Consider the following 140491-nt stretch of genomic DNA (forward strand, 5'->3'; position numbering starts at 1 on the left):
GCCTCACCCAACAGAGGAAGGGAAGGTCCACATGTTGGTGTGCGCAGGAAAAGGGGGGCTGCCTTGGCCTCCCCTTCCCCTTGAGAGCAAGCGCCTCTGGGGCGCAAGAGGGGGGTGCTGGGTCTGCGAATGCCGCTCTGCTACCCCTCTCCAACTTCAGCAGGAGCTGTGTATCCAGAGGGGGAAAGAATCCTGGGAGGTGACATTCTACTTATTTACAGTGGTACCTCAGGTTAAGAACTTAATTCGTTCTGGAGGTCCATTCTTAACCTGAAACTGTTCTTAACCTGAGGTACCACTTTAGCTAATGGGGCTGCCAGAGCACAATTTCTGTTCTCATCCTGAATCAAAGTTCTTAACCCAAGGTACTATTTCTGGGTTAGCGGAGTCTGTAACCGGAAGTGTCTTTAACCTGAAGTGTCTGTAACACGAGGTACCACTGTATTAAATTTATATACCACCCCATGCCCACAGGCTTTCAGGGCAATTCACAAAATAAAACCAGAATATAAAACCACAGAATAATCAAAATAAAAACAACAACCACCCGGTAAACCCTCCCCCCAAACACATTTTATTTTATTTTTTTTTTTTTATAAATAATTTTTATTGCATTTTTCACAAAAAAGAACAAAAAAGCAAATTTTCACAAACATTACAAAAAGAAAAATTTTCACAAACATTACAAAAGAAAAGAAAACATAGACAAAAAAAAGAAGAGAAAAAAGGAGATTTTAACATAAAAAAACAAAAAAAAAATCCCTCACTTTCCAATTATAACCTTCAAAACCTTATTTTCCTTACTTCCACCCGCCTCCCGATCTTGTATTCTATGTAATAATTAGTTCAGCAAGCTCAATCTTTGTTCATTTTGATTCTTGATCCCTCCCTTTGTGCTCTTATTTAACTCAGTCACTAGAACCCCTTCTTTCCTTTTCAATGTCCTCAACATTCAAAGATTTTACAGTGTTTTTGTAGATAGACTTTAAACTTCTTCCAGTCCTCTTCCACCTGCTCTTCTCCTTGATCTCGAATTCTGCCAGTCATTTCAGCCAGTTCCATATAGTCTATTACTTGCATCTGCCATTCTTCCAGAGTGGGTAGGTCTTGTGTCTTCCAATACTTTGCGATGAGTATTCTTGCTGCTGCTGTAGCGTACATAAAGAAAGTTCTATCCTTCTTTGGCACCAATTGGCCGACCATGCCCAGAAGAAAGGCCTCTGGTTTCTTCAAGAAGGTATACTTAAATACCTTTTTCAGTTCATTATATATCATCTCCCAGAAAGCCTTGATCCTTGGGCACGTCCACCAAAGGTGAAAGAATGTCCCTTCAGTTTCTTTGCATTTCCAACATTTATTATCGGGCAAATGGTAGATTTTTGCAAGTTTGACTGGGGTCATGTACCACCTATATATCATTTTCATAATATTCTCTCTTAAGGCATTACATGCCGTGAATTTCATACCGGTGGTCCACAACTGTTCCCAGTCAACAAACATAATGTTATGACCAACGTCTTGTGCCCATTTTATCATAGCAGATTTTACCGTTTCATCCTCAGTATTCCACTTCAACAGCAAGTTATACATTCTCGACAATATCTTAGCATTGGGTTCTAACAATTCTGTTTCCAACTTTGATTTTTCCACCTGGAAGCCAATTTTCCTGTCCAAATGATAGGCCTCTCTTATTTGAAAATAATGTAACCAGTCTCGCACCTTATCCTTAAGTTTCTCATAGCTTTGCAATTTCATTTTATCTCCCTCCTGCTCCAGAATTTCCCAATATTTTGGCCAGTTAGCTTCCATATTAAGCTTTTTTAAGGCCTTTGCTTCCATAGGTGAGAGCCACCTAGGGGTTTTATTTTCCAATAAATCTTTGTATTTCATCCAGACATTAAACAATGCTTTCCTGACAATATGGTTTTTAAATGTCTTGTACACTTTAGCCTTACCGTACCACAAGTATGCATGCCACCCAAAAACGTTATCATATCCTTCCAAATCCAAAATATCCGTGTTTTCAAGAAGTAGCCAATCCTTCAGCCAGCAAAAAGCTGCTGCTTCATAATATAACTTGAAGTCCGGCAGGGCAAACCCCCCTCTTTCCTTTGCGTCAGTAAGAATTTTGTATTTTATTCTGGGCTTTTTGCCCTGCCAGACAAATCTAGAAATTTCTTTTTGCCACTTCTCAAAACAGTCCATTTTGTCAATGATTTGTAGCGTCTGAAACAAAAACAACATTCTTGGCAATACATTCATTTTGATAACAGCAATTCTACCCAGTAAGGAAAGTTTCAAGTTTGTCCAAATTTCAAGATCTTTTTTCACTTCTGACCAACACTTCTCATAATTATCTTTAAATAAATTTACATTCTTCGAAGTCAAGTTCACCCCTAGATATTTCACTTTTTTCACCAATATTAAACCTGTTTCTTCCTGAAACCTTTCCTTCTCTACTGCTGTCAAATTTTTCTCTAAAACCATAGTTTTTGATTTATTCAATTTAAAACCTGCCACCCGACCAAATTCTTGTATTATTTCCAGTGCTCTTTTAGAACTAGGGATTGGCTCCTGTAGCGTCAGTACTAGGTCATCTGCATAGGCTTTAAGTTTATAGTGTTTAACTCCGACCTGTATACCCTGAATCTGTTGGTCCCTTCTAATCATATTCAGCAAGACCTCCAGGACTGAAATAAAAAGCAAAGGGGAAATTGGGCAGCCTTGTCGTGTCCCTTTCTCTATCTTAACTTCTTCCGTTACTGCATTATTCACTATTAATTTCGCCTTCTGTTCTGAGTAAATCGCGCCTATACCGTTTCCAAACCTTTCTCCAACCCCCATCCCTTGCAAATTTTTCCTCATAAAGCTCCACGAAATATTGTCAAAGGCTTTCTCCGCATCAATAAATATTAAAACAGCTTTTGTATTTATATTAACTTGTAGCTTTTCTAAAATGTCAATTAAGTTTCTCGTGTTATTTGACAATTGTCTGCCTGGGAGAAAGCCAGCTTGGTCTTTATGAATCATTGTTGCTAAAACTTTTTTCAATCTTCTAGCTAAAATATCAGCAAAAATTTTATAATCCACATTAAGTAGGGATATGGGGCGGTAGTTCTTTAGTTGTGTCTTTTCTATCTCATTTTTCGGTATAAGCGTGATGTAAGCTTCTTTCCACGACTCCGGCGCTCTTTTCCCTTCCATAATTTCATTGCCAACCTCCATTAGAGGTTGAATTAAGTAATCTTTCATGTCTTTGTAGTATTTGGAGGTTAGCCCATCCGGGCCTGGAGACTTGCCTAGTTGCAGGTTCTTAATGGCACCTTCAACCTCCTGTTCAGAAATTTTGTCGTTCAGTATTAATTTATTCTCTTGAGAAATTTTTTGTAATCCATTTGTTTCCAAAAATTTCTCGATTTTGATCTCATTCTGTGGCCCTTGTGAATACAGTTGTTTAAAGTATCTCTGGAAGCAGTCTTGAATCTCCCGTGGGTTTTGTATATTTCGTCCATTTACTTCAAGATTGGTAACAGTATTTAATTTCTGTCTTTTCTTCAGCTGCCAAGCTAGCAGCTTTCCACACTTATTGGCCGATTCAAAGGTTTTTTGTCTCATTTGTTTAATTTTCCATTCTATATCCTGGTTAACCATTTTCAAATATTGTGCCTGATGTAATTTAATTTCTCGTAGAATGTCCTGTGACTTAGGTTTAGTCCTTAATCTCTTCTCGCCTTCTCTAATTTTCTCTAAAATCTTTTCTTTCTTCTCCTCTTGAAGTTTCCTCTTTATAGCATTTTGCTGGATCAAAAACCCTCTCATTACGGCTTTACTTGCATCCCAGATTACTCTTTTCTCCACGGTAGTCTTCAAATTTATCTCAAAGTAATCTTTTAGTGTTTTTTGGGCCTTTTTCACAATTTCAGAGTCTCTAAACAAGGTGTCATTCATTCTCCATCTAAAGGAACCAGTGGGTGTTAGTTTCATATCCATCTTCACTGGGTTATGGTCGGAGCAGATTTTCCCCCCAAACACATTTTAAAAGGCCATAGGATGTCAATCAAATCAACCAAAGGCCTGGTTAAAAAGGAACGTTTTTGCCCAGTGCCTAAAGGTGTGTATCAAAGGCGCTTGGGGGAACTTCCTTGGGGAGAGCATACTTAACATGGGGAGCCACTGCAGAGAAGGCCCCGTTCCTGTGCTGCCACCCTCCGGACCTCTCAAGGAGGAGGGACACGAAGAAGGGCCTCAGAAGATGATCTCAGGGTCCGGGGAGGTTCATATGGAGAGAGGCCGTCTTGAGGAATTGCGGTCCTGAGCTGTTTAAGGCTTTATAGGTCAAACCAGCACACTGAATTGGCACCCAGTGCAGTCGGACCAGGATTGGTGCAATATGTTCAATCCGCCTTGCTCCGGTGAGCAACCTGGCTGCTGAATTCTGAACCAGCTGCAGTTTCCGAACCGTCTTCAGAGGCAGCCCAACGTGTAACGCATTGCAGTAATCTAACCTTGAGGTTGCCAGAGCATAGACAACAGTAGCTAGCTGATCCCTGTCCAGACAGAGGTGTAGTTGGGCCACAAGCCGAAGCTGATGGAAGGCACTCTGGGCCACGGAGGCCACCTGAGCCTGGAGCGACAGGAAAGGATCCAGGAGGACCCCAAGCTATGAAGCTGCTCCTTCAGAGGAAGTGTAACCCCATCAAGAGCAGGCCATCTCCCTAGAATGGTATACTAAAAATGATGAAGTTAAATCAGTGATGGGCAGTGATGGTTATAATATACAATTTTTTGTGAAGAGAATCAGAACTTACAGGGCTAAACAGTTCTGAGTGACGTCTCACATTCTGAGGCATGGCATGTTCGCAGAGGGGAGTGATTTCTCTGTGTCTTTTTTTTCCTTTCGCTTTTGCGGCGAGGCAGCAAGATGTGCGCTCTCTCGCCGGGCTGATTTATAATGTTTTTCTACACGATTAAAGGCTGAGATAAGCAAGAACGCTTGCGTGCAGTCTGATTTATTACACACACACTGCAACAGTTTTCTACCGCTGCGACGACTCTGCTACAGGAAGCTGACTGGGAGCTATCCACGGGAGTCCAGTGGGGCACAGGGAAGAGTGCCGGGCTCCATCCAAAAGCCACATTTTTATCATTGGAAAAGTCATGGAATGAGGATTTGAAGTTTACAGCTTGCTGTTCCGTTGAAAGAAACCTATATGAAAATGATGTATTGTTGGTATCTAAAACTGAGTAAAATTGCAAAAATGTACAGAACTAGCTCAAATTTCTGCTGGAAATGTAAAAGGAAAGAAGGTACCTGTCAGAGCTGCCCCTAGGTCCCAGCTCACAGAGGACCAACGCGAGGCTGTCGTTATGTACAAAAGTCTTTATTGAGGTTCAGTTTCCATTTCAAAGCCGCAGCGCGCAGCTCTACGTCTTAAAGCCTAGACCGGCGAAATACCGTCTGAGTCTCCTCCCCTATGACACCAGTTTAAGATCCTAGCCCTGCTCCACCTTTTACGCTGCTCTCTCCTCTTCTGGGTCCTCCTGCCCGCTGGGGCATTGCCCTTTCTGGACTCTTCCGACGCTGAGTCGCTTAGCTCCTCCCCCTCCCTCCGGCGGGCTTTAGGACCCGGTTCCCAATCCTCATTCTCTGCTGTCCCACACTCCTGTACATTTGAACTTGCCTCTCGCGCCAACCCAGTGACCTTCCTCCTGACCGTTACACTACTTCTGTCACTGCTTCCCTCTTCCGGGATACTGGCCGGATCTGACCTCCCCTCCGTTGTCTGACTCTCCGATGGAGGTGTGGTCAGCCCTGCCTTATCTTCTCTCCCTGGTGGGGAATGCACTGGCCGCGATCCTTGGGACTCTTCCCCCCCACTCTGCTCTGGTCGGGAAGCTGGTCCTGATTTCCAACTGCTGCTCTGGGAGTCCCTGCTGCCCCCTTGCTCCTGGGGCGTTCCCCTTGGGAACCCCCTACCCCTGGCCACTGGCGCCCCCTTCTGTGAATCTTCCGATTCGCTGGAGAGGCTCATGGAATCCCTCGGTCCACTGTCCTCTTCTCCTACGCTCCCCTCGGATTCTTCCCCTTCGCTCTCCATCTCCTCTCTTCCCTGTGCCTCTGCTCCTGAACCCCTGACAGTACCTTTTATCATATGTGGTGGTCCTGTGGAGTGGTAAAAGCGTTCTGGGGAGTGATATATACTGAATTAAAGAAACTGCTTAAGAAAACTTTTGTCATCATCAACATCATCAATTTTAATTTGTATACCGCCTTTCTATCTTACAATACTCAAGGCGGTTTACAAGCTGAAGAAACAGAGAAACAAGAAGTGGCAGAGAGATATTTCTAGATTTGTCTGGCAGGGCAAGAAGCCTCGAATAAAATTTAAGATTTTAACTGATGCTAAAGAAAGAGGGGGATTTGCCCTGCCAGACCTTAAACTTTATTATGAATCAGCCGCATTTTGCTGGCTGAAAGAATGGCTGCTTCTGGAAAACACAGATATTTTGGACTTGGAAGGTTTCAACAATGTATTTGGGTGGCATGCATATCTGTGGTATGACAAGGTCAAAGCAGATAAAGCGCTTAAAAACCATATTGTCAGGAAAGCACTATTTAATGTTTGGATAAGATATAAGGACTTGCTGGAAAACAAAACGCCAAGGTGGTTGTCACCAATGGAAGCTAAGGCTCTGAAAAAACTCAATATGGAGGCAAATTGGCCGAAATATTGGGAAATTTTGGAACAAGAAGGAGATAGATTAAAACTGCAGAGTTTTGACAAACTAAAAAATAAGAGATTGGTTTCATTATTATCAAATAAGGGAGGTTTATAACCTGGATAAGAAAATTGGCTTTCAGGTGGAAAATTCAAAATTGGAAACAGAATTGTTAGATTCTAAAACTAAGAACTTGTCAAGAATGTATAACTTGCTGTTGAAATGGAATACACAGGATGAAATGGTTAAATCTGTTATGATCAAATGGGCACAAGATGTTGGACATAATATTATGTTGGCTGACTGGGAAAAGTTATGGACCACAGGTATGAAGTTTACGGCATGTAATGCCTTAAGAGAGAATATAATGAAAATGATTTACAGGTGGTACATGACACCAGTCAAGCTTGCAAAAATTTATCATTTGCCCAATAATAAATGTTGGAAATGCAAAGAGGTTGAAGGTACATTCTTTCACCTTTGGTGGACATGCCCAAAGATTAAGACCTTTTGGGAGATGATATATAATGAAATATGGGACGCAGGTGGCGCTGTGGGTTAAAGCCTCAGCGCCTAGGACTTGCCGATTGAAAGGTCGGCGGTTCGAATCCCTGCGGCGGGGTGCGCTCCCGCTGCTCGGTCCCAGCGCCTGCCAACCTAGCAGTTCGAAAGCACCTCCGGGTGCAAGTAGATAAATAGGGACCGCTTACCAGCGGGAAGGTAAACGGCGTTTCCGTGTGCGGCTCTGGCTCGCCAGAGCAGCGATGTCACGCTGGCCACGTGACCCGGAAGTGTCTCCGGACAGCGCTGGCCCCTGGCCTCTTAAGTGAGATGGGCGCACAACCCCAGAGTCTGTCAAGACTGGCCCGTACGGGCAGGGGTACCTTTACTCTTATATAATGAAATGAAAAAGGTATTTAAATATACCTTCCAGAAGAAACCAGAGGCCTTTCTCTTGGGCATGGTCGGCCAATTGGTGGGAAAGGAGGATAGAACTTTTTTTATGTATGCTAGAACAGCAGCAAGAATACTCATCGCAAAGTATTGGAAAATACAAGATTTACCCACCCGGGAAGAATGGCAGATGAAGCTGATGGACTATATGGAACGGGCTGAGATGACTGGCAGAATCCGAGACCATGGAGAAGTGTTGGTGGAAGAAGAGTGGAAGAAATTTAAAGTTTATCTTCAGAAATATTGTAAAATTAAGGAATGTTAGAAAGATGTTGGGGAAAAAACTATGTGGTTTTAGCAGAAAGGATATAAAGGATTAGGTAAAAATGAATTGGTGAAAGAGAGAAGGTAAAATTATAATATGTTAAGATAAATTACTAGGATAAAAACAAAGTTGGAAGGATTTGCTGGATTATTTAACTGAATTAGAATACAAAAATGGGAGGCGTGAGGAAGTCATGGAAATAAGTGAATGTAAGTAAGCGAGTTAAAGGTTTGACTTGTTTTTTATTTCTTTTTTCTTTTTTCTGTTTTTTGATGCATTGTTTTTTTTTCTTCTTTTTTCTCCTGTAACCTTTAAAATCTTAATAAAAATTTATTTTTTTAAAAAAAATACAAGCTGAAGAAACAGAAAATGTACATCTTCTAACAATCTAATGCAATGCAAAACATAACTTTAAAATAGGCAGTCTACATCAAAACAGCAACATTCAACCATTAATTAGAATATTATAATAATAACATATAAAAGTTAAACAGAAATCCACTCAACAGTTACAATAATATCTAAACTATAATGGCAAGCCACAGTACACAAAACAATACAATACACATTGAGAAGGAGAGGGTTGGGCAAGGCAGGTGGAAAGAGGCCTTGTCGGGTGGAGTCTCTCCCCTCACCCTTTCTCAGAAAACCAGAGGCTTTTCTGTTATAATATAATATATGTGATGAATTACCAAAGAAAATAAGAGACTGTTTATGTATGCAACGACGGCAGTGAGAATGTTTTTGGCCCAGAGATGGAAAGAAGGTGAAGTACCGACTAAAGAAGAGCAGCAGACCAAACTGATGGAATGCACAGAAATGGCGAGACTAAGGGGAAAGATCAGAAACCAGGAAGAACAAGTATTTTTAAAAAACTAGAATACTTTTATTGTATACTTGAAAGACCACTGTAGACAGTTAAAATCACGGGCAGGGATACAAGGACACTTGCAATGTGAACTGAACTTTGGTTACTATGGTTACATAATAGATGGATAATGGTAAAAGATGCAGGAAAAAGGGAAAAGATAACATCTTTAGAACTGGAACCCATGGGGGGGGGGTCTGAAGGTGTGAAAGAACCTTGTTACTGTTTATGTTTTGGAAAGGTTACAGTTATCATGTATAACTTTATGTAAACCAATTTTTTTATTTTTATTTTTAAGAGCAGGCGATCTCCCACCCATCTGGTCTAGGGCACCACCCACTAACTGTTACAATATAGAAGCAATGCAGCTGCAAACTGCTAGCTTGAAAGCAAAACATGATGGGAATGTTGGGACTGTCCGTGGGAAACAGAGGAACAGTCAATTCACAGTGCAAAGCACCGGAATTAGCTCAGAGTGTAATATGAGCTCTTCCGTTTGTTCCTGTCCGGGAAGTGTTTGCTTCTAGACTGCTGGAGTTTGAAGAGAGCAGTCATGTTTTTTGTAATGCTGCAAAGACAGAAATAAAGGCATGTAAATACGTTTCTGTCTATCTCTTTCCCCTGCCCGGGGGGGGGGGCAGGAAAGAGGGGTGTGTTCTTCTCACACTGAGAAGGATCGCCTATTGCGACCTAGCCTGGATCTTGCTGGGGAATGCAGCCAGGGAGGTCAACAGGGAATCATGCCGGGTGTCTGGGAGAGTTGCCAGTTTCTCCTGATAAAGGCTTGATTTCTGACATCTGGTAGCACGGAGCCAGTGGCATCGATCCATGAAAGCAGCTAAAGAGGTTGATGGATCGTATTCATCCTCTGCAAGGAGATAAAGGTGTTTGTGGTAGCGTACGGATGGAGACTACAATGAACGGCTGAACACTGAAGCAGACGTTTTTGCTGATAAGCAAGGAGAAACGGAACCCCAAGGTATGCTGATTTATGGGCTAAAAGAGTGAACACAGATAGATTCTTCTCTGGTTCACAAAAGCTGCTTTTTGGATAGAAAAACAGCACTGAGAGAGGCACATTCTTCGCATTCTTGGGACTGATAACGGTTTGCTGCTCAAACCGGGAATGTCCAGTTGCTAAGCAACGAGACTTCAGTCTTTTCAGCTACTTCGGAGATAGTTAGCTTGAAAAGAAAGTGGAAAGTTACTAGCCAACACGAAAGTGAGGCTGGGACTGTCAGAGGCTAGAAAAACAACGTTTGTTTTGTCTGCTATCTCACTGCTCTTGGAGGGACTTCCAAAGCAGCCTGCGTTTAGCTGCCAGGTGCAAGGCAGTAAACAACCCAATAGACTCTTGGATTTTAGAGGCTCGAGAGTGACAGCTGAGGCTTGAATTCAAAATGGATACCAAGAAGGGGGGGGAGGCTTACCTTACCCACCTCCACTGACTAATGACAATTATCCCTCATGGTCTGTAAAGATGAAAGCCCTGCTTCAGAATCAGAGGATTTTTGGGGTGATTGATAACCCCATCCCTCCTGCACCAACGGCAAGTTGGAATTCACAGAATGTGAGAGCCAGGACGGCCATAATTCTGTGTGTCTCAGATGATCAACTTGTGCATATTCAGGATTTGGAATATGCGCGTGAGATTTGGCAAACGCTGCGTAGAATACATCAAAGAGATGCAGGTTCTTCAGCGTTGCTGCATTTTGAAAAGCTGACCAATCTAAGGCTAGCGCCTGATGGGGATGTACAAGCGCACCTGACAGAGATGAAATTCTTATGCCAGCAGATGGCGCAATGCAATTTTCCTCTACAGGAAGAGATATTCTGCTTCATGATTATTAACAGCCTTAATTCGACTTATAAAACGGTTGCAAGTCAGCTGGGTTCTCTACCTGCTAGAGATCTTACGGCGGAGAGAATTTGTGCCGTGATTTTCAATGAGAGAGACCGCCTTGCTGCAATAGATGTCAAAGACAGGGGGAGAGAAGCTTGGAGTTCTGACACCCCCACTGCTTCTGCAAGTGAAGAACAGGCTGTTGCTTTGAGCGTTGTCCGTTGTTTAAATTGTGGACAGACTGGGCATCTTCAGCGGAATTGTAAGAAGCCACGTCAGCAGAAAGGAGCTAAGGGGAGCTCTGCAAAGCCTGAGGCGTCAGGCAAAAGTCGTACCAAGTCCCAGATGAAACCTGCAAAGGCATTGCTGTCAACAAAAGCCGCATTTTCAACGGAAAACGCTTTTGTTTTGGACACTGGAGCGACGCAACACATGACGTCGCGCCAAGGACTGTTTTCAACGTTTAAGAAGCAAAGCTTCACTGTGAAACAGGCCAATGGCCAGGAGCTTGAAGCGATCGGGTTTGGAACTGTATATCTTGAAAGTCTGAACTTGACTATTAACAATGTGTATTTGGTTCCTGATTTAAAGTTCAATCTGCTGAGTGTTTCGCAGATCACAAAGAAAGGACTGACTTTGTCCTATGATAGAGAAAGCTGCAAAATCTTCAAAGATGGAGAGCTGTATCTTTCTGCCAGAGAGAAAGATGGACTGTATTTGTTGACTTTTGATCAAAGCGATTGCATAAATTGTAATGCATCTGAATCTAACATGATTTCTCTTGCAGGTATGACGAAGGACGTCCAGAAGGCGACCAAAGTTAACAGTGCATTTCAGCGAGTGTATGCTGATGTGATTGGTCCTCTAGCACCATCTAGAGGCAATGCAAGATCTTATCTTGTGTGTGTGGATTATTTCACTCATTATGTGTGGATATACATATTGCAGAAACCACAAGAAGCCTTAGAAAGGTTTAAAGAGTTTTGTGACAAGGTTAAAACTGTTCAGGATGCTAACATTGATTGTCTTTTCACAGATGAAAAGCCAGTTTTTCTTTTACAGGATTTTCAGGATTTCCTGGATAAGAAAGGGATAAGGCACAAGACTGCTGTTTCTGCAGGAGCATGGAACAAAAGTGTCTGTGTGCAAGTGAACAAAGAATTGCAAAATGGGATGAAGGCACAATTGCTGAGTTCACATTTGCCACATGAGTATTGGGCGGAATCGTTATTGTGTTTTTGTTACTCTTGGTTGAGAAAGGTTTCAAAAGGTTTGGGATGTTCTCCTTTTGAAAAGCTATTTTACAGAAAACCTTCTGTAGCCCATTTTAAGGTTTTTGGATCTCATGTCTTGACTGAAGCTCCAGGTGGAGTAAAGAATGCCAGAGGCATTTTTGTGGGTTATGAAAAGGGTCTCTACAGAGTAATTTTGTCTGAATCTGATCAGGTGATTCTCACGAGATTTCTGGAGAGTGCTCCTGAACAGGAGAGAGTAATTGTTCACACATTTCCCACTGAGGACAATTCAGATGATGACGATGATTTTACTGATTACAGTGGTACTGAGAATGACAGTGATAGCTCAAAGAGCTCAGTTGACACAGTCATTGAGAGGAAATCTCACACAATGGCTCGACCTTCACAGGTGGAGGATGAACCACTGTTTACTATTGGAACTGGTTCTCCAAAGAGTCCTGAGACTGAACCAGTGAGCAGAGAGGATCAGCACCTCATACGCAGGTCCGAGAGAGTTACAAAGAGCGTACTACCCAAGAGGTATTCAGAAGAGTTTGCTAACTCAGCTGTTGCATGTGTTACTATTGTTGACAACTCAAGACAGGCTGAAGCTGTGTCTAAGTCAGAGACAAAGACACAACAGGGAGTTGCTAAGCATAACACTACATTCCGTAGCCAAGGTAATGCAGATGCACTCATTCCTTGGAAGTCAGACAACCAGAGAGGTACACTGGGGAAACCAGTGGCGGGTAGTTCCAAGGGTGGAACTGAAACAACAGGGGATTGTTATATGTATAACAACTGTTTGTTTTCTTCTCTGGATCAAGCTATGTTCGCAGCGCACATTGATTCATATGGGGGAGTATGTTACGATATAGAAGCAATGCAGCTGCAAACTGCTAGCTTGAAAGCAAAACATGATGGGAATGTTGGGACTGTCCGTGGGAAACAGAGGAACAGTCGATTCACAGTGCGAAGCACCGGAATTAGCTCAGAGTGTAATATGAGCTCTTCCGTTTGTTCCTGTCCGGGAAGTGTTTGCTTCTAGACTGCTGGAGTTTGAAGAGAGCAGTCATGTTTTTTGTAATGCTGCAAAGACAGAAATAAAGGCATGTAAATACGTTTCTGTCTATCTCTTTCCCCTGCCCGGGGGGGGGGGCAGGAAAGAGGGGTGTGTTCTTCTCACACTGAGAAGGATCGCCTATTGCGACCTAGCCTGGATCTTGCTGGGGAATGCAGCCAGGGAGGTCAACAGGGAATCATGCCGGGTGTCTGGGAGAGTTGCCAGTTTCTCCTGATAAAGTCTTGATTTCCGACACTAACTGCCTCAGTCTTATCTGGATTGATTTTCAGTTTGACACTGAGTTTCAGACATCCACTCCAACTTCTTCCCAGGGAATGCAAAAAGAGCAGAGACTGCTTGTTGTTTAGTTGTTTAGTCGTGTCTGCCTCTTCGTGACCCCCTGGACCAGAGCAGGCCAGGCCCTCCTGTCTTCCACTGCCTCCCGCAGTGGAACCCTAACCCTAAAAATGCTAAAAAACGGAGGTACACCTTCCATGCTGGATGCCATCAGACGGTTGACTCATGTTCAGCTTGTGGTCCACAAAGACCATTAGACCTCTACAATTCTATGATTCTATGGGAAACACCACGCTTGCCAGTAGCATATGTGAAAAGGATCTAAGGGTCTTAGGACACCAAAAGCTTAACATGAGTCAACAAGGTGAGTCAGTAGCAAAATAAGCTAATGCTATTTCAGGCTATCTCAACAGGCGTCTAATGTCCAGGTCATGGGAAGTAATACTATGTTCCTTTCTGCCTTGGCCAGACCACACCTGGAGTCCTGTGCTCAATTCTGGATGTCACAATCAAAGGAGGATATTGAGAAGTGGGAATCTGTGCCAAGAAGGGTGGCCACAGGGTTCTGTCTTGGGCCCGGTCTTATTTAACATCTCTATCAACGACTTGGATGATGGACTCAAGGGCATCCTGATCAAATTTGCAGATGACACCAAACTGGGAGGGGTGGCTAACACCCCAGAGGACAGGATCACACTTCAAAACGACCTTGACAGATTAGAGAACTGGGCCAAAACAAACAAGATGAATTTTAACAGGGAGAAATGTAAAGTATTGCACTTGGGCAAAAAAAATGAGAGGCACAAATACAAGATGGGTGACACCTGGCTTGAGAGCAGTACATGTGAAAAGGATCTAGGAGTCTTGGTTGACATGACATGAGCCAACAGTGTGACGCGGCAGCTAAAAAAGCCAATGCAATTCTGGGCTGCATCAATAGGAGTATAGCATCTAGATCAAGGGAAGTAATAGTGCCACTGTATTCTGCTCTGGTCAGACCTCACCTGGAGTACTGTGTCCAGTTCTGGGCACCACAGTTCAAGAAGGACACTGACAAACTGGAACGTGTCCAGAGGAGGGCAACCAAAATGGTCAAAGGCCTGGAAACGATCCCTTATGAGGAACGGCTAAGGGAGCTGGGCATGTTTAGCCTGGAGAAGAGGAGGTTAAGGGGTGATCTGATAGCCATGTTCAAATATATAAAAGGATGTCACATAGAGGAGGGAGAAAGGTTGTTTTCTGCTGCTCCAGAGTAGCGGACACGGAGCAATGGATCCAAACTACAAGAAAGAAGATTCCACCTGTTTACATTAGGAAGAACTTCCTGACAGTAAGAGCTGTTCGACAGTGGAATTTGCTGCCAAGGAGTGTGGTGGAGTCACCTTCTTTGGAGGTCTTTAAGCAGAGGCTTGACAACCATATGTCAGGAGTGCTCTGATGGTGTTTCCTGCTTGGCAGGGGGTTGGACTCGATGGCCCTTGGGGTCTCTTCCAACTCTATGATTCTATGAATATAATCAAGCATTTGGAAACCTAGCCTTTTAAGGAATGGTAGAATGAGCTGGGTAGGCTTAGGGTGCCAAAGAGGAGATTGAGAAGAGATAGGAGACCCATCTTCAAATACCATGATTCTCCCTGCTGTGAGTTCCTTGATGGTAAGTGAGACTTTTCTTCCATTTGAAGCTCTTTCCACATTCCAAGCATTGATATGGTTTCTCCCCTGTATGACTTCTTTGATGGGAAGTGAGACTATTCTGTCGACTAAAGCTCTTCCCGCATTCTAAGCACTGATATGGTTTCTCCCCTGTATGAATTCTTTCATGTGAAGTAAGGGTATCCTTCCGACTAAAATTCTTTCCACATTCCAAGCACTTGTATGGTTTCTCCCCTGTATGAATTCTTTGATGATCTGTGAGCTTAGCTTTCTGCCGGAAGCTCTTTCCACATTCCAAGCACTTATAGGGTTTCTCTCCTGTATGTATTCTTTGATGGGAAGTGAGACTATTTTTGTGATTAAAGCTTTTCCCACATTCTAAGCACTGATGGGGTTTCTCCCCTGTATGACTTCTTTGATGGGCTGTAAGCAAAGCCTTCTGATTGAAGCTCTTCCCACATTCCAAGCACTGATATGGTTTCTCCCCTGTATGAATTCTTTGATGATCTGTGAGCTTAGGTTTCTGCCTGAAGCTCTTTCCACATTCCAAGCACTTATAGGGTTTCCCCCCTGTATGAATACTTTGATGGGATATGAGATGGTCCTTCCGACGGAAGCTCTTCTCACATTCTAAGCACTGATATGGTTTCTCCTCTATATGAATTCTTTGATGGGAAATGAGTCTATCCTTCCGACTGAAGCTCTTCCCGCATTCCAAGCACTGATATGGTTTCTCCCCTGTATGAATACTTTGATGGGATATGAGATGGTCCTTCCGATTGAAGCTCTTTCCACACTCCAAGCATTTATAGGGTTCATACCTTGTATGCCTTCTTTGATGGCAAGTCAGACTTCTCTTCCTACTGAAGCTCTTCCCACATTCCAAGCACTGATATTGTTTCTCCCCTGTATGAATTATTTGATGATCTGTGAGCTTAGCTTTCTGCCTGAAGCTCTTTCCACATTCCAAGCACTGATACGGTTTCTCCCCTGTATGAATTATTTGATGGGAAGTGAGACCCTGCCTGTGACTGAAGCTCTTTCCACATTCCAAGCACTGATACGGTTTCTCCCCTGTATGAATTATTTGATGGGATGTGAAACTTTTTTTCCAGGTGAACTTCTTTCCACATTCCAAGCACTGATACGGTTTCTCCCCTGTATGAATTCTTTGATGGGAAGTGAAACTATTCTTGCTAGTGAAGCTCTTCCTACATTCTAAGCACTGATGGGGTATCTCCCCAGTATGAATTGTTTGATGGGAAGTGAGCTGGCAGCCCTTAATGAAGCCCCTTCCACATTCAAAGCATTTATATGGTTTCTCTCCTCTGTGAATTCTTTCATGTGAAGTAAGGGTATCCTTCCGACTAAAATTCTTTCCACATTCCAAGCACTGATATGGTTTCTCCCCTGTATGAATTCTTTGATGATCTGTGAGCTTAGCTTTCTGCCGGAAGCTCTTTCCACATTCCAAGCACTTATAGGGTTTCTCCCCTGTATGAATACTTTGATGGGAAGTGAGATGACCCCTCTGATTGAAGCTCTTCCCACACTCCAAGCACTGATATGGTCTCTCCCGACTGTGAATTGTTTGATGATAATTGAGATGTCTCTTCAGTTTGAAGCTCTTTTCACATTCCAAGCACTTGTATGGTTTCTCCCCTGTATGAATTCTTTGATGGGCCTTGAGCACAGCCCTGTGAATGAACCTCTTCCCACATTCCAAGCACTGATATGGTCTCTCCCCGCTGTGAACTGTTTGATGATAAGTGAGATGTCTCTTCAGTTTGAAGCTCTTTCCACATTCCAAGCACTTGTATGGTTTCTCCCCTGTATGATGTCTTTGATGGGCCTTGAGCACAGCCCTGTGAGTGAAGCTCTTCCCACATTCCAAACACTGATGGGGTCTCTCCCTGCTATGAGTTCTTTTAGGGAAAGTGAGAAATGTCTTCTGACGAACTGTCTTACCATCTTCCAAGTACCGATAATGATATTTCCCAGTAGGATATATTTTATGGGAAGTAGAATGGGAGCTCAGACTATAACTCTCTCCACACTCCAAATATTTATACACCTTCCCCACTGTGTGAATGTTGTCACGGTTCCCCTTGTTCATAATTTCCAATCCATCAGCACCTGCATCAAAGAGAGAAACCGATTAGAGCCTCAGGAAGAAATGGAGCCCCAAATTATTCAAATTATGGAGCACTGCTAATGAATGTTCATGATCAATGAAGAGTTCAAGGGAGTTAGATCTGAGGTCCTACTACAGGGTTCACTGCCTTTGTTGACTCTCCTTGACACACAGATTGATGGGAACCAGAGATTCAAACAGCCTGGCATCTTCCAGGATGGATCTTGTTTGGCCTAATCATGGAATCTCCTCCATCTGCAAAGCCAGTTGTCTCTTTGGTCCACCAGAAAGTGACAGAAGCAAAAACAGAAAACCTCACAGAAGCCGCTACTTCTTCTGCCACCACACAGAAAGTTACATTCAAAAAGTCTGGGCAGCTTAGTCCAGCCTGGTCATGGTTTAAAAAGGCATCTGTGGGGCAAGAACATTTGCAGACAAAACAGTAGATTCAAGGTGAGCTGCGGGGAATGAGAATCCCAAATGCTGTCAAGCGCCATCAAAATATTGCAGGATTCTCACAGGGGTGTATTTCAAAACATATATTATAGTCCAGCAGGAAGCCTTACTGAGAGAGTCCACAATCCTACGATTGTCCTCCATAACTTCCTTATGCAGAGCTCTCTGGTCAGGATCCAGCAACGCCCACTCCTCCTCTGTGAAATACACAGCGACATCTTCAAAGCACAGAGGACCCTGAAGGAAAAGGGAAAAGGTCCTCTTCTGAGACAGCATAAAGGTTATCCACTATACATTGCTCAGTTGTTTTTTGCCCATTCCTTGTTGTGTTCTTTTAATGGGATTATTTTGTGGCACCTTTTAGGTCTGGATGCCTATTTTAGCATTTCAATGGAATTATTTTACTGTGGGGGGGCCACTAGGGGCGCATTGGAAGATGGCCGACAATACCATCTCTCCGGACCACACGGGGTAATTCAGAGGCTGTTATGGGAGTAGGCAGCCTCCCTTGTTGCCCCAAGGGAATGGGGAACACTGCTCTTGCCTGCTGTGCCCATAAATCACCCCCAAATTCGAAAGAAGGGGGTGAGGGCACTAGGCAAAATGCCCCCGTGTGGACTTCGGCTCTCCTGGACGCTGTCTCCGATAGCGCACTAGCTGCAGCAATTTGGAATAATTAATTACAAAAGAAGCAAATGCACATATTTCAAGTGAAGAAGGGGAGTGAAGACTGCTAATTGAAGTGACCTCTGCGAAAGAAGACGACGGGTTGGAGCAACAGGAATATTTTACAATGAAGATACATCAAAGGCTGGGTATGTCGGCAATGGGACTGAAGGGGAGGGGGAACCTTTTTTACTTTTCTTCTATGTGATTAACCAAGAACCCCTCCTCATTAGAACCGTCGGTTTAACTGACCCAAGCAGGATGATTAAGGTCTGTGTGGAAATAAACTTTAACCAAAAGTATGCTTTATGGAGATCGAGAAGGAATTAGAGCTTTTGGAATGGCGCAATTAATTCAGAGACGCCATCTTGCCAAAGGATTTATAGCCGGGAGGAGGAACGGATTTGTTTTCAGACTGCATTCCTGGTGAATCTCCTCAGAGGTTTGAGAAAGGAGGCAGATTTGTGAAGATTAATGACGCTAAGACTGTTTTGATTTATGGAAGTGATGTTATATGGAAAACGTCTGGATATGGCTGCTGGATAAAAAAAATCCACGCAGGATTACAGACTGTTTTAACCAGCTTGTGGAGACTATCAGAGGTCACAAAGAGAAAGGAAAAATATATGAAAATAACAACAAGAGATGTGGAAAAACAATAAGGACGGACTGGATAGTACTGTGAACATCATATGGTCAGATTTGTGGACATTAAAACAGCAGCAAGAAGCAAGAAATTGACTGGATCCCCTTTGGAATTTGAAATATGGGTACCCCCAACAAAAATTAAAAATTCGGCTGTGTAATTTGGAATTTATGTAATTTGGTTTGATTTGATGTGATTGGTCAGTTAATAAAAATTATTCTTAAAAAAAAAAAGAATAATTTTACTGTGCACTCTAATGATGGGTATTAATCTTTGTGTGAATGGGTGGAACTCCGCATGGTGTTCTTCAAATTATTCTCTCTGTGGAAGTATTCCTGTTTGGCAGACAGAACACTCCCTTCTCTATTCCCGCTGTGCGATGCTTGGGGGGCGATGGGACCCTCCCTCTGCCCTACAGCCAACTTCAAGGGGCTCATGGGGGCACAGAGAGGGGGAGGAGGGGGATTCCCTTTGTGCAGCTGATGGGGCTGCTGAGGTGAATCCCGGCCACGGTTTGTTATGGCTTCTCAACTTCTTGGAAGCTTCTCAACTGCTTAGAAGCCTGATTAGATCAATATAGAAATATAGCTGCAGCTACTGATAAATCATAATAATAAAAGTGACATTCCGAAGCCCAGTTAAGGAGAGATGGCTGTTCATTCCTGTCAGCACATAAACCTTCTTGAATGGCATTGTCCATCTTTGTTCAGGACAGAGGCTTTGACAGAAATTCTTTCCGGCCCAGAGGCTCCCTGGCTGCCCCACTCCTCTGACTCTTTCCCCACACAGCTCTTTCCCCATACCAGATCGGTTTCCACAGCTGCTGCTTCTCCTCCGTTCTCATGAAAAGATGGATGAGGAGGTCTGGGGGGCATCCTTCGGTCACCTGAGAGAGACAAAAGTCAAAGGGAAGCCATCAGCTCCTGCGTCCCTCACTTCTTCAGATACACTGAAACAGAAGTCTCTTTCAGCAGCCTGTTTCAGTGTATCTGAAGAAGTGTGCATGCACATGAAAGCTCATACCAATAACAAACTTAATTAGTCTATGAGGTGCTACTAGAATGAATTTTTTTATATTGTTTCAACTACGGCAGACCCACACGGCTACCTACCTGTAACTAGAGGCTCAGCACTTAGAGATAAGTGCCATAGATGTGCCATGGAAAAGGTCTTGCTTGTTGAGTGCATTTTGACATTGTACCCATTTCAAATTTTTGTTCTTCAAAATACATCTTCCCCCCCCCTTTGGGCTCTTGGCCCCAAGTGCCTCCCCCCCCCCTAAAGATGCACAGAACCCAAAGATTAGTTTCAAGATCCACAGAATGAGAAGAAAGACGAGTTCCTCCTTACCCAGTGGCCTCCCTCTGGCGTCCAACAGAGTCTTTTCTGCCTCACAGGACTCCAGGCCCAATTCCGCAAAGAGATCCTTTCCCTGAAAGAGTAGCAAGGATTTAAAACAGAGAATGGGGAGAAGGATTAGAAAAGGAATGATCAGAGCAAACACTTTAGGGGAGCAGATCTCATCCCTTGCTTCTCCAAAGAGGGCCAGCCGTTAGGAGAGCATCTTGGAAGTCTTGCTTGGAGCCCCTTGGGAGTTTCCAGAGGAAAGTCTCTCTCACCTGCTGCTCTGCCTGCTTCCTCTCCTCTGCCTGACTCAGGAGGAAACCTTCGGCCAGGGCTACAGCCTGGGAACTGGTCTCTGCTCCGCATTCCCTCACCCAGCTCTCCATCTCCAGCGGAAGGACAGCCAGGAACTGCTCCAAGATCACCAGGTCCAGCATCTCAGCTTTGGTATGACTTTCTGGCTTCAGCCACCGACAGTCGAGGTGGTGGAGTCGGCCGCAAGCCTCTCGGGGTCCTTTGGCCTCCTGGGAGCAGAACTGTCTCAACTGCTGGCTCTGCACCTTTGAGCAAAGGGTGTCCTCCTCACCTGGGATCTTCTGAACTGAGTTTTCCCATAATCCCCCACTGCTCCCAGTTTGGAGGGCAGGGCCTCCTCCTGCTTCAGGACCAGCTGAGTCTTGCTCATCCATCTGGGCTCTCATGAAGCCTCCAAGAGATCGGAAGGAATCCTTTCGTTTTCTGCCAAGTTCTGATGATCCAGTTTAGAAGTGCTAGCAAATCCTACAAAGGAAACATATTGGTCTGTTATCAGAGTGATACTTGGTCAGGAGAAGAGAAATGTTTCCTGAGCAAGCGTGGATGAGTCCTGCTAGGAGCCAGGGCTGGACTGCACCACAGCCCCGACTCTGAACCTTCATTAACAGGGAAAAAAGGAAGAAGAAAGAGAAGTATGTCTCTAGCCCTGGTCTAAGGAAAGTGACCATGCAGAATTGCCTCACTGACAATTTCATGACCCAGAAGGTGGAAGAAACAAGAAGGGGATCATCTATCTTGGACCTAGTCCTCAACAACAGATGGGAACTGATCAACCAAGTGGAAGTACTGGGAAACGTGGGAGAAAGTGATCATGTCCTCCCCTGAGACAGAGGGAAACGCAAGCTGAGTGTAGTCAGGAATTCACTTTAAGGCGGCCAATTTTAAAAGACTTAAGGAGATACTGGGTGAGATCCTATGTTCTGAAATACTAAAGGAAATGGGAGCTTCTTAAAGGTGAAATATTGAAGGCCCAAATGCAGGCAGTCCCAACAGGAAAGAAAAGTGAGAGGCATCTAAGGAAAACAGTGTGGCTGCATAAGGAAAGTGATGCCCAACCTAGTAATCAAAGAATAAATGATGTAAGGAGGGAGCTGAAGTCCAGGATCAGAAAAGAGGGAGTAACTGGACACCTGGCTTCTTCAAGTGAATTCAGATCTCCAGGACCTGCTGAGCTGCATCCAAGGTACTGAAGGAGTAATAATAATTAATAATAATAATTTATTATTTATACCCCGCCCATCTGGCTGGGCCTCCCCAGCCACTTTGGGCGGCTTCCATAAAAACCAAAAATACAGGAGCTTGGGGATGTAAGCTCAGAGCCTTCATCTAGAGCTCTGAGGATTCTTGGAGAACAGGAGAGGTTCCTGCAGACTGGAGGGGGGCAGATGTTGTCCCCATCTTCAAAAACAGGAAAAACTACCGACCGGTGAGCTTGAGACTGATACCAGGCAACCAGGGAAGGTCCTAGAACAGATAATTAAACCGTCAGTCTGTGAGGACTGAGAAAAGGAGGCTGTGATTACGAAGACCCAGCACAGGTTTCTCGAAAACAAGTCATGCCAGACCCATCTGGCAGCACCCAGATGATGGGCTGGGCTGCCTTTCTTTATTAATGGCATTTCTATCCCACTTTTTTCTGCAAGGATCTCCGGGGGCATCCATGCGTCTACCCCTCCTCACTGAGTCCCCACAACAATGGGGCTCCGTTCAAGGTGCTGACATGAGGGGTTCACTTGGACCCCAATCTCTGAGGAGCCTCTGGAGCAGAGCCCACCGCTAAGCACCAACTCATATGTCGCAGACTCACTCATTATCGGTGACCCACCAAATTTCTACCGTTTGCCACAGGCTGTCGGGGGAGGGGCGTCATTTCTGAGGGAAAACCTAGTGATTTGCAGCCTGAGGCTGAAAGCAAGTTGGGTCAGGAGAGGCATTCTTTCAGGCAGAAGTTAAGTTATTATTAAACTAAACGGAAAGATGCCACAGGTCTAGACAGAGTAGTACAGGGGCAGCGTCTCTCCAGATCGGTTCTTCCACTGGAGGGAGACGCTGAGGGGGGCCAAAGAGGGGGCCAAATGCTTCCCGGCCTTGCTGCTCCTTTCCCTAGTAATGGCAGACGTTTCCGTGAAAAGCTTTGGGCGCAGCCTCATGCTTTGCCTCCAGAGAAGGGAGCTTTTCGTCCTGGACCCGAAACTCTTAGGTCTTTCCAAATAAGATCACCGACCTCGGGGTCCCCTTCTCCCCCGGTCAGACCATAGCTGTCCACCTCCCCTTTTTTGCGGGAAATTCCCTTATTCCAGCGCTCTCCCGGATTGTTCGATATCCCGCCGACTGTCCCCGGGACAGGGGAGGCTGCTGGTCCAATCTGAAAGTGGGCAGCTCTGGTTCAGAGGGTCTTCCCCCGGCTTCTCCCTCTCTGCCCCCGACTCAGCCCCCCAGGGGACGCCTGTCTGTCCATCCGTCTGCCTGCCTGCCTGCCTTCCCCAGAGGCTCCACCGGCTCTTCCTCTGGCCAGAGACCAGCTTCTCCTCAGAGAGGCTCCATCCAGAGCCCCTTCTCCTCCCTCAGTCGACTCCTGGGTCCAGATCCCTCTTTCTGCTTCTATCTCTCCAAAGGAGCCCTGGCTCACTTGAAGGCCTCCTTGGGGAAGCTTCTCTTTTCAGGGTTGACATTTTACTATGGCTTTATATGTGCTGGAAGCCGCCCAGAGTGGCTGAGGGAGGGATATAAATGATAAAATAATCATAATCATAATGATCAATAATTTGCTCTTTTCCCTTTTCTGCCCCTGACTAAAAACTCCCTCAGAAAAGGCTCCTTTTCTTTTCCCGCCCAAAGTGCTGGCTCCGCCCCTTTGACTGGTTGCTGGGCAGCCAATCAGAGAGAGAGGGGGCTCCGGCCCCTGGTGGCCTTTTGGGGGAACTGCACCCCGACTCTGGCCTGGCTCGGCTGTCAATCACAGGCTCCTCCCGCCTTCACCCAGAGACTTCAGATGGCAGAGGAGGAAAATGACTCTCGAGGAGGCTGAATCTCAGCCCAGCCAGAGGCGCTCCTGACCTGGCGCCTGGGGGGCCACGGGGACTGATCTCACTCACTTCTGTCCTCTTTCCCCTTTGTTCCTGCTTTGGTTTAACCAATTCACGAACCAAGAGCCCATATGCTGACCCCGGGCTGCGGACATCTCTGCCCCTTTTGTGATGCACAAATGAAACAAGAAGACAGCCTATTTATTTGGGGCTATTATTCCTAAGATCCTTGTTTCTAAAGGCAGCCCTGTTTTGGGAAGTTTTTCCTCACTAATGTTTTAATGTATTTTTAATCTTTTGTTGGAAGCCGCCCAGAGTGGCTGGGTGTCAATAATAGTTTACTATTATTATTAAGCCCAAGAAGAAGACCCCGGACCCCGTGGTGCATCTGCCAAGCAGGACCAGAGCCCTTTAAATTATTATTATTATATTATAAAGCATAAGAAGAAGACCCCGGACCCCCAGCCAGGCTCCACCTGTGGTGCATCGGCCAAGCAGGACCAGAGCCCTTTAAATTATTATTATTATATTATAAAGCCCAAGAAGAAGACCCCGGACCCCCAGCCAGGCTCCACCTGTGGAGCATCTGCCAAGCAGGACCAGAGCCCTTTCCAGAGCTACGGCTTCCTCCCCAGAATCCTGGGAACCGTAGTTTGTTCAGGATGCTGTGAGCGGACAGGAGAGCGCCCTCTCCCGCAATTCCTAGAGTGGTGTAACAACCCAGCCTCCTTGCCAGGGGACGTGGGGAACCGTAGCTGGAGCAGAGGGGGCTGTGGAGAGAGGGTCTCCCGATTGCTCTCAGCCCTCGGAGGGGGCTGCCTCTTTCACCCCACCTGCACCCTGGGGTTGATTTATCACACGTACAGACCCCTTTCATCTTCCCAGGATCTCAAGGCGGAATACGTGATTCATCCGCACAACAACCCTGTGAGGAAGGCGAGGCGAAGAGATGGGGACTGACTCAAGCTCACCCAGGGAGCTTCATGGCTGAGTGGCATGTTCCAGTCCGGGCACTCTAACCATTAGACCATGCTGCTTCTCCTTCCCGCCATGGCCTCTTTCATCTTCCCAGGATCTCAAGGTGGAATACGTCCGCACAACAACCCTGTGAGGAAGGCGAGGCGAAGAGATGGGGACTGACTCAAGCTCACCCAGGGAGCTTCATGGCTGAGTGGAGATTTGAACCCTGTCTCAGTCCGGCACTCTAACCATTAGGCCGCACTGCCCCTCCTTCCCGCCATGGCCTCTCCTCTTGGATGGCAAGACCTCCTGAGCCCCCCTCCTGCAGAGCATTTGGAGAAACCGAAGAGCTGCTGGGCCCTGTCACCCCCAGGAGAGATGGCGGCCTCTCCTTCCTTGGAGGTTTCGGAGCAGAAGGTGGAGGGCAAATAGAGCTGAGATTCCTGCAGTGCAGGGGCTGGACTAGATGTCCTTTGGGTCCCTTCCAAGTCCCCAAGGCTTCCTCTTCCGTCTGGGGGTGAAGATCTGAGCATTTGGGGAAGCCCCTGCCATTTAGGTCTGGGCTGCAGTTTTGATTTCATTGCGGAGTGTGCACTGGAAGGACGGATCCTGAAGCTGAGGCTCCAAGACTTTGGCCACCTCATGAGAAGAGAAGACTCCCTGGAAAAGACCCTGATGCTGGGAAAGATGGAGGGCGCAAGGAGAAGGGGACGACAGAGGACCAGGTGGTGGGACAGTGTTCTCGAAGCTGCAAACATGAGTCTGACCAAACTGGGGGAGGCAGTGGAAGACAGGAGTGCCTGGTGTGCTCTGGTCCAGGGGGTCACAATGACGCGGACACAACTAAACAAGAGGACTAGATGCCCTTTGGGTCCCTTCCAAGTCCCCAAGGCTTCCTCTTCAGTCTGGGGGGGCAGATCTGAGCATTGGGGGAGGCCCCTGCCATTTAGGGGACCCGCGGGGTCCTCAGTCCGGCATCTGGAGCAGCCCTTCTCCAGCTGGACTACAACTCCCATCCGCCCCAGCTAGCCAGGCCCGGGCTCAGGGATGAGGGGAGTTGTAGTCCAGCACCAGCTGGGGAAACCCCCTCGCCCCCCCCCGGCCCAGCCCTGCCTGCCCCTCCCCACAATGGGACCCCCAGGGGGGAGAGGAGACTCACCGGAGGAGAGCAGAGGGGACAGGGAGGGGCTCCGGAAGACCCGCCCCCGCCTCCGCCATTTCCCGTCCTCTCTAGGAGTGCGGCTCAGCTGCTCTTAACCCTTGCCTAGCCTTCGGCGCCCAGCTGGTCTCCTCTGGAGGGAGCCTGGGGGCCGGAGGAGGAGGAGAAGGAGCCGAGAAGGGCCAGAGGAGCCCCGGGATGGGCAGGAAAAAGGCCGGGCGGGGGGGGGGGGCGGGAGGGGTTGCAATTTCTGGCCTCTTAGGCCAGGGCTAAAGAGCAGGCAGGGCCAGAGCTGGCAAGGGATCAGCTGCCAAGGGGGCGCGGGAATAAGGGAATTTCCCCCCAAAAGGGAAGGTCGTGGGGCGCAGGGGGTGCTGTGGTCTATAAGCCACTGAGACTTGGGCTGCCCAGCGGAAGGTCTGTGCTTCCAGTCCCCATGACTGAGCTCCCCTTGCTCTGTCCCAGCTCCTGCCAACCTAGCACTTCAAAAGCACACCAGCGCAAGTAGAGAAATAGGTACCACTGTGGTGTTTCTGTGCGCTCTGGCCAGAAGCGGTTTAGTCCTGCTGCCTAAATCACCCGGAAGGCTGTCTGCGGACCAGCACTGCCGGCTCCCTCGGCCTGAAGCAAGATGAGCTCTGCGCCCCAGTCGCCTTTGCCGGGACCTGACCGTCCAGGGGTCCTTGCCTCACCCAACAGAGGAAGGGAAGGTCCACATGTTGGTGTGCGCAGGAAAAGGGGGGCTGCCTTGGCCTCCCCTTCCCCTTGAGAGCAAGCGCCTCTGGGGCGCAAGAGGGGGGTGCTGGGTCTGCGAATGCCGCTCTGCTACCCCTCTCCAACTTCAGCAGGAGCTGTGTATCCAGAGGGGGAAAGAATCCTGGGAGGTGACATTCTACTTATTTACTCACCGATGGAGGCCAAGGAGGTAAAGAAACTTAATATGAGAACTAATTGGCCGAAATATTCTGAAATTTTAGAACAAGAAGGTGGTGAATTTAAATTACAAAGTTATGAGAAAATAAAGTCCAAGGTGCGGGATTGGCTCCATTATTTTCAAATAATGGAGGCCTACAAACAAGACAGGAAAATTGGTTTCCAGGTGGAGAAATCGAAATTAGAAACAGAACTGTTAGAACCCAATACTAAGAATTTATCAAGAATGTATAACTTGCTGTTGAAGTGGAATACATTAGATGAGACAGTGAAGTCTGCTATGGTTAAATGGGCACAGGACATAGGTCATGACATTATGTTTGCTGACTGGGAGCAGTTATGGACCACAGGTATTAAATTTACGGCATGCAATGCCTTACGAGAAAACATTATGAAAATGATTTACAGGTGGTACATGACCCCAGTCAAGCTTGCGAAGATTTATCATTTGCCCAATAACAAATGTTGGAAATGTAAAGAGACTGAAGGTACCTTTTTCCACCTTTGGTGGACCTGCCCAAAGATTAAGGCCTTCTGGGAAATGATTTATAATGAAATTAAGAAAGTGCTTATGTGCACCTTTAACAAAAAACCAGAGGCATTTCTCTTGGGTATGGTTGGCCAGCTGGTGTTGAAGAAGGATAAGAATTTCTTTTTGTATGCTACTACGGCAGCAAGGATTCTTCTAGCAAAGTATTGGAAGACACAAGAGCTACCCACGCTGGAGGAATGGCAGGCGAAAGTGATTGACTTTATGGGATTGGCAGAAATGACCGGCAGAATCTGCGACCAAGAGAAAGAGACTGTGGAAGAAAATTGGAAGAAATTTAAGATGTATCTTAAGAACTACTATAAAATTGAGGAATGCTAAAATGCCGAGGGAAAAGAAGACGTAGAATTGCAGCGGAAAATTGTGTTTAATTTTTTAGGGTGGAATTGAAAAAGAGAATCAATTTTCATTTAAATTGGTTAAGAAGGGTTGCTGAATAATGGTTTAAAATCAAGGATGCAAAAAGGGAAAGGTATGGGGAAGTCCGGGAAAAGAGGGTTATGGAAATAAGGTTAAGAAAAATGGTTTGTTTTTTTTTGTATTTGTTTTAATGTTGCTTTTGTTTATGTTAAAAATTTGGAAATTAATAAAAATTTTATTAAAAAAAAAAAAGACATTCTACTTATTTACAGTGGTACCTCAGGTTAAGAACTTAATTCGTTCTGGAGGTCCGTTCTTAACCTGAAACTGTTCTTAACCTGAGGTACCACTTTAGCTAATGGGGCCTCCTGCTGCTGCCGCACCACCAGAACACGATTTCTGTTCTCATCCTGAAGCAAAGCTCTTAACCCAAGGTACTATTTCTGGGTTAGCGGAGTCTGTAACCTGAAGCATATGTAACCCGAGGTACCACTGAGTTAAATTTATATACCACCCTATGCTCACAGGCTTTCAGGGCAATTCACAAAATAAAACCAGAATATAAAACCGCAGAATCATCAAAATAAAAACAACCACTACCTGATAAACCCTCCCCCCAACTACATTTTAAAAGGGCATAGGATGTCAATCAAATCAAAGGCCTGGTTAAAAAGGAACATTTTTGCCCGGTGCATAACGGTGTATAACAAAGGCGCTTGGGGGAACTTCCTTGGGGAGAGCATACTTAACATGGGGAGCCACTGCAGAGAAGGCCCCGTTCCTGTGCTGCCACCCTCCGGACCTCTCAAGGAGGAGGGACACGAAGAAGGGCCTCAGAAGATGATCTCAGGGTCCAGGTAGGTTCATATGGAGAGAGGCCGTCTTGAGGAATTGCGGTCCTGAACTGTTTAAGGCTTTATAGGTCAAACCAGCACACTGAATGGGCAGCCAGTGCAGTCGGACCAGGATTGGTGCAATATGCTCAAACTGCCTTGCTCCGGTGAGCAACCTGGCCGCTGAATTCTGCACCAGCTGCAGTTTCCGAACCGTCTTCAGAGGCAGCCCAACGTGTAACGCATTGCAGTAATCTAACCTTGAGGTTGCCAGACCATAGACAACAGTAGCTAGGTGATCCCTGTCCAGACCGGGGCGTAGTTGGGCCACCAGCCGAAGCTGATGGAAGGCACTCTGGGCCACGGAGGCCACCTGAGCCTGGAGCGACAGGAAAGGATCCAGGAGGACCCCAAGCTATGCAGCTGCTCCTTCAGAGGAAGTGTAACCCCATCAAGAGCAGGCCATCTCCCTAGAATGGTAAACTGAAAATGATGAGGTTAGATCAGTGATGGGCAGTGATGGTTATAATATACAATTTTTATCATGGGAAAAGTCATGGAATGAGGATTTGAAGCTTACGGCTTGCTGTTCCATTGAAAGAAAACTATATGAAAATGATGTACTGTTGGTACCGAACACTGAGTAAAATTGCAAAACTGTATAGAACCAGCTCAAATTTGTGCTGGAAAAGTAAAAGGAAAGAAGGTACCTTTTATCATATGTGGTGGTCCTGTGGGGTGGTAAAAGCGTTCTGGGGAATGATATATACTGAATTTAAGAAAGCGCTTAAGGAAACTTTTGTCATCATCAACATCATCAATTTTAATTTGTATACCGCCTTTCTATCTTACAATACTCAAGGCGGTTTACAAGCTGAAGAAACAGAAAATGTACATCTTCTAACAATCTAATGCAATACAAAACATAACTTTAAAATTGGCAGCCTACATCAAAATAGCAACATTCAACCATTACTTAGAATAGTATAACATAATAATAACATATAAAAGTTAAACAGAAATCCAATCAACAGTTATAATAATATCTAAACTATAATCAGTAAAACAACGGCAAGCCATAGTAAGACTATGTTCCTTTCTGCCTTGGTCAGACCAGACCTGGAGTCCTGTGCTCAATTCTGGATGTCACAATCGAAGGAGGATATTGAGAAGTTGGAATCTGTGCAGAGAAGAGTGACCAATATAATCAAGCATTTGGAAACCAAGCCTTTTAAGGAACGATAGAAGGAGCTGGGTAGGCTTAGGGTGCCAAAGAGGAGATTGAGAGGAGACAGGAGACCCATCTTCAAATACCATGATTCTCCCTGCTGTGAGTTCCTTGATGGAAAGTGAGACCTTTCTTCCATTTGAAGCTCTTTCCACATTCCAAGCACTGATATGGTCTCTCCCCTGTATGAATTCTTTGATGAGCTTTGAAACTTCTTTTCTGGGTAAAGCTCTTCCCACATTCCAAGCACTGATATGGTTTCTCCCCTGTATGAATTGTTTGGTGGGAAGTGAGACTTTCCTTCCAGGTGAAACTCTTTCCACATTCCAAGCACTGATATGGTTTCTCCCCTGTATGAATACTTTGATGGGATATGAGCTGAACTTTCTGCCTGAAGCTCTTCCCACATTCCAAGCACTGATAGGGTTTCTCCCCTGTATGAATTCTTTGATGGGGCTTGAGTGCAGCCCTGTGACTGAAGCTCTTCCCACATTCCAAGCACTTGTGGGGTTTCTCCCCTGTATGAATTCTTTGATGGAAAGTGAGACTATTCTTGCGAGTGAAGCTCTTCCCACATTCTAAGCACTGATATGGTTTCTCCCCAGTGTGAATTCTTTGATGGGAAGTGAGCTGGCAGCCCTTATTGAACCCCCTTCCACATTCCAAGCATTTATATGGTTTCTCCCCTCTGTGAATTCTTTCATGTGAAGTAAGGATATCCTTCCGACTAAAATTCTTTCCACATTCCAAGCACTTGTATGGTTTCTCCCCTGTATGAATTCTTTGATGATCTGTGAGCTTAGCTTTCTGCCTGAAGCTCTTTCCACATTCCAAGCACTGATATGGTTTCTCCCCTGTATGAATATATTGATGGGATATGAGATGGTCCTTTCTACTGAAGCTCTTCCCACACTCCAAGCACTGATATGGTCTCTCCCGACTGTGAATTGCTTGATGATAAGTGAGATGCCTCTTCAGTTTGAAGCTCTTTCCACATTCTAAGCAATTGTATGGTTTCTCCCCTGTATGACTTCTTTGATGGGCCTTGAGCACAGCCCTGTGACTGAAGCTCTTCCCACATTCCAAACACTGATGGGGTTTCTCCCTGCTGTGAGTTCTTTTAGGGAAAGTGAGAAATGTCTTCTGATGAAATGTCTTACCATCTTCCAAGTACCGATAACGATTTTTCCCAATAGGATATATTTCATGGGAAGTAGAATGGGAGCTCAGACTATAACTCTCTCCACACTCCAAATATTTATACAACTTCCCCACTGTGTGAATGTTGTCACGGTTTCCCTTCTTTATAAATTCCAATCCATCAGCACCTGCATCAAAGAGAGAAACCGATTAGAGCCTCAGGAAGAAATGGAGCCCCCAATTATGGAAGACTACTAATGAATGTTTGTGATTGATGAAGAACGGAAGGGACTTAGATCTGAGGTCTTACTACAGATCTGTTGACTCTCCTTGACACACAGATTGATGGGAACCTGAGATTCAAACAGCCTGGCATCTTCCGGCAAGGATCTTGTTTGGCCTAATCATGGAATCTCCTCCATATGCAAGGCCAGTTGTCTCTTTGGTCCACCAGAAAGTGACAGAAGCAAAAACAGAAAACCTCACAGAAGCCGCTACTTCTTCTGCCACCACACAGAAAGTTACATTCCAGAAGGTCTGGGCAGCTCAGACCAGCCTGGTCATGGTTTAAAAAGGAAAATGTGGGGCAAGAATATTTGCAGATAGAACAGTAGATTCAAGGTGAGCTGTGGGGAAGGAGAATCCCAGATGCTGTCAAGCGCCATCAAAATATTGCAGGATTCTCACAGGTGGAGGTAGGGGTCTGTGGGTTTGGGTGGGTGGGTGTATTTCAAAACATATATTATAGTGCAGCAGGAATCCTTACTGAGAGAGTCCACAGTCGCACGATTCTCCTCCATGACTTCCTTATGTAGAGCTCTCTGGTCAGGATCCAGCAACGCCCACTCCTCCTCGGTGAAATACACAGCGACATCTTCAAAGCAGAGAGGACCCTGAAGGAAAAGGAAAAAGGTCCTCTTCTGAGACAGCATAAAGATTACATTGGTCAACAACAAATTTGTTGTCTGCGTTTTTTCAGCTGATTTAGAACGAATCTGATGCGCTGAATCCAAAAATCACATTGGTTTTGCTCAATCAGGTCAAGTTTTTGAGTTATGGCCACATGTCTTTTTTTACGTTTTTGTTCCCATGTACGCTTGTGTGGAGCATTTTAGAAGAAGTTGGTGGGGGTAAAATGCCATGTCGAATAATTGTTTTGCTTGGAAATGATTATTTTAATGACAAGAAGTATTCAGGTTTGATAGTTCTGGGTGATTATGTCGATAAAGGCATCAGTTTGAAGTCATAAAACCTCGAAATCTTCCATCAATTCTTGCGGCAAAGCATAAAGTTGGGGGATCAAAACCCCTGGCTCACTCGAGTACGCTGAAGGAGAACTATGTTCTGGAGAAAATTGGTTATGATCAGCATAAGTGGTTTATCTGTGTTGACCTGAAGATGGTGAACTTTTTGTTGGGACAACAGTCTGGCTTCACCGAGTACCCATGTTTTCTGTGCATGTGGGATAGTAGGGACTGTGCTCAGCATTACACGAAGAAGAACTGGCCTGAATTGGTGCCTTGCAGAAAAAGGAACGTCATCAACAACCCTCTGGTGGACAGAGACAGAATACTCTTCCCACCGCTGCACATCAAGCTCGGCTTAATCAAGCAGTTCACCAAGGCTCTGGACAAGGATGGTGACTGCTTCACTTACTTGTGCCAGGCTTTTCCAGGATTGACCATGGAGAAGTTGAAAGCTGGCATCTTTGACGGTCCTCAGATCCATCAGCTCATCAGAGATCCAGAGATCGGAAACTCAGTGAACGAAGTGGAACTGGAAGCATGGAAGGCATTTGTTCTGGTAGTGAAGAACCTTCTTGGCAACAATAAGGCCAGAAACTACGCAGAACTTGTCAACAACATGCTGACTGCTTTCAGAAACCTGGGCTGCAACATGAGCGTCAAGATGCACTACCTATTTCCACATATGGACCGGTTTCCTGAGAACCTGGGTTCAATGAGTGACGAGCAGGGGGAGAGATTCCATCAGGACATGAAAGAGATGGAGACCAGCTATCAGGGTCGCTGGGATGATGGCTGACTACTGTTGGACTCTGAAGAGAGACCTCCCTGCCGCTGAGCATTCCAGGAGTTCCAAGAAACAGAATTCAAGCCCTGCAGTTTGAAAAATGGTGAAGCAACATGCAATTTACGTGTACTTACCTTTATCAATGTCCACCATTCAGTTTACAGTAATCGATGTTTCTATCAGGTAATCAATATATGTTGTTGGAAAAACATTTTTTTCTCTTAAAAACATATTTAGGATGATATGTGTTGACAAAAATCAGCTGATAATGCCACAAAGATGTAATTGATTTTGTCACAAGATCTGATTTTTTTCAAATCAACATAGCACAAAAACCTGACCTGATGGAGAGAAACGGATGCCATTTCCTGATTCAGCAGTGCAAAAATACCCTAAATTAGTTGTAGATATGTAGACAACATTCAAAAAGTAAAAAATTGTTGGCCAGTGTTATCCACTATACATTGCTCAGTTGGTTTCTTCCCATTCATTGTTGTGTTCTTTTAATGGGATTATTTTGCTGCACATTTTAGGTCTGGATGCCTAGTTTAGCATTTCAATTGAATTATTTTACTGTGCATTCTAATGATGGGTATTAATCTTTGTGTGAATGGGTGGACCTCCGCCTGGTGTTCTTCAAATTATTCTCTCTGTGGAAGTATTCCTGTTTGGCAGACAGAACACTCCCTTCTCTATTCCCGCTGTGCGATGCTTGGGGGGCGATGGGACCCTCCCTCTGCCCTACAGCCAACTTCAAGGGGCTCATGGGGGCACAGAGAGGGGGAGGAGGGGGATTCCCTTTGTGCAGCTGATGGGGCTGCTGAGGTGAATCCCGGCCACGGTTTGTTATGGCTTCTCAACTTCTTGGAAGCTTCTCAACTGCTTAGAAGCCTGATTAGATCAATATAGAAATATAGCTGCAGCTACTGATAAATCATAATAATAAAAGTGACATTCCGAAGCCCAGTTAAGGAGAGATGGCTGTTCATTCCTGTCAGCACATAAACCTTCTTGAATGGCATTGTCCATCTTTGTTCAGGACAGAGGCTTTGACAGAAGCCAAGAGGAGGAGAAATTCTTTCCGGCCCAGAGGCTCCCTGGCTGCCCCACTCCTCTGACTCTTTCCCCACACAGCTCTTTCCCCATACCAGATCTGTTTCCACAGCTGCTGCTTCTCCTCCGTTCTCATGAAAAGATGGATGAGGAGGTCTGGGGGGCATCCTTCGGTCACCTGCCAGAGACAAAAGTCAAAGGGAAGCCATCAGCTCCTGCGTCCCTCAGAGGTTCAGCATAAAAAAATTCCTTCTAGTAGCACCTTAGAGACCAACTAAGTTTGTTATTGGTATGAGCTTTCGTGTGCATGCACACTTCTTCAGATACACTGAAACAGAAGTCTCTTTCAGAAGTCCCCTCCTCACTGAGTCCCCACAACAATGGGGCTCCGTTCAAGGTGCTGACATGAGGGGTTCACTTGGACCCCAATCTCTGAGGAGCCTCTGGAGCAGAGCCCACCGCTAAGCACCAACTCATATGTCGCAGACTCACTCATTATCCTTGCCTGCAATGGGCAAATAGAGCTGAGATTCCTGCAGTGCAGGGGCTGGACTAGATGTCCTTTGGGTCCCTTCCAAGTCCCCAAGGCTTCCTCTTCCGTCTGGGGGTGAAGATCTGAGCATTTGGGGAAGCCCCTGCCATTTAGGTCTGGGCTGCAGTTTTGATTTCATTGCGGAGTGCTCACTGGAAGGACGGATCCTGAAGCAGAGGCTCCAAGACTTTGGCCACCTCATGAGAAGAGAAGACTCCCTGGAAAAGACCCTGATGCTGGGAAAGATGGAGGGCGCAAGGAGAAGGGGGCGACAGAGGACGAGATGGTGGGACAGTGTTCTGGAAGCTACCAGCATGAGTTTGCCCAAACTGGGGGAGGCAGTGGGAGACAGGAGGGCCTGGCGTGCTCTGGTCCAGGGGGCCACGGAGAGGCGGACACCACTGAACAACAGGACTAGATGCCCTTTGGGTCCCTTCCAAGTCCCCAAGGCTTCCTCTTCCGTCTGGGGGGGCAGATCTGAGCATTGGGGGAGGCCCCTGCCATTTAGGGGACCCGCGGGGTCCTCAGTCCGGCATCTGGAGCAGCCCTTCTCCAGCTGGACTACAACTCCCATCCGCCCCAGCTAGCCAGGCCCGGGCTCAGGGATGAGGGGAGTTGTAGTCCAGCACCAGCTGGGGAAACCCCCTCGCCCCCCCCCGGCCCAGCCCTGCCTGCCCCTCCCCACAATGGGACCCCCAGGGGGGAGAGGAGACTCACCGGAGGAGAGCAGAGGGGACAGGGAGGGGCTCCGGAAGACCCGCCCCCGCCTCCGCCTTTTCCTCCTCAGTCTGAGCGATGTCGGTCTGGGCTGCAGTTCCCCGTTTCCCGGCGGAGCTGGCAGGGGGGTCCCGCCGGGTCCTCAGTCCCTCATCTCCACCCCCCGCCCCGCTCGCCAGGCCGGGGCTCAGGGAAGGGGGGAGTTGCAGTCCCCCCTCCAGGCCCCCCCTTGGCCAAGCCCGGCCCCCCCGAAGACCCCGAGGGGAGAGAGGAGACTCACCGGAGGAGGAGGAGGAGGCCAGAGGAAGACCCGCCCCTCCCTTCCGGTCCCCTCTAGGAGGCCGGCTCAGCTGCTCTTCACCCTTGCCTAGCCAGCTGGGAGGTCTCCTTGGGGGGGGGGCCGGAGAAGGAGGCAGAGGAGCCGAGGGGGGGGGGGGAGGCAGGGCGGGGGGGCCTGGAGGGCCTCTGGGGCCAGGGCTCAAGTCAGGCAGGGCCAGAGCTGGCCAGGGAGCAGCAGCCTCACCGCTCCTCTAAGGTAGACTGGCTCTGGCCCTGGAGGCTCCAGGCAGGACTCCTCAGAAACTAGGAAGAGCCCTGGGGCAGCTGCATCGCGCCAAAGGGGACCCATCCGGCCCAGGATCCTGCGCCCACAGTGGCTCCCAGGCGCCCCAAGCAGGAGGAGAGCGCCTTTGGCCCGCTAAGGTAGACTGGCTCTGGCCCTGGAGGCTCCGTGCAGGAAGAGCCCCAAGGCAGCTGCATGGAGCCAAAGGGGACCCATCCGGCCCAGGATCCTGTGCCCACAGTGACACCCAGGCGCCCCAAGCAGGAGGAGAGCGCCTTCTCCCCCAACTTGTGCAGCTGCTGCTCTAAGGTAGACTGGCTCTGGCCCTGGAGGCTCCAGGCAGGAAGAGCCCCAAGGCAGCTGCATGGAGCCAAAGGGGACCCATCCGGCCCAGGATCCTGTGCCCACAGTGACACCCAGGCGCCCCCAAGCAGGAGGAGAGCGCCTTCTCCCCCAACTTGTGCAGCTGCTGCTCTAAGGTAGACTGGCTCTGGCCCTGGAGGCTCCATGCAGGAAGAGCCCTGGGGCAGGTGCCTCGCACCAAAGGGGACCCATCCGGCCCAGAATCCTGCCATAGCTGTCCACTTTCAGATTTGAAAAGAAGGGATCAGCAGCCTCCCCTGTCCCGGGGACAGTCTATGGGATATCCATACAGGATAGCAGCCGGAAACGGGGCTGAAATAAGGGAATTTCCCGCAAAAAACGGGAAGGTTGACAACTATGGACAGGTCGTGGGGCGCAGGGGGTTCTGTGGTCTATAAGCCACTGAGACTTGGGCTGCTGGGTCTGCGACTGCCGCTCCCGCTACCCCTCTCCAACTTCAGCAGGAGCTGTTTATCCAGAGGGGGATACAATCCTGGGAGGAGGCGTTTCATTTCTTTATTAAATTTATATACCACCCTATGCACACAGGCTTTCAGGGCAATTCAAAAAATAAAACCAGAATATAAAACCGGAGAATCATCAAAATAAAAACAACCACCCAATAAACCCTCCCCCCAACTACATTTTAAAAGGGCATAGGATGTCAATCAAATCAAAGGCCTGGTTAAAAAGGAACATTTTTGCCCGGTGCATAACGGTGTATAACAAAGGCGCTTGGGGGAACTTCCCTGGGGAGAGCATACTTAACATGGGGAGCCACTGCAGAGAAGGCCCCGTTCCTGTGCTGCCACCCTCCGGACCTCTCAAGGAGGAGGGACACGAAGAAGGGCCTCAGAAGATGATCTCAGGGTCCAGGTAGGTTCATATGGAGAGAGGCTGTCTTGAGGAATTGCGGTCCTGAACTGTTTAAGGCTTTATAGGTCAAACCAGCACACTGAATGGGCAGCCAGTGCAGTCGGACCAGGATTGGTGCAATATGCTCAAACCGCCTTGCTCCGGTGAGCAACCTGGCCGCTGAATTCTGCACCAGCTGCAGTTTCCGAACCGTCTTCAGAGGCAGCCCAACGTGTAACGCATTGCAGTAATCTAACCTTGAGGTTGCCAGAGCATAGACAACAGTAGCTAGCTGATCCCTGTCCAGACAGAGGTGTAGTTGGGCCACCAGCCGAAGCTGATGGAAGGCACTCTGGGCCACGGAGGCCACCTGAGCCTGGAGCGACAGGAAAGGATCCAGGAGGACCCCAAGCTATGCAGCTGCTCCTTCAGAGGAAGTGTAACCCCATCAAGAGCAGGCCATCTCCCTAGAATGGTAAACTGAAAATGATGAGGTTAGATCAGTGATGGGCAGTGATGGTTATAATATACAATTTTTATCATGGGAAAAGTCATGGAATGAGGATTTGAAGTTTACGGCTTGCTGTTCCATTGAAAGAAACCTATACGAAAATAATGTACTGTTGCCAAATTTCTAATTTTAGTGTCCCGTCTATCTCTCAGTCTTACTCACGGGTGTTGTAGTCAATTTTCAGTTACAGGAAGGAATCGGCGCTCTCCGTTCATGGCGACGCGGCTTCACTCTGCTAGCTGGGTGACGACTCTCAGCACTCTCAGCATTCTTTCACCTTTGGTGGACGTGCCCAAGGATTAAGGCTTTCTGGGAAATGATATATAATGAACTGAAAAAGGTACTTAAGTACACTTTCCCTAAGAAACCAGAGGCCTTTCTCCTGGGCATAGTCGGCCAATTGGTGTTAAAGAAAGATAGAACATTTTTTATGTATGCTACAACAGCAGCAAGAATACTCATCGCGAAGTATTGGAAGACACAAGAGCTACCCACCGTGGAAGAATGGCAGATGAAGGTGATGGAGTACATGGAACTGGCAGAAATGACTGGCAGAATCCGGGACCAGGGAAGAGAGACGGCGGAAGAGGATTGGAAAAAATTTAAGGACTATCTAAAGAAATATGCAAAAATTAGTGAATGTTAGTTTGATGCTGGATGAGAAAAATAGGGGTTAACAGCGGTAATGGACAAGTTAAAAGAAAATGAGTGTTATTAAAATTAAGTTGAAATAAGGGAGGGATTTGTTAAATAATTATAGACATGAGAATGCAGGAAGGGGAGGTATGAGGAAGTCGGGAAAGTAAGGTATAAGAAATTAAGACTCGAAATTATATGTGTTTTATGTTTTTATCGTTATGTATTTATGTTTTGTTTGTGTTGATAAAAATTTTGTGGAAACTTTAATAAAAATTAATTAAAAAAAAAAAAAAGAAGGCACCTGTCAGAGCTGCCTCCAGGTCCCAGCTCACAGAGGACCAACGCTAGGCTGTAGTTATGTACAAAAGTCTTTATTGAGGTTCAGTTTCCATTTTAAAGCCGCAGCGCGCAGCTCTACGTCTCGACCTTAGACCGGCGAAGTCCCGTCTGAGTCTCCGCCCCTTCCACACCAGTTTAAGACTCTCGCCTTGCTCCACCTCTTCCTAAGTTCCTTTCTCCTCTGGGCCCTCCTGCCCGCTAGGGTTTCATCCTTTCTGGACTCCTCTGACGCTGACCCTGATGATTCTTCCCCCTCCCTCCGGCGGGCTTTAGGACCTGGTTCCCTATCCGGGCTACCTTCTGTGCCGCTCGCCTGTACATTTGAACTTGGCGCGCGCGCCCAGCCGGCAACCTTCCTCTTGACCGTTCCCTCGCTCTCCGATGGAGGCGTGGCCAACCCTGACTCATCTTCTCTCGCTGGTGGTGCATATGTGGGCTCTGATACCTGGGACTCCTCCCCCCCACTACGCTCTGGTGGGGAAGCTGGTCCTGATTTCCAACTGCTGCTCTGGGAGTCCCCGCTGGCCCCTTGCTTCTGGGGTGTCCCCCTTGGGTCCCCCCTTGCCCTGCCCATCGGCGCCCCCTTCTGTGAATCTTCCGATTCGCTGGAGAGGCTCATGGAATCTATCGGGCTGCTGTCATCTTCTCCTACGCTGCCCTCGGATTGCTCCCCCTCGCTCTCCATCTCCTCTCCTCCCTGTGCTCCCGCTGAGTCCCTGACAGTACCTTTTATCATATGTGGTGGTCCTGTGGAGTAGTAAAAGCGTTCTGGGGAATGATATATACTGAGTTAAGAAAAATGCTTAAGAAAATTTTTGTCAGAAAACCAGAGGCTTTTCTGTTATAATATAATATGTGATGCATTACCAAAGAAAATAAGAGACTATTTACGTATGCAATGATGGCAGCAAGAATGTTTTTGGCCCAGAGATGGAAAGAAGGTGAAGTACTGACTAAAGAAGAGCGGCAGACCAAACTGATGGAATGCGCAGAAATGGCGAGACTAAGGGGAAAGATCAGAAACCAGGAAGAACAAGTATTTTTAAAAGACTGGAATCATTTTATTGTATACTTGAAAGACCACTGTAGACAGTTAAAATCACGGGCAGGGATACAAGGACACTTGTAATGTGAACTGAACTTTGGTTACTATGGTTACATAAGAGATGGATAATGGGAAAAGATGCAGGAAAAAGGGAAAAGATAACATCTTTAGAACTGGAACCCATGTGGGGGAAGGTCTGAAGGTTTGAAAGAACCTTGATTTTTTTTATGTTTTGGAAAGGTTACAGTTATCGTGTATAACTTTATGTAAAACCAATTTAATTTTTTTTAAGAGCAGGCCATCTCCCAGCCATCTGGTCTAGGGCACCACTGACTAACTGCCTCAGTCTTATCTGGATTGGTTGCCATAAATTTGATTTTAATTAATTTTTATAATGAAATGTTTTTAAAATCGTTGGATTATTTTGTTGTTAGCCGCCCTGAGCCCGGCTTCGGCTGGGGAGGGCGGGATATAAATAAAATTTATTATTTTTATTATTATTGGATTGAGTTTCAGTTTGACATTGAGTTTCAGACATCCACTCCACCTTCCTCCCAGGGAAGGCAATAATAATAATAATAATAATAATAATAATAATAATAAATTTTATTTATATCCCGCCTTCCCCAGCCAAAGCCGGGCTCAGGGCGGCTAACAACACTAAAACAGTACAACATTATAAAACATTATAAAAATTATTTAAAATCAAAAATTGATGGCAACCATAACCTAAAGTTTTGTAAAGATTGCCAAAGGAGGGAGTCAGGCTGCGCCCTGACCAAAGGCCAGGCGGAACAGCTCCGTCTTGCAGGCTCTGCGGAAAGATGTCAAGTCCCGCAGGGCCCTAGTCTCTTGGGACAGAGCGTTCCACCAGGTTGGAGCCGCAGCCGAAAAAGCCCTGGCTCTAGTTGAGGCCAGCCTAACCTCTCTGTGGCCTGGGACCTTCAAGATGTTTTTATTTGAAGACCGTAAGTTTCTCTGTGGGACATACCAGGAGAGGCGGTCCCGTAGGTACGAGGTTCCTAGGCCGTATAGGGCTTTGAAGGTTAAAACCAGCACCTTAAACCTGATCCTGTACTCCACCGGGAGCCAGAGCAGAGACTGCTTGTTGTTTAGTCGTTTAGTGGTGTCCGCCTCTTCGTGACCCCCTGGACCAGAGCACGCCAGGCCCTCCTGTCTTCCACTGCCTCCCGCAGTTTGGTCAGACTCATGCTGGTAGCTTCAAGAACACTGTCCCCACCATCTTGTCCTCTCTCGTCCCCTTCTCCTTGAGCCCTCCATCTTTCCCAACATTGTGGGAAAATGGCTGTTTGCACATAAGAGCATGGGCGAAAGTTTATTATTGCAAGGTGATTTCATAGCAAAAGGCATTGCTTGGAGCATGATCAACGCGTGGACCAATCATGGGGCAGCATGAGCTGTCCACGTGTTGATCATGCTCCAAGCAATGCCTTTAGATATAATCCTTGCCTCCAAAGGTGGAATTTGTGCCTTAATTCATTCTCATTGCTGTATGTATATATCTGATCAATCGACCAATATCTCCGCTACTATTGATCATATGGAACAAATGATAGCCCATAATCCTTTGAACCCACCTGAAGGTTTTGATCCATGGGAATGGCTGTCTTCTTGGTTGCCTAATAGAACATGGTTAAGAAAAATTTTGCTAATTGTAATTTTGCTTGTTGTAGGATTCATTGTGTTGTGCTGTTGTATTCAATGTTTGCCCTCGTTGTTTGCCCAATGTACTGCATGGTGGTATCGACCCAGACCCACCACAGGGGTTACAAGAGGAATTTATGTTGCAAAATATAAACGCTTAGGTAATGAGATATATGATTCTGATTAAAGGTTCCCTCTTATAATATAAACAAGAAAAGAGGGCATGTGGGAAAATGGTTGTTTGCACATAAGAACATGTTATAAAATGTGCCACTGGCTAATTGCTTTATGGCCCCAATTAGCCCCAGTTTATTGCGGTCCGGCACACTTCTTAGCCAAGCTGCGCCGACCTTCTTCTCTCCGGTTTCGCCTTGCAGAGTAAAAAACACAGCGGAAAAAACTGTTGCTGCTTGCTTAGATCCAAACACACCAAGCACCTGTGTGTCCAAATTAATCAGTTCTTTATTGCAGCAAAATATTTACAGCTCAGCATTTCTCAGATTCTCCTGGACTGCTAGCATTCATGGCTGCCTCCTCTTTCAGAGACAAAGAGAGAACAGAAAGTAAAGCTCCTCCCTCCTTCCAAACCTTGGAAACCTGACGTCAAAATGTGAGGCATTACTCAGAACAACTTAACCCTGTACGTTCTGAATCCCAACACCCCCTCTTGCCTTGCATTCTGACGAGACCTGTGGATGTACCTTTGCAGACCTCTGTGAGATCAATCCCTTCCCCAATGCCTTGCGCCCTCTCCTGGCGTTCCTGTCAGGCATCTGTGGAACATCCTCACAACTCTCAGATTCGCACTGTGCGAAACTTACCCACGCACCTGTGGCCTGATACCTCTCAGGTGGAATACCCTTCGTTGTGCGACTGGACCGCCTGGGCACAAACTCAGGCACTTCCTCTGACTCACTGTGGTCAGCAGGTGTGTCCTCTGCATCCCGGGATTCCCCCTCTGACTTAAAGCGTCTTCGAATCCTTTGCATTACCCTCACAGGAGAACTAGGCTCACTCTTGGGCTCTCTTTTTACAACTTGTGGAGATGCCCCATCCTGCTCCTGACTTTGGTCAGTGAGCTGATCGTCATCAGCAGACTCAGCTTCTCCTTCCTCCTCATCAGAACCTTCCTGCTCTGAATCAGAAAGACATTCTGAAAGAACATCACGCCTGGCAGGAGTCTTTGACCTTTCATCCTGCTTATAGAACTCAGCGTGTTTACTGATCAGCAGCTTACTCTGATCACCTGACGGGTACGCAAACCTCCATGCACGAGCCGCTGGCTCATACCCACAGAAGATCATTTTCTGGAACTTGGGTTCACCTGGCCCTCGCAAAGCTTCAGGCACCGGCACCGAGGCCATTGATCCAAACGCACGGAGGAAGTGAACCTGAGGTTTCCTCCCGTGAAGCATGAAAAACGGGGTGTCTCCTACCACTGAATTGTAGGACCGATTCCAGGTGAAGCTCACATATTTAATTGACTCCATCCAAAACCTTGGAGGTAACCCAGAATCTGACAGCATCACCTGTGCAGCCTTAACCAGAGCCTCACTTCTGAGCTCTGCCACCCCCCTCTGTTGAGGAGAAGTAACTGTGTGACTTATCCCTTTCTTGTGAAATAACTTCTGCAAAGCAGACCCAGTAAACCGTGCACCTCTGTCACAAGTGACTGCTCGCACTCTCGTGGAGAACCTTAGTTCCACCTCCTCAATCCAACTTCTAATCAGCTGTGCTGCATCTTCCTTGGATTTGAGACCATGTGTCCAGGTGTTCTGCAAAAAATCATCCTGCAGCGTCAGCAGAAACCTGGCCCCTCCCAAACTTGGTTCCTTCATGGGACCCAACAGATCTATGTGAACAAGATCAAAAGGTTTTGTGGTTACCCTCTCCACCCTGGGGTAACTGCACCCTTTTACCTTCGCCTGTCTGCAAGCCTGACAATCTAGGACTCTTGCACATTCCTCAATTCTACAGCCTTTGCTAGCCTCAGGTAGCACCTGTAGTTCTTCAAGAGAACAATGAGCTGTCTTCTTATGCCAAGCACAAGCACATGAAACATGAGTGGGAACTGTAGCACGCAGGGCTTGTGCTTTCTCAACCTTCCCCTCACCCTCCAGAGACGTTTTAAGAATGAAGAGATCATTCTGCCCCTTTGCAACTCTGACCAGTTGCTTCCCTCCTTTGGAGATTGTACAAAAATCGTGTTCAAAGCAAACCTTAAACCCCTTTTTCAACAAATAAGGCACAGATAAAATACAGTGTTGCATTCCTGGCACAATGCAAACTTCCATCTGCTCCTGCAAAACAGAAAGAAAAACATTTGCAACGTTAGTCACATTTTTCTTTTCTCCACTAGCGAACTGAACAGTTTTTCCAGCCGGAACTGCCTTGCAATTCCACATCTCGACTGCAGGGGTCTCTGGAATCAGATTTCGGTTAGCTCCTGAGTCGATGACAAAGCATAGGTCATTGTCTCTCTCAGAGCTGTTCTCAAACAATGCCATAGCAACAAACGTCTCGCTGCCCCCTCTCTTTGGGCTTCTGCAGCTGTTCTCTCTGGTTGTCTCGGCAACCAACTCCCCCTTGCTCAGGACCTTGGCAGCTTCCGTAGAAGCAACCTCCTCCGTTGCCTTGGAGACCGGACTGGCCTCTGCGTTCCCACGCAACTCTTTAGGCCTTATCTTCACTTTGTCCAGGTGGCCGGCCTTGAAGCGTCTAGCTCTCCGCAGCTTTCCAGACTTTGGCTGACGACGATCCCCAGTGGAAAAACACTGCCCAGGGCTCCTTTCAGCTCCTGGCCCCCCTTCTTCCGGAAGAGCACTCTGTGCCAGCCCTGCCCTCGCTGAAACTGCGTTTCACTTCAGCACTCACAGTGGAAAACTTTTGAAACTTGCCTTTGGAACTCTCAGCCCCCCCCCCGACTTGCACCTCAGGGACTGGGGCTACAGCCATTTCCAGGCTCTTCATGACTTCTCCAGGGCCCTGGCCTCCTGCTGAAGTTTCACACAAACTTCTCAGCACCTCCCAGGCAGCCCTTGCTGACTTTACGCCTTCCAAACTAGGCAAGAGTGATGCGTGTACGCATGCTTTCAGCATAGCAAGCTCTCTTTGCATTCTCTGCTGGCCATCTTTAGGCAACGCAGCCTCAAAGCCTGCAACGTCTGTCCCTTCAGGACCTGGATTTAGGGGTAGTGGCTCTTTCTGGCTTACATCCCAAAGCCCAGTAACCAGAAACCAACCCCTTACTCTTCTGGACCAGGTTGCCCAACTTCTTAAAGTGAGCTTTTCAAGCGGAACGTCCTCAAAGACCTGGCTGTCTGCCATTCTCTCCTCTTCCCCGGGGCCCCAGCTGCTACTCACGTAAAACCAGTCAGCTCTCCGGCACCCGATTTTTCAGCTGCTTTCTCAGCTCTCAGCTCTCAGCAACAGGCAAAAATCAGCGTCCCAGCCAGCTGCTTTGCTTCAGAACGCAGACCTCCGCTTTCGGTAGCGTCTTCCCAGCTGACCAAGCTGACTTCAAAGCACACCGGCAGACTTTTAGCAACAGTTTTACAAGCAGTAATTAGTCCCCATAACCTGTTATAAAATCTTAATTGGTTTACGACCCCAATTAGCCCCAGTTTATAGCGGTCCGGCACACTTCTTAGCCAAGCTGCGCCGACCTTCTTCTCTCCGGTTTCGCCTTGCAGAGTAAAAAACACAGCGGAAAAAACTGTTGCTGCTTGTTTAGATCCAAACACAGCAAGCACTTGTGAGTCCAAATTATCAGTTCTTTATTGCAGCAAAATATTTACAGCTCAGCATTTCTCAGATTCTCCTGGACTGCTAGCATTCATGGCTGCCTCCTCTTTCAGAGACAAAGAGAGAACAGAGAGTAAAGCTCCTTCCTCCTTCCAAACCTTGGAAACCTGACGTCAGAATGTGAGGCATTACTCAGAAGAACTTAACCCTGTACGTTCTGAATCCCAACAGAGCATGGGCAAAAGTTTATTATTGCAAGGTGATTTCATAGCAAAAGGCATTGCTTGGAGCATGATCAACACGTGGACAGCTCATGCTGCCCCATGATTGGTCCACGTAGCATAGCCTGATTGACTACGTGGGCCTGGTGTGATGGCATGAGACCCATGTATTGTATTGTCTTTTATCTGCTGGCTGAGGCAAAGTTTTCTCCTTGAATTTGTATCTTTTCTACTGCACACAATAAATGTTTGGCTGCAGCAGCTCCTGGGCAGTCAGATTTCTTCAACCCATCTTTGCGTGAGACTGATTTATTACTGATGGCGAGCAGGTTCTCGTCACAACATCAGGGTCTTTTCCAGGGAGTCTTCTCTTCTCCTGAGGTGGCCAAAGTCTTGGAGCCTCAGCTTCACGATCTGTCCTTCCAGTGAGCACTCAGGGCTGATTTCCTTCAGAATGGATCATTTGATCTTCTTGCAGTCCACGGGACTCTCAAGAATCTCCTCCAGCACCAGAATTCAAAAGCATCCATTCTTCAGCGATCAGCCTTCTTTATGGTCCAGCTCTCGCTTCCATATATCACTACTGGGAAAACCATGGCTTTAACTATACGGACCTTTGTTGGTAAGGTCATGTCTCTGCTTTTTAAGATGTTGTCTAGGCTTGTCATTGCTTTTCTCCCAAGAAGCAGGCGTCTCTTAATTTCGTGGCTGCTGTCACCATCTGCAGGGATCATGGAGCCCAAGAAAGTAAAATCTCTTACTGCCTCCATTTCTTCCCCTTCTATTTGCCAGGAGGTGATGGGACCAGTGGCCATGATCTTCATTTTTTTGATGTTGAGCTTCAGACCATATTTTGCGCTCTCCTCTTTCACCCTCATTAAAAGGTTCTTTAATTCCTCCTCACTTTCTGCCATCAAGGTTGTGTCATCTAGCATTCAGCATTTTTAGACAACTAAAAATGCTAAAAAACGGAGGCACACATTCCGTACTAGATGCCATCAGGCGATTGAATCATGTTCAGCTTGTGGTCCACTAAGACCATTAGACCTCTACAATTCTATGATTCTATGGGAAACACCACGCTTGCCAGTAGCATATGTGAAAAGGATATAAGGGTCTTAGGACACCAAAAGCTTAACGTGAGTCAACAAGTTACAGGTAGGTAGCCGTGTTGGTCTGCCATAGTCAAAACAAAATAAAAAAATTCCTTCCAGTAGCACCTTAAAGACCAACTAAGTTATACCAAGAACTAACTTAGTTGGTCTTTAAGGTGCTACTGGAAGGAATTTTTTTATTTTGTTGTGAGTCAACAAGGTGAGTCAGTAGCAAAATAAGCTACTGCTATTTCAGACTATCTCAACAGGTGTCTAATGTCCAGGTCATGGGAAGTAATACTATGTTCCTTTCTGCCTTAGTCAGACCACACCTGGAGTCCTGTGCTCAATTCTGGATGTCACAATCATAGAATCATAGAATCATAGAGTTGGAAGAGACCACAAGGGCCATCGAGTTGAACCCCCTGCCAAGCAGGAAACACCATCAGAGCACTCCTGATATATGGTTATCAAGCCTCTGCTTAAAGACCTCCAAAGAAGGAGACTCCACCACACTCCTTGGCAGCAAATTCCACTGTCAAACAGCTCTTACTGTCATGAAGTTCTTCCTAATGTTTAGGAGGAATCTTCTTTCTTGTAGTTTGGAACCATTGCTCCGTGTCCGCTTCTCTGGAGCAGCAGAAAACAACTTTTCTCCCTCCTCCATGTGACATCCTTTTATATATTTGAACATGGCTATCAGATCACCCCTTAACCTCCTCTTCTCCAGGCTAAACATGCCCAGCTCCCTTAGCCGTTCCTCATAAGGCATCGTTTCCAGGCCTTTGACCATTTTGGTTGCCCTCCTCTGGACACGTTCCAGTTTGTCAGTGTCCTTCTTGAATTGTGGTGCCCAGAACTGGACACAGTACTCCAGGTGAGGTCTGACCAGAGCAGAATACAGTGGCACTATTACTTCCCTTGATCTAGATGCTATACTCCTATTGATGCAGCCCAGAATTGCATTGGCTTTTTTAGCTGCCGCGTCACACTGTTGGCTCATGTCAAGTTTGTGGTCAACCAAGACTCCTAGATCCTTTTCACATGTACTGCTCTCAAGCCAGGTGTCACCCATCTTGTATTTGTGCCTCTCATTTTTTTTGCCCAAGTGCAATACTTTACATTTCTCCCTGTTAAAATTCATCTTGTTTGTTTTGGCCCAGTTCTCTAATCTGTCAAGGTCGTTTTGAAGTGTGATCCTGTCCTCTGGGGTGTTAGCCACCCCTCCCAGTTTGGTGTCATCTGCAAATTTGATCAGGATGCCCTTGAGTCCATCATCCAAGTCGTTGATAGAGATGTTGAATAAGACCGGGCCCAAGACAGAACCCTGTGGCACCCCACTAGTCACTCTTCTCCAGGATGAAGAGGAACCATTGATGAGCACCCTTTGGGTTCGGTCAGTCAGCCAGTTACAAATCCACTGAGTGGTAGCATAGTCAAGTCCACATTTTACCAGCTTCTTTACAAGAATATCATGGGGCACCTTGTCAAATGCCTTGCTGAAATCAAGGTAGGCTACATCCACTGCGTTCCCTTCATCTATCAGGCTTGTAATTCTATCAAAAAACGAGATCAGGTTAGTCTGACATGACTTATTTTTCTGAAATTCATGCTGACTATTGGTGATCACAGTATTCATTTCTAGGTGCTTACAGACTGTTTGCTTAATGATCTGCTCCAGAATCTTCCCTGGTATTGATGTCAGACTGACTGGGCGGTACTTATTTGGGTCCTCTCTTTTCCCCTTTTTGAAAATAGGGACAACATTTGCCCTCCTCCAGTCTGCCGGGACTTCGCCTGTTCTCCAGGAATTCTCAAAGATGACTGCCAGTGGTTCTGAGATCACATCTGCCAGTTCTTTTAATACTCTTGGATGCAGTTCATCTGGCCCTGGAGACTTGAATACATCTAAACTAGCCAAGTATTCTTGTACTATCTCCTTAGTTATTCTGGGCTGTGTTTCCTCTGCTGAATCATTTGCTCCAAATTCTTCAGGTTGGGCATTGTTTTCTTTATCGGAGAAGACTGAGGCAAAGAAGGCATTGAGGAGTTCAGCCCTTTCTGTGTCCCCTGTTTGCATTTCACCATCTTCTCCTCTGAGTGACCCCACTGTTTCTTTGTTCTTCCTTTAGCTACGAACATACCCATAAAAGCCTTTTTTGTTGCTTTTAACCTCTCTAGCAAGCCTGAGTTCATTCTGTGCTTTAGCTTTTCTGACTTTCTGTCTACACGTGCTGGCTATTTGTTTGAATTCCTCTTTGGTGGTTTCCCCCCTTTTCCATTTTTTGTACACATCCTTTTTTAATCTTAACTCAGTTAAAAGTTCTTTAGATAGCCACCCTGGCTTCTTTAGGCACCTTCCATGTTTCCGTCTCATTGGTATTGCCTGAAGTTGTGCTTTTACTATCTCCCTCTTAACAAACTCCCAGCCATCATGAACTCCCTTTCCTTTTAGTATTACTGTCCATGGGATCTCGAAGGAGGATATTGAGAAGTTGGAATCTGTGCAGAGAATGGTGACCAATATAATCAAGCATTTGGAAACCAAGCCTTTTAAGGAATGGTAGAAGGAGCTGGGTAGGCTTAGTCTGCAAAAGAGGAGATTGAGAGGAGATAGGAGACCCATCTTCAAATAACATGATTCTCCCTGCTGTGAGTTCCTTGATGGAAAGTGAGACTTTTCTTCCATTTGAAGCTCGTTCCACATTCCAAGTATTGGTATAGTCTCTCCTCACGGTGAACTGTTTGATGGGAAGTAAGATGTCCCTTCCGACTGAAGTTCTTTCCACATTCCAAGCACTGATATGGCTTCTCCCCTGTATGAATTCTTTGATGGGAAGTGAGACCCTGCCTGTGACTGAAGCTCTTTCCACATTCCAAGCATTGATAGAGTTTCTCCCCTGTATGAATTATTTGATGGGAAGTGAGACCCTGCCTGTGACTGAAGCTCTTTCCACATTCCAAGCATTGATATAGTTTCTCCCCTGTATGAATTCTTTGATGGCAAGTGAGACTATTCTTGCGAGTGAAGCTCTTCCCACATTCTGTGCACTGATATGGTTTCTCCCCTGTATGAATTCTCTGATGGGAAATGAGACTATTCTTGCGAGTGAAGCTCTTCCCACATTCTGTGCACTGATATGGTTTCTCCCCTGTATGAATTCTCTGATGGGAAATGAGAAAGGACCTCCGACTGAAGCTCTTTCCACATTCCAAGCATTGATATAGTTTCTCCCCTATATGAATTCTTTGATGGCAAGTGAGACATCTCTTCCTACTGAAGCTCTTTCCACATTCCAAGCACTGATATTGTTTCTCTCCTGTATGAATTCTTTGATGATCTGTGAGCTTAGCTTTCTGCCTGAAGCTCTTTCCACATTCCAAGCACTGATATGGTTTCTCCCCTGTATGAATTCTTTGATGGGAAGTGAGACTATTTTTGCGACTAAAGCTCTTCCCACATTCTAAGCACTTGTGTGGTTTCTCCCCTGTATGAATTCTTTGATGGAAAGTGAGACTATGCTTGCGAGTGAAGCTCTTCCCACATTCTAAGCACTGATGGGGTTTCTCCCCAGTGTGAATTGTTTGATGGGAAGTGAGCTGGCAGCCCTTAATGAAGCCCCTTCCACATTCCAAGCATTTATATGGTTTCTCCCCTCTGTGAATTCTTTCATGTGAAGTAAGGGTATCCTTCCGACTAAAATTCTTTCCACATTCCAAGCACTGATATGGTTTCTCCTCTGTATGAATACTTTGATGGGATATGAGATGGTCCTTCCGACTGAAGCTCTTTCCACATTCCAAACACTGATATGGTTTCTCCTCTGTATGACTTCTTTGATGGGCCTTGAGCACAGCCCTGTGAGTGAAGCTCTTCCCACATTCCAAACACTGATGGGGTTTCTCCCTGCTGTGAGTTCTTTTAGGGAAAGTGAGAAATGTCTTCTGATGAAATGTCTTACCATCTTCCAAGTACCGATAACGATTTTTCCCAGTAGGATATATTTCATGGGAAGTAGAATGGGAGCTCATACTATAACTCTCTCCACACTCCAAATATTTATACAACTTCCCCACTGTGTGAATGTTGTCATGGTTCCCCTTGTTCATAAATTCCAATCCATCAGCACCTGCATCAAAGAGAGAAACCGATTAGAGCCTTAGGATGAAATAGAGCCCCCAATTATGGAAGACTACTAATGAATGTTTGTGATAGATGAAGAACGGAAGGGACTTAGATCTGAGGTCTTACTACAGATCTGTTGACTCTCCTTGACACACAGATTGATGGGAACCTGAGATTCAAACAGCCTGGCATCTTCCGGCAAGGATCTTGTTTGGCCTAATCATGGAATCTCCTCCATATGCAAGGCCAGTTGTCTCTTTGTTCCACCAGAAAGTGACAGAAGCAAAAACAGAAAACCTCACAGAAGCCGCTACTTCTTCTGCCACCACACAGAAAGTTACATTCCAGAAGGTCTGGGCAGCTCAGACCAGCCTGGTCATGATTTAAAAAGGCAAATGTGGGGCAAGAATATTTGCAGACAGAACAGTAGATTCAAGGTGAGCTGTGGGGAAGGAGAACCCCAGATGCTGTCAAGCGCCATCAAAATATTGCAGGATTCTCACAGGTGGAGGTAGGGGTCTGTGGGTTTGGGTGGGTGGGTGTATTTCAAAACATATATTATAGTCCAGCAGGAATCCTTACTGAGAGAGTCCACAGTCGCACGATTCTCCTCCATGACTTCCTTATGCAGAGCTCTCTGGTCAGGATCCAGCAACGCCCACTCCTCCTCTGTGAAATACACAGCGACATCTTCAAAGCACAGAGGACCCTGAAGGAAAAGGAAAAAGGTCCTCTTCTGAGACAGCATAAAGATTATCCACTATACATTGCTCAGTTACAGATAGGTAGCCGTGTTGGTCTGCCATAGTCAAAACAAAAAATTCCTTCCAGTAGCACCTTAAAGACCAACTAAGTTAGTTCTAGGTATGAGCTTTCGTGTGCATGCACACTTCTTCAGATACCTGAACTTCTCACCCCTTGCTTTTTCCTGTAAGACCTATTGCAGTCGTTAAGAGTTGTCAACAGGCTCATCACAGCTATCTGCCAATCACCCAATCCCACCACTCTTCTGAGTAATACCCCTCCCCACCTTCTCACTATATAGAAGGGTCTGGAAAGTTCTGTTTCAGTGTATCTGAAGAAGTGTGCATGCACACGAAAGCTCATACCTAGAACTAACTTAGTTGGTCTTTAAGGTGCTACTGGAAGGAATTTTTTGTTTTATACATTGCTCAGTTGTTTTTTCTGCCCGTTCCTTGTTGTGTTATTTTAATGGGATTATTTTGCTGCACCTTTTAGGTCTGGATGCCTATTTTAGCATTTCAATTGAATTATTTTACTGTGCATTCTAATGATGGGTATTAATCTTTGTGTGAATGGGTGGACCTCCGCCTGGTGTTCTTCAAATCGTTCTGTCTGTGGAAGTATTCCTGTCTGCCAGACAGAACCCTCCCTTCTCTACTCCTGCTGTGTGCTGCTTGGGGGGCGATGGGACCCTCCCTCTGCCCTACAGCCAACTTCAAGGGGCTCCTGGGGGCACAGAGAGGGGGAGGAGGGGGATTCCCTTTGTGCAGCTGATGGGGCTGCTGAGGTGAATCCCGGCCACGGTTTGTTATGGCTTCTCAACTTCTTGGAAGCTTCTCAACTGCTTAGAAGCCTGATTAGATCAATACAGTGGTGCCTCGCAAGACGAAATTAATCCGTTCCGTGAGGCTCTTCGTCTAGCGGTTTTTTCGTCTTGCGAAGCAAGCCCATTGACAGCTTAGCGGATTAGCGCTATTAGTGGTTTAGCGGCTTTTAGCGGATCAGCTGATAAGCGGCTTAGCGGCTTAGGAAAAGGGGGGGAAAAGGGGAAAAACCCGCAGGAACTCGCAAGACATTTCGTCTTGCGAAGCAAGCCCATAAGGAAATTCGTTTTGCGAAGCGCCTCCAAAACGGAAAACCCTTTCGTCTAGCGGGTTTTCCGTCTTGCGAGACGTTCGTCTTGCGGGGCACCGCTGTATAGAAATATAGCTGCAGCTACTGATAAATCATAAAAATAGTGACATTCCGAAGCCCAGGTAAGGAGAGATGGCTGTTCATTCCTGTCAGCACATAAACCTTCTTGAATGGCATTGTCCATCTTTGTTCAGGACAGAGGCCTTGACAGAAGCCAAGAGGAGGAGAAATTCTTTCTGGCCCAGAGGCTCCCTGGCTGCCCCCCTCCTCTGACTCTTTCCCCACACAGCTCTTTCCCCATACCAGATCTGTTTCCACAGCTGCTGCTTCTCCTCCGTTCTCATGAAAAGATGGATGAGGAGGTCTGGGGGGCATCCTTCGGTCACCTGCGAGAGACAAGAGTCAAAGGGAAGCCATCAGCTCCTGCGTCCCTCACTTCTTCAGATACACTGAAACAGAAGTCTCTTTCAGCAGTCTAAGGTGCTACTGGAAGGAATTTTTTTTTCTTTTTCCAACCACGGCAGACCAAAACGGCTACCTACCTGTAACCAGAGGTTCAGCACTTAGAGATAAGTGCCATAGATGTGCCATGGAAAAGGTCTTGCTTGTTGAGTGCATTTTGACATTGTACCCATTTCAAATTTATGTTCTGTCAAAATACATCTCCCCTCCTTTGGGCTCTTGGCCCCAAGTGCCTCCCCCCCCCCCTAAAGATGCACAGAACCCAAAGATTAGTTTCAAGATCCACAGAATGAGAAGAAAGACTATTTCCTCCTTACCCAGTGGCCTCCCTCTGGCATCCAACGGAGTCTTTTCTGCCTCACAGGACTCCAGGCCCAATTCCGCAAAGAGATCCTTTCCCTGAAAGAGTAGCAAGGATTTAAAACAGAGAATGGGGAGAAGGATTAGAAAAGGAATGATCAGAGCAAACACTTTAGGGGAGCAGATCTCCTCCCTTGCTTCTCCAAAGAGGGCCAGCCGTTAGGAGAGCATCTTGGAAGTCTTGCTTGGAGCCCCTTGGGAGTTTCCAGAGGAAAGTCTCTCTCACCTGCTGCTCTGCCTGCTTCCTCTCCTCTGCCTGACTCAGGAGGAAACCTTCGGCCAGGGCTACAGCCTGGGAACTGGTCTCTGCTCCGCATTCCCTCACCCAGATCTGCATCTCCAGCGGAAGGACAGCCAGGAACTGCTCCAAGAGCACTAGGTCCAGCATCTGAGCTTTGGTATGACTTTCTGGCTTCAGCCACCGACAGTCGAGGTGGTGGAGTCGGCCGCAAGCCTCTCGGGGTCCTTTGGCCTCCTGGGAGCAGGACTGCGTCAACTGCTGGCTCTGCACCTCTGAGCAAAGGGTGTCCTCCTCACCTGGGATCTTCTGCTCTGAATTTCCCCCAAATCCCCCACTGCTCCCAGTTTGGAGGGCAGGGCCTCCTCCTGCTTCAGGGCCAGCCGAGTCTTGCTCATCCATCTGGGCTCTCATGAAGCCTCCAAGAGATCGGAAGGAATCCTTTCGTTTTCTGCCAAGTTCTTATGATCCAGTTTAGAAGTGCTAGCAAATCCTACAAAGGAAACATATTGGTCTGTTATCGGACTGATACTTGGTCAGGAGAAGAGAAATGTTTCCTGAGCAAGCGTGGCTGAGTCTTGCTAGGAGCCAGGGCTGGACTGCACCACAGCCCCGACTCTGAACCTTCATTAACAGGAAAAAAGGAAGAAGAAAGAGAAGTATGTCTCTAGCCCTGGTCTAAGGAAAGTGACCATGCAGAATTGCCTCACTGACAATTTCATGACCCAGACGGTGGAAGAAACAAGAAGGGGATCATCTATCTTGGACCTTGTCCTCAACAACAGATGGGAACTGATCAACCAAGTGGAAGTACTGGGAAACGTGGGAGAAAGTGATCATGTCCTCCCCTGAGACAGAGGGAAACGCAAGCTGAGTGTAGTCAGGAATTCACTTTAAGGCTGCCAATTTTAAAAGGCTTAAGGAGATACTGGGTGAGATCCTATGTTCTGAAATACTGAAATAAATGGGAGCTTCTTCAAGGTGAAATATTGAAGGCCCAAATGCAGGCAGTCCCAACCGTAAAGAAAAGTGAGAGGCATCTAAGGAAAACAGTGTGGCTGCATAAGGAAAGTGATGCCCAACCTAGTGATAAAAGAATAAATGGTGTAAGGAGGGAGCTGAAGTCCAGGATCGGAAAAGAAGGAGTAACTTGACACCTTCTTCTTCAAGTGAATTCAGATCTCCAGGACCTGCTGAGCTGCATCCAAGGTACTGAAGGAGCTTGGGGATGTAAGCTCAGAGCCTTCATCTAGAGCTCTGAGGATTCTTGGAGAACAGGAGAGGTTCCTGCAGACTGGAGGGGGGCAGATGTTGTCCCAATCTTCAAAAACAGGAAAAACTACCGACCCGTGAGCTTGAGACTGATACCAGGCAACCAGGGAAGGTCCTAGAACAGATAATTAAACCGTCAGTCTGTGAGGACTGAGAAAAGGATGCTGTGATTACTAAGACCCAGCACAGGTTTCTTGAAAACAAGTCATGCCAGACCCATCTGGCAGCACCCAGATGATGGGCTGGGCTGCTTTTCTTTATTAATGGCATTTCTATCCCACTTTTTTCTGCAAGGATCTCCGGGGGCATCCATGCGTCTACCCCTCCTCACAACAATGGGGCTCCGTTCAAGGTGCTGACATGAGGGGTTCACTTGGACCCCAATCTCTGAGGAGCCTCTGGAGCAGAGCCTGTGAAACGATCTTGATAAGATCTTAATTGCACTGGCCAGCTAATAGCTTTATGGCCCCAATTAGCCCCAGTGGTCCGGCACGCTCCCAGCCAAGCTGCACAGACCTTTTTCTTCTCCGGTTTCGTCTAGCAGAGTAAAAACACAGCGGATCAAAACTGTTGTGAGTCTGCTTCAGATCCAGACAAACACCAAGCACTGTGTATGTCCAAATTCAACAGTTCTTTATTGTAGCAAATATTTACAGCTCAGCATTTCCCAAAATCTCCTGGACTGCTAGCATTCATGGCTGCCTCTCTCAGAGACACAGAGAGAACAACAAGTAGAACTCCTCCCTCTTTCCACACGTCAGAATGTGAGGCGTCACAGAACATCTTAACCCTATAAGTTCTGAATCCCAACACCCCCTCTCGCCGAGTATTCTGACAAGACCTGTGGATGTACCTTTGCAGACCTCTGTGAGATCAATCCCTTCCTCAATGCCTTGCGCCCTCTCCTGGCGTTCCTGTCAGGCATCTGTGGAACATCCTCACAACTCTCAGATTCGCACTGTGCGAAACTTACCCACGCACCTGTTGCCTGATACCTCTCAGGTGGAATTCCCTTCGTTGTGCGACTGGACCTCCTGGGCACAAACTCAGGCACTGCCTCTGACTCACTGTGGTCAGCAGGTGTGTCCTTTGCATCCTGGGATTCCCCCTCTGATTTAACGCGTCTTCGAACCCTTGGAACTACCCTCACAGGAGAACTAGGCTCACTTTTGGGCTCCCTTTTAACAACTTGCGGAGATGCCCCATCCTGCTCCTGACTTTGGTCAGTGAGCTGATCGTCATCAGCAGACTCAGCCCCTGGCTCTCCTTCCTCCTCATCAGAACCTTCCTGCTCTGAATCGGAAAGACATTCTGAAAGAATATCGCGTCTGGCAGGGGTCTTTGACCTTTCCTCCTGCTTACAGAACTCAGCGTGTTTACTGATCAGCAGCTTACTCTGATCACCTGACGGGTACGCAAACCTCCACGCACGAGCCGTTGGCTCATACCCACAGAAGATCATTTTCTGGAACTTGGGTTCACCTGGCCCTCGCAAAGCTTCAGGCACCAGCAGCGAGGCCGTTGATCCGAACTCACGGAGGAAGTGTACCTGAGGCTTCCTCCCGTGAAGCATGAAAAACGGTGTGTCTCCTACCACTGTATTGTAGGACCGATTCCAGGTGAAGCTCACATATTTAACTGCCTCCATCCAAAACTTTGGAGGTAACCCAGAATCTGACAGCATCACCTGTGCAGCTTTAACCAGAGCCTCACTTCTGAGCTCTGCCACCCCCCTCTGTTGAGGAGAAGTCACTGTGTGACTTATCCCTTTCTTGTGAAAGAACTTCTGCAAAGCAGACCCAGTAAACTGTGCGCCTCTGTCACTGGCAATTTCCCTGACTCTGGTGGAGAACCTTAGTTCCACCTCCTCAATCCAACGTCTAACCAGCTGTGCTGCATCTTCCTTGGATTTGAGACCATGTGTCCAGGTGTTCTGCGAAAAATCATCCTGCAGTGTCAACAGAAACCTGGCCCCTCCCAAACTTGGTTCCTTCATGGGACCCAACAGATCTATGTGCACAAGATCAAAAGGTTTTGTGGTTACCCTCTCCACCCTGGGGTAACTGCACCCTCTTACCTTTGCCTGTCTGCAAGCCTGACAATCTAGGACTCTTGCACATTCCGCAATTTTACAGCCTTTGGAAACCTCAGGTAGCACCTGTAGTTCTTCAAGACAGGTATGCGCTGTCTTCCTATGCCACACACACGAACATGAAACATGAGTGGGAACTGTAGCACGCAGGGCTTGTGCTTTCTCAACCTTCCCCTCACCCTCCAGGGACGTTTTAAGAATGAAGAGATCATTCTGCCCCTTTGCAACTCTGACCAGTTGCTTCCCTCCTTTGGAGATTGTACAAACATCGTGTTCAAAGCAAACCTTAAACCCCTTTTTCAACAAATAAGGCACAGATAAAATACAGTGTTGCACTCCTGGCACAATGCAAACTTCCATCTGCTCCTGCAAAACAGAAAACAATACATTTGCAATGTTAGTCACATTTTTCTTTGTCCCATTTGCAAACTGAACAGTTTTCCCAGCCGGAATTGCCTTGCAATTCCACATCTCGACTGCAGGGGTCTCTGGGATCAGGTTGCAGTTCGCTGCTGAGTCGATTACAAAACGAAAATTAGTGTGTCCCTCAGAGCTGTCCTCAAACAAAGCCATACTGGCAACAAACGTCCCGCTGCCCCCTGTCTTTGGGCTTTTGCAGCAGTTCTGTCTGGTTGTCTTGGCAACCAACTCCCCCTTGCTCAGGACCTTGGCAGCTTCCGTAGAAGTAGCCTCCTCCGTTTCCTTGGAGACCGGCCTGGCCTCTGCGTTCCCACGCGACTCTTTAGGCCTTATCTTCACTTTGTCCAGGTGGCCGACCTTGAAGCGTCTAGCTCGCCTCAGCCTTTCAGACTTTGGCTGACGACGACAATCCCCAGTGGAAAAATACTGCCCAGGGCTCCTTTCAGCTGGCCTGGCCCCCCTTCTTCCGGAAGAGCACTCTGTGCCAGCCCTGCCCTCGCTGAAACTGCGTTTCACTTCAGCACTCACAGTGGAAAACTTTTGAAACTTGCCTTTGGAACTCTCAGCCCCCCCGACTTGCACCTCAGGGACTGGGGCTTCAGCCATTTCCAGGCTCTCCATGACTCCTCCAGGGCTCTTGCCTCCTGCTGAAGTTTCACACAAACTTCTCAGCACCTCCCAGGCAGCCCTTGCTGACTTTACGCCCTCCAAACTGGGCAAAAGTGATGCATGTACGCATGCCTTTAGCATAGCAAGCTCTCTTTGCATTCTCTGCTGGCTTTCTTCAGGCAACGCAGCCTCAAAGCCTGCAGTGTCTGTCCCTTCAGGACCTGGATCCAGGGGACATGGTTCTCTCTGGCTTGCATCCCAAAGCCCAGTAACCAGAAACCAACCCCTTACTCTTCTGGACCAGGTTGCCCAACTTCTTAAAGTGAGCTTTTCAAGCGGAACGTCCTCAAAGACCTGGCTGTCTGCCATTTTCTCCTCTTCCCCGGGGCCCAGCTGTACTCACGTATCACCAGTCAGCCCTCCGGCACCCGATTCTTCAGCTGCTTTTCCAGCTCTCTGCCTCAGCAACTCTTGCCTCTTAGAAGCAGGCAAAACACAGAACGCAGACCTCTGCCGCCTCAGTAGCGTCTTCCAGCTATTGCCAAGCTGACTTCAAGACTTCAAAGCTCACCGGCAGACTCTTAGCAACAGTTTTATTAGCGGTAATTAGGTCCTCCCATAACCTGTGAAACGATCTTGATAAGATCTTAATTGCACTGGCCAGCTAATAGCTTTATGGCCCCAATTAGCCCCAGTGGTCCGGCACGCTCCCAGCCAAGCTGCACAGACCTTTTTCTTCTCCGGTTTCGTCTAGCAGAGTAAAAACACAGCGGATCAAAACTGTTGTGAGTCTGCTTCAGATCCAGACAAACACCAAGCACTGTGTATGTCCAAATTCAACAGTTCTTTATTGTAGCAAATATTTACAGCTCAGCATTTCCCAAAATCTCCTGGACTGCTAGCATTCATGGCTGCCTCTCTCAGAGACACAGAGAGAACAACAAGTAGAACTCCTCCCTCTTTCCACACGTCAGAATGTGAGGCGTCACAGAACATCTTAACCCTATAAGTTCTGAATCCCAACAGAGCCCACCGCTAAGCACCAACTCATATGTCGCAGACTCACTCATTATCGGTGACCCACCAAATTTCTACCGTTTGCCACAGGCTGTCGGGGGAGGGGCGTCATTTCTGAGGGAAGACCTAGTGATTTGCAGCCTGAGGCTGAAAGCAAGTTGGGTCAGGAGAGGCATTCTTTCAGGCAGAAGTTAAGTTATTATTAAACTAAACGGAAAGATGCCACAGGTCTAGACAGAGTAGTACAGGGGCAGCGTCTCTCCAGATCGGTTCTTCCACTTGAGGGAGACGCTGAGGGGGGCCAAAGAGGGGCCAAATGCTTCCCGGCCTTGCTGCTCCTTTCCCTAGTAATGGCAGACGTTTCCGTGAAAAGCTTTGGGCGCAGCCTCATGCTTTGCCTCCAGAGAAGGGAGCTTTTCCTCCTGGACCCGAAACTCTTAGGTCTTTCCAAATAAGATCACCGACCTCGGGGTCCCCTTCTCCCCCGGTCAGACCACAGCTGTCCACCTCCCCTTTTTTGCGGGAAATTCCCTTATTCCAGCGCTCTCCCGGATTCTTCGATATCCCGCCGACTGTCCCCGGGACAGGGGAGGCTGCTGGTCCAATCTGAAAGTGGGCAGCTCTGGTTCAGAGGGTCTTCCCCCGGCTTCTCCCTCTCTGCCCCCGACTCAGCCCCCCAGGGGACGCCTGTCTGTCCATCCGTCTGCCTGCCTGCCTGCCTGCCTGCCTTCCCCAGAGGCTCCACCGGCTCTTCCTCTGGCCAGAGACCAGCTTCTCCTCAGAGAGGCTCCATCCAGAGCCCCTTCTCCTCCCTCAGTCGACTCCTGGGTCCAGATCCCTCTTTCTGCTTCTATCTCTCCAAAGGAGCCCTGGCTCACTTGAAGGCCTCTTTGGGGAAGCTTCGCTTTTCAGGGTTGACCTTTTACTATGGCTTTATATGTGCTGGAAGCCGCCCAGAGTGGCTGAGGGAGGAATATAAATGACAAAATAATCATAATCATAATAATCAATAATTTGCTCTTTTCCCTTCTCTGCCCCTGACTAAAAACTCCCTCAGAAAAGGCTCCTTTTCTTTTCCCGCCCAAAGTGCTGGCTCCGCCCCTTTGACTGGCTGGCTGGGCAGCCAATCAGAGAGAGAGAGACTCCGGCCCCTGGTGGCCTTTTGGGGGAACTGCACCCCGACTCCGGCCTGGCTCGGCTGTCAATCACCGGCTCCTCCCGCCTTCACCCAGAGACTTCAGATGGCAGAGGAGGAAAATGACTCTCGAGGAGGCTGAATCTCAGCCCAGCCAGAGGCGCTCCTGACCTGGCGCCTGGGGGGCCACGGGGACTGATCTCACTCATTTTGGGCCTATTATTCCTAAGATCCTTGTTTCTAAAGGCAACCTTGTTTAGGGAAGTTTCTCCTCACTAATGTTTTAATGTATTTTTAATCTTTTGTTGGAAGCCGCCCAGAGTGGCTGGGTGTCAATAATAGTTTACTATTATTATTAAGCCCAAGAAGAAGACCCCGGACCCCCAGCCAGGCTCCACCTGTGGTGCATCGGCCAAGCAGGACCAGAGCCCTTTAAATTATTATTATTATATTATAAAGCATAAGAAGAAGACCCCGGACCCCCAGCCAGGCTCCACCTGTGGAGCATCTGCCAAGCAGGACCAGAGCCCTTTCCAGAGCTACGGCTTCCTCCCCAGAATCCTGGGAACCGGAGTTTGTTCAGGATGCTGTGAGCGGACAGGAGAGCGCCCTCTCCCGCAATTCCTAGAGTGCTTTAACAACCCAGCCTCCTTGCCAGGGGACGTGGGGAACCGTAGCTGGAGCAGAGGGGGCTGTGGAGAGAGGGTCTCCCGATTGCTCTCAGCCCTTGGAGGGGGCTGCCTCTTTCACCCCACCTGCACCCTGGGGTTGATTTATCACACATACAGACCCCTTTCATCTTCCCAGGATCTCAAGGTGGAATACGTGATTCTCTTCCTCCCTATTTCACCCGCATAACAACCCTGTGAGGAAGGCGAGGCGAAGAGATGGGGACTGACTCAAGCTCACCCAGGGAGCTTCATGGCTGAGTGGAGATTTGAACCCTGTCTCAGTCTGGCACTCTAACCATTAGACCACGCTGCTTCTCCTTCCCACCATGGCCTCTCCTCTTGGATGGCAAGACCTCCTGAGCCCCCCTCCTGCAGAAAGGAGATTCCAACTAAGCATTTGGAGAAACCGAAGAGCTGCTGGGCCCTGTCACCCCCAGGAGAGATGGCGGCCTCTCCTTCCTTGGAGGTTTCGGAGCAGAAGGTGGAGGGCAAATAGAGCTGAGATTCCTGCAGTGCAGGGGCTGGACTAGATGTCCTTTGGGTCCCTTCCAAGTCCCCAAGGCTTCCTCTTCAGTCTGGGGGGGCAGATCTGAGCATTTGGGGAAACACCTGCCATTTAGGTCTGGGCTGCAGTTTTGATTTCATTGCGGAGTGCTCACTGGAAGGACGGATCCTGAAGCAGAGGCTCCAAGACTTTGGCCGCCTCATGAGAAGAGAAGACTCCCTGGAAAAGACCCTGATGTTGGGAAAGATGGAGGGCACAAGGAGAAGGGGGCGACAGAGGACGAGATGGTGGGACAGTGTTCTGGAAGCTACCAGCATGAGTTTGCCCAAACTGGGGGAGGCAGTGGGAGACAGGAGGGCCTGGCGTGCTCTGGTCCAGGGGGCCACGGAGAGGCGGACACCACTGAACAACAGGACTAGATGCCCTTTGGGTCCCTTCCAAGTCCCCAAGGCTTCCTCTTCCGTCTGGGGGTGCAGATCTGAGCATTGGGGGAGGCCCCTGCCATTGAGGGGACCCGCGGGGTCCTCAGTCCGGCATCTGGAGCAGCCCTTCTCCAGCTGGACTACAACTCCCATCCGCCCCAGCTAGCCAGGCCCGGGCTCAGGGATGAGGGGAGTTGTAGTCCAGCACCAGCTGGGGAAACCCCCTCGCCCCCCCCCGGCCCAGCCCTGCCTGCCCCTCCCCACAATGGGACCCCCAGGGGGGAGAGGAGACTCACCGGAGGAGAGCAGAGGGGACAGGGAGGGCTTCCGCCTCCGGAAGACCCGCCTCCCTAGCCGTCTTTCCCGTCCTCTCTAGGAGTGCGGCTCAGCTGCTCTTAACCCCTCCGCGCCCAGCTGTTCCCTCCCCAGGGAGGTCTTCTTGGCGGGGGGCCTCGGGGAAAAGGCAGGAAGCCGAGAGAGGGGAAAGGGGAGCCTCCTGCCCCCCCCGGGATGGGCAGGGAAAAGGCAGGCTGGGCGGGGGGGGGGCCGGGAGGGGCCAGGGCGAAAGTCAGGCAGGGCCAGAGCTGGCAAGGGATCAGCAGCCTCCCCTCTCCCGGGGACAGTCTAGACTAGAGGATGTCTAAGAAATGGCGCTGGAATAAGGGAACTTCCCGGAAAAAAGGGAAGGTTGACAGCTATGGATCCTGCGCCCCCAGTGGCACCCAGGCATCCCCAAGCAGGAGGAGAGCGCCTTTGGCCCGCTAAGGTAGACTGGCTCTGGCCCTGGAGGCTCCGTGCAGGAAGAGCCCCAAGGCAGCTGCATGGAGCCAAAGGGGACCCATCCGGCCCAGGATCCTGCGCCCACAGTGGCACCCAGGAATCCCCAACCAGGAGGAGAGTGCCTTTGGCCCGCTAAGGTAGACTGGCTCTGGCCCTGGAGGCTCCATTCAGGACTCCTCAGAAACCAGGAAGAGCCCTGGGGCATCTGCATTGCGCCAAAGGGACCCATCCAGCCCAGGATCCTGCGCCCACAGTGGCACCCAGGCGCCCCCAAGCAGGAGGAGAGCACCCTCTCCCCACCTTGTGCTCTGCCGCTCTAAGATAGATTGGTTCTGCCCCTGGAGGCTCCGTGCAAGAAGAGCGCCTTTTGCCACTCTAAGGTAGACTGGCTCTGGCCCTGGAGGCTCCATGCAGGAAGAGCCCCAAGGCTGCATGGAGCCAAAGGGGACCCATCCGGCCCAGGATCCTGTGCCCACAGTGGAACCCAGGCGCCCCAAGCAGGAGGAGAGCGCCTTTGGCCCTCTAAGGTAGACTGGCTCTGGCCCTGGAGGCTCCGTGCAAGAAGAGCCCTGGGGCAGCTGCATCGCGCCAAAGGGGACCCATCTGGCCCAGGATCCTGTGCCCACAGTGGCACCCAGGCGCCCCAAGCAGGAGGAGAGCACCTTCTCCCCACCTTGTGCTCTGCCACTCGAAGGTAGACTGGCTCTGTCCATGGAGGCTCCATACAGGACTCCTCAGAAACCTGGAAGAGCCCTGGGGCAGCTGCATTGCGCCAAGGGGGACCCATCCGGCCCAGGATCCTGCGCCCACAGTGGCACCCAGGCACCCCAAGCAGGAGGAGAGCGCCTTTTGCCCTCTAAGGTAGACTGGCTCTGGCCCTGGAGGCTCCATGCAGGAAGAGCCCTGGGGCAGGAGCATCGCGCAAAAGGGGACCCATCCGGCCCAGGATCCTGCGCCCCCAGTGGCACCCAGGCGCCCCAAGCAGGAGGAGAGCGCCTTTTGCCCGCTAAGGTAGACTGGCTCTGGCCCTGGAGGCTCCATGCAGGAAGAGCCCTGGGGCAGGAGCATCGCGCAAAAGGGGACCCATCCGGCCCAGGATCCTGCCATAGCTGTCAACTGTCAGATTTGAAAAGAAGGGATCAGCAGCCACCCCTGTCCCAGGGACAGTCGACGGGATATCTAACAATCTGGGATACCAGCGGGAAACGGCGCTGGAATAAGGGAACTTCCCGCAAAAAAAGGGGAGGGTTGTGGGGCGCAGGGGGTGCTGTGGTCTATAAGCCACTGAGACTTGGGCTGCCCAGCGGAAGGTCTGTGCTTCCAGTCCCCATGACTGAGCTCCCCTTGCTCTGTCCCAGCTCCTGCCAACCTAGCAGTTCAAAAGCACACCAGCGCAAGTAGAGAAATAGGTACCACTGTGGTGTTTCTGTGCGCTCTGGCCAGAAGCGGTTTAGTCCTGCTGCCTAAATCACCCGGAAGGCTGTCTGCGGACCAGCACTGCCGGCTCCCTCGGCCTGAAGCAAGATGAGCTCTGCGCCCCAGTCGCCTTTGCCGGGACCTGACCGTCCAGGGGTCCTTGCCTCACCCAACAGAGGAAGGGAAGGTCCTAGCCAAGTATTCTTGTACTATCTCCTTAGTTATTCTGGGCTGTGTTTCCTCTGCTGAATCATTTGCTCCAAATTCTTCAGGTCGGGCATTGTTTTCTTTATCGGAGAAGACTGAGGCAAAGAAGGCATTGCGGAGTTCAGCCCTTTCTGTGTCCCCTGTTTGCATTTCACCATCTTCTCCTCTGAGTGACCCCACGGTTTCTTTGTTCTTCCTTTTGCTACGAACATACCCATAAAAGCCTTTTTTGTTGCTTTTAACCTCTCTAGCAAGCCTGAGATCATTCTGTGCTTTAGCTTTTCTGACTTTGTGTCTACACGTGCTGGCTATTTGTTTGAATTCCTCTTTGGTGGTTTCCCCCCTTTGCCATTTTTTGTACACATCCTTTTTTAATCTTAACTCAGTTAAAAGTTCTTTAGATAGCCACCCTGGCTTCTTTAGGCACCTTCCATGTTTCCGTCTCATTGGTATTGCCTGAAGTTCTGCTTTTACTATCTCCCTCTTAACAAACTCCCAGCCATCATGAACTCCCTTTCCCTTTAGTATTACTGTCCATGGGATCTCACCCAGCACTTCCCTAAGTTTTATGAAGTCGGCTTTCTTAAAGTCAAGAAATTGAGTCCTAGTATGCTTGGCTGCTCCTTTCCGCTGTATAGTAAACTTCAGAAGAGCATGATCACTCACGCCTAATGATCCTTCCACTTCTACCCCACTAACCAGGTCAGAAATCCGAGACCAGGGAGAAGAGTCGGCGGAAGAAGACTGGAAGAAATTCAAAGACTATTTACAGAAATATTGTAAAATCAATGAATGTTAAAATGATGTTGGATAGAAATTAAGTGGTTTCCAGCTGTAATGTTTTAAGAGAATATGGAAAAAAGGTTTAGAAGAAGGTTAAAGTTTATTGATAAGTGTCAGGGGTTCAGGAGCAGAGGCACAGGGAAGAGAGGAGATGGAGAGCGAAGGGGAAGAATCCGAGGGGAGCGTAGGAGAAGAGGACAGTGGACCGAGGGATTCCATGAGCCTCTCCAGCGAATCGGAAGATTCACAGAAGGGGGCGTCTGTGGCCAGGGGTAGGGGGTTCCCAAGGGGAATGCCCCAGGAGCAAGGGGGCAGCAGGGACTCCCAGAGCAGTAGTTGGAAATCAGGACCAGCTTCCCCACCAGAGCAGAGTGGGGGGGAAGAGTCCCAAGGATCAGGGCCAGTGCATTCCCCACCAGGGAGAGAAGATAAGGCAGGGCTGACCACGCCTCCATCAGAAAGTCGGACAACGGAGGGGAGGTCAGATCCGGCCAGTGTACCGGAAGAGGGAAGCAGTGACAGAAGTAGTGTAACGGTCAGGAGGAAGGTCACTGGGCTGGCGGGAGAGGCAAGTTCAAATGTACAGGAGCGCGGGACAGCAGAGAATGAGGATTGGGAACCGGGTCCTAAAGCCCGCCGGAGGCAGGGGGAGGAGCTAAGCGACTCAGCGTCGGAAGAGTCCAGAAAGGGGAATGCCCCAGCGGGCAGGAGGACCCAGAGGAGGAGAGAGCAGCGGAAAAGGTGGAGCAGGGCTAGGATCTTAAACTGGTGTCAGAGGGGAGGAGATTCAGACGGGACTTCGCCGGTCTAGGCTTTTAAGACGTAGAGCTGCGCGCTCCGGCTTTGAAATGGAAACTGAACCTCAATAAAGACTTTTGTACATAACTACAGCCTAGCGTTGGTCCTCTGTGAGCTGGGACCTAGAGGCAGCTCTAAGAGAACATGGAAAAAAGGTTTAGAAGAAGGTTAAAGTTTATTGATAAGGATTTGCTGAATTAAAGGGAGGTATGAGGAGGTCGGGGAAATAAGTTAAAGGAAAATAAGTTATGGAAACTTCGTGTGTTTTTAATTATTTTTATTTTTTGTATTTTTCTTATTTTTTTTCTTTTTGATTTTTATTGTATTAACATTGAAAACTTTAATAAATATCTTAAAAACAAACAAACGGGGGCGCTCAAAGCTGAAAGCCCCCTTTGCTGCTAGACTCCAGCCCAGCCTCGCTCTGGGTGTCACCCCAACTGGAGTCCTCTGTCGCCCCGGCTTTTCACGGGGTCTGGGCTGGGCGGACAGGAGCTGAGTCCGGAGGCCAGAATGGTCCCTCTGCGCTGTTGGGCAAGGAGCCAACCCTCAGCTCGCTTCCTCCGCCCAGGGGCAGATCTACCCTCCACCTCCCCTGGACCAGCTTCTCCCCTGTTCACCCTGTCTCGGCTGCGCCTCTGGAGCTTTGGGGTCTCCCCTGTTCCTCCCCAGCGAGGAGATGGTGAGGCTTCAAGGAGCCGGCGCGCACCCCACACCTGGAGCAGGAGTGGGCAGATGCCCTGAGAGAGCCCTGCATGGCCGGACACCCTCCCTCTCTGCCTGTTATGTACTGAGTTGAATAGGATCCAAAATGCAGGTCCTAGAACAATGCAGCAGCCTGACTGGTCCGCAGGAGCCACCCAATCGAGCTCCAGGTGGAAGTGAATCCACAAACTGATTGGTCCACAGGAGAATCCCAGAATTAGCCAATCGCGTGCAGCCCATTGTGTAAATAATGTATATAAAGCAGATACTGTGGGGGAACTTTCCTCCTCACCACTATGAGCTGAATAAAGAGAATGAAATCCACTCTCGACTCCGAGTATATTTCACCGCCAGTCCCAAGAAGAGTTTGGATTTGATATCCCGCTTTATCGCTACCTGAAGGAGTCTCAAAGCAGCTCACAATCTCCTTTCCCTTCCTCCCCCACAACGCACACTCTGTGAGGTGAGTGGGCCTGAGAGACTTCAGAGAAGTGTGACTCCATACCTTGAACGTGTGCCCTCCGTGTGCCCTCCATACCTTGAACGGGCTCGGGCGGAAAGGACCCCATGCCCGGAGGGGGACTGCAGAATCTCCCGCAGGTAGACTGGCTCACCAAAGGGATGGATGGCTGGGGGAAGCCCTGCAATCTCTGGGAGGGGGTAGATAGCCGAGGGGAACCCAAGGATCTGGTTGGTTGTGTTTCTACACTGCAGAAGGTTCCCCCTCGGACCCCCAGAATGAAATAACCACATCTCACAGAGACGGAGGAGGAGGACGAGTCTTTAATTCATTTCATGAGCAAAGAGGCAAGCAGTCCAATACAAGGTCTCAACACAAAGTCTCTCTCTCCCCAGAGGGTGCAGTCCTTTGAAGTGCAAGGACAACAGTGCGGTTGTTCCAGGAGTCCAAGGCTGCCTGCCTGTCCCGTTATTCTCCTGGACGGCTCCTGGTGGAAGGTTCTCTGGCCTCTTCCGCACTCTGGCCATTCTCCCAGATCTGGGCCACTTGCACCCACCAGGAGCGACGCCTCAACGCCTTCCACATGGGCTGCATCAGGAGCGGCACTTTTCTCTTTTATGAACCTCTTCCCACTCCCACGGGAACCCCCCCCCCAAAGGAAATGCACCATTCAACCTCTCTTTTTCTCTTAAACTTTCTATTTTGTTGTCAATTTTCAGTAGAGAAATGAAGTGAAAAAGGTCAAGCCAAACCAAAGGAAACTGCTTGAAACTGATAAAATACAATATGTAGGTATATAAGTAGTACGATATAGTAACAAGTAAAATATTACAGTGGTACCTCAGGTTACATACGCTTCAGGTTACAGACTCCACTAACCTAGAAATTGTGCTTCAGGTTAAGAACTTTGCTTCAGGATGAGAACAGAAATCGTGCTCTGGCGGTGCGGCAACAGCAGGAGGCCCCCTTAGCTAAAGTCGTGCTTCAGGTTAAGAGCAGTTTCAGGTTAAGTACGGACCTCCGGAACGAATTAAGTACTTCACCTGAGGTACCACAAAACAAATCACTGTTTTTATAAATGCATTCTATTTCTCCACAATCTACACTCCTATGTTGCAAGAGTAGTCCTATCTTGTATCCATCGTTCAAAGGGGACCATGGCATTATCTTTCCAATGAATCAATCTCAGTTGTTTAGCAGAAGGAAGGATGCAAAGCGTACATTTACATTAACCAGTTGTCAATGCATATAAAGTTGGTATGTAGTTTGTATGCACCTTAATACTTTCCTCCAAAAATGTGCAAGCTTCGGGCATCCCATGAACATATGTTTCTTTCTTTAATTTTTTTATTCATTTTTCATTTTCATTCATTACATACATCTCAAATTCTTAACATTTCCTATATATTCCTCCCTCCCTCCCCTCCAAGACTTCCCTCAACTTGCGTTTCTGGTTTGTTTCTATTTTCACCCACTTTGCTATCTCTCAACAGAAAAAGTTATTAATAACATAACATCAAACCTTAAAAACATAAAATTAAAATTAAATACATCATCTTATTTCACTATCTTCCAAACATTTTCTGATGCTCATAATGTGGATGTTTATTTAAATCCTGCCATCAAGTCTATTGCCTTTCTTTGTTTCTGCAAATATATTATGAATGGCTCCCAATCTTGTTCAAAGTCTCTGTTGTTTTTTCCCTCTTAGTCTTTCTGTCATTTTTGCCCGTTCTGCATAGTTCATCAACTTCTCTTGCCATTGTTCTTTAGTTGGTATTTCTCCAGTCTTCCAATTTTGTGCAATCAACATTCTTGCTGCTTTAGTGGCATACATAAATAAAGTCCTCATTTCTTTTGGTATGTCTTGACCTAACATACCTAATAAAAAGGCTTCTGGTTTTTTTACAAAAGTTATTTTTAACATTTTCTTCAATTCATTGTATATCATTTCCCAGTAGGATTTTACCTTCTTACAATCCCACCACATATGGTAGAACGTACCTTCTGTTTCACATCTCCAACACTTTTTCTTTTCGTTTTTCTACATTTTTGCCCATTTAACCGGTGATAAATACCATCTGTACATCATTTTCATATAATTCTCTCTCAATAATATGCAATCTGTAAAATTCAAATTTATTTTCTACAATTTTATCATTCGTGAAATTGTATATTATGTCCTACATCTTGCACCCATTTAATCATTACTGATTTTACTTCTTCATCTTTGGTCTCCCATTCCAAAAGGATGTTATATGCCTTTTTAAATAATTTTGTGTTTTCTTCTATCACTTCCTTTTAGAAATTGGAAGCCGAATATGAGAAGCCTTTTTTGTTATCCTCCTTAAATATATCCTGTAATTGTCTATGATGTAACCAACTTTGAAGATGTTCTTTGATACGATGAAATGAAAGGACATCCCATGAACATATGTTTCAAAGAAGTAGCAGCAAAAGCATATTTAGAATTGGACACCTTTGGCCAGCACTGGTCTACCCTGACTGGCAGCAGCTCTCCAGAAGGGGATTGAACTCAAGACCTTCTGCATGCCAAGCAACTGCCCTGCTGCTGAACTACAACCTTTTGCCAAATAGAGGAGAAAAGCAAACAGGGATTCTTACCACTTGGTGTTGAAACCTCTTGCCTCTTGGCCCTTCGGATGTTGTTGGCCTACAACTCCCATCATCCCTAGCTAACAGGACCAGTGTTCAGGGATGGTGGGAACTGTAGTCCCAAAATATCTGGAGGGCCGAGTTTGGCCATGCCTGTTCTTAGGCCAGGGCTGAAGACTAGGAAATGAGGCAAGAAAAGGAAGGTCAGCATGTTGCAGTGAGCAGGAACAGGGGTTCTGCTTTGGGCTCCCCTTCCCCAATGAGCAGTCTTCGTGGCCTCCTCTGCATTGCAGCAAGGGCCTCTGGGGCGCAGGAGAGAGGCGTTGGGTCTGCTCTCTGGACTCTTCTTTACCTTCAGCTGTAGCAGGAGCTATGGCATCTTCTTGGTTCTCTTCCTCTCCCAGGGCCTGATGGGTCCAAGCTGCTTGCCACTGCTGGACAGACAAAATCCTGACAAGACTTCAGCCAGCTTCCTCTGTCATGGAAGGGCCTCCCTGTGCAGAGACACTGCTGCTTCACCCAAAGCCACTGCCTGAGGCAAGACTCATGGCAGGGCCGGTCTTGTCTTCCGTTTTAATAAATGCCTTTGGGTGGAACAATGGGCTAATCCAGCTGCAGAGTTATTCTTAACCTTTCTGGAAAATAACAAGAAACTCACCCACCACATGGAACCACTGTTGAGGGAGCTGGGGATGTTTAGCCTGGGAAAGAGGAGACTGAGAGGAGATGCAACAGCCAACTTCAGATATCTCAAGGGCTGCTCCAGGGAGCAGGCTTGTTTTCTCCTGCTCTGGAGAGTAGAACTCAAATCAATGGCTTCAAGTTACAGGAAAGGAGATTCTGACTAAGCATCAAGAAGAACCTTCTGACAGTAAGAGCTGTCAACAGTGGAACTGTCTCCCTCGGGAGGTAGTGTACTCTCCTTTGTTGGACGTTTTCAGCAGAGCTTGGATGGCCATTTGTCAGGGAAGCTTTACTTGTGAAAAGGACCTAGGGGTCTTAGTACACCACAAGATTAACACGAGTCAACAGTGTGAGGCAGCAGCAAAATAAGCTAATGTTATTTTAGGCTGCATCAACAGACATCTGGCGTCCTGATGATATTACTGCTCCCTTTTGCCTTGGTCAGAACACACCTGGAGTACAGGGTCCAGTTCTGGACGCCACAATAAAAGGAGGATATTGTCAAGCTGGAACACATGAAGAGGAGGGAGACCAAAATGATACACCACCCTATACCCAGAGTTCCGAGTTTGAGATGTTTTGTCCCAAAAAGAGATTATGAGATGTGTCAGCCATCTTCAAATGCTATGAGTCTCCTTGTGGTGAGTTCTTTGATGGATTGTCATCTTAGACCTCTGCATGAAGCTCTTTCCACATTCTAAGCACTGATATGGTTTCTCCCCTGTATGAATTCTTTCATGGAATGTGAAACTTTTCTTCCATTTGAAGCTCTTTCCACATTCCAAGCACTGATATGGTCTCTCCTCACTGTGAATTGTTTGATGGGAAGTGAGATATGCCTTACGACTGAAGCATTTTCCACATTCCAAGCACTGAAATGGTCTCTCCTGACTGTGAAGAATTTGATGTAAAGTGAGACTTTTCTTCAATTTGAAGCTCTTCTCACATTCCAAGCACTGATACGGTCTCTCTTCACTGTGAATTGTTTGATGTAAAGTGAGACTATTCTTCCATTTGAAGCTCTTCCCACATTTCAAACACTGGTATGGGTTCTCACCACTGTGTGTTATTTGATGGGAAGTGAACTGGTGTCCCTTAATGAAGTCCCTTACACATTTGAAGCTTTTATACGGCTCTTCTTTTCTGTGAATTCTTTCATGTAAAGTGAGACTATCCTTCCGACTGAAAGGCTTTCCACATTTCATGCAGAGATATGGTTTCACCCCTGTATGAGTTCTTTGATGGGAAGTGAGGTGGACCTTCTGACTGAAGCATTTTCCACATTCAGAACACTGGTGTGGTTTCTCCCCTATATGAATTTTTTGATGGGCTGTGAGCACAGCCTTCTTACCGAAGCTCTTCCCACATTCTGAACACTGATATGGTTTCTCACCTCTGTGAATTTTTTGATGGGCCTTGAGCACAGCCCTGTGACTGAAGTTCTTTCCACATTCTAAGCAGTGATGGGGTTTCTTCCCACTGTGCGTTATTTGGTGGGAAGCGAGATTGTCCTTCCTACTGAAACTCCTTCCGCATTCCACACAATGATATGGTTTCTCCCCTGTATGAATTCTCTGATGAGCCTTTAGCTGATCCCTCTGCAGGAAGATTTTTCCGCATTCCATGCACTTATGGGGTTTCTCCCCGCTGTGAGTTCTTTGATGGGAAGTGAGATGGGTCCTATTCCTGAAGCGCTTTCCACATTCAAAACACTGATATGGTTTCTCTCCTGTATGAATTCTCTGATGAGCTATGAGTTTAGCTCTCTGCCTGAAGCTCTTTCCACATTCCAAGCACTTATGGGTTTCCCCTCCACTGTGAGTTATTTGATGGTAATTGAGATCGGCCCTATTCCTGAAGCTTCTTCCACATTCCAAGCAGTTATATGGTTTCTCACCTGTATGAATTATTTGATGGGCCGTAAGCACATGTCTGTGACTGAAGCTCTTTCCGCATTCCATGCACTGATACGGTTTCTGTCCGGTATGAATTCTTTGATGGGCCGTGAGCACATGCCTGTGACTGAAGTTCTTTCCACATTCGAAGCAGTGATGGGGTTTCTTTCCACTGTGAGTTATTTGGTGGGAAGTGAGATGGTCCTTTCTACTGAAGCTCCTTCCACATTCCATGCACTGATATGGTTTCTCCCCTGTATGAATTCTTTGATGGGCTGTGAGCACGTGCTTGTAACTGAAGCTCTTTCCACATTCCAAGCACTGATACAATTTATCCCCTGTGTGAATTTTTTGATGGGTCTTCAGCACAGCCCTGTGACTGAAGCTCTTTCCACATTCTAAGCACTGATATGGTCTCTCCTCAATGTTACTTCTTTGATGTGAAGTGAGACTACTATTCTGACCGAAGCTACTTCCATATTCCAAGGACTTATATGGTCCCTCCCCTCTGTGAAATCTTTCATGTAAAGTGAGACTTTTCTTCCATTTAAAGCTCTTTCCACATTCTAAGCACTGATATGGTCTCTCCTCACTGTGAATTGTTTGGTGTGAAGTGAGACTATCCTCCCGACTGAAAGTCTTTCCACATTTCATGCACATATATGGTTTCACCCCGGTATGAATTGTTTGATGGGAAGTGAGATGACCCCTCTGGCTGAAGCTCTTTCCACATTCCAAGCACTGAAATGGTTTCTCCCCTGTATGAATTCTTTGATGGGTAATGAGCTTAGCCCTCTGGCTAAAGCTCTTTCCACATTCAAAGCAATGATGTGGTTTCTCCCTGCTGTGAGTTCTTGGATGGAAAGTGAGACATTTCTTCTGACGAAACGTCCTATCATCTTTTAAGCACTGATAGAGATTCTTTCCAACAGGATTTATATTATGGGAAGTGGAATAGGAGCTCTGGCTATAGCTCTCTCCACACTCTAAATATTTATACAGCTTCCCCACTCTGTGAATGTTGTCATGGCCTCTCTTGTTCATCATTTCCAATCCATCAGCACCTGCATCAAAGAGAGAAACAGACCATCAGGAAGAAATGGAGCCTCAAATTATGGAACACTGCTAATGAATGTTTGTGATGTATGAAGAATGAAGGGAATTAGATCTGAGGCCTTACTACAGGGTTCACTGCCTTTGTTGACTACTTCTTCTTCTGTCAGTTACATTCAAGAAGGTCTGGGCAGCTCAGACCAGCCTGGTCATGGTTTAAAAAGACATATGTGGGGCAAGAATATTTGCAGACAGAACAGTAGATTCAAGGTGAGCTGTGGGGAATGAGAATCCCAGATGCTGTCGAGTGCCATCAAAATATTTATATATGTATTGGATTTCAAAACAGATGTTATGATCCAGCAGGAAGCCTTACTGAGAGAGTCCACAATCCTACAATTCTCCTCCATGACTTCCTTATGCAGAGCTCTCTGGTCAGGATCCAGCAACGCCCACTCCTCCTCTGTGAAATACACAGCGACATCTTCAAAGCACAGAGGACCCTGCAGGAAAAGGGAAAAGGTCCCCTTCTGAGACAGCATAAAGATTATCCACTACACATTGCTCAGTCGTTTTCTGTTGATTGTTGTGTTGTTTTAATGGGATTATTTTGATGCACACTTTGATGCACAGGTACTGATGCCTACTTTAGCATTTTACCGTTTTTTCGCTCCATAAGACGCACTCTTTTTCTCCTAAAAAGTAAGGGGAAATGTCTGTGTGTCTTAGGGAGTGAATGTGTACAGACGGCCATGGGATCCCTCTGCTGCCGCTGCAGTTGCGAGCAGAGGATCCATGGCTCTCCTTCCCTCCCTCCTCCCCGGCTCGGCTCACTGTAAAGCAAGCAAAGCGGGAGCCATGTAAGCAGCTTCTCTCCTGCTTTGCTGCTTTAAAGCGAGCCAGGGAGGAGTGATGAATGGGCTCCCCTTCCCTCCCTCCTGCGTGACTTGCTTTAAAGCAGCAAAGCAGGAGAGGAGCCGCTTACATGAGAGGAGGCCGCTGGGGTCCTTGTGTCGGAGCAACTGGACTCGCTACCTAACAGCTAATCAGTTGTAACTCTCAGGCTACTGGCACAGCCATAAAACAAACGAGGTGCTAAAAGCAGAGCTGAATAGACTATATCAGGTTCAGTTCTAGTGATAAGAAGCCACTGGCAGCAACAGAATCGGAGCAAAAGCGTAACTTTTACAGTAGAAAAGAGGTAGGTTCGCTATAGCCACGTGTACAAACAAAGTAGAAGGCTGCAAGGAGGAACGTGTTTACACAGCTAGTGGCGAATTCCCTGCAATCCGAGTCCTGCTCACATGCTCAAATCTATCCTGCCTCAAAACAAGCAGCGGAAGGAAAAGGCTGCAAACTGTTAAATGGGGAAAAAAAACCCAGGCACAGGGCAAACAAGTAAAATAGCAAGGGGAGGCAGGTGATTCAAAGCCAGCACGCGTTTTTAAAAGTGGTGTGTATCCAGCAACAGCTGCAGCAGCCTCAGCTAGCAAAGGTCTGCACCCTCCCTAAACGGAGCAATGAGGCTGCAGAGGGACGACAGGGCACAGGAGGGGTTGGATTGGGAAGGGTGAAATTTAAGGAACCAGCAGCAAAAAAAAAACCACCTCGAGCTCTGAGCCATGAGCACAGTGAAAACCAGGAGGTAAAATAGGAAGGATGCTGGGGACGGGAGGGCACAGGATGAGGGAGAGGGAAAAATTACGCAAATCCCCCAGCGTCTCAGTTGGCTCCTTGAGCGTGCATGCTAAACAAACATATAGCTCCTGTCCCTCTCACTCTGATATACGGGTAGTTTATTAAATAGTTTAGTACCACATTTGATTCAGAATTCCCCCCCCCCCCGTTTTCCTCCTCCAAAAACTAGGAGCATCTTATGGTCAGATGCGCCTTATGGAGAGAAAAATATGGTAACTGAATTATTTTATTGTGCATTTTAATGATGGGTATTAATCTTTGTACTACTGCAATGGACTACTTTGGACTACTGCAATGTGCTCTATGTGGTGCTACCTTTGAAGGTGACCCGGAAACTGCAACTAATCCAGAATGCGGCAGCTGGACTGGTGACTGGGGGCGGCCGCCGAGACCACATAACACCGGTCATGAAAGACCTACATTGGCTCCCAGGACGTTTCTGAGCACAATTCAAAGTGTTGGTGCTGACCTTGAAAGCCCTAAAAGGCCTCAAAGGCCCAGTAGACCTGAAGGAGCGTCTCCACCCCCATCGTTCTGCCCAGACACTGAGGTCCAGCGCTGAGGGCCTTCTGGCGGTTCCCTCATTGCGAGAAGCCAGGGAGCCAGGCAGAGGGCCTTCTCGGTGGTGGCGCCCGCCCTGTGGAACGCCCTCCCATCAGATGTCAAGGAAATAAGCAGCTATCTTCTCTTTAAAAGACATCTGAAGGCAGCCTGTTCAGGGAAGTTTTTAATAGTTAATGCTGTGCTGTTTTTAATCTTTGATTGGAGGCCGCCCAGAGTGGCTGGGGAAACTCAGCCAGATAGGCGGGGTATAAATAATAAATCATCATCATCATCATCATCTTTGTGTTAATGGTTTATCTACCACACACTGCTTGGTTATTTTCTGCCCGTTCATTGTTGTGTTCTTTTAATGGGTTTATTTGGCTGCACATTTTAGGTCTGGATGCCTATTTTAACATTTTAATGTAATCCTTTTATGGTGCATTCTAATGACGGGTATTAATCTTTGTGTGAATGGGTGGACCTCCGCCTGGTGTTCTTCAAATCGTACAATCTGTGGAAGTATTCCTGTTTGGCAGACAGAACCCTCCCTTCTCTATTCCCGCTGTGCGATGCTTGGGGGGCGATGGGACCCTCCCTCTGCCCTACAGCCAACTTCAAGGGGCTCATGGGGGCACAGAGAGGGGGAGGAGGGGGATTCCCCTTCTTCAGCTGATGGGGCTGCTGAGGTGAATCCCGGCCATGGTTTGCTATGGCTTCTCAACTTCTTGGAAGTTTCTCAACTGCTTAGAAGCCTGATTAGATCAATATAGAAATATAGCTGCAGCTACTGATAAATCATAATAATAAAAGTGACATTCCGAAGCCCAGGTAAGGAGAGATGGCTGTTCATTCCTGTCAGCACATAAACCTTCTTGAATGGCATTGTCCATCTTTGTTCGGGACAGAGGCTTTGACAGAAGCCAAGAGGAGGAGAAATTCTTTCCGGCCCAGAGGCTCCCTGGCTGCCCCCCTCCTCTGACTCTTTCCCCACACAGCTCTTTCCCCATACCAGATCTGTTTCCACAGCTGCTGCTTCTCCTCCGTTCTCATGAAAAGATGGATGAGGAGGTCTGGGGGGCAACCTTCGGTCACCTGCGAGAGACAAAAGTCAAAGGGAAGCCATCAGCTCCTGCGTCTCTCAGAGGTTCAGCAGCGCATTTCAGGCGACAGAGAAGCTCATCAACAGTTTCCATTTTCCTTCCTTCCACCCATCTGTCCAGAGCTTTATCAATATGTCTACCCAGCTGGGCAGAAGTCTCTCCTGCTTTTCTTTCAGTGTCACAAAAGGCTTTTCTCCTATGCACTGCAGTTAAACCAAAGCCCCATTTTCCTCTTTCTTTGAATGTGAGGTAATCAGAGGTTTCATCTTCTCTTAAATCTGAGTATATTTCCCTCAAAGTTCCACATATCTGTGGCGTAAAGAAAGCATCCAATTTTCCTCAGGAAAGTCCAAACTAAACAGGAGTGCCTGTCCATCACCACCTTGGACATACTTAGGAAGTCTCTTGAATGAGCTGAGGTAAAATCTCCACCCCCCACCAACCCATGTGGCAGTTCTGCTCTCAGCTTCATTTCCTCCATTTTTAAAAGGAACATGTCTTTTTCATGGCCCATCTTGGCCTCCCTTTCTCCTTCTTCTTGGGCTAATCTGGCATTTCTTTCTTTCTCTTTTTCCTCATGAGCTAATCTGCGCTCTCGCTCTCTGCCATCTCTCTCTCAGCCTGCATCTGCGCTAACTGTCGGCTGTAATTCTGGCCTGTTCAGCTGCTAATTTGCCTTTTCCTTTTCTTTCCCTGTTTCAACTTTATGTCTTTCTTTCTCTGCTTCAACTATGGCCAATTCTAATCTTAGTCCCATCATTTCTAATTCAGTATTAGGATTCTCCTCAGATGCGTCAGCTCCCTGCCCTGGGTCATCCTGAGTCTCTTTTGCTTGGTGTTTGCTGGCCGTTTTCTGACAGAAAATTTTCTTTCTTTTAATAAAATAACCCCAATACTTTATTAAGCTGGTTGTTCTGTGTCTGTGGGCATGTTTCTATGTGGGTTTGAACATTGTATCACGGCGTTGCCACCAATTAATATGCATTAGCGCAACGGCCCTCTCTCTTCCTGGCGCCGCTGCGCCAGCCCTGTTTTCCCTGGAGAAGGAATCAGGGGCCACAGAGGGGTTTTCTTTGGGGAAAACAGGTTGCAAACAGACTTTATTATAACGGATGTAAACAAGGAGTTTGGGTTCTTCTTCTTCCACAGAAATGTAGCAAACAGTGTGGTTATTGACCACGGCACAGCGCTGTTGCTTTTTATTAAAACATCGGCTGTATGCTGCTCAGGCTTAAAATTACTTTCTTTTATACACTGTAGCGGTCAGATGGGATTGCTATGAGGAATTATAAAAAATATGGAGCAAGCCATTTGTGTCAGCAATGAAAGCATAAGGCGTTGACTGGGTTTGAGCCATTTTCATCGGATTTCTGATCAATCCACGCCTCTGCGTCTCTCTCCTATTTCTCTGCCTGACAGGCACCTATCAGCATTCTAAACTGAGCCTGGCCTTGGCTGGGGAGGGCGGGGTATAAATAAAAATTATTATTATTAAACACAGGCCAGTTACTTCACCAGGCATCCTCAGTACATAAAAATAGGTAAGTTTAATCTTTAGATAGATCTTAAGGGGCAGGAAGAGGGTTCACAAGAAGACGGTAAATACTGCCATCCTTCCAGGAGATGGTAAATACTGTCCATCCTTCCTCTCCTGTTTCTGACCTCCAGAGTTTCCTAAATCCATTCCTCTAGTCCTGTTTTATTTACTCTCAGCTATGTCTGCATGCTCCAAGTAGTCTTTACAGTTAAAAGAATTTCTTCTGATCTGACTTTGTCCCACGTGGGGTTTTTGAAATGCTCAGAGGAAATCTGATTGGTTCCTACGAAATCTGTGTAAAAAGTTCTTTTGTGAATAAAACGACCTGGGCCGAGGGGTGGAGGGGAATGATTATTGGCACTTCCTAAGTCTCGTGTGTATTCTATTAATCAGAATTCAATCCTTCCTGGTTTGGGGGACACTACAAGACATCTTCCATAGTTCAACTGGATTTCCGCTGGACTGTTTCCCTACAGACCCCCAAATCCTCCTTGGCCTCGGAATCCCTCCTGCCCTTCCCTGTCAGAGGATTCCCTCTGCGGACCCTTTTTCCTGTCAGAACTTGTGGGGCTGTGTCTTGTCTATTTCTACAGGGTTCTGCCATCCAGAACCGGAGAGCATCTTCTGAGAGTTCTTGCCTATCCTCATCTTGACCCCAGTCAGAAGGAACTCTCCGCACAGAATCCCCTCAGACGCCATGACTCTCCCACCCTCTCTCCCTCCACTCCAACTGCCTCCTTGGCGCTCTGGCCAATCAGGAGCTGTTGCTAGGTAACTGTTTGCTGGCAGGGGAGAAACACTCAGGGACTCAATCCCCTAAAGATGAACACAACCCACAGATGAGATTCAAAATCCAGAGAATAAGGAAAAACTCCTTCCTCCTTACCCAGCGGCCTCCCTCTGGCATCCAACAGAGTCTTCTCTGCCTCACAGGAATCAGGGCCCATTTCTGCAAACAGATCCTTCCGCTGAAAGAGCAACAAGGATTCAAAACAGAGAATGGGGAGAATGGGGAATGACCGAATAAAACCATTTGGGGGAGCAGATTTCATCCCTTGCTTCCCCAAAGTGGGTGAGCCATTAGAAAAGCATTTTGGGAGATTCTCTTTCATATTCTTGTGGTGGTGGCCCCAAAAGGCCACAATAAATGTGATGTGTACTCCTGTAAATCCTTGAGTGTGCTTCTAATAGAGAATTTATGGTAACCTGTTACTTTATGAAACTGATGATTTTGCAAGTTGCCACCCTCCATTTGGGGCAGGAATATAGCTAATATGTGAATTATAAAGATACAGCTCAAGTTGTTACATGGTGCTAATGACTACACTTAACACAGGTTCCCAACATGTGTATAGCACAATGCAGCAGAACACGGTGAGAATCAAACCTGAATCAGCATAAAATGCCAGAGCTTATTGTGCAAAACAAGAAATGAAGTAATGAGGTATATGATTGGTGAAAATTGAAAAGCTTTGTTTGAAATGTTATAAATACCACCACCTGGACCACTGGGCAGGGTTGCAGTTTTGCGGAACAAACCGACTGTAACCTATTGCTTTGCAATAAACGTTGGACTCCTCACGTTTCTGAGTTTTTATTGGCATAAACTTTTATTTGGCTTATAACATTCTGAGCCCCTTGGGAGTTTCCAGAGGAAAGTCTCTCTCACCTGCTGCTCTGCCTGACTCAGGAGGAAACCTTCGGCCAGGGCTACAGCCTGCGAACTGGTCTCCGCTCCACAGTCCCTCACCCAGCTCTCCATCTCCAGCGGAAGGACAGCCAGGAACTGCTCCAAGATCACCAGGTCCAGCATCTCAGCTTTGGTATGACTTTCTGGCTTCAGCCACCGACAGTCGAGGTGGTGGAGTCGGCCGCAAGCCTCTCGGGGTCCTTTGGCCTCCTGGGAGCCGGACTGCGTCAACTGCTGGCTCTGCACCTCTGAGCAAAGGGTGTCCTCCTCACCTGGGATCTTCTGCACTGAGTTTTCCCATAATCTCCCACTGCTCCCAGTTTGGAGGGCAGGGCCTCCTCCTGCTTCAGGGCCAGCCGAGTCTTGCTCATCCATCTGGGCTCTCATGAAGCCTCCAAGAGATCGGAAGGAATCCTGTAGTCTTCTGTCGAGTTCCGTCTATACGATTAAGTGTTCCTCACAAATCCTACAAAGCAAATACAGTGTTCTGTTATCAGATTGATACAAGGTCAGGAGAAGAAGCGAAGACAGAATGATGATGGGTAAGTGAGCAATTTGTGCTGAATATAATTTAGACACTAGGCCATAGTTGGGGTCTTAAACTGGGGACCCTCAAGAGTGCTCTCTCTTCCTCTCCCACCCCCACTTCAGGGCCCATTTCCTTCCTGCCTTTGCCTTATTTTCTAGCACTTGGAATCCCCAACGTCCTCAAGGCACACTACTTGGGTGGGGTCCTTTCTTGTTGTTCTGAGGGCCGGGTGATTACCTGGCCAAGGGCCAGCCCCCAAGGGCTAACTGGGCGAGGTCTTTCTGTTTTAAATATAGTTTTAAAGTTTGCATTTATTAGTACAGAAAGTACTGATCTGATGCATAGAGATCTTTCCTATTCTAATTAGTTCAAGAGGCTTCTGGAAGCTTCTTTGTGTGAAAGAAACAAGCAGAAGGTTCCCGATGTCTGGGTTATTCCTTCAGAGAAGCTGAGTACTGCTGGATTAGTCTGTCCCTGTTCTCTCTTCTGTCCAGGTCATGCTGACTATAAGAGTAAGGCCAGAAGGAGCCTTACTCTCTCTGTCTTCTCTTTCTGTCTCTTTCCCTTCTGGTGTGGTATTCTGTATATAGTGTTAAGCTTTAGACATATTATTATAAGCTATTGTAAGTTTAAGTTAAGTCTGCTGCAAGTGAATTTCTTATACATGGTGCCAATCCTGAATGTTTGGATTTGTGACTCTTAGGCTCATTTGCCTTCAGTAGCAGTAAAGCTCTGCTGGATGAAATACAATGGCCTCTGGTCTATTTTGGGGAATCCTGCAACGTGTTTAATGTTTACTCTGCAAACTCTACGTTGGAATCTGCTCTGGATCGATGAGTAGAATTCCATTGCATTCATCTGCCATGGAAACTTCAGGGAAGGGGAGAATAGTAAATAGTAATAATAATGACCGCAATGATGACGATGATGTTCCATTGCATAATCCCCACAGAGCCATAGGTGCCTGGGGGTCCTCCTGCATCCCACCATCTCTGGGAGGCTCAGGTGGCCTCGCTGACTAGTTTGGGACAGACATGACCTGTCCAGGGGACGCCAGGCTCTGGATCCGAGGGGATTATAGCCCTCTATGCGAAGCTGCCCCTGAAGACGACTTGGAACTGGTCCAAAATGCAGCAGGAAATCGAAATGAAATTGACAAAGGAATTAGCAATCTGGCTTGGAAAATCCTGGAAGATGCTCTAAGGATCCTTTCTGCTGGCAATTTTGCTTCGAGGATCTCGAGGTCGCGCTGAGCCAGGAGGGAGACGTGCCTGCGCTCAGCCAGCTGCTCCCTTTCTCTCTCTGGCTTCCGGTTCAACCTCGTCTGCCTCCTGCTTATTTCTAAAGGTTTTGCCCCAAGCCCTTGTCTTTCAGGAGAGGCTTCTTCTTTTGGACCTTGGACGAGTTGCAAGACGCTGCAGGAGGAAGACCTTCCTCTTCTCGGCCAGAGCTGTCGACGTTTCCCTTTTCTTGCGAGGAATCCTCTTCGGGGGAAACGGGGACAGCTATGGTCTCGCCCTCCATCTTCCCACCCTCTTCCTTTATGGGGCCTGGCTCTTTCTCTTCTGTCCAAAGGTTTCCCTCCGGCTGCATCCTCCTCTCTCCAGCAAGGCCCTTGCTTCCCCCTCCGCCCCCAGTGCCGGACCCCTCGCCGGGTCGCCGGCTGGGCCAGGGGGGGGGGAGAGGCCTCGAGCCCAGCAGCCGCCCCCCCCCGGCATCCCGGGGACCCCAAGGCGCCCCGAGAGGGAAGAGGAGACTCACCGGAAGAGACAAGAGGGGAGTCAGGGCGGGGCTCCGGAAGACCCGCCTCCGTCATTTCCTGTCCTCTCTAGGAATGCGGCGCAGCTGCTCTTAACCCTTGGCCCGCCGGGAGCGCCAGCTGGTCCCGCCTTTGGGGGGAGCCTGGGAGCCGGAGGAAGAGAAGGAGCCCGGCCAGGGGCCGAGAAGGGGCCAGGGAATCCCTCTGCTGCCTGAGCAAGGAGGCTGGGCGGGCGGGGGAGAGGGAGGTCGGAGCATGTGCAGAGCGCCCTGGCTGGGTGTCGAGCTCTCCGCCGCCGCTTCCCCGGCAGGGCGGCTTCCAGGAGGCCGGGCCAGGCTTCCCGCGCGGAGCCTCCTCTGCCCTCAGGCACCTTCCCCCTTTAAGTCGGGGGTGAACAGATCAGACGACCCAGCGATTCCTCCAACAGCTCTTCTTTATTCACAGGCCAGAACTGAACTGAACTGAAGGGTTCAGCCAGCCTGCTTATATGGAGCTCAACTACAAAGCAACAGTAACCACTTTCTGAAACTATCCAATCACTGAATGTCACTTTCAATTCCTTATTTGCATATGTGGACCTGAGTGAAAACTATCTACAGTATCCCCCTGCTGGCCCAGGGTGAGAACTTCAGTACATAACACTTAAAGAACTTCAGAGCCTGCTGTTGAAAGCGGACTGGCTCCTCAGTTCCTCCCTAGTGAGGGATGGCAAGGCTTCATGGAGCCGCCGCGCACCCCAGACCTGGACCAGGATCGGGCGGAAAGGGCTGGATGCCCCAAGGGAGGCTGCAGGCTCTCCTGCAGGTAGACCAGTTGGCTGCTTGGGGGAAGCCCTGCATGGCCAGACACCCTCCCTCTCTCCACCAGCCCCAGGGCGCGGTTCTTGCGCAGGTGGCTCCAGGGGCATAGCCAAGGGTTTTTTTTTGGGGGGGGGGCAGGCCTTGGTTGGGTTGTTCAGTTAGGTGAGCACTTCTCTTGTTTTACTTGACCTAGGCAGGTGGATGCACCTAACACCCCCCCCCAATGGCGACTCCCTCCTGCCCACTCTCTCGGGGGCAACCTTTCTCCTAGAGTCCTGGCCTCTGGCGGTAGACCGGGCGAGTGGGCTTCCAAAGCATGGAGCAGCTAGACCGGCAGATGGCAGATAGAGTCAGCCAACAGGTGCCTCCCTCTCTCTCTCTCTTGTAGCCAGTGTGGTGCAGTCGTTAAAAGCAGTGGATTCGTAATCTGGGGAACCGGGTTCGCGTCTCCGCTCCTCCACATGCAGCTGCTGGGTGACCTTGGGCCAGTCACACTTCTCTGAAGTCGCTCAGCCCCACTCACATCACAGAGTGTTTGTTGTGGGGGAGGAAGGGAAAGGAGAATGTTAGCCGCTTTGAGACTCCCTAGGGTAGTGATAAAGCGGGATATCAAATCCAAATCCAAACTCTCGCCTGCATCCCCCCTCAGCCTCTTCAGCTTGTCCAGCGGAAGGTTGGCCCTTCAAATCCACACAATGGGGTGAGCTCCCGTTGCTCTGTCCCAGCTTCTGCCAAGCTAACAGTTCAAAAAGCACACAAGTGCAAGTAGATAAAGAGGTACTGGTGTGATGGGAAGGGATATGCCGTTTCCGTGTTCCCTTCACACCTTGAACGGGCTCGGGCGGAAAGGGCCAAATGCCCAGAGGGGGACTGCAGAATCTCCCGCAGGTAGACCAGCTCTCCAAATGGATGGGTGGCTGGGGGAAGCCCTGCATGGGCTGAAGCCCTGCCTCCTCTGGGAGGGGGTCCATAGCTTAGCCAAGGGGAACCCAAGGATCTGGTTGGTTGTATTTCTACAGTGCAGCAGGTTCCCCCTCAGACCCCCAGAATGAAATAACCACATCTCACAGAGACGGAGGAAGACAAGTCTTTAATTCATTTAATGAGCAAACAGCAACGTCCAATACAAGGTCTCAACACAAAGTCTCTCTCTCTCACCAGAGGGTTGTTCCAGTGCGGTTGTTCCAGGAGTCCAAGGCTGTCTGCCTGCCCTGTAATTTTCCTGGAGAAATGTTTCTCCGGCCTCTTCCACACTCTGGCCATTTTCCCAGCCAGCTCCCACAGCAGTAATCCTCCTGCTGGATGTCTTGGGTGACCTATGCCCCCCCCCCCAGTTCACATTCTGCATTCAGACCCTCCTCTAGTCCTCCCCTCCCTACCACTGCTACTACTGGCATGCAAACATGTTTTCCCTTCTTTTAAGGGACAGTGAATGAGAGTCACAAAAAACAGTGAATCAGGAGCTGGACCTTAATTACATTCACCTGGATCGCTGTGGTTCCACTTAACTCCTTAATGTTGTATTCTTTGTAAAATGCACAATTGTGAAACATAGGCCAACCGATCTGACTCTGAGGAAAACAGAGGATCCCCAATGAGACCCTGGGTCAAAAGGAAGTTGAAAGTCAAGGTCACATGGCTTCAATTCAAGGAGCGACCTGTTTTTTCCTCTTAAAATTTCTATTTTGTTGTAAATTTCCAGAAGAGAAATGAAGTGACAAGGATGGAGAAAGGTCAAGCCAAACCAAAGGAAACTGCTTTAAACTGTGATACAATACAATATGTAGGTATATAAGTGGAACGATTATTCTAACAAGTAAAATATTATTAACAATTCATTGTTTTTATAAATGCATTCTAAATATCATTATATTTCTTCACAATCTACACTCCTATGTTGCAAGAATAGTCCTATCTTGTATCCATCGTTCAAAGGGGACCTTGGCATTATCTTTCCAGTGAATAAATATCAGTTTTTTATCAGAAGGAAGGATGCAAAGAGTTCATTTACATTAACCCGTTGTCAACACATATAAAGTTGGTCTGTAATATTTATGCACCTTAATACTTTCCTCCAAAATGCAAGCTTTGGACATCCTATGAACATATGTTTCAAAAAAGCATTTTCCTAATTACATCTCTAGCAGCAAAAACACTTTTTAGAATTCTAATACACTTGTATTAAAAGACGCCTGCTTCTTGGGAGAAAAGCAATGACAAACCTAGACAGCATCTTTAAAAGCAGAGACATCAGCTTGCCAACAAAGGTCCATATAGTAAAAGCTCTGGTTTTCCCAGTAGTGATGTATGGAAGTGAAAGCTGGACCATCAAGAAGGCTGATCGCTGAAGAATGGATGCTTTTGAATTCTGGTGCTGGAGGAGACGCTTGAGAGTCCCATGGACTGCAAGAAGATCAAACGCATCCATTCTTAAGGAAATTAGCCCTGAGTGCTCACTGGAAGGACAGATCCTGAAGCAGAGGCTCCAATACTTTGGCCACCTCATGAGAAGAGAAGACTCCCTGGAAAAGACCCTGATGCTGGGAAAGATGGAGGGCACAAGGAGAAGGGGACGACAGAGGACGAGATCGTGGGACAGTGTTCTGGAAGCTACGAACATGAGTTTGACAACACTGAGGGAGGCAGTGGAAGACAGGAGTGCCTGGCATGCTCTGGTCCAGGAGGTCGCGAAGAGTCGGACATGTCTAAACGACTAAACAACAATACACTTGTATAGAAAGGGACTATCTACAAGCTTAACGGAGGCGGATAAATTCTAAACATTTTTCCTTGTAGAAGACCTAATTCGTAAACTAATGTCACATTAACTCCCAAAGGTAAAACATTGTCCTGCTGATTGGATAAGATACAGCAATATCGAAAGCACCACGATGGCCAGAAACAATTACAGTATAAAAAACTATATGAAATAATGCAAAACATCACAACTATCAAACGGAAGTCTCTGAAAGTCCTTGAATAAATCATGGTGCCAGACTTTACCCAGCAGAGATCAAGCTTATAAAGCTTTGTATAATCAGTCAATGTCCAATTCTGATGTCCAACTCTGAACTGCTGAACAGTATTTCTGGATAGCAACTACTGTTTCATTCAGTTCTTCATCAGCCAATTAGTTCAACAAAAACTCGTAAGTAAAAAGATGTGTAATTTCTTCATTAACTGAAAATAAAATATTCAAACGATGACCTGCACGTATATAACAATAATCTCAATTAGTGTGGAAATTATAAACATAAAAAGGTTACATACCCAATCTTTTTTTTGAATGGATATAATATACATGAGAATGAAAAATACTCAGTGCTCATGCGATTATGTAGTCACTGTTACTAACAACATTTTTTGAAAAATATATATAGCCAGCCCCAGGTGATACTGATAACAAGGAGACCGAGCTTAACGCCACAGTACAAAGTAACAGCAAAGATACAGATAATCAAATAAAACAATTGAAGTCTAATTCAGAGTTACGTCCCCCTGGATGAATGGATTTAAACATAAAAATAAAACGGGTTTCCTGCTGTTGTAACTGATGTTCATAATCTTTTCTGATACCCTTTGTCCTCTGATTCACCCATAAAACTGTGGTGGACTCTCCTTCGTTGGAAGTTTTCAGCAGAGCTTGGATGCCCATTTGTCATGGATGCTTTACTTGAGATTCCTGCATTGCGAGAGGGTTGAACAATGACTCTTGTGGTCCCTCAGCACTCTGCAATTCCATGATTCCTATGATGAACCCTAGACTTGCCAGCTGTACATGTGAAAAGGACCTAAGGGTCTTAGTACACCACAAGATTAACATGAGTCAAAAGTGTGAGGCAGCAGCAAAATAAGCTAATGTTATTTTAGGCTGCATCAACAGACATCTGGCGTCCTGATGATTGGACGTGATATTACTGCTCCCTTTTGCCTTGGTCAGAACACACCTGGAGTACAGGGTCCAGTTCTGGACGCCACAATAAAAGGAGGATATTGTCAAGCTGGAACATGTGCAGATGAGGGAGACCCAAATGATACACCGCCCTATACCCGGAGTTCTGAGTTGGATATGTTTTGTCTCAAAAAGAGGAGATTAAGAGGAGATGTGTCAGCCATAGTCAAATACTATGATTCTCCTTGCTGTGCGTTCTTTGATGGATTGTCATCTTAGACCTCTGCATGAAGCTCTTTCCACATTCTAAGCACTGATATGGTTTCTCCCCTGTATGAATTCTTTGATGGAATGTGAAACTTTTCTTCCATTTGAAGCTCTTTCCACATTCCAAGCACTGATATGGTCTCTCCTCACGGTGAATTGTTTTATGGGAAGTGAGATGTTCCTTACGACTGAAGCTCTTTCCACATTCCAAGCACTGATGTGGCTTCTCCCCTGTATGAATTATTTGATGTAAAGTGAGACTTCTCTTTGATCTGAAGCTCTTTCCACATTCCAAGCACTGATATGGTCTCTCCTCACTGTGAATTGTTTTATGGGAAGTGAGATGTTCATTCCGACTGAAGCTCTTCCCACATTCCAGGCACTGATATGGTTTCACCACTGTATGAATTCTCTGATGTAAAGTGAGACTTCTCTTTGATTTGAAGCTCTTTCTACATTCCAAGCACTGATAGGGTTCATCCCTTGAATGAGTTATTTGATGGGACGTTAGACTTTTTTTCCTATTGAAGCTCTTCCCACATTCCAAGCACTGATAGGGTCTTTCCCCTGTATGAATTCTTTGATGGGAAGAGAGCTGGGAGCCCCTACTGAAACTCCTTCCACATTCAAAGCACTTATATCCTCCCTCCCCTCTGTGAATTCTTTCATGTGAAGTAAGGGTATACTTCTGATTGAATGTTTTTCCACATTCCAAACACTGATACGGTGCCCCCCCTGTATGAATTCTCTGATGGGAAATGAGATTTGTCTTCCAGGAAAAGCTCTTCCCACATTCCCAGCACTGATATGGTTTCTCCCCTGTATGAATGCTTTGATGGCAAATGATACTTCTCTTCCACTTGAAGCTCTTCCCACATTCCAAACACTGGTATGGGTTCTCACCACTGTGTGTTATTTGATGGGAAGTGAACTGGGATCCCTTAATGAAGTCCGTTCCACATTTGAAGCTTCTATATGGTTCTTCTTTTCTGTGAATTCTTTCATGTGAAGTGAGACTATCCTTCCGACTAAAAGTCTTTCCACATTTCATGCAGAGATATGGTTTTACCCCAGTGTGAGTTGTTTGATGGGAAGTGAGATGGTCCTTCCGACTGAAGCTCTTTCCACATTCCAAGCACTGATATGGTTTCTCTCCTGTATGAATTCTTTGATGGGCCTTAAGCACAGCCCTGTGACCAAAGCTCTTTCCACATTCTAAACAGGGATGGGGTTTCTTCCCACTGTGAGTTATTTGGTGAGATGTGAGATGGGACCTATGACTGAAGCTCTTTCCGCATTCCAAGCACTGATATGGTTTCACCCCAGTGTGAATTGTTTGATGGGAAGTGAGAATATTCTTCCGCCTGAAGCTCTTTCCGCATTCCAAGCACTGATATGGTTTTTCCTTTGTATGAATGCTTTGATGACCCTTTAAATGCCCCCTCTGCCTGAAGCTCTTTCCACATTCCAAGCACTTATGAGGTCTCTCTCCTGTATGAATTCCTTGATGAGCCATGAGCTTAGCTTTCTGACTGAAGCTCTTTCCACATTCTGAGCACTGATACAGTTTTTCACCTGTGTGAATGCTTTGATGGGCTGTGAGCACAGCCTTTTGACTGAAGCTTTTTCCACATTCCGAGCACTGATATGGTTTTTCCCCTGTGTGAATTCTTTGATGGGCCTTAAACACAGCCTTGTGACTAAAGCTCTTTGCACATTCCAAGCACTTATATGGTGTCTCCCCTCTGTGGATTTTCTGATGGGAATTGAGATAGGATCTCTGATTAAAGCACTTTCCACATTCCAAGCAATTATGGGTTTTCCCTGCACTGTGAGTTATTTGATGGGAAGTGAGATGGGACCTCCGACGGAAGCTCTTTCCACATTGCAAGCACTGATATGGTTTCTCTCCTGTATGAATTATTTGATGGGCTGTGAGTGCAACCCTTTGCCTGAAGCTCTTTCCACATTCCAAGCACTGATATGGTTTCTCCCCTGTATGAATTCTTTGATGGGCCTTGAGCACATGCCTGTAACTGAAGCTCTTTCCACATTCCAAACAGTGATGGGGTTTCTTCCCACTGTGAAGTATTTGGTGGGAAGTGAGATGGGCTCTTTGCCTGAAGCACCTTCCGCATTCCATGCAATGATATGGTTTCTCTCCTGTATGAATTCTTTGATGAGCCATAAGCTTAGCCTTCTTCCTGAAGTTCTTTCCACATTCCAGACACTGATATGGTTTCTCTCCTGTATGAATAGTTTGATGGGTCGTGAGATTGGACCTCTGACTGAAGCTCTTTCCACATTCCATGCACTGATATGGCTTCTCCCTGCTGTGAGTTCTTGGATGGAAAGTGAGACGTTTCTTCTGACGAAACGTCTTACCACCTTCCAAGCACTGATAGCGATTCTTCCCAATGGAATTTATTTTATGGGAAGTGGAATGGGAGCTCTGACTATAACTCTCTCCACACTCCAAATATTTATACACCTTCCCCACTCTGTGAATGTCTCCCTTGTTCATAATTTTCAATCCATCACCACCTGCATCAAAGAGAGAAACAGATTAGAGCCTCAGGAAGAAATGGAGCCCCAAATTATTCAAATAATGGAGCACTGCTAATGGAATGTTTGTGATCGATGAAGAATTAAAGGGGGTTAGATCTACGGACTTACTACGAGGTTCACTGCCTTTGTTGACTCTCCTTGACACACTGATTGATGGGAACCTGAGATTCAAACAGCCTGGCATCTTCCAGGATGGATTTTGTTTGACCAAATCATGGAATCTGCCCCATCTGCAAGGTCAGTTGTCTCTTTGGTCAACCAGAAAGCGTCAGAAGCAAAAAAAGAAAACCTCACAGAAGCTGCTACTTCTGCCACAACATGGAAGGTTACATTCAAGAAGGTCTGGGCAGCTCAGACCAGCCTGGTCATGGTTTAAAAAGACATATGTGGGGCAAGAATATTCGCAGACAGAACAGTAGATTCAAGGTGAGCTGTGGGGAATGAGAATCCCAGATGCTGTCGAGTGCCATCAAAATATTTATATATGTATTGGATTTCAAGACAGATATTATGGTCCAACAGGAAGCCTTACTGAGAGAGTCCATAATCGCACGATTCTCCTCCATGACTTCCTTATGCAGAGCTCTCTGGTCAGGATCCAGCAATGCCCACTCCTCCTCTGTGAAATACACAGCGACATCTTCAAAGCACAGAGGACCCTGCAGGAAAAGGAAAAAGGTCCCCTTCTGAGACAGCATAAAGATTATGCTCAGTCGTTTTCTGTCCGTTAATTGTTGTGTTGTTTTAATGGGATTATTTTGCTGCACATTTTAGGTATGGCTGTTTATTTTAATGATTTAATGTGACTTCTGGGTAGGCGTGAATGGCAAACCGACTGCGAGTTTGAAAGCTGCATCAAACTCTGCTCTGCAGTGGATTGGGGGAAGCTTCTCAGGCAAGGTGCACCCCGAAAAATGCCTCAAAAGGGTATTTGAGGTGTCGTGATGCCCTGCAGACAGCAAACGGCAACTCGGTAGCTCCGGTTTCTGCCCCTGCACCGAGAGGCGAGTGGGGGTGAAAGCCGAGAGAAAAGCCAACGATCTAGGCACCAGCATGATTCTGTGTTGCAAAGCCTCTGAACTAGTCAGCAGTGGGCTATCTTTCCAAATAATTTCAAGCCGATTGGCAAGGTGAGAAGGAAAATTTATTACTAATTCGGCAAAAAACAGGAGGTTAAAAAGGAAGTCTACTCCCATCTGTGGGTATTTTAACCACATGAGAAGTTTTACAAGTGGGAAACTGGGGATCAACCTTTGCAGTTAAAGCCACCTAATGGGAGAAGGGGACGACAGAGGACGAGATGGTTGGCCAAGCTGTGGGAGGCAGTGGAAGACAGGAGGGCCTGGCGTGCTCTGGTCCAGGGGGTCGCAAACAGTCGGGCACGACTAAACAACAACAAATGGCTGACAAAGACAAAGGATTATACAAAGCTTTTTAAATGCCAATTTAAAAACCTGGTGGAACGTAGGGATTTTTTATTAATTTGGGAAGTTATTAATACTTTTAAAACTCAAAGAATCTTGAGATATTGGAGAAAATAACTGGGACTGAATACTGTGTCAAGTTTCAAGAGCAAAGAAAGTGGATTATAATTATATTCTGGAAAGATTATTTTGGAATTAAAACTACATTGGAATACTAAACTATATTTTCACTGGACATTGAGTATCAGCAAATGGAGTCATTCTTTTGTTTTGTTTTGCTTTTTTGTTTAAACCAACTGGAACTGAGATAAATTTTACGGTTTGGACTACTTTATTTTACATAGTAAATAGCCCTGTGTAAAAGACTGTTATTTACATATTTCTTTCACTTCTTAATTTAATACCTCTATGTCTTATACTTTTATAACATAAATTTCTATATTTCTATACATTTATATTTTAGAATATGACAAAGTATATATGTATGGAAGACCTTTATCCTTTTCAATTTGGATTTGTAAATTTGCATTGATCCTTTCATTTATAATTCAAAGTTAATTCTAGGTGTTGGTAAAGGGTCAGAACAAAGGGAAACTAGCCAAATGCTGTATTTTTCCAGGTTTTGTGAAGTGACCTTGACAAAGGGTTGATAAGGCCAAGCAGCTTGGGACTTGGTGGGAAAGGCTCTTTGTTTTGAGAGCAAATTGGTCAAGGCTGAGAAAATGTTGGTGTTGAATTTAAGAGTAGTAACACCAGGCAGAAAGGTTTCTTTCCAAGAGGGTACCAGATCTGAACTTGCTGATCCTTTTTCAGAATTTAAACTATAAATAGGTAACAACTTTTAAAAAACCTGTGGCTGCATTAGCCACCCAAACTGGAAATAAAATAAAATACAATGTTAGAAATGATGGGGGAAATGAAGGAATTAAATGTGAGAACCACTAAAGTGGAAACTGGGTTAAAAGGGGTGAAGGAGAAAACTAAATGTACACAAGGAGAGGTGAAAGGTGTGAAAAGGGACCAGGAAAAGTTAAAGGTTGATGTAGAAGGAGTTTACGCATCTCAGGAATTGATGTCGGACACCTAGGCGGTGGCTGAGATGAAGCAGAAAAATGGAAAATCAAGAGAATGAAGCAAAAAAAACTTTGAGCAGGAGATTTTTTTTCCGGCCCAGAGGCTCCCTAGCTGCCCCCCTCCTCTGACTCTTTCCCCACACAGCTCTTTCCCCATACCAGATCTGTTTCCACAGCTGCTGCTTCTCCTCCGTTCTCATGAAAAGATGGATGAGGAGGTCTGGGGGGCAACCTTCGGTCACCTGCGAGAGACAAAAGTCAAAGGGAAGCCATCAGCTCCTGCGTCTCTCAGAGGTTCAGCAGCGCATTTCAGGCTAGAGACGGGCCTTAGAAAATGTCTTTCTTGCAAAGTGCATTTAGATATTTGTACTCATTTCAAACTTAATTTGGGTCAAAATACATCTCCCCTCCTTGGCGCTCTTGGCCCCAAGCGCTTCCCCCCCTAAAGATGAACAGAACCCACAGATTAGTTTCAATATCCACAGAATGAGAAGAAAAACTCCTTCCTCTTTACCTAGTGGCCTCCCTCTGGTGTCCAATCGAGTCCTCTGTGCCTCAGAGGAAGCAGGGTCCATTTCTGCAAACAGATCCTTTCCCGGAAAGAGCAACAAGGATCAAAACAGAGAATAGGGAGAAGGATTAGAAAAGGAATGACCGAAGAAAACACTTTAGGGGAGCAGATCTCATCCCTTGTTTCCCAAAAGGCGGTGAGCCATTAGGAGAGCATCTTGGAAGGCGCCCTGTTTCTGAGTTTTTATTGGCATAAACTCAGGAGATAAGCTATTTTTGGCTTATAACATTCTGAGCCCCTTGGGAGTTTCCAGAGGAAAGTCTCTCTCACCTGCTGCTCTGCCTGCTTTCTCTCCTCTGCCTGACTCAGGAGGAAACCTTCGGCCAGGGCTACAGCCTGGGAACTGGTCTCTGCTCCGCATTCCCTCACCCAGCTCTCCATCTCCAGCGGAAGGACAGCCAGGAACTGTCTTGTTCATCCATTGGTGCTCTCTGGAAACCTCCAAGAGATCGGAAGGAATCCTGTAGTCTTCTGTCGAGTTCCGTCTATACGATTTAGAGTTGCTCACAAATCCTACAAAGCAAATACATTGTTCTGTTACCAGATTGATACAAGGTCAGGAGAAGAAGCGAAGACAGAATGATGATGGGTAAGTGAGTAATTTGTGCTGAATATAATTTAGACACTAGGCCATAGTTGGGGTCTTAAGCTGGGGACCCTCAAGAGTGCTCTCTCTTCCTCTCCCACCCCCACTTCAGGGCCCATTTCCTTCCTGCCTTTGCCTTATTTTCTAGCACTTGGAATCCCCAACGTCCTCAAGGCACACTACTTGGGTGGGGTCCTTTCTTGTTGTTCTGAGGGCCGGGTGATTACCTGGCCAACCCCCCAGGGCTACCTGGGCGAGGCCAAAGTAAGTCTAAAGGCAGCCAGGTACAGGGAAGCTTTTAAGGTTTGTTGTCTGTGTTTTAATTTGTTGGAAGCTGCCCAGAATGCCTGGGAAACCCAGTCCGAGGGGAGGCATATAAATTTATTATGACTATGATTATTAGATGGGGCCAAAGAACAGTGCTAAAAAGCAAGTCAAGTAGAATTCACCTTCTTTCTGTTTTAAATATAGTTTTAATGTTGTCATTGTCAGTTTGCATTTATTAGTACAGAAAGTACTGATCTGATGCATAGAGATCTTTCCTATTCTAATTAGTTCAAGAGGCTTCTGGAAGCTTCTTTGTGTGAAAGAAACAAGCAGAAGGTTCCTGATGTCTGGGTTATTCCTTCAGAGAAGCTGAGTACTGCTGGATTAGTCTGTCCCTGTTCTCTCTTCTGTCCAGGTCATGCTGACTATAAGAGTAAGGCCAGAAGGAGCCTTACTCTCTCTGTCTTCTCTTTCTGTCTCTTTCCCTTCTGGTGTGGTATTCTGTATATAGTGTTAAGCTTTAGACATATTATTATAAGCTATTGTAAGTTTAAGTTAAGTCTGCTGCAAGTGAATTTCTTATACATGGTGCCAATCCTGAATGTATGCCAATCTTGAATTGTGACCCTTAGGCTCATTTGCCTTCAGTAGCAGTAAAGCTCTGCTGAACGAAATACAATGGCCTCTGGTCTATCCTGCAACAGAGAATCCGGCAAAATGTTTAAGTTTCACTCTGCTCTGGATCAATAGGAGTAGAATTCATCTACCCTGGGAACGTCGGGAAAGGGAAGGTTAATAATAATAATGGTATCAAAAGCCTCTAAGAGATGCAGCAGAGCTAGGAAACAGCTCTCACCTTTGTCCCTAGCCCACCAGAGATCATCAACTAGCGTGAACAAGGCAGTTTCAGTCCCATGATGAGGACTGAATCTTAAAATTTAAAATGCAGAATGGCAGACGAAGGTAATGGACTACATGGAACTGGCTGAGATGAGTGGCAGAATCCGAGACCAAGGAGAAGAGTCGGTGGAAGAAGACTGGAAAAAAAGTTTATTTTCAGAAATATTGTAAAATTAAGGAATGTTAGAAAGATGTTGGAATAGAATTATGTGGTTTTAGCAGAAAAGATATAAAGGATTAGATTAAGTAAAAATGAATTGGTGAAAGAAGAGAATGTAAAATCACAATATATTAAGATAAATTATTAAGATAAAAACAAAGCTGGAAAGGATTTGCTGGAATACCTAACTGAATTAGAATACAAAAATGGGAGGTGTGAGGAGGGCAAGGAAGTAAGTGAATGAAAGCAAGTGATGTAAAGGTTTGATTTGTGTGTGTTTTTCAATTGTTTGTATTTTTTCTGTCTTTTTTATTTTTCTTCTTTTCTTCTTTTCTTTTTTCTCTTTGTAATCTTGAATAAATATTATTTTTTTAAAAATAAAATTTAAAATGCAACGGATTAAAAACCATTTAAGAGCATTATTTGACATCCCCCCCCCCCCCAGCTTGTCCCCGTGAGTCTGGGCTCTTCAGGGCTCCCAGCAGGGCCAGGTCCCTCCGGCCTCCCAGGAATCTCTTCTACGGGGGGGGGGGAGTGTGGGCCCTGCCCGCCCCGGGCCAGGAAAGGCCGGGCAGGGAGCAGCTGCTTGGGGGTCCTCCTGCGTCCTCCCCCCCCCGTCTCAGGGAGGGATCCCAGGGGATGCTGCCCAGCCCTCCAGGCGGAGCTGCCCGGGGTCCCCAAGGCAGCAGCAGCAGCAGCCCGAGGAGGAGCTGGAACCCCCCCCCCCAAAATCCTTATTTGCTGCGTTTCTTTTCCGGCCCCCGCTTTCCGCCCGGCCCCCCAGGGCCTGGTTCCCCCCCCCCACCTGAAGGGGGTTTCTGCCCCCCCTTCCCCCAATGGAAGGACCCCTCGCCTGGCCGGGGGGGGAAGAGGCCCCCCAGCTGAGCAGCCCCCCCCCCCACGGCAGGACCCCCTTCAAGGCCCAGCCAGGGAAGAGGGGGAGACTCACCCAGGAGACCAGAGGGGCGCCTCCGGAAGACCCGCCCCCGCCCCCTTCCTTTCCTTTCCCGTCCTCTCTAGGAATGGGGCTCAGCTGCTCTTAACCCTTGGCGCGCCCAGCTGGTGCCTGGTTTGGGGGAGCCGCGGGGCCGGAGGATGTTAGCGGAGAAATCCGAGGGCTCCCTTGGGCAACAAGCAAGGAGAGCAGCCGGGAGGCTTGGTCTTGATGGAAGACAGGCGCGACAGGACAGGTGGAACAAGACGGGGACCAAGCACAAAAGCCACAAGCATGAGACCCCCCCCCCCCCCCCAGCTAGACAGAAATTCCTGCAAGGAGGAGGAGATGGGGCTGGAAAAGGCTCTGCCAGAAGCAGCAAGGCTCTCTGACTGGTGGACCGGGTCTCCCCGGGACTGGCTGGCTGGCGGGGGGAAGCCCTTCCTCCTGTGATTGGAATTTGATGGTCTTAGATCTATGGCAATGTTCATAACCACACGTACCTAGATCAGCACAGGAAGACCAGCCTGGAACCATTTTGATTCCTAAACTGACCAAATCCTTTCTCTGCAAGGTTAAACTGGAAAAGTCTCCCCATTGTCTCTTCCCTCACAAATCCTGTCTCAAGGATACATTTAAGATATGAATAAGGTGTGATCCTGTGACCTGGCCCAGAAAATAAGTATTTTACCACTACAAAAGACTGGCCAGGCTCCCCAAGAAATCCAATCAAGGAACCTGCCAGACAGGAGATAAACTGTGACAGGAGAAAAACAACATTTAAATTTCTGTGATGTAGGTGGGATGTATCTGAGGGGTGGTCTTAGGTTACACCCCTTCTGTGATGTATGCATAATGTTTCTGGGGGTGGTCTTGATCTACAGGATGGGAATTTAAAAAAGTATAAGCCCTTGCACAGCATTTTGGGGGGTCCTCTTCTTCTCCTGCGGGTGAGGGGAGCACCCTGTTGCAACAGATCGATAAAGATCAGGCTTACGAGCTGCTTTGCTTCTCAATATTCTCTGGTTGGCCTCTGTTCTTTTCTCCTACCAATAGGGAACCTATGTAAGGACTCTATATGGGCTCTTGGATACCCCATCAGGGAAAAGGGCATATTTTTATTTACAACACTCCCCTGGGAGGGGTCCATGGCTTGCTGGACTGGCGCCTCTCTCTCACAGGTGGCCAGGAGGACTGGAGGTGGCCCAGGTTTGTGGGGAGAAACAGTGTTTTCGATGTTTCTTAACAAGCGCAATGATAATGTCAAACCTTATGGTGCTTTCAACCTGCTGTGGCAGTATATCTTCACACTTTTTAGTTTCAGATATCTGAACAAGAGTCACAAAGGCAGATCTTCATTTGCAGTCGTTATAATATCGCCTTCACCTCCTCTTCCTGCTCCCTTGTCAACTCTTTGCCCTGCAAAACCATGCTTTCATTGCTTGCTTGTGTGTGTGTGTGTGAGTTTGTACAGTGGTATCTTGGTTCTCAAACTTAATCCATTCCAGAAGTCTGTTCCAAAACCAAAGTGTTCCAAAACCAAGGTGCACTTTACCATAGAAAGTAATGAAAAATGGATTAATCCCTTCCAGACTTTTTAAAACAACCCCTAAAACAGCAATTTAACATGAATTTTACTATCCAATGAGACCATTGATCCATAAAATGAAAGCAATAATCAATGTACTGCAGTCAATCAGTAACTGGGTTCGACACAGTCACAGAAACAAACCAAAAAAGCCACAAAAAAGCAAAACGTTTAGCAAAAAACAGACAGACCTCAACATACCACTCAAAACGGAGCATATTTGGCTTCCGAAAGAAGTTCGCAAACTGGAACACACATTTCCAGAATTGCAGTGTTTGGGTTCCATGTTGTTTGAGTGCCAAGGCGTTTGAGAACCAAAGTACCACTGTAGTTTAATGGTAACACAGTTTCTGATTTTATTCCCTGACTTTTGTTAGTTGGGAAGGCCTTAGGAGTTTTCTCCATGGGAAATTCTCGGAATCATCCAATCCTTGTGCAAACTGTTTCTCTGGAACAGATTTATTAATAAAACTTACACGCTGGTGGGATTAAGAAAGCCACACAGGCACCGCAAAGCAGTTCACAAAAGAGCAGTAGGTTGTATTCAACTGTTTTTATTAAAAAAAAAGAAACGGAAACAAAGGGATCCGCTTGGCTCACTAGTATGTGTAGAAAAGTCACTGCGGGCAGCGGGCCGTTCGTAGGAAGCAGCGAGGGCTGAAGTGTATTGCAGCCTGCCAAAGGGGGCCGCCAACCCAGACCCAAAACGAACAAAACTTGGTCCTCGGGAAGGAGGAATGTCTCCAGGGCTGAGCCCAGGAAGCAGCTCAGCTCAAGAGGGGAAGGCAAAGAGCCCCACAGAGCCCGTCCTGGAGGCTGGAAGACAAGAGCTGGGCAGGCAGGGAGGGTGGGGCCTTTCCTGAGCTTGCTCCCCCCCCAGGGTCTCGTGCCCCCCCCCCAGCATGGAGCTGCCCCAAGGCTGCCTTCCAGCAGCGCCGTTTTTTGCTCTTTGGTGGAGGAGCCAGGTGGGCAACGCGGACCAGGGCCCAGAGTCCCGCCCAGGCGACTTCAGTACCGTCCCAGCACGGTGGCCAGCAGGGCCATGCGGATGTACATGCCGTTCTCTGCCTGCCGGAAGTAGGCGGCACGCGGGTCCGAGTCCACCTCCACGCTGGAAGGAGAGAAAGAGGGGGGAGGTCATGATCCCCACCAAGTCAGCAAGCGTCCCAGGTTGCCGCCCCTCGCCCTTCCGAGGGCCCAGAGCTCTGCACACGACGTGCTTCTCTGCATGATGCTTTGCCCTGCAAGGTAGGCCGCTCTTCGAACTCAGCTCCAGTTCCTGCATTGCGGGGGGGGGGGTAGATGACCCCTGATGTAGAAGTGCAAATATCCAGAGTGTGGGGATCAGATGGGTTTACGATGAGGAATTATAAAATAGGCATCAAGCCATTGTGCCCGCTATGAAAGCATGGCGTTCACTGGGTTTGATTCATTGGCAATAATTTCTGATCAAATCCCACAAGCCTCTCCATCTCTGGCCATTTCTTCTACCGTCTATTTATCAAGCTTGACAAGTCACGAACACAGCCCAGTTGCCAGTTGCTTCATCAGGCATCCTCAGTACATCTTTAGATAGATCTTAGGGGCCAGGAAGAGGGTTCACAGGGAAATGGTGAATACTCTTTCCTTGCCATTCTTCCGTCCTCTCCTGTTTACGACCTTCCTAAAAACATTTCTCTTTGCTTCCTCTTTTATTTACTCTGAATTACATATGCATGCTCAAGTAGGAAATTAGCCCTCTGTAGCTTTAACTTTAACTTTGTCCCCATGTGGGGTTTTTGGAAATGCTCAGAGGAAATCTGATTGGTTCTTACAAACACTGTGTAAAAAGTTCTTTTGTGAATAATAAAACGACCTGGGCCGGAGGGTGGAGGGGAATTACTATTATACACACTCCTCCCAGAGTCTTGCCGGTTGAAGCCTCTGAGTGTATTTTATCAAAGTTCAACCCTTCCTTTGCTTTGGGAATGCCACACCCTGAGGTTCCCTTCCAACTCTGATGCTCTGTGGTTCTACACATCCCAAGGCGACCGACTGAGGCTGGGTGTTCCCATCGCCAAACTACACCCCCCCCATCTGACACCCCCTTCTACTGCTCCAGAGTCTCAAAGCAGCCAGAAGCAAAGAAACAGGGACGAAGCTGTTGACGCCTGCTGCTTATGAACCCCCCCCCGACCCACAGATCTTGATCCTCCTACATGGGGCCTCTGCTGGGTCCACTACTGGTCCAAATTCCTCAGCCCCACCCAAAATGTCCCTTCACCCTATTTGGCAAGCAATTCCCTGGCCAGCCGTGCCCCCTCCCTCCCCCCCCTGCCCTTCCGCACCTGATCTCGTTGACCCTGGGCATCGGGTGCATGACCACCATCTTCTTCTTGGCCCGGGTCATGATGTGAGGGGTCAGGATGAACTGCCCAAAACACTGAGGAGGAAGGAGAGGAGCACAGCCAGTGAGCCTGCGTCTGGGCCTGGCCCCACCCCTCCCGCCAAGGGACCCTCTGGGTGGCTTCAGGGTCTCCCAGCCTGGCCCGGAGGGAGGGAGGCCGTGGGGACGCCATGGGGTGGGGGCAGCAATTCAGGGCCCCTCCCTCACTCACCGCCTCAAACTCCTGGACTGAGGCAAAGCGCTCCTTCTGGATGCGGGTCATGTAGAGGACGTCCGTGTCGGGCAGAGCCTCCTCGATGTTCTCAAACTCCTCCTGAGAATTTATTAACGCGATTATGGCTCCTACATTGATTTACTTGCCTTTTTGTTGTTATTCCTTAAAATCCACACGCCTCTCAACCGGAACAACGGCAACAGAGCCTGCCTCAACGCCGGTGTTTGCAGAAAGATAACACCAGGGAAAAAATCTACAATGGTTTATATGGTGTAAAAATACCCCATGATTTATACTCTGCCTTTTTCCGCAGAAGGGGACTCGAGGCAGCTTGCACGGATCAAAACAACACACAGATCAAACATGGAAAAGGGAGAAGAAGAAGAAGAAAATGCTTTAGCCGCTCAGCAGCCTTCTATCTCCAATTGCAGTCAGACCTCGGGTTGAAGTTCCTTCAGGTTGAGCGCTTTTGGGTTGCGCTGTTACTTCCGGGTTCTGCCACTCGCGCATGTGGTCAAAATAACGTCATGCGCTTGCATGGAAGTGGCAAATCATGACCCGCGCATGTGCAGACGCAGGTTGCGTCCGCTTCTGGATACAAAGGGGGCTCCGGAACGGATCCCATTTGTATCCAGAGGTACCACTGTATACCATATTGGCCCAAGTATAAGCCGCACCTTTAAAACTGGAGGAGGGAAAAGAAAAAAAGAAAAAAATACCCGAATATAAGGTGTTCCCTTCCTCGCTACTCTTGGCTGCATACTGGGCGCTCCTGGCTGCATATCATAAGACTGTGAATATAAGCCATGCTTTAGCTTTTCACGGTAGGAATTTTGGGGGAAAGTGCGGCTTATATTCGGGTCGATATGGTAATTGTATTTTTTAAAAAAACTCTGTCCAAAGGTGCCTTTGGGGCAGTTCCCCTAACTGGTGGTTCTCTGAAGCACAGGTTTATGGAGCCTGCCCTGTGGCAATAGCTCCTCTAATAAACGGGGTCTCTGCCAGATGCTGAGCTTATGTATCTCTCTTGCCTGTGCTTTTCTTTAAGGTGTTAAATGAACCATTAAGAGGGCGCTTAGAAGTTAAAATGTGTCTCACCTCCGAGTTTAAACAGTCTAAAAATGCCCAAATCGGTTAAATTCAGGAAGGGAACGGCTTCCGTAGAGAACAGCAAATTAAATAAAATGCTAATAGATTTGCTTTTGATACTCTTTTAGCTCTGTTAAAATACAGCAGGGGGGGACCCCCAGCGCAGCCCCCTCCCCCTCACCTGCTTGATCCCCTTGGAGGCGACGAAGTGGAAGATGTCGGCCGGCATGCGGAGGTTGGGTGGCGTGACGTAGCGCAGGCTGACCCGGTAGAGAGTGAGCAGGCGAGCCAGAGAGTGGACGGTCCGGCCGTGCTTCAAGTCCCCCACCATGGTGATCTGGGGGGAGGGCAGAGGCAGCCGTGAGCACCCCTGGCCGGGGGGGAGGCCCCCGCAAAGAAGCCACCACCCCAAAGAAAAAACCCTCCTGAGCGAGGTCCCCTCACCGTCATGCCGTTGACCGTGCCCAGCTCCTCCCGGATGGTGAAGATGTCCAACAGGCCTTGCGTGGGGTGCTCCCCGACCCCGTCGCCCGCATTGATGACAGGCTTGCGGCAGTGCTTGGCAGCCAGCTGGCACAAGGAGGGAGGGAAAGAGGGAGTCAGCAGGGGCATTCCTGCAGAGCCCTTTCACGGCCACCCTGGAGAGACTGTACCGACTGCGGTCCCCATTTCATCCTTTCTGGGAGATGGAAGCCCAGTGCCCGTGGCGGTTCCCAGGGCCACACCAGAGCCCAGGGCTCAAATTCCCACTTGGCCATGAAGCTCTCACTGGGAGTGACCCTTGGGCCAATCGCTGCCTTTCTCAGCCTGGCCGGCCTTGCAGTGGGAGGTGGTTGTGGGACGGGAATGAGGAGGAGGACCCTGGAGAGTTCATTGGGTGGGGGCTTTTGGCCACCCACCACCTCTCTCAGCCTAACCTACTTTGCAGGGTCGTTGTGAGGATGAAATGGGAAGCGGGAGAATGAGCTCCTTGGAGAATAAGGTGGTCCAGAAATCCAATCAAATACAGTGGTGCCTCGCAAGACGAAATTAATCCGTTCCGTGAGTCTCTTTGTCTAGCGGTTTTTTCGTCTTGCGAAGCAAGCCCATTGACAGCTTAGCGGATTAGCGGCTTTTAGCGTCTTATCAGCTTAGCGGATCAGCTGATAAGCGGCTTAACTGCTTAGAAAAAAGGGGGGGAGGGAAAAAACCCCGCAGGAACTCGCAAGACATTTTCGTCTTGCGAAGCAAGCCCATAGGGAAATTCGTTTTGCGAAGCGCCTCCAAAACGGAAAACCCTTTTGTCTAGCGGGTTTTCCGTCTTGCGAGGCTTTCGTCTTGCGGGGCACCACTGTAAACCAATAACTCGGCTGCCTGGGGTGGGAGTGGCTCAGAGCCTCCTCTAGGCGGAAGAAGAAGACTCAGGGAGGGAAAACAAGAGGCTTTAGGGAACAGCCCCGCTGATAGCATAGGCTGGATCTGTTCCTTCTCCTCAACACTGGAAAGGTCATCCGCATGGAAGAGAACCGGGAGGGGTGTACCAGCCAATTAAGGGGGGTGGGCATTTTTCTTTCTCCATGTTTCCTGCTAAGGAATTAATATAGAAGTTGACTAAAGTAGGCGCAAGGATGCAGCCTTGTTTAACACCATGGGAGGTTTGGATTTCCTTGGCTAAATGGCCCTGTCGGTCACACCTAACCCAGACCCAAATGTTGTCGTATAAACTGCAGATAAGACACAGTAGACGTCTGTCTATGTTTGAGGCACTTAGTTTCTGTCAAAGCCTATCTCGTGATAGTAAATCGAAGGCAGATTGAAAATCTATGAAAGCTGCATAGAGGGATCCTCCTTTTCTGGAGGTATATTTTTCCACAAGACGTTGGAGTCCTAGGCCTTGGTCTAAGGTTGACCGGTTTGCCCTGAAACCAGCTTGTGCTTCTGTAAGGACATGTTCTCGCTCCATCCAATCCTTTATTACGTAAGTGGGCAGCATATAGTTTACTGATAATGCTTAGGAGAATAATTGGCCTGTAATTGGCAGGGTCCGATCTGCTCCTTTCTTGGGATGATGATTGCTAGACCCCAATCCTCTGGGACGGTCTCCCTTGGAGGGGAGCAGCCTCACCTTGGATGCTCAGAGATCCCTTTGCTGTAACCCCTGCACTGCCGGGGGTGTGACTGGATAACCTTTGGGTCCCCCTCCCAACTCAACAGTCCTACGATTCTCTTTGCTGGGGCCCCCCAAGGGCCCTGTGTCCCATCAGAGCGGCCTTGGCCGGAGCTCACCTCCACGGCCCCCGGCTGGGGGTGCCTCAGCACCAAGACGTCGGCGTAGCAGCTCATGGTCTGGACCGAGTCCGCCAGCGACTCCCCCTTCTGGCAGGAGGAGGTGGCCTCCGAAAAGGGCAGGACGGAGCCCCCCAGGCGGTACATGGCGGCGGCAAAGGAGCTGCTGGTGCGCGTGCTCGCCTCATAGAACATGGAAGCCATCACCTTGCCCTGCGCAGGAGGAAGCAGCGGACTTCAGTACAGGCGGGGGGCTCCCCCTCCCCAACCCCAACCCCAACCCCTACCCCTCTGGCCCCCACCTCACCTTGAGGATGTCTATGTTGCGCTCCTTCTGGACCATCATGCGCAGGTTGTGGGCCACGTTGAAGAGGTGAGACATCTGCAGCAGAGGGGAGAGGGGTGCTCAGTCAAACAGGAGTGGGTCTCAAAATGCTACCAAGGGCATTATACTATTCTATGGTGTTCAGCAGCGTTCGGAACATATGGCGTACCGTTCTGGTCGGCACACCTCAAAAAGGGTACTGAAAACTTAGGGAAGGATCAGACAAGGCCAGTGCGGCGTTTGCCTGTTTGTTTAGAGCCTGTCTGTACAGGGGGAAAAAGAAAGGGTTAAAAATGTAGACCAATAGGAAAGCTGGAGGCGGAGCCTACATGTGTATATAAAAGGGCTTAGCCCAGGTTTGTTGGAGCTGTTGGTGGGTAGTTGGTTGGTTTTAGTGGGTTGGCTGGTTGGGAAAGACAGTTGGAAATAGAGAGAGAGGGCAGTGGGTTCTTGAGTGAGGGGAGGTAGAAGAGAGAGGGGGGAAAATAAGACTAAGAAAATAAAGAGTAACAACGTTTGGAATGCTGTAAAAGTTTGTGTCTGAAATAAAATACACTCTTCTTTATTAACTTGAGAACCTGACTGAGGCTGAAGTGATTTTACCGGGGAGGGACCAGGTTGGTGACAGCGGATTAGTGGTGTACGGGTCAATAGTCCGCGAGACGACCGGGGGCACCGTACGAACGCCACAGACAGTGACTGAGGGGAGGGAGTGACTGCCCCATGAGGAATGGTCGCAGCGGTTGGGACTTTTTCAATTTAGAGAAAAGGCGACACACGACCCAAGATTAAAATGTTCTCCCTGGCCTGCGAGAAAGTGGACAGAGAAAAGTTTTCCTCCCTCTTTCGTAACACTGGATCCCGTGGAGATCCAATGAAGCTGGACGTCGGGAGAGTCAGGACAGACGACAGAAAGTCCTTCTTCACAGAGAGAGCACATGGGTAAACTGTGGAACTCCCTGCCACAGGAGGCAGTGAAGGCCACCCACTTGGATGGCTTGAAAAGATTCATGGAGGAGGAGAGGGCTTTGGGTGGCTCCTGGCCAGGGTGGAATCCCAGTGGTGGAAACCCCGGGAGGGGAGAGGGCTCTGGTGGGGTTCCCCTTGGGGCACCTGGTCGGCCCCTGGCCTGATCCTGCAGGCTCCTCTTAGGCTTTTCCCTTCCCCACCCCAAGACGGCTGAGTGAAGAAGGCAGGCCAGAGGAGCGGGGTGTCCCAGTGTGTCTCTGCGTGAGTACCTGTCCCTTGGTGAACTGCTTGACGGACAAGACGTGCTGCCCGACCAGCGGGTGGAGGAGCGGCGAAGTCTGGGGGTGCGGCAGGCTCTGCGGAGACGTCTGCCTGGGCAAGGGGCCTGCCAGGTACAGGGGGCCGTCCTGGATCATGGCCAAGTCTGCGGGAGGAAAGGAAGGTCAACCCTGCCCGAGAGGAGGACCAGAGAGGCACCACCCAGCGGGGACAGCAGGATCTGCCTCTCTCGCCACAGAATGGCAGGAAACCCCAGCTCCTCTCTGATCCTGGAAACACCCCAGGAAGTCTATCAGGACACAAAGCCCTGAACAACTTGGGAGCAGTTTACCTAGAGAGCCCCTTGCCCCACACGGACCCACTTGGTTGCTTAGATCAGCGGAGAGGGCACGGCCACAGGGGCTGCGTAATACCCCGTCCCAGTTTGTAAAAAATCAGATCTTTGCCCTCTGGAACTCCCTGCTACTTGACACCAGGCCAGCACCTGTGCTGTGCATTATTGTTTAGGAAAGCACATCCAGAGACCTAGATATAGTTTGCTGTGAGTTCCCATCAGCTTTTGGTCCACTGCTATTTTAACTTTTCTACAGCCTTAAATTATTGCTGCTAACTCTTCATTGATAATTTTATTGCTTTGTCTTATTTGAGGTGCGTGGTTTTCTTCATTTTCTTAAAGCAACCAAGTGGCACATTTATGAGAGAAAGGAAACGAGCGGCTCTGCGAGGAGGCAGAAGGAAACCTCACCTGGCGGCTCGACCGTTTTCTTGACCACTTTTTCCCTGAGATCTTCGGCTGCCAGAGGATGGAGAGAGGAAGAGGAGGACCAACGTTAGAGGGAGACGGGAAGCCTTTGCACCAGCACCTCTTTGCCCCCCGGAAGGACCCCCCTCCCGCCACCCCCCTGCGCCCGTCACCTGGCAGCCCGGGGTCCGAGGCACGGTGGATGCGGGGGGCCAGGAAGAACCGGGCGTCTCCCACCGGTCCGGCTCGACGGGGGCTGGGCGCTCGACAGCGCAAGGCCTCTGGCTGGACGGTGGGGAGGGGCCGCTCTGGTGTCTGAAAGGGAGAGGGGAGAGTTAAGCAATGGGGGGGGGATGGCATCTCCCACCCGCTCTTGTGGTGTGTGAGAATGACAGACATACAGTAGTAGCAGCGCACGCCCCCCCCCCCCGCATGGGGGGGACTCACAAGGGGTGTGCCCCTGAATTTTTAGGAAATGGACAGCAAAGCGAACTAGACAAACTAACAGGAAGGATTCGAAATCTGCGGGACCAGAGATTCACAGAAGACTGGTGTAAATTTACAGACTATTTGAAAAGTAATTGTGATGAACAGACTACGTTTGTAGGTTTGCAAGAAGTTTTGTGAGGTGAATTATTGAAACTATTGCAAAAATGGATAAAGGGGAGGATGTTTAGTTAAGATAATTAAAGGCAATATGAATTTAAGAAATGCAGAAGAAGTGGCTAAAACGGTGGATCATCAGAGGTGCTGATGGAAGTCCAAAAAAATAATAATTGTATAAATTGTGAAGTTTTGTGGTATGTATTATAATTTATATGTTAAAATTAATAAAAATTATTTTTTAAAAATGGAAATGGCAGCAAAGCAAAGGAGCCCAGGCGCTAGGGCAAAGACCCCCGCCAATAGCCCAGTGTTGGCTCAAGGCAGGACCAACCCCCCTGCCTGGATTTTCCATGGCTGGTGGGGTCTCAAAGCTCCAACACAGACACCTTTTTTGCGCTCTGCTCGGAAGGACTGGCCTGAGGTTCTGCCTGGAGTCACCAAGAGATTGTCCCTTAACAGCTTGGGAGCGATTCATTTTACCCCCCATGGACCCACTTTGGTCCTGCAGGGGACACCCAATAGCTGTTCCACATTGGGAAGAACTTGTGTGTGGCGGGATCTGCCCTTTGGAACTCCCTGCCTCTTGATATCAGGCAGGCCTGTCACTGTACTCTGTTTGGCCGCTACTGAAAACATTCTGGTTTAGACAAGCCTGCCCAGGTGTTTGGAAAGCGGATGCAAAGTTTAACCTGTTTTAGTTATTTTAACTTTGGTATTTCTTAAAGTGCTCTTGATTTTCTTGGTGGTGCGTAAAGTTTATGAATTAAATAAATGCCACACTCCCTCTCCCTCTCTCAGTCCTCCTCTTGCTCTTGTGTGTGTTTCCTGAGGGATCTCCTACCTGCTTAGACTTGGAACTTGGCTGTCTGAAAGCAGCACCCAAAAACTCTTTCACAGACTAAGCCACCTCTCCTTCATCCCTCTTGGGGGCAGAAGGTGAAGGATAGAGAGAGACACTCATAGCCCCACAGAAAGGGGTGCAGGAAGTGGTGTGGGCAGCCTGGCAGGTGGGTTCCCTCACCCTTCCCACCCCCTGGGGGGGGGCATTCTGGGCCCAGACCCAGCGCCTACCTTCAGGATCTCTTTGGCTGGCACCGCACTCGGCCATTTCCGCACATCCTGCCCATAGCCTGGAGCTACAAGGACCTGGAAGGAGAGACAGGAGGCGCTCAGAGCTCCAGAAACCCTCCCCAGGCAGCGGCGTCCGCAGGCCCCTTCAGCCCAAGGAAAGCGGCTGACCCTAAACATCAGGGCCCCAGGATGAACAGAAGGCACAGGGATTATTTTTGCCAGGACAGCAGCAGGGAAGGAAAGGGTTAAACCCCACCAGGCTGCACCTCCTGTAACGAAAAGCCGCAATTTTCCCAATTGCAAGCTTGGCATCACATCTAGTGTTTCTCTGACAAGGATAGTTAATGGGTAGAGCTGGTTTGGGCTCATGGAAGCCAGTGCAGCCTAATGGTTAGAGTGCTGGACTGTGACCTGGGAGAGGAGGGTTCGAATCCCCCGCACAGCCATGAAGCTCCCTGGGTCACCTTGGGAGTCACTCACCATCTCTTGGGAAGGGAAAATAAAGGTAGTATATAAATGTAAATAATAAGAAGGGGTAATTTTCTGATAGTAAGAGCTGTTTGACAGCCTCGGAGGCTGGTGGACTCTCCTTCCCTGGAGGTTTCTAAGCAGAGTTTGGAGGGCCCTCTGTCCTGAGATTCCTGCGGGGCAGGGGCTGGACTGGATGACCCCAGAGGGCCCCTTCCGCCTCTGCCATCCTGGGGTTCTCTGGCCCACCCAGCCCCTCCCTCTCCGCCCTCCCTGCCCCGCTTACCTGCCCGTCAATGTAGGCCACTTCCCCGCGAAGGATGACCCGGCGCACGGTCCCCTTCACCCGCATCCCCTCAAAGGGCGTCCAGCGGGCCTTGCTGAAGGCTGTGTTGGGGGGCAGCAGCCACTCCTGCTCCAGGTCCACCTGCCGGAAGGAAATGGCTCAGCCCCACAGAGCCTCAGCCCCCCAGCCCCTGGGGGTCCCATGCCAAGGGGCGGGGGTCCTTCCTGGAGGACCAGGAGCATCAGGCCCACGGCCCACCTGGTCCACAGGAACCTCCATAGGACAGGCAGAGTCCAACCACGGGGTCCCTCTGCGCTGGCTGCAGTGACTGGCAGCAGGGAATCTCCATGGTTTAAGACAAGGGATCTTTCCCAGCCCCCCAGGAGATGCTGCCAGCGGGGATGGAACGTGGGACCTTCTGCATGCAAGGATGCGCTGCCCCTGAGCCCCGGCCCTTCAGCAGCCTCTTCTGGCCCCCAGGTGCCTGCAGGAAGCAAGCGGGGCTTGGGGGCTTCCTCTCAGAACATAGTTAAACGGTGGAACTCCCTGCCAAAGGAGACCCAGCAATGGCCACCAGCCTAGGGGGCTTGGACAAATGCATGGGGGAGGAGGGGGCTGTCGCTGACTCTGCCCTGCCACTGGGGGCACCTGGTTGGGAAATGTCCCCCACCTCACAGTCTTCAAACAAAAACATCTTGGAGATCCCAGGCCACAGAGAGGTTAGGCTGGCCTCAACTAGAGCCAGGGCTTTTTCGGCTGTGGCTCCAATCCGGTGGAACGCTCTGTCCCAAGAGAACAGGGCCCTGCGGGACTTGAGATCTTTCCGCAGGGCCTGCAAGACAGAGCCGTTCCACCAGGCCTTTGGCCAAGGCACAGCCTGACCCCCTCCTTTGGTAATCCTCATAGTACTCTAGCCCAATGGCTGACATTAATTTGACTCTGAATTGATTTTAGAATGCATTTCAATTAATTGATTGTGATTGTATGTAAACTGTGTTACTTTTATTGTTGTTAGCCGCTCTGAGCCCAGCTTCGGCTGGGAAGGCCGGGATATAAATAATACGGGATACTGGGCTGCCTTTGGCCTGATCCGGCCAGCTCTTCTTATGGAACCTCCAGGTCCAGAGGCAGTCTATCTGGATTCCACGTTCTTAGGGGTATTTGGCCCTGTGAGGAGAGGAAGCTGCTGGCCATTGGCCTGGTCCTCCCAGGCAGACAGCCTTGGCCGCCAAAGAGAGAGCGTTGTGGCTGGAGAGGAAGGCAGCAGGGCCTTTCCTGGGAGGCCCCCCGCCCCTGCCAGGTCCCCCCCCCTGCAGAGGGACACCCCAGGAGGGCTCCCCCCCCCGCCTCACCTCGATGTAGGTGTCCTCTTGCGGGGGGAGCCCAAAGATGCGCCGGGGGTTCTCGTAGAGACGCTGGACCAGGTCTTCCACGCTGAGCCGTCCCTCGGAGACTGCGGTCAGCAGCAGGGGCAGCATGGTCTCCAAGCCAGGGAAGCCGGGCGGGGGATCCTTGCCCAGCTTCTCTTCCAGCGTGTGGGGAGCTGAGTGCGAGAGAGAGACGCGTGGCAGAGACCAGGGCCCCACACAGCACCCCTTCAAGGTGGTGGGGCGCTTCTCCCTCCACAACAACCCTGTGAGGTGGGCTACACTGAGAGAGAGAACCCTGTGCGTTTCATGGCTGAGTGAGGATTTGACCCCTGAGGTCCTAGGCCAAGACTCCAACCACTGAACCACACTGCCTCCCTATTAGCTATGGGGCTCTGACTGAGCATGGCAGGCGGATCTTCCCCCCACGCCCCCCTTACCGTGGTCCGTGGCAAAGCAGTCGATGGTGTCCATGTTTTCCCACAGGGCCTCCATGTCCTCGCGGGTGCCCAGCATGGGCCGCACCTGCCCCCTGCCCTCCCCGATGCGCCCCAGGTCCTCCTGGCACAGGAAGAGGTGATGGGGGGCCACCTCGCAGGTCACCTCAATGCCCTTCTGCTTCGCGGCCTTGATGATCAGGATCTGTGGGGGAAGGGGGGGTCACACAACCCTTAGCCCTTCAGATCACGATGACCTTCCCTCCCCAACCAGTTTCCTGACTCTCCATTGCAGGAAAAGTGAGACCTGCCTCTGCCCCCCTTCTCCCCTTCCAGCGCCCCCTCCCTGTGTGGATTCTCCCTCCCCCCCCCACTGGCCCCCTTTGAGCTGTTGCTCAAAACTGCCCCAGTGCCAGCCCAGCCCACAGCCTGCTCTCTTCCCACTGCCTCTCACCCCTTCGCGTGCCCAGGGGCCTGCTGGATCAGGCCAGCAGCCCCCCTCGAGTCCTAGCAACCTGGGACTCTAGACAGACTGTCTCTGAGCTTGGAGGTACCAGAAGAACCCAGGTGCTGCCTGGCATCTTTCTGGGCATCCTGTTCCCCCACTGAGCCCAGGAGCCTCTGCCCTCCAGTGGCTCCCAGCCCCTGGGATTCAGCAGCATCGCTCCTCTTGAGCATGGAGTCAGCGCAGAGCCACGGTGGCCGGGAGCCATCGATCGCCCTCTGCCCCCTCCATGAATCGGTCCTGCCCTCTTTTCAAGCCACCCAAGGCTGGAGGTGCTTTGCCAGCCTGGCTTGTCCCCTTGCCCCCTTCCTGCCCTGCCTCTTCTGCAGAAGAAGTCTTCCCAGCCAAGGACCTCCTGCAGCCCCCCTGGGCCGCCACCCCCCACCCCTTCCGACCCGCTCACCTCCTCCTTCCGCGCCACGTGGCAGATGTGGACGGGGCGCTGGTACAGCTGGGCCACCATCAGGATGGCGGCCACCGTCTGCTTCTCTGCGTGAGCCACGATGGGAAGGTGTTTGGGCCACTTTTCAAAGTGCTGCCAGGGCAGAGAGAGAGGAGCGAGTGAGGGAGACCCCCTGAGGAGCGCAAAGGGGCGAGGGAAGGAGACCCCCGGGTGCAAGGGGGCGGGCCGAACACCTCCCCAACATTCATATGCTGCCTGATGCAATTCTGATTCTAAATGCAGTGTAAGGTAGTCTCTATGGGAGTATATTGTATTCAATTATGGGGTCTCAGTTTTTAGGGGCTAGCCAAACTGGGATTGTTGGGATAGCAGGCTTGTTGGTTTTTTAATGTCTGGTGTAGATTTTTTCAATTTCATTGTTCTGTATGGGACAATGACAAAGATTATCGTATCAATGGTGAAATGGCATACAAGTGATGAAAGAGATTCACACAGACTTCCTAAGCATCTTGGCTTGTGATTCCTCTGATTCCTGATATCAACAGGCAGGGAGTTCCAAAGTCTAATTGCGGCTGCCCTAAAATGCTGAATTCTTACAGAGGTTGAACGGGCGTTACAGGGCACCTGTAGCTGTGCCAGGTCCCCCAAAATGAAGCAGCGGAGCAAGGCGATTTTGTGCTCCAGTTAAGACAGGATTCCTGGACCCACAGCCTGAGAAGGGACAGGGAGGTCTACCTCGACGTGTGTCTTGCGCGCCCGACCCACCTCCATCCACAGGGAGACGTTGTCCATTTTGAGGTCCGAAAAGGTGTCGTTCAAGTACATCTTCAGGCCAGCGGCTGCTCCAGCCAGAGGCCCCAGGGAGCCGGCGTTGTCCGAGGAGGCGCCCACATAGAGCGCATAATCACAGCGGGCCCCGGTCTCCGCCAGCTGCGGGATGGGGGGAGAGGGCAGAGAGGCAAACCCAGTTTCACAACGTGGCTGGCACACCTTTCGCCACCCCCAAACCAGGAGGTACAGACGGTGACCCCCACCGAAGAACAGCCCTGCTGGGGCAAAGGGAGCCCATCCAGTCTCAGAGAGCCCAACCAGATGACCATTATGGGAAACCCGGAAGCAGGATCCGTCGCCCACCTCCCTTCTCCCCAGCCACAGAATTGTGAGCTGCAAGGGGTCCAGAGGGTCATTTAGTCCAACCCCCCTGCAAGGCAGGACCCGCCTCTTTACCTTCTGCGCCAGGGCAAAGGAACCAGCGTCAATGATAGCTGGGGAGGTGTTGGGCATGGCACACACCATGGTGATGCCACCAGCCAGGGCGGCTGCTGTGCCGGATGCGAAGTCCTCCTTGTGGGTGGCCCCCGGCTCCCGAAGGTGCACATGGACATCAATGAGCCCTGGAGGGGGAGAAGGGGGTCAAGGTCAGCGGAGGGAGCCCCCCCCCCCCCCCGGGGAGTCAGGCAGGTGCCCAACAGCTCCAGCTCAGCCTCCGCCCAAGGGGGCGCCCAGCACCAGGCTCCTCCAAGCACTCATCGCCCCATCACACACAGAATGGGCTTGCTGCCAGGCAAAGGGGCTCAGGACGGCAGCCTGAGTTGCGTCTGGTCCAGCACCCTCTTCCCACAGGGGCCAAAACCCCCTAAGAACTTGCAGTCCAGACGGACTGCCTTTGGAGCTGGAGGTTCCATAAGAACATAATGCCCAGTATAAATGTCAAGTGCGCAGGCGATGGAGCACACCGTCTGGGAAACCGAGGCAGGGTCGGCCAGCCATGGTCTGCTCAGAGTGGCAGGATTTAGTGTCTGGGGCCCACAAGCCATGTGGGTCCAAGAGACTGATGCTTCACTCCAGCCCCACGGACAGAGCTCAAGCCAGGTCTGCCCTCTGACCCCACGGATGGAGGCAGGACCCCAACGCTGGCAAGTGAGGGCCAGGATGGGCTCAGGGGGAGATGCTCTTCTGCCTGCCTAATGCCCCCCTCCCCCTGGTACCCCCATATCCCAGCTCCCACCTGGCAAGCGGATGAGCTTCTGCGAGGTCATGCAGTCCACGTGCATCTTCAGCGGAGGAGCCCCCCCAATCTGTCCAAGGGCCTGCGGGGAGCAGAGGAGGGGGTCACAACTGCCCTGGAATAGCCGCGATGCTGGCCTCCCATCCTCCCCATTCAGAACATTGAATTGGGGTCTCCTACCCCCCAAATGCCCCCGCACCTCGACGAAGAGCTTGGTGCACTTGATGTCGATGATGAGGGGCACGGAGTAGTCGATGGCCAGGCGCCGGGTGCGGTAGCCCTTGGTGACGAAGGAGGAGAGTCGGCGGCCCCCCGAGTTGCGCATGGAGAGGTTGATGACCAGGTCAAAGTGGTTCTCGGCCAGGTAGTCCAGGATGCTGCGCTCCTTGCCGGCCACCTCGCCCCCGTCGGCCTCCTCAAAGTGCCAGTCCACAGCCATCACCTGCCGCGGGAGACAAGGGGGAGGGAGACCCCGTCCCCAGGTAAGCCGCGCCCAGCCAGGACAGAGGGCCAGTTCTGCCCCCGGGGCCAAGGGCTGGCCTGGGAAGGGCCATGGCAGGCTAGGGATCAGGGAGCCACCAGATGCCTGCCTTGCAGGGGGCTGGACTAGAGGACCTTGGTAGTCCCCTTCCAACTGCACAGCTTTAGGATTTAGGGCACCCCTATTCCTTGCCTCCTCCCCATAGGAAGGCTCTCCCCAGCCCCACAAGCAGGAAGGCACAAACTTCGATTGAGATTCCAACACTACAATTCTAGGATTTGGAGGGAGGGAGGGAGGCATTTCTAAAAATGTCAGCTAGGGGGGTGGGGGAAGTTATAATGCTGTAGCATGTTTTTAATATTCAGTTGGGAGGCACCCAGAAGTGGCTGGGGAAACCCAGCCAGATGGGCGGGGTATAAATAAAGTATTATTATTATCACCATCAACACCATCATTATTATTACATGCCAAACTTCCAGTCCCTCCAGGGCTGGTACAGAGGGTAAAGGTAAAGGGACCCCTGACCATGAGGTCCAGTCGTGGACAACTCTGGGGTTGCGGCGCTCATCTCGCTTTATTGGCCAAGGGAGCCGGCGTACAGCTTCCGGGTCCTGGTACAGAGGGAACTGGCCCTAGAAGTCTTCACAGTGCCCCCCCCAGGGGATAAGAAGGGGGTGTGTCTACTGCACTTGGTAAGGGAGGGGGCCAAATGACGCTCCAGTTGTTGAACGGAGTAACATCTCCCCCAACCCCACAGGGCCTTGGAAGTGGGTGAGAAACGATCCCTTGCCCCACTCCCCCCTGCAGGGACCTTTTCCATCCCTCCCCCCACCCCCCACCCCCCCACCCCTGCAAGGCTCAGCCATCAGCCAAACTGACAGGGATGTTAAGCGCTGCAGCCCCCTGCCCAGCCCACCTTGATGCCGTGCTCAGTGTAGAAGTCGGCCGTGCCCAGGCTGGCATAGAGGTTGTATCCCAGGCCCTCCAGGGTTCGCACGGTGGACAGCAGCTCACTCTTGTTCTGGAAGAGATGCCAAGGTCAGGCCACGTGGCAGCGCCCCTCTCACTGCCTCCCTCCTGGGGTGAGGGTCTTCACGGCCTTGGGCGGGTGCTGCCACCTCCCGGCCTTCTCCTGCCACCTTGTGCCATGCGCCCGCTTCCACAGGCTGGCATCAAAGGACAGAGGAACCTGAGAACCCCCCGCTCCTCTTCAAGCAGTGCCCAACCAGGTGCCCCAAAGGGAAACCCAAAAGTAGGTCCAAGCGCCATAGCCTTCCTTGGGTCCTCAGAAGCATGGCAGCCTCCAGCCGTGGAGGGCAGAGAGACCCAAGGTGGCACTGGCCTCTGCCCATTTGCTCCCTTCTGGAGCTCTTCACAATCTCTCTTTATTTAACAGCCCTGAACAGTTTCGCACCCTCAGCAAACTGGGCCACTTCCCTGATCACCCCAAACTCCAGATCAAGTTAAAAAAGCTCAGCTCTCCTTTCCGATCCTTGAAAATTGACCATTTATTCCAACTCTCTGCTTTGTGTTTCTTAAGCAGTTGCTGACCTACAAGGCGGTCCCTCCTCTTATTTCCTGACTGCTCATCTGAGTCGGGAGTCTTTGTCCAAATCTGCTACGTCCGCCAGGGCCCCCTCCAGAAACACACGCGGCCAGCCCAGTCTCTTCCCCTGCGCACAGGACTTCCTCCTCTCTTCCACTATAGAATTCTGGATGCTAAATGAAAATGCCTCTGGGGATGTGTGGGGCGCTGCTGGGCCCCCTCCTCAGGCCCTCCCTCGCCCCTAGGCTGCCCCCCCCCGCCCGACTCACCTTGTAGCTCCCGATGGTGAGCAGGATGTTCTTCCGGGGGATCTTGAACCCGGTGCTGAGCATGGCCTTCAGGTAGGCCTCGCAGCGGTTCTCCCCAAAGCAGGCCACCTCGCCTGTGCTGGTCATCTCCACGCCCAGGACCACATCGGCCCCTGCCAGCCGCGAGAAGGAGAACTGGGGCACCTGCGGACAGAGAGGGGCGCGGGAATTTAAGTGTTTTAAATTGGTTTTCTGAACCGGGAAGGGTTTGTTTATTTGTTTGTTTGTTTATTAACCTGAAGCATTTTTGTTAGGGATTGTAGGAAAAGACCTGCCAAAGAAATTGAAAAATATCTTCATGTGTGAGACAACGGTGGCAAGAGCCTTAAGAGAACAAGGATGGAAGAATGAGGAAATTCTGACTAAAGAACTGTGGCAAGAGAAACGGATGGACTTGGCAAAACTGACACATAAATTACGTGACAAGGATAATTGCGACTTTAAAGAAGAATGGGAACCTTTCACAAAGTATTTAAAGAAACAACAAAATGAACTGGACTCCTTGTCAGGTTTTGAATAAATATACACAAACTTTTTATTGATAACATATAGATAGATAAATTAAGGATCTGTACAATTCTGTAATGTGCTGAAAAATCAGAGAGAGGAGCTGGGGGAAGTCTGGGGGGAGGGAGGGGGGGTTCTTTTTTTCAGGGAGGTGAAAAATGGGGAGGGGGAAAATGAGGATGAATTCCTAATATTTTTATTTTATTTATTAATTATTATTTATGGACCCCAAACAAGATCCGGCTGCCTCAGAACCCCCCCCCCAGGAGGCCTCCCCCCCCCGGCCACTCACCTTGACCCCCACGATGCCTGTGCCAGCCATCAGCCCCACCGGCTCCACCTCTTCGCCCATGATCACCTGTGTGGCCAAAGCCACCAGGTCGACGCCCAGGGTCTTGGAGACGAAGGGGAAGGAGCGCGAGACCCTCACGTTACACTCAATCACCTTCAGCTGGTCGTGCTGCGGAGGAGGAGGAGAGGCAGGTTGGCCAGGGGTTCAAAGGGGGCCACGTGGCCCCAGCCCAGAGCCCCAAGCGCACAGGGATGCGCCAGGCCCAAGCCAAGTTCAGCGCCAAACAACAACAGGGGCTGAAACATTACTGTACAATCGCACGCCGGGGGTCTGCATATACACGGAAATCCTGAATGGCCAAGCCCTGGGAGAATCCTCCCTTCTCGCAGAGATCCTGTGCCAAGTGGAACTTGGCTGCCAGGGAATTTGCACAGTAAGCACAGCAGAAAAAGAAGGAAGTTCATCGCATGCTCAGCGCACTGGCTCCAGGAAGCTGGCGCAAGGATGTCAGAACCTGCACACTGCCCCCAAGCGTGAAAGCTCTTTCTGCCTTCATAGAACTGGAGCGCAACTAAATACATGAATGCAGAAAATAAATATTATAACATGTTGTGAGTTGGGAATACTTCCTTTATCAGTAGGAGTATGGCTGAGAACCTTGAAATATTGGATCTTTCTGCATTATAGAGTGCTATCTCCTAATTCTCTCCTTTATGACCTCTCAAGTGATAATGTAATTTACAATTTATCATTGACTTGTAGGAGAAAATTGAACTTGATAGGGCTTAATCTAACTGACTTTGAAAATTCTGACCCCAAAGATGCTTGGGAAATTATCAGGCAGAGTCTTACAGAAAAAAGTATCCACTCTCAAGGTTGCAAAGCAGAGCACCTGCTCTCCTCTCTATTTAAATCTCCCTTTGTGTAGAGATTTTCAAAAGGGATACATGACAAATCTGAAGAATCATGAATTGTGCAGGCTGTTTGTGTTAGCCAGATGTAATATGTTTCCCTCGATAATAGTGAGAGGAAGATATTTTGCTCTTCCAGAATCAGAGCGTCTCTGCAAATGTAGTAAACAGGAACCTGATACTTTGGAGCATATTTTCTTTTCTTCTGATTTTGGCATTTATGCCAGAAGACAATTATTAGAGGCCTTACCACTCAATAGGCTGATTTCTATGCTACCAACGGTTCAGGACCTGCTTTCGGACGGGAATGATCAAATCACTTTAATAGTGGCTGAATTTTTGAGGGCTGTCCATGTATAAAGACTGGGCCGTTATAAAGAGATCTACTGGTTCTTAATTGATCGGTGATGTGGTAGTGCTGTATTGTATTATTTATGCAAATTAATTTCCTCTGGAGTTAAAGATCTGAATGGGACAAACCTTGTTATGCTAAGATCACATTTTGCACAATTTGTATATGGTGTCTGTTTGATAATGTGTGGTTTGCTATGCCTAATAAAGGATATTTGATTTGAAATATTATAAAGAACCAGCCTGTCTCCAACCACGTCTGATTGAAGCGGCGCAAGTTACATGTGTATCGGATGTGATGGTATTGCAATAGAAAACTTGGCCAAGCAAATCTGCTAGAGAACCCCACAGCCTGATAGGGGGGCCCCCGATGGCGGACAAAGGGGTCTGTCACCCCCCCCCCCGGCTGCCCCGCTCCCCCACCCCCTTCACCTTGGCGATGAGCTGGAGGTTGAAGGGCCCCGTCACTTGAAGCTCCTGCCCAATGGCATGCACAATGGCCTTGATGCGCTCCAGCGTCTTGGGCGTGATGTCCTGCGGGGGCGTCACCAGGGTGGCGTCCCCCGAATGCACCCCGGCGTTCTCCACGTGCTCAGAGATGGCGATGGCCACCACCTGCCCGTCGCAGGCCACAGCGTCCACGTCAATCTCCTGTGCCAAGGGGGGAGAGCGAGAGCAGAGTGAAGCGTGTGTTCACCTCACCCCCAACAGACCCCCCCCCCATTCATGCTGTCTTGGGGGGGCGCCTCTGAGCTTCATCGGGCACTCAAAAGCACCAATCCTGCCCCCTGCTCCCCTCACGCCAACAGCCACATTTGTGACACTGAAAGGCAGATGAACATCCACTGTGCCACTTGGAGGGCTCACCCCCAGATCACAAAAACCACACCCCAGCTCTGAATCAGGAAGGGGTAGAGATGAGAAGACCTGGGGGGAAGATGGAAAAATTGGAAAAACCCAGTCCCCCACCCCACAATTTTTCCCATCTCTAGGAAGGGGAGAGTAGCATCTGTTTTTGCATTAGGAAGGCTGTCTGCCGGATCAGACCATTGGCCCATCCAGTCCAGGATCCTGTTCTCACAGCGGCTGACCAGACAGACGGCCATTACGGAAAACCCACTAGCAGGATCCGAGCACCAGAGGCTTCTCTCCCCTCCTGTGGCTTCCGGCGAGTGGAATTCAGAAGCATTTACTTTGGAAGATCAGAGCCCTCTCTTCTCCTGCCTGAATTGGTCCGATCCTCTTTTGAAGTCACTGGCCACCCTTGCCCGGTCCGGTGGCAGGGAGTTCCAGAGTCTAACCCCCCTTTCCCTCTGCCCCCGCACCTTGGCCTCCTGGATGAACTTGGAGATGACGACTGGCTGCTCCTTGGAGACGGCCACGGCGTTGCAGAGGAACCTCTCCAGGTCGCTGTCCGAGTAGGCCACGTTCATGGCTGCGCCACTGAGGACGTAGGACGGCCGCACCACGCAGGGGTAGCCCACCTTGCAGCAGAACTGCTTGGCCGACTGCAGGGGGGGGGGAGGAAAGGGTCAGCAGGCGTCCAGGGCCGACCCCTGGCGGAGAGAGGGGCCACTTGGGTTTCCAGGGAGAAATGATCCAGGGCTCCCATTCTGGACCTCTGCCCTGAAGAAGGGCAGCGAAGGACCACAAGGGGGCCACAAGGGGGGGCATCTGGCATCAGTTTCCAGACCCAATTCAAAGTGCTGGTCTTGACCTGTAAAGCCTTAAATGGCTCAGGACCGCAAGACCTCAAGAACTGCCTCTACCCGGACCCCAATATAATCTTCTGCGGCCCTCCTTCGTGTGCCTCCTCCTCGAGAGGTGCGGAGGGTGGCAGCACAGGAACGGGGCCTTCTCTGCAGTGGCTCCCCGTTTGTGGGATGCTCTCCCCAGGGAGGTTTGCCTGGTGCCTTCATTACACACCTTCAGGTGCCAGGCAAAAAGGTTCCTTTTTAACCAGGCCTTTGCTTGGTCTGATTGGCATCCTCTGCCCTTTTAAAATGTGGCTCTTTTTGGTGGGTGGGTGTGTGTTATGGGGTTTTTATTCTGATTATGTATGTTGTGATTTTTTTCTATGACCTCTGGGTATAGGGCGGCATATAAACTCAGTAAATAATAAGAAGATCAGAAGAGACGGGCTGGATCAGGCCAGTGGTCCGCGAGAATAGCATCATGAATTTAAGATAGCTTACAACCATAACCATAAGGTGGGTCCTAAAAGGCAAAGGTCAGGGGGGCAAAGAGGAGGGAGACCCACGGAGTAGGCCGTCTCTCCCTGGCCCTCCCCAGAGGATCTACCAGGAGGGGCCCCCTGAACCCAGGAGGGTCTGCAGGGAAGGAGGCAGCCTTTAAGGGATTTGGGGCCATGTAGGGCCGTGATCCCCTTACTATTCTTCCTGCATTGCAGGGGTTTGGACTAAATAATAATAATAATAATAATTAAAAAAATAAAAACAAAAAATTATTTTATTTATACCCCGCCCTCCCAGGCAAGAGCTGGGTTCAGGGTGGCTAACACCAGTAAAATTACAGTAAAAACATAATAAAAAGGGTAAAGGGACCCCTGACCGTTAGGTCCAGTCGTGACCGATTCTGGGGTTACGGCGCTCATCTCGCTTTATCGGCCAAGGGAGCCGGCGTACAGCTTCCGGGTCATGTGGCCAGCATGACTAAGCCGCTTCTGGCGAACCAGAGCGGCACATGGAAACACCGTTTACCTTCCCGCCGGAGCAGTACCTATTTATCTACTTGCACTTTGAGGTGCTTTTGAACTGCTAGGTTGGCAGGAGCAGGGACCGAGCAACGGGAGCTCACCCCGTCGTGGGGATTCGAACCGCCGACCTTCTGATCGGCAAGCCCTAGGCTCTGTGGTTTAACCCACAGCGCCACCTGTGTCCCTTAAAAAAAACATAATGGGGGGAAGAAAACCAATTTAAAATACAGGTTAAAATGCAATGACTCCTTGGGGTCCCTTTCCAACTGAGTTGGGCCTGGAAAACTGGCAACCAACCCCGTTCTCACAGTGGCCACCTGGATGCCCAACACGGGGAGCCCCAAAGCAGGATCCAAACCCTCTCCCCCACCCCTCTTGGTTGTCTGGAGACAAGAGAGAGGTCCGTCCGCCCCCTGCCCAGCGTTGCCAAGCGAGGGGCAGAGCCAGGCTGACCGCTGCCCCCAGCCGCCCTCCCCGGCTCCTCACCTCGGTGTCGGAGAGCTCCTTCCAGAGGGGCTGGCTGATGCTGATGGTGTCCAGCAGGCGGGAGAACTTGAAGCGGTTCTCGGCCGAGTCGATGGCCTCCGGGGACGTCCCCAGGATGCGGCACTGCTGCCGGTGCAGGGCCATGGCAATGTTGTTGGGCAGCTGCCCCCCCATGGACAGGATCACACCCTCAGGGTTCTCTAGCTCGTAGATGTCCATCACCACCTGGTTGGGGGGGCGAAGAGGCCGGGTGAGGATCCCAAGAGGGGCAGGATCAGGCCCGTCAGGCACAGCTGCAAAGCCCAGCTACGGTTCCAGCTGCAGAGAAGAGGCCCCTTTCACCCACTTGGGGGGTCCTTTACACAGCCATCACCAGAAATCATTTTGGGGAGAATCATTATGAGGTTTTCTTCCATCGTTTTAGTTTTTATAGCACACTCCCATGGGAGGCCTTGATACCTGCCGCACCACAACAGTAACAACTCAAATGTTTTAGAGTAGCAGCACAGAACCTTTGGAACTCCCTGCCTATTGAGATCACTGCACTCTTTTCGGCACCTGCTAAAAAAAACATTATCGCTTAAACAAGCCTGCCAGGAGAGTGGGTGTGAGTTTCATCTTGTTTCAGTCTATTGCGGCTGCAATTTTCTGTTCGTTTCGAATGATGGCTTCAACTCAGTGATAATTTTATTGCTCTCTCTTTTCTTTTTTTGTCAACTGCTTTGAGGTTCCCCCCCCCCCGCCCCTATGATCAAGGGGCATATAGACTTTGTGAAATAAGGAAATGAAGGACGGCTGAGGAGTAGCGTAAAATAAATAAGGAGAAGCCCTACAAGACAGATGGGACTTGTTAGAGGCCCTGATCCCCTGGCATAAGCACCCCTGGACGGCACCCACCTCGAAGGACATCTCGTCGAAGTAGAGCCGGTCACACATGTCGTAGTCGGTGCTGACCGTCTCCGGGTTGTAGTTGACCATGATGGTTTTGTAACCCATCTGCAGAGGAGAGAAGGAAGGCGCGGCGCTGAGCTCATTCTCCCAGAACTCAGCCTGAATAAAGCTGTGGGTCCAGCCCCTGTCCTACCACCCCCCAGGGGCTGGGAGCTGGCTGCCTCAAGCACCCGAAGGGAGTACTTGTCAAACCTGGGTCCCTAGCTGTTGTTGGGACTACAATTCCCATCGTCCCTGACCACTGGTGCTGCTGGCTAGTTCAGGATGATGGGAGTTGTGGTCCATCGACAGCTGGGGCTCCAGATGAGATACATGGCCCCAAACCATCAATGGCCTGGGGGCCGGACAGAAGGGCCTCCCCAGCGCCAGTGCCACCCAGTGCCTTAAGCCCAGAGACAGCCAGTGTGATGCTCACAATGGTGACAAGGGACAGGACAGGGCCTTCTCAGTGGTGGCTCCCCGTTTATGGAATACCCTCCAGACTAAGATACAAGAATCCTCTACATTGGCTGCATTTAGGAGAAATTTAGGTGGAAACGTATCTGATATGGATGCCGCTTAGAGTTCAGCCCCAGTGTTGCTGTTTTATAATAGATGCATGGTTTTATTCTGTTTTATTTTGTATTATCTGAAGGGCTGTCGCACGGAAAAGGGAGCCAGCTTGTTTTCTGCTGCTCCAAAGGCTTCAAGTTGCACAAAAGGGGATTCCAACTAAACATCAGGAAGAACTTTCTGACGGCAAGAGTTGCTTGACAGTGGAACAGTCTTATAGGGGTGCAAATATCCAGAGTGTGGGGGTCAGGTGGGATTGCTATGAGGAATTATGAAAATATGGAGCAAGCCATTGTGTCCGCGATGAAAGCATTGCAGTGACTGGGTTTGATTCATTAACAATAGTTTCTGATCGAATCCCACAAGCCTCTGCACCTCTGCCATTTGCTTCCTCTGCACCTGACAGGCACATATGAGCATTCCAAATCCACAGGCCAGTTACTTCATCAGGCATCCTCAGTACATAAAGATAGTAGGTTACTTGGATGGAGTTTAATCTTTAGATAGATCTTAAGGGCCAGGAAGAGAGTTCACAAGGAGGTGGTAAATACTGCCTTCTGCCTCTCCTGTTTGTGACCTCCGGGGATTCCGAAAAGCATTCCTCCTTGTTTCCTCTTTTATTGACTCTGAACTACGTATGAATGCTCAAATTAGCTCTTTGTAGTTTTAACTTTTAATATTGTCCCAAGTGGGGTTTTTTGAAATGCTCAGAGGAAATCTGATTGGTTCTTACGAACACTGTGTAAAAAGTTATTTTGTGAATAATAAAACGACCTGGGCCGGAGGGTGGAGGGGAATTATGATTATTGGTCCCTCCTCCCAGAGTCTTGCTGGTCAAGCCGCATGTGTATTCTATGAATCAGAGTCCAATCCTTCCTTGCTTTGGGAACGCTACACGGTCTCCCTCGGGAATCTCCCTCCTTGGAAGTTTTTAAGCAGAGGCTGGATGGCCCTCTGCCAGGAAAGCTTTAGCGGAGGTTCCTGCGCGGCAGGGGGCTGGACTAGATGTCCCTTGGGGGTCCCTCTCAACCCTACAATTCTTTGAAATACTGATGGGGCAGGAGCATCCCCAAACCCTGTGCAGTCGAGGGAGATGAGGGGAAGAGGCTCACCTTGCGCAGCTCCTGAATGCACCCGACTGCGCACCAGTCGAACTCCACGCTGCTGCCGATGCGATAGACGCCGGAGCCGATGACCATGACGTGTGGCTCGCGGAAGGCCAGGTCGTGCTCCGTCCCGTTGTAGCTCAGGTAGAGGTAGTTGGTCTGGGCCGGCCACTCGGCCGCCACTGTGTCGATCTGCTTGACCACCGGCAGAATTTTCAGGTCGTGGCGCATCTTGCGGACGGCCAGCTCCGTGCTGGGAGAGGAAAAGTTCCCTTGTAATGCGCTGAGCCAGGTCTGCCTGCACAGACGGGCAGCACCGACCGGCCGGGATTTTGGAAAGGGGTCTCCCCTCGCCTTGCCAGGAGATGCTGCCAGACATGGCACCTGGGATCTATAGAATCCTAGTTGGAGGGGACTCCTAGTCCAGCCCCCTGCAAGGCAGGAATCTCGGCTCAAGCATCCCTGACAGTCCACAACCTCTTGAGGGCATCCATTCTGCTGTCAAACAGCTCACCTTCATAAAGTTTTTCCATCTGTTGAGTCGGAATCTCCTTTCTGGTCACTCGAAGCCATGGGTTCGAGTCCTACCCTCTGGAGCAGGAGAAAACAAGCTTGCTCCCTCTTCCATGGGGCAGCCTTTCCGATATTGCCAGATGGCTCTAGTGTCTCCTCTCATACCTGAGGGGCTGCCCCATGGAAGAGGGAACAAGCTTGTTTTCTCCTGCTTCAGAGAGAAGGACCTGAATTCCAAGCACAATTCAAAGTGTTGGTGCTGACATTTCAAGCCCTAAATGGCCTCGGTCCTGTAGACCTGAAGGAGCGACTCCACCCCCATCATTCTGCCTGGACACTGAGGTCCAGCTCCAAGGGCCTTCTGGCTGTTCCCTCCATGTGAGAAGCCAAGTTACAGGGAACCAGGCAGAGGGCCTTCTCGGTGGTGGCGCCCGCCCTGTGGAATGCCCTCCCACCAGATGTGAAGGAAATAAGCAGCTATGCTATTTTTAAAAGACATCTGAAGACAGCCTTGTTTAGGGAAGCTTTTAATGTTTAGTAGGTTATTGTATTTTAGTGTTTTATTGGAAGCTGCCCAGAGTGGCTGGGGAAACCCAGCCAGATGGGCGGGGTATAAATAAATTATTATTATTATTATTATTATTATTATTATTATTATTATTACCACCAATGGAGCCAAGTTACAAGAAATGAGATTCTGACTAAACATTAGGAAGAGCTCTTCTGATGGGAAGAGCTGCTTGGCAGTGGAACAGATGACGTCGAAGGGGGCGTTCTCTCCTTCGCTGGAGGTTTTCGAACGGAAGTGGGATTGTCATTCATGAGGGATTCTTGAGCTGTGATTCCTGCACTGCAGGGGGCTGGACTAGATGGCCCTTGGGGCCCCCTCCAACCCTAAAAAAACCATCTCTTGGCCTAGCTCAGTCATGGCCAACCTGGCGCCCTCCAGGTGGCTTAGATGACAACTCCCATGTGTATCTTTTCCTTGAGGGTCCCTTCTATGATTCCATGACAATTGCCCAAGGACGGCTGAAAGAAGTGCCGAACACGCTGGCACCCTGGCAGTCAGGCCTGCGGTGATGCCCTCCCTATTCCCCACAGGGGAAGAGGGGGCTGCCGCTCCTGGCTGGATGGGGGGGCAGACCTCCAGGTACCTGAGCACAGCTTGGGCCACCTGCTTGTCTGAGAAGCCGAGCTGCTTGGCCAGCTTGAGGACGGCGGTGGGCATGGAGCCCGGCTCGGCCTGGCGGTAGGACTCAAGGCACAGGGCGTGGTCCGTGATGTTCTTCATCTTGTGCAGGAACCAGCGGTCAATCTTGGTCAGCTCGTACAGGCGCTCGATGGAGTAGCCGGCCCGGAGGGCAGCCGCCAGGACAAAGATGCGCTTGTCGGTGGGCGTCTCCAGCTCCTGCGGGTCGGGGAAAGGGAGGGGGCAGGCAGAGAGGGTCAGGGCTCTGGGCCCGGTGGGGCAGGCACAGTCTGGCCAGGAGGGCAGCCGGACCCTCTCCACCCACCCGGACCCCTTACCATGTCTGAAGCAGGCTTCACAGTGTGGTCAAAGCCCACGCAGTTCTCATCCACCATGCGCAGAGCCTTCTGGAAGGCCTCTTCAAAGCTGCGCCCAATCGCCATCACCTCGCCTGGGGGGGGGGGGGAGGAGGAAAGAAGGGGGGTGGGCAAGATGCAAGTTAGCAAATGATCTGGAAGGGAGCCTGTTCCCCAAAGCAGGTGAGGCAGGTGCTAAACTGCAGTGATCAGATGGGTTTACTATGAGGAATTATAAAATATGCATCAAGCCATTTGTTTCCGCGATGAAAGCATGGCGTTGGCTGGGTTTGATTCATTGGCCATGGTTTCTGATCGAATCCCACAAGCCTCTCCATCTCGACCAGTATGAGCATTCTAAATCACAGGCCAGTTGCTCATAAGGCATCCTGGGTCATAAAGGTGATAGTTAGCTTTGATGTAGCTATTGTTGGGTTTGTTAATCTTAAGGGCCAGGAAGAGAGTTCACAAGGAGATAGTAAATATTCTTTCCTTGCCATCCTTCCATCCTCTCCTGTTTACTGCTGTTTATGACCTTCGGGTTTCCTAAAAGCATTCCTCCTTTTATTCCTATTTTATTTACTCTGAATTGCATATGCATGCTCAAGTAGGAAATTAGCCCTTTGTAGTTTTAACTTTTAATATTGTCCCACGTGGGGTTTATGGAAATGCTCAGAGGCAATCTGATTGGTTCTTCTGAACACTGTGTAAAAAGTTCTTGTGTGAATAAAACGACCTGGGCCAAGGGGTGGAGAGGAATTATTATTATGCGCACCTCCTCCCAGAGTCTTGCTGGTCAAGCCTCTGTGTGTATTCTATGAATCAGAGTCCAATCCTTCCTTGCTTTGGGAACGCAACACTAAACCAAGGAAGTGAGCATGATCCGAGGGAGAAGGGGGGGATGCGGAAGGGGCAACAGAGTTGGCGACAGGGAGCAGTTCAGACTTTGAGGCTGAAGCAGAGGAGGGGGGGGTCAAGAGGCTGCTGAAGAATCGTGGGAGTCTCCCTCCCCTCTGGTCTCGTGCAGGATCACTAGGAAGGCAGAAGAGAGGCCAGAGGGGCACAGATGCAGTTTTGAGTCTGCTGGGGAAACATCTGAGAGAGGAGCCTTGGGAGGGTGGAAGGCTCAGTCTGGGAAACTGCCCTGTAGGGGCAAGACCGGCCGGGAGCTGTCTCCTTGAATAAAGAGTTAAATCTGCTGACAAGAGACTCGGCCGCTTGGCACTGAACTGCATCTGACTCCAGTCCTGACTCCGGGTCGGCGCTAGTCCGGGGCTCATGCTCTTAACTGACAGTTCTAGACCCACAAAAGGCAAAAGGAGGGGGCAGCATCACAGAATCAGGAAGCCTGCAAGTGCCAGGACCAAATCCTGCCTCTTTGGCATCTCAGAAGCAGCAGGCGCAATGCGAGTGGGCCCAGCCGGGTCTCCCAGGGACGCCCCCCCCCCCCCGCTCACCCACACTCTTCATGGAGCTGCCAATCTTGGTGCTGACGCGCAGAAACTTGCTGAGGTCCCAGCGCGGGATCTTGACCACGCAGTAATCCAGGCTGGGCTCAAAGCAGGCGGTGGTGGAGTTGGTGACGGAGTTCCTGGGGCAGAGAAGCGTACAGTTGGAACGGACCCCGACCAACACCCTGCAAGGCAGGACTCGAACCCACGACCCAGTTTGTGGAAAGCTCTCCCCAGGGAGCCTCGCCTGGCACCGTCTTTGGTGCCAAGCGAGGGCAAGGAGGCAAAGCCAAGCGAGGGCAGCTAAAACCCAGGCGTGAGCAAGACACAATCCAGCCGCTTCTGTGTTTCAAGGCAAGCTTCTTGCAAGGAAAGCAGTTTTGCTCCACAAGATGCTCAAGCGGTGAAGGACCCCCGGATCCCGTGAGCAGCAAGCCCCCCGTCCCAGCTGGGATTCGGCAGAGCGATGCCCCAGCCCAGGGTGAGCATTACCTGAGGACAGGCAGAGGGATGCCCAATGCCAGCTTGGCAGCCACGTACGCCAAGGGGTAGCCGGTGGCCTTGCTGGCCAGCGCTGAGCTCCGTGACAGCCGGGCATTCACCTCGATGATGTAGTACTGCGGGTGGGGGGGGGGCAAAAGAGAAGGTTGTGGCAGCAGACACAGCCCCCGTAGGGGCAAGGGGGTCTGAGCAGGCTCAGCCAGGGGCCAGAGAGGGCAGAAGCCGCCATGCGCTGCTCAGGCACAGGGCAGCCACCCCAACCCAACCCACCTGCCGGGTCTCACCTGCTCAGATTCGGGGTTCAGGGCATACTGGATGTTGCACTCGCCCACGATGCCCAGGTGGCGCACGACCTTGATGGCCGTGGTGCGCAGGAGGTTGTACTCGCGGTCGTTGAGGGTCTGGCTGGGGGCCACCACAATGGACTCCCCCGTGTGGATGCCCAGGGGGTCCAGGTTCTCCATGTTGCATACCTGGATCGGGGGGGGGGGGAGAGCAGGTGAGGCAGGTAGGAAGAGGGGGCCCCTTCTGGGGCACAATCACACCCCTCCCACCACACAAGCTGTTCTGACAGTGGGTGACATCGAATAAGGTCTATATATAGCGGGCAGATGAAGAATCAGAAATTTCTTTCTTTCTTAACTTTATTTCTCACTCTTTTAATCCATCTCTTTTTATCTATTTCTTTTTTCTCTTTCCTCTTTCTTTCCAATTGGACCTAGATGGAGTGGTACTTTGGTTCTCAAATGCAATCCGTTCTGGAAGTTCATCTGACTTCCAAAACGTTCGAAAACCAAGGCACAGCTTCCAATTGGCACAGGCGTCCCGGAAACAATTGCTGACAACTGCATTGGATGTTCGGCTTCCGAAAAACGTTCAAAAACCGGAACACTTAATTCTGGGTTTTCAGTGTTCGGGAGCCAATTTGTTCATCAACTAAGCGGAACAAGAACCAGGGTTCCGCTGTAAATGTTTTAGTCTGGGCAAAAAAGAGAAATGATAATACAGTGGTGCCTCACAAGACGAAATTAATCCGTTCCGTGAGGCTCCGTTCCGTATAGCGGTCTTTTCGTCTTGCGAAGCAAGCCCATTGACAGCTTAGCGGATTAGCGCTATTAGTGGTTTAGCGTCTTTTAGCAGATCAGCTGATAAGCGGCTTAGCAGCTTAGGAAAAGGAGGGGGAAAGGGGGAAAAACCCGCAGGAACTCGCAAGACAATAGGGAAATTCGTTTAGCGAAGCGCCTCCAAAACGGAAAACCCTTTCGTCTAGCGGGTTTTCCGTCTTGCGAGGCGTTCGTCTTGCGGGGCACCACTGTATTCTTTGTACGTATCTGTCTTTATAAATACTAATGAAATTTTTTCAAAGGAGCAGGAGGAGGAGGAGAACTCTCCCTCACAGGAGGTTTTTAAGTAGAGATCATAGAATAGTAGAATTGCAGCGTTGGAAGGGACCCCTAAGGGTCATCCAGTCCAAGACGGTCACCCAACTTCTGCTTAAAAACCTCCAAGGACACAGAGTCCACAACCTTTTAGGGATCTCTCTTGGGGATCCTATAGCTGTGATTTCCTTTCACTTCCAGGAACCATGAGAGACTTGCCCGGCCTGGCCGCTTCCAGACAGAGATCCAACAGTGAGGACCAACCGGGTCGTGCGAACGCCAGCCCGGCCTCCTTGTACCCAACGACGACCCCCCACCCCACCCCGCCACTTACCGTGACGCAGTTGTCGTAGGCGTCCCGCACCACCTCGTACTCGATCTCCTTCCAGCCCTTGAGGGACTTGTCCACCAGCACTTGGGAGGTGTGGGCAAAGGCCTGGCTCACCAGCGCCGTCAGCTCCTCTCGCCCGTTGGCAAAGCCGGAGCCCAGGCCGCCCAGCGCATAGGCAGAGCGCACAAGCACAGGGTAGCCCAGCCTCTCAGCCGCCGCCTGCGCCTGGGGGGGGGAGGGAGGAAGCAGTGAGGGGCCCGGCCTCCTCCAGGTGGGCCCCTAGGGTGCCCAGAGAAGGGCACCTCCAGGCAGTGCCCACAGACCCAGCATTTAATAGGTAAAATCACGTTGTGCAGTGGAAAGAATACGTCAGCCAGTCCTTACAGACACAAGTTCTCGGAGTCCATTCGCACTGCAAATGGATTGAGGTTGAATCCTGACAAGACAGAAGTACTGTTCTTGGGGGGACAGGAGGCGGGCAGGTGTGGAGGACTCCCTGGTCCTGAATGGGTTCACTGTGCCCCTGAAGGACCAGGTGCACAGCCTGGGAGTCATTTTGGACTCACAGCTGTCCATGGAGGCACAGGTCAATTCTGTGTCCAGGGCGGCTGTCTACCAGCTCCATCTGGTACGCAGGATGAGACCCTCCCTGTCCGCAAACGGTCTGGCCAGAGTGGTGCATGCTCTGGTTATCTCCCGCTTGGACTACTCCCATGTGCTCTACATGGGGCTACCTTTGAAGGTGACCCAGAAACTGCAACTAATCCAGAATGCGGCAGCTAGACTGGTGACTGGGAGCAGCCGCTGAGACCACATAACACCGGTCTTGAAAGACCTACATTGGCTCCCAGTACATTTCCAAGCACAATTCAAAGTGTTGGTGCTGACCTTGAAAGCCCTAAATGGCCTCAAAGGCCCAGTAGACCTGAAGGAGCGTCTCCACCCCCATCGTTCTGCCCGGACACTGAGGTCCAGCTCCGAGGGCCTTCTGGCGGTTCCCTCCCTGCGAGAAGCCAAGTTACAGGGAACCAGGCAGATGATGATGATGATGATGATGATGATTAGCTGGGGGCAGTTTGTGTGTTTAGGGGGGATGGACCCCTCTGCCCCTTTGTAGCCACTCATATATAGCAGCCTCCCCGCCCTCTGATTTTCAGAAGCCCCCCCTTGACAAAGAGAAGCCAGCAGGGCTCTTCCAGACCTTCTTCCCACAGGAACAAGCCCTCCCCCCTGCCTTGGGGACTCCCCCCCCCCCGCAAAAGAAAGGCCAGCCTTGAGCCTGAAGGTGGTCGTCCTGAGCGAGCCCCCTCACCTGTTCGAGGGAGCAGGCGGCTTCGCTGGGCGCCACATGCTCCCCGATCTCCTCCATCTTCTCCACAAAGACCTTGCGGTCCTCCGTCATCTCGATGGAGGTCACCGGAGTGCCCAGGACGCGGACGTGGTAGCGCTCCAGGACCCCTGCCTTGGTCAGCTCCACGCCGCAGTTCAGGGCCGTCTGCCCCCCGAAGGTCAGCAGGATCCCATCGGGGCGCTCGTTCTTGATGACCTGGGGGCAGGGAAAGGAGGTGTCGGGGACTGGCGGGACTCCAGCGGAAAGGGGGCTGGAGCCTCGCCTGGGGGGGGGGGCAGCGGTTTGTGGGGAACTGTGTTGGCCAGGAAGCGAGAGTTGGAGGCAGGAGAAGATTCAGAACTGGGGGAAGAGGCGGGCCAGGCAAGCGAAGGATCAGGTCCTTCCTCCTGCAGAACCAGGAGGGGGCTGAAAAGGGAGGAGCAGAGGAAGTTGCCACACGGGCGCAGTCTCCTAACGCAACACATCTCTCCAAAGCTCTGGGGGCCACCCAGGCACCGCTGAAGTCCCTGCTACATGAAAGACTTTTCTCCCTCCCTCTCTCGTAACCGTATGACTCTGGGGCACCCAAGGGAGATCAGAAGGTTCAGGATACCGACAAAAGAAGAATGGCAGACGAAATTAATGGACTACGCAGAATGGGATAAAATGACAGGAAGGATTCAAAACCAGAGATTCACAGAAGATTGGTAGAAATATACGAATTATTTGAAGAGCAACTGTAATCAACAAATTACACTACAAGAAGTTTTGTAAGGAGGAATATATGAAATACTGCAAAGAAGAGAAAGAAGAGAGATACTGGTTATGATATTTATGTAGTGAAAGTAAGAAATGTAAATTAAGTGAAAAGATTGGAAAACTTTTAGATGTCATTGATGGAAGTAAAAAAAATTGTATAAGATATAAAAGTATGTTTAATAATTGTGGAAAATGATATGTTAAAAAACTAATAAAAATATATGTATATAAACCAGAAGGTTCAGGACAGAGAGAATAAAGCCCTTCTTCATGCAGCGCAGAGTTAGACTGCGGAACTCGCTGCCACAAGAGGCAGTGAGGGCCACCAATCTGGGCAGATTTAGAAGAGGATGGAACAAATTCTTGGAGCAGAGGGATAGCAGCAGCCACTACTTGCTGCCTCCAGATGACTCCGTATAGCAGTTGCAGCTTTTTAGGCTAGATGCCCTTTGCGTGTCCCTCTGAACTTTACAATCCCACGGCGGGAGGGGGGAGCTCAGCTCACCTGAGCCACGTAGTCGGGGGTGATGGGCAGGAAGTAGACTTTGTCCGCCAGGCCTTTCGAGGTCTGCACAGTGGCAATGTTGGGGTTGATCAGCACCGTCTGAATGCTCTCCTCCTTCAGGGCTTTGATGGCCTGGCAGGGAGGGAAGGAAGGAAGAGGGAACTGGGTCAGTCATGTGTGTGTGTGTGTGTGTGTGTGTGGTCCCTCCCCACCCACAACCGCCTTGCCAACAAGGACGCCAGTCGAGGGAACGACCTCGAATTTGCAACCACAACGTTCACAATCTGAAGCAGCGCACTTGCGCAGGGCGGCTGTCCCAGTGTGGGAAAGCAGTTTGCAAGGCTTCGCGTGGCCTTGGCTGATAGGGAGAGATTAGCACCTCCAGAAGATGCTGGGGGGGGGAATCTCAGCCACACCCACACTGTGACAGGCCCCACATGCTCCCAGCACCCCGACCTCCCGCCCATCACCCCCCCAAAAGCCCCAAGGCCTCTCCCCCCACCTAGGAACTTTAAAGTCTAGATCTGCTGCAGATATTTCTGTGAGATTGGGGACCTTCTGTACGGCTTGTGTCTGTGGTTGTGTATTTTAGTAAACAGAGTGAAGGAGTATGAGTCATGCGGGGGGGGCATAGTGTGTGTTAATTTACTAGGGTTTAGCATATTTTCTGGTTGCTATCTTGTTTATTGTTTTAGAGATTATAAATGCCACATTGATTTGTTAAGCATAAACATGACTTTTGTGGTCACTGATGTCTAGCTTCTTTTTTTAGTTGCAGGTTTCCCAAGAGTGCTCTACAGATTGCAATTGCTGATTTGCTAATTATAGGATTTTTGTTGCCCCTGTGATGATCTGAAATCTTAACTGCACAAGGCTAAATTGCGAAATATTTGTTCTGTTGTAGATTTGCTTGTTTATGATAAATTTTAGTTCTTTATTGGTGCTGTTTCTGTAATTTCTGAACATTGCTTTTCTGTGTTTTCATTACTTAGCTCCCAGCTCATTAAATTACAAATATAAATTCATGTTGTAATTTTGTTTGTTTATGATACAATTGTTTATTGATATTGTTTACATGATTTTCCGATTTTTGTACACTGCTTTCCTCTTACTATTTTCATTACTTTGCTCCTCACTCTGCGGAGTGAAGGGTAGCCTGCAAATAATGTAAACAGGGTAAAATAAAATTACATTATTGCTACATATTGTTTTGTAAGCTGCTTTGGGATGCGTCTCAATGGGGAAAAAGTGGCATGGAAATACGTTCAATCAAATCAAATCGATCGCCCTCCCCTCCCTCCCTCAACTCACCTGGGAGCCAGAGTAGTCAAATTCACCCGCCTGCCCTATAGAGAGCCCCCCTGAGCCCAGGATGAGCACCTTGTGGGGTCGGGCAGTGCTGCTGGCAGGGGGCGCTTTGGCAAAGCAGAGGCGCTGTTGCAGGAGCTCATGAACTGGGGGGGGGGAGAGAGAGAGAGAGAAAGAAAAAGGGGGCATCTCAGTTAAGACAGTGGTCCAGCCCCACACGAGGTGCCTGCGATACCTCAACCTGGACAGGGCAGAGACTGGGGCAGGCCCCACCAGCACGCAAAGCGGAAAATAATAATTATAAAGATAAAGGTAAAAGGACCCCTGACCATTAGGTCCAGTCGTGGACGACTCTGGGGTTGTGGCGCTCATCTCACTCTACTGGCCAAGGGATCCAGCGTACAGCTTCCGGGTCATGTGGCCAGCAGGACTAAGCCACTTCTGGCGAACCAGAGCAGCGCACGAAAACGCCGTTTACCTTCCCGCCGGAGTGGTACCTGTTTATCTACTTGCACTTTGACGTGCTTTCGAACTGCTAGGTTGGCAGGAGCAGGGACTGAGCAACAGGCGCTCACCCTGTCGCGGGGATTCGAACCGCTGACCTTCTGATTGGCAAGTCCTAGGCTCTGCGGTTTAACCCACAGCGCCACCCGCGTCCCTAATAATAATCATAATAAATTTTATTTATACCCCGCTCTCCCCAGCCAAGACCGGGCTCAGGGCAGCTAACACCAGGTATAAAAACAATTGAATGAAATACGACTTAAAATACAATGTTAAAATGCAGCCTCATTTCAGCAGAAACTCCCATCAAAAACTTTTTGGGGGATGAAAATGTCAAGTCTTCACCAAGGCTAACTATCCAGACTGGTCCAACGTGGGCCAGAAAAAAGCCGGGTAAGTCCCCAAATAGGAGTCCCTAGGGGCCAAACCTGCCCCCCCCAAAGAGGCACCTGTCTCCGGGCTCTGCGCTCCCTCCGCCTCGCCTCGCGCCGTCTCCAGGAAGATGTCGAAAAGACACTCAAGGTCTGTCGGTCCAGCATTGTGCTCCGGGTGAAACTGCACACTGAAAGGGGGGGGGGAGAGAAAAGGCTTTGGGGGGTCAGGAGCCCCAGGGGTGTGGGGAGACCCTGCCAGCGCACAGAGAGTCGGAGGGGAACCCAAAAGTCATCTGGCCCAACTCCCATTATGCGCTCTGCCATGCACCGTACTCCCCACTCCAAAGGGGGCAGGAGCGAGGCAAGACACCCCAGCCCCCCCATGCATACCCCCCCATGTCTCTCACCTGAAGAAAGGCTTGGAGTCGTGGACGAGGCCCTCGTTGGAGAGGTCGTTGGCGTTGCTGAAGAGGGGGGACCAGCCGGCCGGCAGGCTAGCCGAGTCGACCGCAAAGCCGTGGTTCTGGGAGGTGATGAAGCAGCGCTGAGAGCCTTCGTGGAGACACGGCTGGTTGTGCCCGCGGTTTCCGTACCTGCCCAGTGGGGAGAGGGGGGCAGTCAGGCCTGGCCAGAGGGAGGAGCCAAAGGACTTCTGTGCCCAGCGCGAACTTGCGATGGAGAAACAGGAATGGCCAGAGGTGTCCTTTGTGGCCCTTAAGGGCCCTGCAGCTGGATCCGGCCCATGGCCCATCCAGTCCAGCCTCCTGTTCTCACAGGGGCCAACCAGATGCCCATTATGGGAAACCAGCAAGCAGGATCCGGGCACCAGAAACGGGGATTGGGAAGCACCAACTGCGGAGGGAAAGCAGAGCCAACTTGGCTAGGAGCCATCCATGAATGCGTCAACTCCTGGTGCTAATAATAATATATTACTTGCACCCTGCCCATCAAAACGGGTTGCCCCAGTCACTCACGGCAGCTTCCAACACAATATAATAAACACAGTGAAACCTTGGGCGTTAAAAACTTCCAATCCTCCGTGAAAGCCATCCAGGTTGGTGGCCATGTTAGAATTCCTGCTCCATGATTGCAGTCATGGGATTGTTGTCTTCCACATGACGGTGTACATTTTGACTCCACCGAGCAGGAAGCGATGGAGACAGGATGTTTGTGTTCCTGTGTTCCATGAAGTGGGACTATTGTCCTTTGTTTTCTCTCTTTGCTGTCTGATGCTAGAGAGAGAGGGAGCCATGTTGCAGTGTTCCGTGTGTGTTTATATGTAAATAAAGGAGATTAGCCAAAATGCTGAGTTGCTGAGGTCTGTTACGCATGATGCACAAACTCTGCAGATCCCTAAGTGTGCCAGTGTCTGTTGGCATCGGTCGCTGTGATGTTTGGGCTGAAGAAAGCTTTTGAAGCTCCCGAACGATTGACCAGGAGGGAGGGAACAAGCCAGTCGGGCAGGTGTCTCTGCCAGGGTCCTACTCAAGTGTAGGCTGAACTCCTGACAGGCCACTCCTCCCTCCTGGGGGAGGGAGTTCCACAGGTTAACCGTCCGCTGCAAAAAAGGGGGGGCTTTTGCGTGACTGCCCTTACTCTCCCCCCACAGACACCTACTTCATCTTGTAGGTCTTGGCCCCGATGGCCAACGCCAGCAGCTGGTGGCCCAGGCAGATCCCAAAAACGGGCTTCGGGGTTGGCAGCTCCAGGACGCGGCGCAGGTTGGCAACCGTCACTTGGCAGAGCTGGGGGTCTCCAGGGCCGTTGCTGACAAACAGACCGTCGAACTCTGGGAGGAGAATCCAGAAATGGGGCAAGCTGGGACCCTTCACCAAGCGAGGAGAGACCCTCGGCAGCCCCCAGACCCAAGGCCTCCCCTCCCTGTGTCTGTCCAGCGCCCAGGAAGGATCCTGCCAGCAGCCTCCACCGGGCCCCGGCCACCCCGCTCACCTGCGCTGTCCAGGGGGTGGTCCCAGGGCACCACTCTGACGGCTGCGCCACGGCTGCAGAGGCACCGAATCTGGTTGTACTTGAGGCCACAGTCGACAGCCGTGATCCTGACGGATCCCCCGGGGTTGAAGAGGCGGGGAGCCTAGTGAGTCGGGGGGAGGCAGAGAGGAAGAGTGAGGCTGATGGCCAGAAAGGGAGCCTCTCGGGGTGGGCAGGGGGCACTCAGGGGCCAGGCTGGCCCAGGAAACACCCCCAACCCCTGGGGTGCTGGCCCACGATGGCTCTGTGCTCCTGGCCACCCTCTGCTTAAGAACTTCTGGAGAGCCTGCTGGATCAGGCAGTGAAATCGAACCCAGCACCCTCTCCTCCCAGTGCCTCTTTTGTGAAACCCACAAGCAGGATTCAGGCACGCGAGCCCTCTCTCCTCCTGTGCTTCCCAGGAAATGGCATTCAAAAGCGTTGCTGCCAGGAGCAAGGCAGCAAGAAATCGCATGGACGAGTCAGTGAAGTTAGCTCTTTATTCAAGTAAACAAGGTCTGCTCAGGAGGCCTAGTAAGCACAGCAACTCTTCCTGCTGCATCTTGCCCCCACGAGGCTGATATTTGCCTAAGTCTCTTCCTTTCGCCGGTTCTTTCCAAGCAATCTGAGACTTTGTTGGTGTGCCTGTCTCTGCCCCCTCCCTCTTCATGCCTCTTCTGGTTCTGGAAGGGAGTTTGTCACAGGAGGGGGGGGCATCTCTGCCTCTTGGTCTCTCTCCTCTCCTGCATCAGCTTCTGCCTCTGATTCTGGACTGCTCTCTGGCACAGACTCTCCCTGCTCACCAAGTCCTGTTACCCCTTCTGCTACTGACACCTTCTCTTCCCAGGCTCTGACCACTCACCACTACTCTCGGGGCTCTGAGCCTTCTTCCTATGGGGGGCCCCAGCTGCTTCCTCCTCCCACCATTTTTCTACGTCCAAGCAGCCCACGAAACCTCCAGCCGTGGAGACTGGAGCACAGCCTGATCGGCTGCTAAGCCCCCAATGCCAAGGGCCACGTGCAGGCCCAGAAGCAAACTCTGCCATGCACAAAAGCAGACCCCCTCACGGGCAGCCAAGCCACCTCCAGGTCTGACCACCCAAGCTCCCCTCTTGCCCCCACCTACTTGGAGGGAGACCTCCTTCACCAGGTGCCTCCTGTTGGGGTCCTCAAAGGGCAGGTGGGTGTTGGGGACACCATCGGGCACCAGCCTGCCCAGCAAGCTGCCCTTTTCCCGGATCCTCTTGGTCAGGGCGCGAGTGTCCACTCCTGCAAGCACAAGGGACCAGTGAGCGCCCCGCCAGGCTCAGCGGGAGAACCAGGGCAGCCCCACAGAGCGGCCCCTGGGCAGAGACCCACAGCCACTTTCGGCCACCGAGGGGCAGGGAACAGCTCATCGCACTTCTGTGGGGGCAAATTCTCCCCGCCACCTGGCGGAATTATAGAAGGGACCCCAGGGGTCATCTAGTCCAGCCCCCGCAGTGCAGAAAGCACAACTAAAGCGCTCCTGGTGGATCATATGGTCACCTGACCTCTGCTTAAAACCTCTAGCAAAGGAGAGTCTGCCATCTGGCAAGGGCGTCTGTCCAACAGCTCTTAGGTGCAGAAAACTATTCCTAGCGTTTAGCCAGAATCTTCTTTCTTGCCATTTCCATCTGTTGCTTTGTGCCCCACTGACTGGAGCATCAGAAAACAAGCTTGGGACGCCTTTCAGATACATGAAGGGGGCAACATGAAGCTGACATTTTGCATCGTGCAGAGAGATGGTCTTTTCCATCAACAGGAAAAGTGGGGGCGACAGGAAAGGGGGCTGGGGGGGTGGAAGAATCCACAATGGACAGGGTGCTTTGGAGAACAAGCTCTTTTACCCCCCTGTAAGATTGGGAATGAGAGGCCCCCGTCTGCTCACAGGCTGCTCCCTCCCAGAATCCCACATGTGGGGGAAACACCTGAGTATTTGTCACAAGGATTCCTGGGGGGTGTCTATAATCCCCCCACCATTTCTGCATTTTCCACCTATGTGTTTTCCCCCACAGGACTCTTGGCGGTGAAATAAAAAAAATTAAGGTCTTATAAGATAAGATAAATGAGATAAATGTTCATAAATGTACCAAGCAAATACATACATAAATATATAAACCACATGTCTGAAACCCCACAGAAAAAGTCCTGAAACCATTTGTCCCTCCCAAATTGACCTCAGATATTTTCTTTGCAAGGTAGAAGGAAAATGGAAAAGCCTCCCCATTGTCTTTTCCTTCACAAATCCTGTCTTAAGGGTATGTCTGTGTATGAATAGCTGAGCCTGTGACCCGGCCCAGGAACGAAGTATTTATCATTACAAAAGACTGACTAGGTTCCCCAGGTAATTCAATCAAGTGATCATTAACAGGTAACCTGCCAGACAGGAGATAAACAACGCACTCAGATTTCCGTTGCAGACCGCCTTTTCTGTGATGTGTAGGTATGATGTGTCTGGGGGTGCAGCAGAGGGAGGGCACCAACAGGCTCAGCCCTCTGGCCCCTCTAAGCCCCTCCTACTGGGCCCTGGGCTTACCTTCCAGGCCAGGAATCCCCTTTTCCTGCAGCCAGCGGTCAAGCGAGGTGGTGGCGCTCCAGTGGCTGGGGTTTCGGGAACACTCGCCGACAATGAGGGCCGCGACGTGGATGGAGCTGGACTCAAACCACTAGGAGGAGGAGGAGGAGGAGGAAGGGGAGAGGGAATCAGGGCCAGCATCCCACCATCACAGTCTTAAGGAATATCAGAAGCGCCTGCTGGGTCCGTCCAGGTGGGCCCATGCAGTCCAGCAGCCTGTTTCCCCAGGGGCCAACCAGGTGTCCTTAGTGGGAATCCAGCAAGCAGAATCTTAGCACAAAAGCAACTCTCCTGTCGTTTTTGGAAGCACGGCTGCCTCCAGCTGTGGAGAGGGACCATGGCCATCTTGGCCAGCAGCCACAGAGAGCCCACCATGAATTTGTCTCATCCTCTTTCAATGCCTTGGTGGCTACCATTGCCTCCACAGTTTACCGTAACTACATTATTATTATTATTAGAATTTATATACATGCCCTATACCTGGGGGTCTCATGGTGGATCATGGAATAAAACCACAAAACACATGATCAAAACGCAAACAACAACCCAATAATACCCCCAGAGAAAAGACCCACATTTTAAAAGGGCAGAGGAGGCCAATCAGATCAATCAAAGGTTAAAAAGGAACATTTTTGCCTGGCACCTAAAGGTGTATAATGAAGGCACCAAGTGGACGGCCCTGGGGAGATCATTCCGGGGAGCCACTGCAGAGAAGGCCCTGCTCTCATGTTGCCACCCTCCAGGCCTCTCACGGAGGAGGCACACGGAGGAGGGCCGCAGAGGATGATCCCAGGATCCAGGTTCATATGGGGAGAGGCTGTCCTCAAAATATGGTGGTCCTGAGCCATTTAAGGCTTTATAGATCAAAACCAGCACTTAGAATTGGGTCTGGAAACTAACTGGTAGCCAGTGCAGTCGGACCAGAATTGGTGCAATATGTTCAACCTTGAGGTTGCCAGAGCATAGAGAGCAGTAGCTAGCTGATCCCTGTCCAGACCGGGGCGTAGTTGGGCCACCAGCCGAAGCTGATGGAAGGCACTCTGGGCCACGTGTTGCGTGAAGGACATCGCAGTGCATGTTGAGGACCCCTCCTCCCCCACTTGATGCACGAGGGGGGCTGCGAGAGAGCAGGATACGCCCCAGAGAGGCCCACCTGGGATCCACATCATTATATTTGCAGAAGCAGGGAATTACCATTTCAGTCCTGCAAGATTGTTTCTTAGCTCCCTGCATGAACCCTGTTGATCCGATCAAGGTTTTTTTAAACAAATTTAATTTACGACTTCTCTAAATACAAGCACAGGCCGGATTCCAAAGGACTAATGCTTGGCCTTTCTGACAGCAACAAGAACCCTCAATGACCAGCTTATTCCCAGGACTGGATGTGAAATGCGGCTGTGTCATTTATATCGGCCTCTGCTGAGAAGCCGCTCATTCATCCAGATGACAAGCCACGTGAAGCAGAACCGGGAATCTCTGCCAGTACTCACCCGGCTGAGCCCGTACGGACCCTCCTCGTCCGGCGGGACCCCATAATTCCCGACCAGGGGGTACGTCAGCACCAAGATCTGCGATTTGTAGGAGGGGTCCGTCAGTGCTTCGAGGTAGCCCACCATGCCTGTCTGGAAAACTGCGGAGAGGGAAGCCAGAGGAGGCCTGGTCAGCACCGCCAGGCCCTGGCCAAAGGGTCAGTCCTCCTGCCCCGATCTGTGGGGGGTTGCTGGCCAAACCCCGAGGTACCTGGCCAAAGCCACCTCAGGGGGACGCGTTCTCTGGGGCCGCACTGATCTCGGTCCTGCCAATCCCGACGCCACCACATCCCTTCTCAGGTGACGATAATTAGAAGTGCGCCAGAAGCCGCTCAGGTATCAGGTGCTGCTCCCCTGCAGGAGGGAAGGGGGGCAGGAAGGGGGTACACAGCGGCCCCAGTGCCCACTTCGGGGACCCCCCCGGGCTAATTGAGAGGGCAGCGGAGGAGGGGGGCCGCCTGGCCTGGACCTCAAAGGGGGCGTCACACGCAGACACTGATCCATTGGTTGGCATTTAGGGAGTTTCACGACTTGTTTTAGGCGCCTCAAGTCCAGATCGTAGAATCGCCAAATTGCAGAGCTGGAAGGGACCCTCAGGGGTCATCTAGCCCAGCGCAGAGACCGGTCTCAGCTTAGAGCTGCACATTAGTCTCACTCTTTTGGGGGGGGGTCTTATTTTGTTTTCACGCCCGGTCATTTTACTATTATTATGGGCTGGGGCCCGAGAAGCTGGCATTAGCCAGAGGTCTCTGTGGGGCTCTGAAAGGGCTTGCCCCCCCCCTTTATCCAGGATTATTTCTGCAACACAAAGCAAAGTCTCAGAAGCCTGAAGGGGGGCGTGAGAGGAGACCCCCCCCCAGCCAGGCTTGCTTCCTCGGGGGAGATCAGGAGCCCCCCAGCCCCCTCGGCGGGGGAGCAGAGAAAGGGCCCAATCCAGATGCCAAGGTGTGGGCCCGGCTTTGCCTTGCAGCCCCATTGCAGCCCAGCAGGCCTGACCCCCGGCGAAGCCCCCACCCCACGGGCACGGAGCCCCCCCGCCCCGGAAGGCACTCTGGACGCGCTCAGAGGCGCTCTCCAGCAGCTGCGGCCTCCCTCCCGCCCTGGGCGCGCTTGGGGGCTGCCGGGCCCCGGATCTGGGGGGGGACCCCCGATCGCCCCCCCCCCCGAGCAGGAGCAGAAGGGGAAGCCCCTCGGCCACGTGGAGGGAGCAGGCTCGGCCTGGGGGCGGGGCAGGCGCGGACCCGGAGGAGGACAGGGTGGGGGAGGGGAAAGGGGGTCCCGCCTTTGTGCCGCCCCCCCACCCGGACCCCCCCCCAAAAAAAACACACAGACTCACCCACTTCCCCGGCGGCGGCGACCTTGGCGGCTCCGAAGGGGCGCCCCCGCACCAGCGTGCCATCTTCCAGCACCAGGCTGCCCATCGCGGAGCCCGGTCCGTGGGCGCGCCCCCGGGGGGACCGGGAGGAGGAGGAGGCGGCGGGGGCGAGCGGGGAGCGGGAGCGCGCAAGGAGGAGGGAAGGAGGAGGGCCGGATCGGGGCCGGGCGGTGAGGAAGAGAAGAGGCGGAGCCGGCGAGGCCGGGGAGGAAATGACCCGCCCGGGGGCGGGAGGCCAGCCGAGCCCCGGAGGAGGGGAACGGGCTGCAGACCCCGATCTGCCCCTTGTCCCTTAGGGGGACGCAAGAGCCCGGATCGGGTCCCAAAGGGGGGTCCCTAGACTCGGAGCAAAGAGCAGAGGCCCAGCAGAGAAGCTGGAGCAGC

The 140491-nt window shown here is 49.6% G+C and overlaps 3 protein-coding genes across 11 annotated transcripts in view; all 3 read right to left on the bottom strand.

Moving 5' to 3' along the window:
* Positions 1-14640: 14640 nt before the first annotated feature.
* LOC307211682 (uncharacterized protein) lies at positions 14641-81501 on the bottom strand. 7 transcript variants are annotated; one of them, XM_079968529.1, is made up of 6 exons: positions 54274-54374; positions 53072-53699; positions 52803-52884; positions 52327-52409; positions 50728-50854; positions 14643-17034 (listed from the first exon to the last, which is right to left on the bottom strand). In XM_079968529.1, the coding sequence occupies exons 2-6, from the start codon at positions 53495-53497 to the stop codon at positions 14861-14863; spliced, it is 2892 nt and encodes a 963-aa protein (XP_079824655.1). In that variant the 5' UTR covers positions 53498-53699; positions 54274-54374; the 3' UTR covers positions 14643-14860. The 7 variants fall into 7 exon arrangements, with proteins under 7 accessions (XP_079824657.1, XP_079824655.1, XP_079824656.1 ...); XM_079968528.1 differs by lacking the exons at positions 14643-17034; positions 50728-50854; positions 52327-52409; ... (1 more) ...; positions 53072-53699; positions 54274-54374 and adding exons at positions 66683-72634; positions 73000-73126; positions 75877-75959; ... (1 more) ...; positions 79174-79660; positions 81485-81501; XM_079968527.1 differs by lacking the exons at positions 14643-17034; positions 50728-50854; positions 52327-52409; ... (1 more) ...; positions 53072-53699; positions 54274-54374 and adding exons at positions 66683-72634; positions 73000-73126; positions 75877-75959; ... (1 more) ...; positions 79174-79660; positions 80635-81384.
* A 2505-nt stretch (positions 81502-84006) lies between these two features.
* LOC307211686 (uncharacterized protein) overlaps positions 84007-140491 on the bottom strand; it is a 57740-nt gene continuing 1255 nt past the window's right edge. The window contains exons 1-6 of one of the 3 annotated variants that reach the window (XM_079968546.1): positions 93787-93803; positions 92348-92590; positions 92021-92096; positions 91666-91748; positions 89542-89668; positions 84007-88985 (exon numbers count right to left, since the gene is read on the bottom strand). In XM_079968546.1, the coding sequence (XP_079824672.1) occupies positions 86401-88985; positions 89542-89668; positions 91666-91748; positions 92021-92096; positions 92348-92458 (2982 nt within the window). In that variant the 5' untranslated portion in view covers positions 92459-92590; positions 93787-93803 and the 3' untranslated portion in view covers positions 84007-86400. Of the gene's footprint in view, positions 88986-89541; positions 89669-91665; positions 91749-92020; positions 92097-92347; positions 92591-93112; positions 93615-93786; positions 93804-140491 lie in introns of those variants that run through there. The other 2 variants (XM_079968545.1, XM_079968547.1) reach the window with 2 other exon arrangements.
* CAD (carbamoyl-phosphate synthetase 2, aspartate transcarbamylase, and dihydroorotase) lies at positions 97051-140201 on the bottom strand. The gene is made up of 44 exons (XM_079968377.1): positions 140069-140201; positions 138694-138833; positions 137165-137294; positions 135734-135876; positions 134590-134731; positions 134257-134428; positions 133047-133232; positions 132715-132827; positions 131765-131907; positions 130454-130585; positions 129172-129405; positions 127863-128084; positions 126434-126622; positions 126141-126265; positions 125655-125788; positions 124180-124292; positions 123807-124060; positions 122146-122392; positions 120428-120526; positions 119531-119755; positions 117654-117836; positions 116761-116979; positions 115067-115234; positions 114229-114411; positions 113330-113434; positions 112132-112374; positions 111933-112014; positions 111152-111318; positions 110690-110854; positions 109925-110056; positions 109020-109221; positions 108565-108755; positions 107213-107353; positions 106459-106533; positions 104955-105096; positions 104785-104832; positions 104030-104184; positions 102774-102848; positions 102467-102679; positions 100646-100771; positions 100383-100538; positions 99110-99211; positions 98840-98934; positions 97051-97623 (listed from the first exon to the last, which is right to left on the bottom strand). Exons 1-44 carry the CDS (start codon positions 140151-140153, stop codon positions 97521-97523), a joined length of 6699 nt encoding a protein of 2232 aa, XP_079824503.1. The 5' UTR covers positions 140154-140201; the 3' UTR covers positions 97051-97520.

This window comes from Podarcis cretensis (assembly GCF_951804945.1).
Source record: "Podarcis cretensis genome assembly, chromosome: 3".
Lineage (NCBI taxonomy): Eukaryota > Metazoa > Chordata > Lepidosauria > Squamata > Lacertidae > Podarcis > Podarcis cretensis.

What these genes read in the sequence shown, in the direction of transcription:
- CAD (XM_079968377.1), bottom strand. Translation starts at nt 140,153, where the DNA reads ATGGGCAGCCTGGTGCTGGAAGATGGCACGCTGGTGCGGGGGCGCCCC. An exon ending in CGCCGCCGCCGGGGAAGTGG is followed by an intron (nt 138,834 to 140,068) that starts GTGAGTCTGTGT and finishes CCCTCTCCGCAG; the next exon opens with TTTTCCAGACAGGCATGGTG. An exon ending in TCACCATCGGGAGCTACAAG is followed by an intron (nt 113,435 to 114,228) that starts GTGAGTCGGGCG and finishes CATCTCTTCCAG; the next exon opens with AACAAGAGTGAGCTGCTGTC.
- LOC307211682 (XM_079968528.1), bottom strand. Translation starts at nt 79,581, where the DNA reads ATGAGAGCCCAGATGGATGAGCAAGACTCGGCTGGCCCTGAAGCAGGA. An exon ending in TGAGTCAGGCAGAGCAGCAG is followed by an intron (nt 78,473 to 79,173) that starts GTGAGAGAGACT and finishes TTGCTCTTTCAG; the next exon opens with CGGAAGGATCTGTTTGCAGA. An exon ending in TGCCAGAGGGAGGCCGCTGG is followed by an intron (nt 75,960 to 78,390) that starts GTAAGGAGGAAG and finishes TGTCTCTCGCAG; the next exon opens with GTGACCGAAGGTTGCCCCCC.